Below are 144,179 nucleotides of genomic sequence, written 5' to 3'. Positions count from 1 at the left end.
GGTCAACCAAAGCAACAGACAATGCACAAGAGGATTGAAGAGTGTGCAGACAGGGTTGAGTGGGTGGAGTCGAGTCTCAGGGGTGATCTGTGACAACATCCCTCTCAAGTTACTTCTTTTATAAATGAACAGCACACTGTTCCTGAACTATGACTGGTTATTGTAGATTGCATTTATATTGACTTTTTGTGTTTATTTGCAGAATGATTTATTTTGATGTTTGTGTTTGTTTGGTGTTCTGTGTCTCATGTGAAGCTCTCCATTCTCTTTTATTTGCCCTCTTGGGGATAAATAAAGTGTTTTTTGAATTTAAATATTCATTGTTTTGTCTCTAGGTTTTCAAATCATTAAATTTCTTGCCAGGTCCCAGCTGTTTTGGAAACAGTTTTGTATCTGTTTGTAAATGTGTAACATTTACTGTAATCTTCAATATTTAGTGCAGCGTAATTTAATGACTGCCTACTGCATCAGATGTTTCAAAGCAGTCATCTCGACTTGTCACGGCAGAAGAATCACAGTTGTTCCTTTAAACATTAACAACTACAGCAATTAAAGTCATTTTTTTCATAGTGCTTCATCTACTGTGACAAGTCAACATGTCTGCTGTGAGAAAGGTCTGTGGCTCCTGCTAAATTTTAAAAAAGTCCACATCAGCGAAATGTCATGAAAGAACGATGCTATTAGACCTGCCCTTTTCATCCTGAAGGCTTGAATGTCAATGTGGGCTTCAGCCTAGCCTAAAACTTTAATACACATATATTTTTAAAATCATGAAGCAGAAAAAAATCAATCTTCAACTGTCCTGTAAGCTGACCGTCTGCCTCAGTAGATAGAAAAGCACACTGACATGAGTGCAAGTTTGTATTTGCAGATTGAAATGTGGTATGTGGTATGTTACACAGGGGTTAAGAATGAGTGCCAAGATACAATAAAAATCTGCATAAATATGTATGTTGCTCTTTGGTGCACTCCACTGCAGAGAAGAAAGCCATTATTTCAAACAATATTCCTCCATTAAGTGCTTTGAATTTCCCACTTGTTCACTTGACTGAAGGCCATAGCCTATGATTAACATATTTTTCCTACTCAATAAGCCATCCCCTGGCCTTTAGAACTCTTTATAGACCCACTTTACTGCATTTACCATATTTATCCAAGATTTTTCCAGGAACACTGAACTGCAGCGTTAACATGGTTATTGATGGTTTTTCCAAAGGTCATGGCAAATCTGAGGCTGCTGTTTATAAATAATAATATCATAAAGAAACAACTGGATTAGCACATGCATTCCTATGATAATTAATGTATTATTATCCAACATCTAGAGGTTTGCCAGGTTTTTAAATTTTACCATCCATTATGACATTTTTCATATAATAATGAAGTCTTCAGCATCAAGATACTGACCACCAAACCACTGTTAATACGGTTGGAGGAAAAGAAGACCAGAGAACCTACAGGTAGTGCTGAAAATGGTGCTGAGGTTTGGGTAATCTGACAATGCTGCATATAAGTGAAAACATGGATCCAATGCACTGACCTACACTTCCTTGCTGGCTGACCAGAACATTATGTCACAACGCAAAAACAGAAAATCTACAATAAAGTGTACAAAAAAGTAATGTGCAAAAGTCTTGAACCATTTCTTATATCTTTTATAATTTGTTTCCACGGAGCCCAATGCCAGGAGTCATTTTTAAAGTGCTCTTGAGCAATAGCTCTTCAGGCTTTTTGGAGTTTGTCAAAGGAAAACCTGGAAGGAGAGCAAGAAACACAAACTCAGTTTATTTCGTGTACACGGGCGAAGCTTACTGCGTGGCAAGACACAAGCAAGTCGCACAGAGCCTCAGTCCGTTCTTTATTTTATAGCAGAGAATAGATTACACAGCATCTCTAGGTGGAGCATACGTAATAGAAAAACATCTCTAGATATGGTTATCGCATGAGTGGCCGTTATCCATAAGACAAGAGGAACTAGTATCCTTTGTCATAACAGCTTCAGGTTGGAACTGTCTCTGCCTGAACGTGTGTGATGTTGTAACTTCCTTACGCATGCTTCTGTTCCTTAATCTGTAGGTTACAGACACATCATGTTCTCACAAGAAATTATACTTAAGCAAAATAAAGGTTATCAAAGTAAGTAAATGTAAAAATCTCTTAACATTCCCTCTTGTTTTTGCTGATTTAATTTCTTCATAAAACATGCTTAAAACATCAAAGTCTACTTTCTTGCTGTCTGCATTTTCAAGTAGCTCGTCATTGTGCATGTGATTTTAATCAAACATGGTTAAATTCACGTTATAATTTTAAACAGTGGTATTTTCATCATTTTCATCTTCACTCTCATCATTAGGTTCTAAATCAAGTGGAATACTGACGTATGCTGCAAGTGAGGTGTTAATCATTCGTTTGATTATGGCTTTTAGACATGGGATAGTACATGTGGCAAAGAAGCAGAACAAAATTAAAAACACTCCAACTCCAATGAGTAGTCTCTTCAGTACTTGTAGCCATGAGCCGTTGAAAAGCCAGGTGAACCAATCAGTGGTGTTTTTCACATAGTCCTGACTTTGGGCTTCCTTCAGTTGCCTTAAGGCATTCAGAGCATCAGTCATGTTTGAGGAATGCACATTGTCCGGGATGTAGGTACAGCAGGTGTTGTCGAAGAGGACACATAGTCCTCCTTTCTCGGCGAGAATCATATCCAATGCTACTCTGTGTTGCATTACTGCAATGCGCAGAGCGTCGATTTCTTGGTTTTGTCCGTCGTTGATTTTACATGATGCGTTCAGAAAGAGTCCAAAGCGATAATCCAATGTTTCAATCCTTAACATGTTTTTTCCGGTTCCAACCCACGGAAACAGTGAGTGGAGGACCTTCTGTCCAGTGGTCCATAGTTTGAATTCTCGGGCACATCACTGCCGTGCACGGGTCGTGTGGTTGGATACCTGGAGATGTTGATCTTCCTTTCCATCGTATGGTTGGGGTGGTGTTTACAGCGGTCATCCTGAAGGTGTGGTCTGATATGAAGATGGGGCACAAACTCCGGTCCAGCCTGGGGTAGTATGAAATAAGCACGTTGTCCACATAGCCAGGCCATTCCTTGGACCCAGTAAGTGCCATTTGAGGGGCCGGTCATGTTCACAGGGGCACCTTCTCCACTTCCAGCAGTCTGATTACAGTTAGTGGTGTTTCCAAGCGGTCTGTTACCGTTGTTTTGCTGGTAGCACATGGAGTGGTTCTTCCCTGGGGTTTGGTCCAAGAACACTGGGAAGTGAATGGATGTGTTCCGGTTTGTCACGTTGAAGTTGATCCAGAAAAGTTGGTCACACGTTCCATTGTCAAGTCCAGCGTCTTCAATGGTGATTATCTCGTGTTGGGGTGGTCCCTGAAAGATACTAAGGAAGTTAAGCGAGTAGATGGTAGATGAGCTTGTCTCGTTGATGGTGATTTTATTATGCTGATAGCCAACGCCCGAAAAGCTGGCGGCACATTTGGCTTGTGTTTTGTTCATGTAGTCTCCATAAAAGGTGGGATGCGTTGAGGTGCTTGGCATGTGGGAGCAGACGTAACACGCAGTGTTGTTAGGCGAGTGTCTTCATGACAGCCAAACACACCTAGATCCTCGGGTGAGTAGACTACTGGCGAGAAGTAGAGGGCGGGATATACCCAATCAGCCCTCTCTTCACCAGGTAGATCACCAGAAGGTAGGGGTGCTGGAGTCTATGAGTCTAGGCTGTCACTCACTTTCTTGCAGTGGCTTTGGTGAATCCAAGATGGTCTTTCTGCTATCTTACAGGCGGTTGGTGTGGTGATGAGCACTTGGTAGGGACCTTCCCAGCGGGGCGAGCTCCAATTCTTTCTATGGAGAACTCGAATCAGGACCCAATCACCTGGCTTCAACCTGCAAGATACTGGAGAAGATTCAGAAGGCAGTTTATTGTTCAAAACAATATCTTTGTTTTCTAGTAGTTTCGACATCCATTCTGCTAGTGTGGTCTCTCTGATTGATTTATCTAAAGGTTCACTTGTGATTGGCAGTGGAAATGGTCTGCCATGAATGATTTCAAAAAGTGTGAGTTTCTGAGAACCCTGTGTTAGTCTCATCCACATTTTTACCAGGCCTATACACTCAGGCCATGGTCTCCCTGTTTCTTCCATACATTTTCTAAGTCTCTGTTTTATTGTGCCGTTAGTTCTTTCCACTAATCCTGCACTTTGCGGGTGATAAGCACAGTGATTTTTGATGCTGAATCCTAGTGCTTCAGAGACTTTGCTGATTACCTCATTGACAAAGTGTGTCCCATTATCTGATCTTATCAGAGTGGGGATGCCATATGTTGGAATGAAATGGTTACATAAGCATTTTGCTACTGAAATGGCATCTGCTTTCTTTACTGGGTAGATTTCTGGCCATTTTGAGAATACGTCTATGATCACTAGAGCGTATTTTGAGCCTTGGCATTCATTTAGTTGTGGTGGACCACTGGAGGGCTCCACTCACACCCAGTCCTCAGGAAGTGTTGTTGTTATGTTTTGGAGGGAAAAGAGTTCAGTTCTGTGGTGATGAGAATAAACGACGAGTGATAATCGAGAGCTCTCGTGTCGTCTGTGTTTACCTCCACATTGGTGACCCCTGACTCGAACATGCTGCAGTCCGATGGTGGCACCGACTCCGCTCTGGATGCATCAGCAGCCGCCAGCCCTCTGCCTCCGGCTGCGGCTGCGTTTGCTGTGCCGCTCGAGCTGCCGGACTTTTGGCTTCACGATCCCCCGTTGTGGTTCGTGCACGTGGAGGCTCAGTTCGCCCTTCGTGGCATCTCGGCTGACGACACGAAATATCACCAGGTGGTGGCCTCTCTCGACCCGCTAGCCACCCGTCGTGCGTTGCCTCTCCTCCGGGACCCACCTGCCCGAGGGAAGTACGCCGCCTAAGGAGCTGCTTCTTCAGCGCTATGCCCTCTCCGACGCAGAGCGAGCCGAGAAGCTCCTCTCCCTCTCAGGCCTGGGTGGCGGTACGGCTCTCGAACTGATGGAGCGCATGCTGTCCTTTCTCGGTCCGGACGACGGGGGATTCCTGTTCGCCCACATCTTCCTCCTACAGCTGCCGGCAGCCGTGAGAGCCGGCCTCGCCAACTCTCCACTTCTGGGCACGAAGGATTATCGCTCCCTGGCGGAGGACGCGGATCGTACTCTCTTGGCTACCCGTGCTTTCCACGATCACGACCTAGTTCCAGCCTCGCCTCCTACTTCCCCGCTGACCTGCCCCGACGTGTCCACTCCTTCACTGGCGGCAAAGGTCGCGGCGCAGCCACACCGCGGACGGGACCTCTGTTTCTACCATCAGCGTTTTGGCCCCAGAGCGCGCCGCTGTTTGCTGCCTTGTGTTTTTCCTACCCTGGGACACGGGACCCGACAGCGCGCTGTAGCGGCCGCGACCGCTGGCGACAAGGAAAAGCTGCTCTTCATAGAAGACTCGCGCCGGGAGACGCTTCCTGGTCGACTCGGCTCACAGAAGAGCCTCCTTCCCCGTCCGCGCCGACAGTTTAGCAGCGGGCTGCGGACCGCAGCTCATTGCGGCTAATGGCTCTCCCATCGCAACGCTCGGGAAAGGTTCGTGACTGTTTGTTTTCATGGTCGGGATTTCCAGTGGACCTTTGTTGTTGCCGCTAGCTCTGTTCCTATTTTGGGCGCTGATTTTCTTTGTGCTCACGGACTGCTGGTCGATGTCGCTAACAGACGCTTAATCGACGCCCAGTCTTTTTCTTCAGTACCCTGTTTCAATCGCGCCATCGAGCCCCTGAATCAGGCTAATTTGGTGACTTCTGGGAATGTTTTTCAGCGTTTGCTCTCTGAGTTCCCTTCACTGACTGTTCCTAATTTCTCAAACACGGCAACGAAGCACGGGGTTGAACATTATATTCCGACGGTCGGTCCCCCGGTGTTCGCACGCGCGCGCCGCCTCGACCCCGCGAAACTCTCCGTCGCTCGGGAAGAGTTTGCCGCCATGGAGCGCCTCGGCATTGTGCAGCGTTCGAATAGTGCCTGGGCCTCTCCACTACACATGGTGCCCAAGTCCGACGGTCGGTGGCGGCCGTGTGGGGATTTTCGCCGTTTGAATAATGTCACGGAGAACGACCGTTACCCCATTCCCCACATACAGGATTTTTCCGCCCACCTCGCCGGCACCTCGATTTTTTCTAAAATTGACTTAGTGCGGGGGTATCACCAGGTTCCCGTGCGCGCCGAAGACGTCCCGAAGACTGCCGTTATTACCCCTTCGCCTGTTTGAATTTTTAGCGCATGCCGTTCGGCCTGAAAGGCGCCGCCCAGACTTTTCAGCGGTTGATGGACTCTGTCTTGCGCTGGCTGCCTTTCGTCTTCGTGTACCTTGACGATATATTGGTGGCCAGCTGTTCTGAGAGTCAGCACGCGTCACATTTGCGTCAGGTTTTCCAGCGCTTGGCGGCACACGGCCTGATCGTCAACCCCTCCAAGTGCCAGTTCGGCTTGCCGGTTCTGGATTTCTTGGGCCACCGCATTTCCACTGACGGTGTGGTTCCGTTGCCGGACAAGGTCCGGGCCGTTTCGGCTTTTCCGCGTCCCGCGTCCGTTAAAGCACTGCAGGAGTTCTTGGGGATGATCAATTTCTACAACCGCTTTCTCCCCAGAGCCGCACACCTGCTGCAGCCTCTCTATGCTGCCTTGAAGGGTAAAACTGCTAAGGACCCGATTGATTGGCTCCCTGAACGCATCCAGGCATTTTCTGATGCCAAGGCCGCGCTGGCAAACGCCGCCCTGCTTGCCCACCCGTTTCCATCGGCGGAGATCGCATTGACCACCGATGCGTCGGACGTGGCGGTGGGTGCAGTTTTGGAGCAGCGGGTCTCCGGTGTCTGGCAACCGCTTGCCTTTTTCAATCGCACGCTTAGGGACAGTGAGCGCAAATATAGCGTTTTTGACAGGGAGTTGCTGGCCCTGCACCTTGCGACCCGGCATTTTCGTTTTTTTCGAGGGTCGGAGTTTCACTGCGTCGCTGATCATAAACCCTTGACATTCGCGATGTCCAAGGTCTCTGACCCGTGGGCGGGCGCCAGCAGCGCCAGCTGGCAGCCATTTCCGAGTTCACAACTGACATTCAGCACGTGGCTGGTAAGTCCAACTGCGTGGCCGACTGTCTATCCCGCCGCTGGTTTCTCCCGCTTTATGTTGGCATAGACTTTGACGCTATGGCCGCTGATCAACGGGCGGACCCGACGCCCTTGCCCGCCGGTCTGAGCAAACGGGCCTTGTGCTGGAGGACAGACCCGTGTGGAACGGCGGGCCTAGCCTGCTTTGTGACGTTTCCACCGGCCGACCACGCCCTGTAGTTCCACTTTCGTGGCGTCGTCGCGTTTTCGACTCGTACACGCCTCTCTCATCCAGGCGTCCGGGCCTCGGTCAAGCTGGTCAGCTCTAGGTTTGTTTGGCCGGGCCTTCGTAAATCAGTGAAAGAATGGGCAGCGGCGTGCATCCCATGCCAACGGCGCTAAGATCCATAGGCACACACAGGCGCCTCGAATCCTTCCGCGTTCAGGGAGGCGCTTTTGATCATGTACATGTGGATCTGGTTGGTCCCCTGCCGCAGTCACAAGGTTTCACGCACCTTTTGACTGTGGTGGACCGCACAACCCGTTGGCCTGAGGCAGTGCCTCTGGCGTCCACTACAGCTGCAGCAGTGGCCAGGGCATTTTTGTCAACGTGGGTTTCGCGTTTCGTCCCCCGCCGACATCACCTCAGACAGGGGCCCCAGTTTGTTTCCAAGCTTTGGTCTGCCATGGCTGACGGCCTGGGTGTCAAGGTCCACCGAACCACTGCGTACCACCCGCAGGCCAACGGGATGTGCGAGCGTTTCCACCGGGTCGCTTAAGGCGCGTTCCGTGCTTCTCTCACGGATGGCAACTGGGTTGACCGCCTCCCATGGGTTTTACTGGGGTTGCGCTGCGCGGTTAAAGAAGACCTCGGGTTTCCCGGCTGAACTTGTCTCGGTCAGCCCCTCCGGGTCCCGAAATTCTTGCCCGAGAGCCCACCCCGTGCTTCGCTCCCTCTGTGCTGTCTCTCCGTCCCCCAAGAGACTCGTTTTCTCTTCCTGGCCCAGTGCACCATTGTCTGCCCGACACCTTTGTTCCGAGGTCGTTGGACTCTTCGCAGTTTGTTTTCGCCAGGCATGACGCTCATAGGCCTCCGCTGCGTCCCACTGTATGACGGCCCCTTTAGGGCCCCTTTAGGGTTATTCAACCGGGCCGAAGCATTTCCTTTTGGACTTTGGGGTCGTCAGGAGACTGTTTCTATTGACAGACTTAAGCCGGCACATGTGCTGCAGGATGATCAGTTGGTGCCGGCTCAGGCCCCCCGCCGTGGCCGCCCGCCTTCCACTGGACTGGACAACCCTGCTTCTTCCTCTGGGAGCACCCCCCACCTGGCAGGGCCCGAGCTATCTTCAGCTTCTCCTGGCCGCCCATGCCAGCCTGGTCCTCAGGCACGTTTCCCCTCAGCCAGCTCTCCACCTCCCGGTTCAGCCGTTCTGGACGCTTGATTAAGGCAAGGGTTCTGGACTAGGGATGACCCTACTGGGTGTTCGGGGGGCATGTGTGGTGGACCACTGGAGGCTCCACTCACACCCAGTCCTCAGGAAGTGTTGTTGTTATGTTTTGGAGGGAAAAGAGTTCAGTTCTGTGGTGATGAGAATAAACGACGAGTGATAATCGAGAGCTCTCGTGTCGTCTGTGTTTACCTCCACATAGTTCAATAAAATCCATGTGGATTGTGTGGAAAGGATGAGGTGGTGTGGGAAAATGACCTCTTTTTGGTCTGAGATTCCCTTGTGCATTGTGTTTTTGGCAAATCATGCATGTTCTGACAAATTCTTTTGCTGAAGTTTCGAAATTTAGAGTATAGAAGTGTTTGGAAATTATATCTACTATCCCTCCTGTTGACACGTGAGTAACTCCATGTGTCACTAAGGCTGCTGTATTGTGTAGAGATTTTGGAAGTATTGGTTTTCCTTCACAAATCATCAAGTCATCTTTTAGTTGTGCTCCGCATTTCAGCCATTTCTTTTGCTCAGCTGTGGGAGCTGCTTTTTGTTCATCCTTTAAAACGTCAAGTGATATTTGTGAGGGTGATGTTGACATTAGTGTGTCTACAGTTTGTTGTGCCGCTGATTTTGCAGCTTGATCTGCGAAGTTATTGCCTTTTGTTATGTTTGAGTTGTCTCTTTGGTGTGCTGCACATTTACATATTGCTAGCTGTCTTGGCAGAGTTATTACTCTGCACTTATTAAGTGTTTTTAGAAGATTTCCGTGTTGTACTGGATGTCCTGTGGAGGTAACCATGCCTCTATTTTGCCAGATTTTTGCAAAGTGGTGTACTGCTGAAAAAACATACTGACTGTCAGTGTGTATGTTTATGTCTTGACCTTCGTGTAATTCACATGCTCGTATTACAGCGGTCAATTCAGCACTTTGAGCTGAGTGGGAGGAAGTGAGGGGTTTTGCTTCTATTATTCTGTCTACTGAGGTTAAAGCATAACCTACGCGGTTTCGACCTAGACTATTTTTTGATGCTGAGCCATCAACAAAAATATCTGTGAAACCTGTTTGTGGTGTACTGTAAATGTCAGTGCGTGGTTTGGTTTCTTCATCTAGCTTTTTTATGCAGCAATGTGCATCACCATCTTCCAGAGTAGGAAGTAGTGTGCTAGGGTTTAGCTGTCCACATTTCTCAATTCTGATGTGGGACTGTGAGAGTAAAATGCCTACATAGGAAAGCTGTCGCGCATGTGTGAGGTATGACAGGTTTGCTTGCAGTAAGATGGAGGTCACAGCATGTGGGACTTTAATGATCAATGTGTGTCCTAAAACAATATCAGCGGACTTTTTAACTGCCTCTGCTGCGGCTGCACAAGCCTGCACGCACGTAGGCAGACCCGATGCAACGGAGTCTAATTTACACGAATAAAATGCAAGTGGGCATTGTTTTTCCCCGAAGGCCTGTGTTAGAACAGCCTTCATATAACCTGCACCTCCATCTACATGCAAGTAGAAGGGTTTGTCATAATCAGGCAATGCTAAAACTGTATGTGTTTGAAGTGCAAGCTTTAGATTGCTGAATGCTCCTTCTGCTTCTGGTGTCCACTCTGTTTTGTCTTTTAGTGCAAGATTTTTACCATAGATTAGGTTCTGCAGGGGCTGAACCAGCTTCTACAGAAATTGCACAGTCCTAGAAAACTCATCATTTGTTGTTTTGTGAGTGGTTTTGGAGCGTTTTGTACTGCCAGTTTTCTGCTGTCTAACAGTGTCTTTCCTTCCCCTGTGAGTGTGTGTCCTAGGTATGTAACCTTTGGACTCCACAGTTGTAGCTTGTGTTGTGAAACCTTGTGGCCTTGCTCAGCTAGGTGATGTAGCACAGCCATAGTGTTTACTTTGCAGTCAGCCTGTGTGTTCCCTGTGATCAGTATGTCATCTACATACAAAAGGAACTGCCCTGGAGCGGGGAGTGTGCACAGTGACATGGACTTTTTCAATGCCTCTGCATACAAGGTTGGGCTATTTTGAAAACCCTGGGGCAGTCTTGTGTATGTGTATTTCTGACCCTCAAAGGTAAAACCAAAAAGGGGTTGAGACTCAGGATGCAGTGGTACGGAGAAGAATGCGTTTGACAGGTCTATAACTGAGAACCACTGTTCCTTAGGTGTCACTTGATTTAGGATCGTGTGTGGATTCGTTACCACAGGTGGGATTTGCTCTGTTACTTCATTTATTGCCCTGAGATCATGCACTAAACGGTATTTTCCCATGTTTGCTTTCTTTACTGGAAAAATAGGTGTGTTACAGGTTATTTTGTCGGTTTTTACTAGGATACCTGCTTTTTCCATATCTGCAATTACTGGTTTTATTCCTGCCTTTGCTTCTGTTGTTAGGGGGTACTGTGGTTTTACGGGTCTGTATGTGGTGGTGGTTTTGACTACAACAGGATCTGCTTCTTTAATTAGTCCTACATCTGTTGGTCCTGTAGACCACAGTCTTTCAGGCAGATTTTGCAGCTCTGGATACTGCTCTAAAGAGAGTGTGTATCAGTCCTCACTGGCTTCATGCATGTGTGCATCTGCACAGTCAACCATATGGGTTACTGGTTTCGCTGGGAGTACCCACCCTAATGTGTATCTCATGCATCCTGTTCTTTTACCCTGGAGCCATCCTTCATGTGTTTCTTCAGTTTTTTGATATCTATCATTTTCAACTTGTTTTAGAATGCGGCCTAAATCTTTCCAGTTTGTATTTTCGTTACGTGCTACTGACACATGTGGTTTTGGCATCCTGTTTACTTCTTGTACTTTTTCTGGCTGTAATACAGAGCATACTGCGTTGCCGCTTTGAGTGACATAAAGGTGTTGCAGTGTGAGTTTCTGTGGGCCTAGTCTGTGGACTTGTTGATCATATAGAGGGTCAGGACCTGGGCTTCGTTTAAACCTTAGGGTGTTATGATATTCATCAGGAGCGAGTAGTTTCGAGTGTGCTGGCAGGTATCGGCTAGCTAAATGCTGCAGCGGCTCCAATTGGGGTAAATCTAGGGTCCAGTAATAGTGGGGCTCTCCCTGTCCCTCACAGCTGTAGTTTATCTGACTTTCTTTGGTTTCCTGTTCTTCATTTAGCATTAGTTCTGCATGCATACCCTGTGACCCTGGCACTATGCCAATTCTGAATTTTTCTAGTGCATCTCTCCCTAAAAGGTTGACTGGACATGATGGGTCAAATATGCATTGATTTTTACAACTTCTTCCACTTTCCCTGTGCACTAAGAGTAGTGGTGCTGTTGGGTTTTTAACACTTGTATGACCTGATGCAGACTTGACTAGTAGGGTGTCATTTGAAAATTTTAAATCTGCTGGTTTTTGATTTAGTACAGTTTTACATGCTCCAGTGTCACACAGCATCGTCATAGGTTGGCCATTTACATGAATCACTAGTGTGGGTTTCTCTTCAGAAGTTGAGAGCAGTTTCTGGACGTTGAAAACACCGTTGTTACTGCCCTGCTCTTGGCTTAGTCAATTTTTGTCCTTTTCTCTGTCTCCTCCTGACCTGCAATCCCTTGCAAAATGTCCCTCTTTCCCGCATTGCCAGCAAGTGTTATCTCTTTCTTTGTGCTGGCGTTTGGATCTGTCTCCACCCTTTCCTTTGTAGCCTCCCCTTCCCCTTCCTCTATTTCCTCTCCTGTGCCCCTGCCTGTTTCCTCCATTATAACCTCCCGAAAAGGCAATGAATCCTGTCTCTGGGTCAACAGTAAATGTTCCTGTACTCTTGTTTTTATTTTTTATTACGCGAACTGCATGCTCTGCATATTGCAGTGCATCAGGTAGTGAGCCTGTGCTCATGGTCACCCAATGTTTTTCTACATGAGACTTAACTGGTGGCAGGAGGCCATTTAGGAAAGCATTTTTGAGTTGCTGTTGGTATGGGGACTCTGGGGCTTCTTCATAAATCATACCTGAGTGTTGTCTGAAGACTGGATGCAAACGGTCCAAGAAGTCAGAGGCTGTCTCGGCTTCTTTTTGCTTTACCTCTGCTATTTTGCAATAATCTGCTCTAGGAGCTAGTCTTACTCTAATGCGCTCATATAAGTCATTTAGTGCCTGATTTAGTTCATTGCTTCCTGGCAAAAGAGCTACCCCTTCGTCTGTGGAGCCTGTGAAGTTCCCCCTCACAGTTCTTATTTTTAGGCCTAGGAGATCCTGTATGACTTGGAGCATTTCATGACCATTGAGATACCACTGTCTTCTAATCATTTCCACAGCGTCTCTCCATGGTATGAAACCCTCATTCAGTGGTGGGATGTCCTTTAAGACATTTTGCCTATCTTTTTGTGACCACGGGCGGAAAACGAGCTGTTGTTGATTATTATCCCTTTCTCCTCCCTCTCCTACTGGTTGGCCAAACCTTGGATTTGGTACTGCTATTAGTGGAAACACATTGGCACTAGGACCGGGCGGGTCTGGTCCTCCCCACATATCTCTGCCTGAGGGGTCTTTTCCTATATTTTCTTGCTCTTTTTGTGGGTTAGTAGATGGATTATTACTGCTAGTCATATGTTCTTTTAGCATGTTCTGTGCTTCCCCATAGTGGTTTGGGTAGGTAGTGGCTGCTGCAGGAGTGGGGGTTGGTACAGGTGGTGGTGGGCTTGTGGGTTTAATCTCGCTTGACTGCTGTTCTTTTTCCTGCTGCTTTTTCTTTTTATTCTTTCTCCTTCTTTCTGATTCTTCTTCCCATGCCTTTAGATATATTTGAGATTCCTCTGCACGTTTTCCCTTATTTTTATGGTCTTTTGTTTCTTCTATCTCTTTTAGGAGTGCTTCTTTTAATTGGGTTAACGCGGAGGGGCTACATTTCCCTTCCCAAGTGGGGCATTTTGTTTCTTTAGGATTCCTCCACCTACACGCACTAATTTGTCCGGCGCCTGGACATTTTTTCTCTAGCCACTGCTCGTCAGCAGTGAGTTTTGTTGGCTGATTACCCATTGTTACAACACAACTGCAGAGCTTTCTCTGGTATGAGACTCAGGAGTGGTTGCTGACACGGCCTTCAACTCCGAGCTACTCTGCGGAGCGGTGTCAGTTTTACGGGACGGAGCCCAACCTACTTCTCCTTTGTCACCAGTACTTCAGCGTCTTACAGCAAATAAAATACCAATAACAACTGGAAGCAACTCAGCAGCGTATTGTGCTGTAAAATTAGTTTACTTCCAACAGACAGAAAAATGACATACACAAAACACATATATTCACTCTTGTTTCTTTACGCGCGCGGGTCCTTGCGGCGGACCAGGCCTAGTTTAACTTTTCCAAGTTAAGTTTTAGACGTCTCAAATCCTTACAGCGGATTACTCTATTTATGCACTCGTGCAGTGGGTCAGCCTAATGCGCTATTAATCCTTGCGGCAGATAAGACCTATGCGCTTCTCTTTTGTGCACCCGTGCAGTGGGTCAGGCTTAATACGTCTAAATGGTTTTATTTATAGAACAAAACTTGTGTCTTACCTCCTTCACAGGGTGTGTTGCGAGTGCTCAGATCACCTCACTGCACCCCACCGTCGTGGACCGTTTCTAACACCTTGGCCTAGACCCGAATCTACGTCCTAGGACTTCTCTCCTCTGCCTAGAGAGGGCTGTCGACAGACTTCAAGGTCGGCTTCTCACGACGTCGGGATGCACTGAGGGTCTGTGGTTTGGAGTCACAGCTCAATCAGCTGTTGTTTCCAATCCGGCTCGGAGGACCAAGAAATATGTCAAAGGAAAACCTGGAAGGAGAGCAAGAAACACAAACTCAGTTTATTTCGTGTACACGGGCGAAGCTTACTGCGTGGCAAGACACAAGCAAGTCGCACAGAGCCTCAGTCCGTTCTTTATTTTATAGCAGAGAATAGATTACACAACATCTCTAGGTGGAGCATACGTAATAGAAAAACATCTCTAGATATGGTTATCGCATGAGTAGCCGTTATCCATAAGACAAGAGGAACTAGTATCCTTTGTCATATCAGCTTCAGGTTGGAACTGTCTCTGCCTGAGCGTGTGTGATGTTGTAACTTCCTTACGCATGCTTCTGTTCCTTAATCTGTAGGTTACAGACACATCATGTTCTCACAAGAAATTATACTTAAGCAAAATAAAGGTTATCAAAGTAAGTAAATGTAAAAATCTCTTAACAGAGTTGTTTGCTCTTTTATTTGTTTGTTAAGCCACTTAACACTGACCTATGAATCATTCAAGCATAAAAAAGACCGGGAATTCAAGCAATAAACTAATGTTTCTTCTACCATAAGTACTTTGTTGTTAGCAGCCTGTCATAAAAACATATAATGTGGTTCTTTTTTTTAAACTAAATCTATGAAAAATGCCAAATATGACACATTTTGACAGGCATAAAACAATATTTTTACTCCAAGTGCCATCAGCCAAGAACATTGGCATAGAAAGCTGACAAATTGCTTATAAAATTGGAGGAAACTGGATAAGTGGATAGCAGAAGAAGAAGTGGCAGGCCTAAGAAAACAAAACTACCTACAGCAAGTGAACAATATCTGAGAAACAGGAAGAAAAAAAAACAGTGAAGAGCTGACACAGGACCCGAGCAATGTACCTGGTGCAACCGTAAGTAAAGCAAAGCAATTAAGTAAAATTTATTTTTTAAGTGCTTCTCACAGACAAACAGTCACAAAATGCTGCACACACACACACACACACACACACAGAAAGAGTGAAATAAATAAGAACATTAAGTGCCACAACAGCCTATTAAAAAGACACAATAAGACATATAAAAACAAAAATACATTTAGTTTAAAAAATAAATAAATAATTCAATAAAAATTCTCATCAGAAACCCTGTTTAGACCAAAATGTTTTAACTGCTTTTTAAAAGAATCCACAGAGTCAACTGAACACAGTGGACTATCCCACAGTCTTGGTGACTCATGAAATTCAGTATATTTCAGTATGAGTCACAGCTCGTATGTATCACTTTTATAATGTGCTTCATAATGTGGTCACATACCTAATTTGTCATTTTTAGAAAAGTCTCAAGAGCATTTTCAGGATTTGGTTAGACTGGGACTCACAAATCATTCTGACAGTATTATCAATCAATATTGGCACAGCCACCGATAAATCAGTATTTCTAAACACTGGCCTTGCCATCGACTCCCAGACTCCCTCATAGGTCAGGCTTGAGATTTCGATGTGTATGCTGTATGAGCTAGGGACAAACAAAGCTCTGAATCTGTTTTGTGTCCTTAACTTATCGACCCTTCACCAAAGGAGTGCAACAGTTCCTTAAGTTCAAACTGAAAAGAGAGCCTGCTGTTTGGCATCATCAGTGTTGATTGCTTCGGGTCACTGGGAGAATTTTTTTAGTGCACACTCTGTGACTTCAACTGCCTGAAGTTACATCTTCAGTTGCTCCATTAATAAAACACTGTTATCATCGACCTTTTGTGACAAACAAATCAAATAGTAAAACAGACTGAGATAAATGACAAAATCTTAGGTAACCAGCAGGTAACAACCCACACGCAGAGATCACATCCCCTGCAAGCCTTTCATCTGCAGCTCCAGATGCTATAATGGGCTCCCTCAGGAACATATCCACCACTTTGCTTGTGGCAAAAAAACAGGCATGCTCTTTCTCTGGGTTTCTGCTACAACTCAGAAGTGGTACAAATCACGTCGTTAGGGATTTCATTATTTGTATATTAAAGCTCAGCATCACGAACCTTTTCCTCTTCACAACACCATCGCCAAAGGAGTGAATGTTCCCCTTGAGTGCCTGAGAGTACAAGAGAAAAGTCCTTTCATGAACGGGAACATCGTGTTTACAAGCCTCATGCCAGGACACACGTGGCTCTGATAGCTCTGACAGGCATCTGACAGCTGCTCTTTGGTAACATTAGTAGTAAAAAGTAAATCAGGAAGTCTTGTGCACGGTGAATAAATAAACAACATGATCGTTTATTTTGTTCTGTTCATTTCAATTCAATTCAGTTTTATTTATGTAATAGCAGTTCGAAGTTACTGTTTTGCCCCTTAGCTCCAGGTGTTGTGCCAAAATGTGTTTGCCGTCCGCGGGACCGAGCGCGCGCAGCTGCTTAAAGCTGTAGCGCCCAGATTACTTATGTAGACAGCTACTTCCGTGCCACTGATATAAGATGCGGTAAAACTTGGTACAACTTAGAAAAGTAGTAAAAAAAAGATGTCTTTTTTTTCCTGTTTTTTTTTTTTTTTTTCTGCCTGTCCCGTTTGGTTCTTTAGCCATCAGAATTACTGTCTGAAGGCCAAGAAAGATGCCCAACAGATTTACTTTGCCAAGTGGATCATCACGTCCTTGCTGTATTGGTCCATTTGGTTGACCTTTGTTATTATTATTTTATTATACTGTATTTTATTTTCAGTTGTTACAGGCAGGACAGACATGATTGGGGGATAGGAAAGGGAGAGAGAAAGAAAGAGAGGGAGGGAAAGAAACACAGGGGGAAGGGGGACAGTGAGAAAGGGCACTTTAAATGAAAAAAAATCTCCTGGATCACCTGTTGAGAGAAGAAAAAAGTGAAAACAAGCAAAAGAGAGAGCAACACAATACACACAGCACCACTGCAATAATCTGGCTAAGTGTAAATGACAGTAAATACTAAATATTGAATGTTATTGTGTAGCACACAAGAACGACGGCACACAGTGTGCTTTGAGGTAACAGCCAAGAAAGGTGTAGTTTGTGTCTGTGTGCACACCTTTGTGGATGAGCGCGCTTGTATTCAAAAGGTTTCTCCATGTAGCGATCTGCTAGAGGGAGTAAAAATTCTTAAGCCTATACTAAGTCTATCTAATTTATGAGGTATTGGACAAAGTACACTGGAAATAAAGTCATGACTGTCCAACAATATAAGGAAAAACATTAAAGAGAGATGGGAGACTGATAAGAGGAAGAAGGACTGTTTTCTTGGCAAGCATTGGAGAAAGCAGCAAACTCCCCTTGTATTGATCTTGTACATGAATCCAGCCAAGCAGAGAGCGATGATGAGTGAGTGATTCTGCATTTCAGTGTGACTGTCACCCAAAACACCTGAACTGGTGGACATGAAGGTAAATGTCTCTGAGGCCTATAGCATACTGAAAGCAAACGTCTGTGTCAACTAATCCTATTTGACCTTTGTTGTTTTAAGGGATTTTGCATTTACTGTCATGTAAATGTGTTTTTTAAAGATATCCATCCACATATCAGATGTGGGAGAGACAGAAATGTCCTGGCTAAATTTGATTTTAAGGAAATATACAGTCGGTGTTATTTGTTATGTAAGTTTTGCTGTCGGTGCCCATTTCTGTATGTCTGAGCCAAGAATAACATGTTTTTATGGAAAGTATCGAGATGTGCAACACTTTGCTGTCCCCATGAACTGTGGTAAACATAAAGGTGCTGGCTGGAACCAAAAATAGTTGTTGGGAGTGATTCTGTAGAAAGATTTTCTTTCAACAAAGAAACTTTTGGCTAAAGTTCAAGGTGGAAAGAACGAATTCACTAAAAAAAAATATTAAAAGAAAATTTTCAGCATCTTACAATATAAAGCGGCTTGAAGCAACTGTTGTTGTGATTTGGCGCTATATAAATGAAACTGAATCAAATTGTTTAAGTAACTCATGGACATGAGTTACTTTGCTGAATCTGCTTCACTAAATAAAGGATATTTGGTGCTTCTAATCCAGCTTTATCTGCTTTGCCTCTTTTTTTAAAGCTGTCTAATATCTAAGATTAAAATTTGTTTAATGATCTAAAAAATGTAAGCATGACAGCAAAACAACAAAATAAGAAATTAAGAAGGGGACGAATACTTTTTCATGGCTCGTTTAAAGTTGTAGTAAAGTGAGAATAAATTAGATTAGATTAGATTAGATTAGATTAGATTAGATTAGATTAGATTAGATTAGATTAGATGAAACTTTATTAATCCCTCGGGTGGGTTCCTCCGGGAAATTCAGTTTCCAGTAGCAAAGCACTGAAAGAAGTTGCATGTTACAGATACATTAAGGGGAATGAGAGTAAGGATATAAGCATAAATACACCATATATACACATATACACATATATAGATACAGAATATACAATATGGATAAATAGGATTGCTCATTTGAGTGAGTATATTGCACAGTGATTATTGCACAGTCGAATATAAGAAAAAAAAACAAATATAAGAAAAAAAACAAAAACAAAAACGAATATCGCAAATATTGCACAGTGTAAAAATCTGACAGGCAGGAGAAATAAGTGAGGTAAGACTCATCTTTGAGGAGACAGACGGGTGCACTTTACTCAAACTACTTTTTCTTTTTACAAGATGATGAATTTCTAGCAGCACAGGCAAGGACCTCTGGGAAACAAATAGAACATCACATCGAACCAGATCCAGAGAAATAAGCTGTTCTGTTCACTCAAAAACAGAACACAACACACCGCTGAGTGTGAATAATTGATGGGATACCTCCCTGTGACAAGGTCAGGAGAGGGGAAACAACTCCCTCCATCTCAGCCCACCAATGCAACCGTCTCCTCCATGTTAACACTGACAACTCATTTCCTTGCTCGGGAATGACTCTATAGGAGTAACTATTCTGTGACGTGATGTGCTCCTGCTGAACCAGGTTCTCTTTGGAGAGACAACACAAACATCAATATAATGATGGCTCCTTATGAAAACATATAAAGTCTCAATAACCAACAGATGGAGGGTAATTATAAAAAACGAGGCAATTTTCTGCTTGATCTATTGCGAGGTGTGTAGATGACAAGAAGTCATGCTATGCTGGTATAGATTTTAGCCTCAAGTGATGTAACCCCATGCACTGACCTTGCAAGGTAACGCCTCAGTACCATAAACAGTCAAGTGAAAAAGAAAGTACAAACCACGATGTTGTGGTTTATACAAACACCTTTAGTAGCAATAACTTTAAGTAGTTATTTTCAGCACAACTTTTCATCTCTCAAGTTAATGTGGAGAAATTTTGGCCCACGCTTCTTTATAGCTTTGCTTCAGTTCATTGAAATTTATGGATATTCGTTTATGCATCAGTCTCACTCTCAAGGTCCAGAGGGCCTTAAGAGGGCCAGCTCTGCTCTAGGATGCCCTCTGGACGCAGTGGAGGTGGTGAGTGACAGGAGAATGGTAGCTAAGCTGTCATCCCATTTGGACAACATCTCCCACCCCATGCAGGAGACTCTGACAGCACTGAGCAGCTCCTCCACTGCTGTCAGACTCCACAACAAAGACTTCACAACTGACCAAACACACACATCCACACATGTGCAATAGCAGTAACACTAAGTGCAATACTCTTTTTCTGACAACGTTGTATTTTACTCAGTTGTATATAGTATTTGTATTCTATTTTATTCTATTAATGTAATGTAACTTGCACTGTCCACTTCCTGCTGTAACAAAACAAATTTCCCATGTGTGGGACTAATAAAAGTTATCTTATCTTATCTACCAGAGCATTTGAGTCAGACTGAGGTTTGTAACATTTTGAGTCTTCTCTTTTTCAGCCATTCTCTTGCAGATTTGCTCGTGCTTGTTATCCTGCTGCATGACCCAGTTTGACTTCAGCAGATGCCTTCACAGTCAGCTGCAAGAAGCCCGGGTCCTGTGGTTGTAAAACAAGCCCAAATCATCACCCCTCCACCACCATGCTTACAGTTGGTATGAAGTGTTTACATCGGTCTGCTCTGTCAGGTTTTCACCAAACATGGCGCTGTGCATTGTAGCCAAATGTCTCCTCTTTGGTCCTGTCTGTTCAAAGAACATTGCAAAGCTGTTTATGACATGCACTGATATTTGGAAGCTATAATTTTGGCACTAGGTTGGTTTTCTAAAATTCAATTGACTGTTGGGCAGTAGAATAATTTCTTCCCCCACATCCTTCTAACCTTTAGCTGAAGAGGTCATCCTCCTACCTTTTGCAAACTGATAAGCTGACATTTACATTCGATTTACACAGAAAGTGGGCAGTTGTTGCCATGGGGAGAAAGAAACCACAGTGTGAACTTATAGCTTATGTATGATATATTTCTATTTCTGTAATTTGAGCAAGTGAATGCAGTGCTATTAATACCTTCCAGAAATGACTGTATTTACTGATAAAGGTCATCACATCTCGCTGTTCAATGATGGCTCAATTTTCACTCCGGTTTTATGTCTGGCCTTTCAGCTATGACATAAATGGAAGAGTCTTGTTCAAACGAACAAATGAAATTGCTTTCATGTTTTATCCCAGTGGTTATTTCAGTTAATGGAATGGCTACTTGAGATTGCCTCTAAAAGTGAAACATTTCCTACAAACCAAAATGTATACTTGTTGTATAAAAATGTATAAAATTTATTTTATACAACTTCACAGAGAAAATAAATATGTTCATAGACCATAAACAATTTAAGCTTGGTTTTTCAAATGGATCAAGCAGGCTAATATTAAGCATCAAGAATGACCTTCACCCGACCTCAACCTATTGAAAATTTCTGCACTGTGCTTAAATCCAGGTCTATGCCAGGAAATTAACCAATTTAGATAACTCTACCTAATCTGACAAGAGTGGTCAAATATCCAGACAGAAGCTTGGCCACCAAAAAGGTCTGGCTGAGGGGCAGTTTGCTAAGGGACATTATATTAGGGATATATTTATACATTTGACCCTGTGTGGATTAGAGAAAATGCCAAATAAATACAAACTTGTGCTCTAGTTCTTGTGTTTTTCTACACTGCATCCCTACATGTTCATGTTGAAGTTTTTGGCGTCTGTGTAACAGCTATGCTTACATGTTTGTTAGTTTGTGTCTGTGTATTTTTAAAAAAAAAAAGAAACAAAATGTATTTACTTTTTAATAAAATGATCAATAATATTGAAGTTGGTTGTTCCTATTTAGTTTTTACAATCTGCATGAGTGCGAAATAAAGAAAATCAGTTTCTTTAAAAAAAGAAGGCAATATACTTTAATTTGTCTGCTGCTGGCTTTTGAAATTGTCTGAGCATAAATTTATGAAGTCTCTGAACAACAACAGACAGAAGTTTCAGCCAAATGATGCATGCATCAGCACTATTCTGTTGGCTTCCTGCCAGAATAATTTCAATTTCTGCCTGTTTTTACTCAGACCGACCAGACTGTGCTGTACTGTACTGCTGGTTGATTGATTCGCATTGTTTTTTTTATTGACTTTTTATTTATTTTTCCTTAGATCTTGGCTCCAGTTCCATTGTTGGCATAATGCACAACAACAACAACAGCAGTTGCTGCAGCTTCTGGTTTTGCCACAACAGCAACGCCATTGACATTATTTAAAATCAATACAGGAGTAATTATATTCTTTGCCTGCCTAACATAGAGGTTGAGAAATAAATGGCGACAACAAACCCTTCAGACATGTAATTATTCCTTTTCAAAGACACTGTCAATATCGCTTCAGTTTTTTCTTTTAGTTGCATTAGACCTAAAAAGAAATGTAACTAAAGTCATTGTTTGTGCTGTTTAAAAATGTGGATATTTAAGCTTTCCCAGAATCTATCCAAACTCACTGCAAACAATCATTCTTGTTTTCAGTGCTGAAGACTGTGTGGAAATTATTCCAATGTCCTACCCGGCTTTACTTGCCTAGAATTTGTCTTGTGTGAGACTGTTTACAGTTTCTCAGTGTGAAAAATGCCAGAGCTGACTGCAGTTATTCTCCACTAGAGCTCTTGGCTGACATTGGAAACAGATGGAGCTTTAATCAACCACAAAGCAGTTTTTACCAACAAGCTCATTTACGCAGAGTAATTCAAATGGGCAGCACAGAAACACGGCACATGCATCATACAAACAAACTGGTTCAGTTCGGAGTTACAGTATGTCTTAATGTTAGACCAGACAGAGACCAAACAGACTGGATTCTGGTTGGCCATGTGGTCTAGAAAGTTTTTAAAGTGCATGCCAAGTGAGCCTCATCATCATTATGCACACATTAATAGGGCGATAGGCAGGTCAAAAGGCATCTGGACGTCTGGCTTAAAGCTACTACTGTGTTTTGTCTCAGCAGCAGCCTGAGCAGAACAGTGACTTGGTTGCTTTAAACCCTTCTCTAACAGCATTTTAATGACCATGCTAACGTGTAATTAAATTCTGCTTTTCAGTCAAATAAAGTCAAATTTGAAACCAGATGCTTTTTGACTAAACACATCAGACTTACTTTGGGCATGCTAGACTTAATTTGTTAATGTGAACTTTGAACAAAGGGTCTTTCTGTAAGGCTGGGGAGGTGGCAGGTTATATTTATGTTCTGTGCAGAGTTTGACGAGCTACAGTAAGAAGAATCTAACAACAGTTGGACTCTGAATGAGGGCAGAGCCAAGATTTCTACAAAAGATGTGATGTTTTTTGTAATGTTTCCGTGCATGTCATTCTTTCTGTCAGTAAACACAATAGCTGTAAGGTTTTGAACAAATTCTGATAAAATCTTCCATGAGTGTAAAACGGGATCATTTTAACAGTCCATTAAAATTTGGCTTACAACAAAGAAAACCAATTGAATATATACAAAATATAACAATATTCCCTTAAACCTAAATACTGCCCAGAGAGTGAGCTGCCTTGCCGAAGGTTTGTGCTCTTGGAGTGCTTCTTCTTCTATCGTAAGTTTGATGTTCCAGCGCCTCTAAAACTCATGACAGCACATCTTGTTTGTAACAATTCCAAAGTGTAAGACTAACAGTTTCCATTTATATGGAGGATTTGTGTTGGTTTGTTTCCTGGCTAACAGTAGCATGTTCCTGACATCACTTTTGACTGACAAGACACTGAAGATCACTACTCTCCATGCTGCTGTTCATTTAATGCTCCAAGTTTAAATGGCTCAAAGGCTACTGGTTACTGGAGGTGAAAAGAATCCATCAAAGATCAGAAAATATAGAATTTTTCTAAAGAAAAATAAACAGTTCTTGTGTCTTTCTGCTTCTATCATTTTTTGATACCTTTCCGTAACACAGCGCTGCCCACACTGGAACACACGTATGAGCAGTTTGTAGTCAATTTCTGGGAACTGGAGTTGATATTTCAAAACAGAGCAAGCTGACATCTGAACTCCAAGTATTTTACTCTCAGATTTGTGTACACGAAAGTACTGTTGGTCAGACATGATGAAGAGCAGAGACCCTCCAGTGAAGGCAAGTAAGTGGTGCAACAGATTGAAAGCACACAATGGAAGGGTCAGAGCAGTCGTTTTTACTGTGCTTACAGTGAAGACTTTGTCCACATTTTCAGTCCCGATTTGTTTAAAATGATGACAGCACATGCTATATTTAGCAGGAAATCTAATCCATTAGTCATATTTGTTAAATAAACACCAAGAGCCACACACAGAAATGACGTTTCCACAGTAGTCCAGGCTTGTTATTGAAGGTTAAGGTGGATGTGATAAGCATTGCCCCAAAAAAGGCTCTTCATTCTGTGTAATGGATAAATTATAGGTTCATCAGAAAGCGACGATTTGTTGGAAGACATAATCACACACACTAATCTTTGTATACAGATGAACACGATACATTTTTTTTCCATTTAATAATTACATAAAATTACTGACTGCACGTGTGGGTAATGATCAGTCTTCTGCAGAAGATCTGACACCTTAAGTTGGAAATTGCATTAATAGTTTGTTTTTTAGGATGCCAACTACCTCATCAGCTAAAACCCCACCATGCACCCCCACCCCACTGCTGATGCTGCACTCACAAGACTTGTGCTTGTACAGCAGGATGGTTGAGAGGAAGTGAGACGGGCACAGATTTGTATTTGGACTGATTTTAATGGATTTTTTCGATTACAGTAAATGATGAGCTGTGATGTGGGAGTACAGTGGATTGCACAAATGGCGTGTGTGTTGTCGCACAGACAAACCCCAAAAGAGTTGTGACATGTCTCAACCTTTTTTTTTTTTTTTTTTTTTTAAACAAAACACACAAAGCTCTTTATCAAGCTTAATTCTCAGAGATGTTCCTGTAACAACATTCAGCTGTTTCTACACAGACCTCAACTGGAGTCACTGCTGGGAACTTCTTCACTTGTGCATACCAAACCCTCCCACGTTTACTAGCAGATATCTGGAGCTGCCTCCTCTCTTAGTGACAGTTTATTTATATCAAAGTTTTGGCCAAACAAAAAGGGCATGCAGTATTTTTTGTTCACCTTCTTGTTTAAGTAAAACAATTGTTCTGCATGGCAAAAAAAGAAATCTCTGTCCAAAACTGTGAGAGCCACTATCACTTCTAACATTTGGTCAGTAGGTGGCAGATTGCAGATGATCTTGTGAAGTCTTTATCTTGCCACCTAAAGTGCCCTGAGGTGGATGATTTACGTTGTGAGTTGGAAGTGCATATACAAAAAAAATAAATCTGAAAATCTGCACATCGATACCAGGAATCAACCTGAAGACACAGTTTCACAGCAAGGTTATTCAGAAAAATGTCTGTATGACATTGTTCCAGCAGTAACTCGTGCTTCATCAATCTTAACTGAGCAGGACTTTGCCTGATTAAAGCCTTCAAAAAATCCTAATTAAAACAAAGCACAGAACAAACATGAAAACAAAGTAAAACCAGTCTAAAAATCAGCGCCCCCCCAAGGATGAGCTTCCCTGACAGGCGACATCACTGAGCTGAGGTCCCACATGTTGGAAACTCGGGTCTTCCATCCCAAATTTGACTCCTCCACCCTCTGAAGACATTTCACTTCTTTGGATGCTATTAAAGAGAACAGAAAACATTTTATTTATTACATAAATTACATCAATAAAATGTACAATCCACATCCAGGTTCTCTTTTTTTCTTCTTCCTAAGAATAAAAAGGTCACTCTCTGATGAGCTAAGACGGGATGCCAAAATGACTGCAATAAAGACAAGCCCGAATTAGATTAATATAGGCCAAAGACAAAACCTGTCACTAATCCAAACCCAGGCTCTTAGAGAAATATCATCATAAACTACATCACTAATTGACCAACCGATGTCCACAGTCAACTTTCTCCTGATAAAACTCGACTGGAAATTTACCCGTCTGCCCCCATCTGACCTGCCATCCTATCCAATTAAACGTTTCACAAATCAGAGGTGCCTTTTCCTGGGACCACAGACAGTCATTAGAGATATTTGTCTCCATTTAATATCCATTTTCTTCAGATGGGCAGCAGAAGGATGCAGCAGCATTATCTGAATGCTGAGGACAGGAGGTACAGAGTGCCATGTAGGGTACAACTAAACGAGGTCGTAACAAGATTTTAGGAAATTCAAATGCATTGCTGATGACAGCGTAGTTAGTGGATGGGAATTAGCGGTGAATCATCCCGAACCAGCGCGCTAGAGCTCAGAGTTTTAATGCAGCAGAATCAAGTCCAATTTGGGTGAACGTAAATCAGAACGAGTTGTTGGTGTTTTGTTTTGCATCCATTCATAAAATACACCAGAACTCACATCCCTAAACTATCCACGCCAACCAGAACAACGATGAATCAGAGAAAAGCACATTTAATAAGCTCTCAGCCACTGTGCCAGGCCAGAGACAGTGAGAGAGGTGTACTAAAACGTCAGACGTCGACAGCAGCCGCCAGAGGACGAGATGTGATAAAGATGCAGATGTCTGGACACAGCCTGCCAGGTCTGAGAGCAATAGACTACAGCGCTGCGGTGAGACAGCTTAAAACTGAGTAATGAACTTGAAAATGAATTCTGGGAACACGGCAATGTTTCTGCTGGACCAACGCACAAGTTAAAAATAACATTTCCACTGTATATACTGAGAAAAGGCAAATATCCATTTGAGGAGAGGGTATCCAAAAGAGGTTTTTGGTAGAAATAAAAAGGGAATATTTTATTCATTAAAGCACTAGCTTGACTACCCACATATTCTGAGACAGGAAAAATCCTGAGAAGTAAACCCTTAGTTACGCTTCTGAATGTCTGCCCTCAAATAATCTACATAAAACGGTACAAGTGCAGCCACAAAACAAAGGATGAAAACTTGACATTTTCAGTTGGTTTATATTTGCACTGGATATTTGTTTCGGGAAAAGAAACAAAGAAAAAGGACAGAAGACATATCTAAATAAACTTACATGTTGTTATGCTCTAGTTTATTCTGTCCAAGTCATAATTTAATAAACTCCCTGAAAATGTTTAAACTGGTTAGTGCCCAACAAGTAAAGTTAACCTTCTCAGGAAGTCAACTTAAGTCTCCCGCAAACTTGATGCCACCACAACAGAAAGAAAACAAAAGCTTAATGTCTGATCCTTACAGCAGCAGCCAGTGCCTGATCCAGGTCTTCAATGATGTCGGCTTCGTCTTCCAGGCCAACGGAGAGCCGGATCAGGGTGTCGCTGATGCCCAGCACATTCCTCTCATTTTCTGGCACTGATGCATGGGTCATGATCGCCCTGAATGGTATGATAGAGAAGGATTACATATGAGCTGTGTGCAGAAAAACATACTGAGATTCTAATGGAGAGCATAGACAGTGACTTTATAATGGACATAAAGTGTTGCAATTAGTTTGAGGGAGTCTGATAGGGCTCATCTATTGGTCTCTGCTGCCCCCTTGTGGTGGTCTGTGTTAGACTGCAGCATAGCTTACAGTAAACCATTTACAGATGAGTGTACTTTTAACACTAGCAAGAATAAAAACACTACAGTGACACTTACGGGTGTTCTGCTAAACTTTCATATCCACCGAGGCTTTCTGCAATCGCAAACATCTGAAATAAGACCACAAAGGACATGAAGATGAAGTGAAACACAGCACAGGACCTAATGTATACAGTCGAGCACAAAAGTTTCAAGGGAATTACAACAAATGAACAAGACAATTAGTAACCCACAACAGAAACAAGCCAAGGCAGCACTCTTCGCTGTTATTTGTGGTCTGGATCATTTTCAGACATTAACAGCAAGCTTACATAGGCCTTTCATACACACAGTGAAATCCACAATCTGTCCTTCTTGGATCATGCTGCTTCACAATGGTCCACTTGTAACCAAGACTACAATAAAACTGGTCAAATTAACATGAAACAAATGTTTTTCCAGTGTGAAAAAAAATGATGAATTTGCCAGCAAGTATAAACTAATGTTACATGTTAATTATGGCTATTATAATGTAGTGAAATATTATCAACTTGGAAAGTTTGTAATGTATCTTGTAGAAAAACAAATGTCACTGTGTCAGTGTGCGTGTCGGTCCGGTCAGTGAAGGAATCTGATCCTGATACAGACTCAATGCAGTCCATGAAAAACTAAGTACACCCCATGACTCAGTAGTTATAGAACCTTTAAAGCAACAACTTGAAGTAATCGGTTTTCAAATGGCTTCTTTACATTGAGGTCTGCAGGCATTCATTCATGCACCACAGTATTTCAGTCGGGTTGGGGTCTGGACTTTGGACCATTGCGACACCTTGTTTCTCTCTTTGGTCTGTTGTTGATTTGCTGCTGTGCTTAGGATCATTGTCCTGTTGCATGACCCAGTTTAGCCGTGTGACAGATAGCCTCACATTAGACTCCATAATACTTTGGTATATATACACGAGTTCATGGTCGACTTGGTGCGTGCAAGATGCTCAGTCCAAATCGTCACCCACGCACCACCATGCCCGACAGCTGTTGTGGTAAACATTTTAATCTTGTGCAAAATAATGGTTGTTTACTATAAAAGTGAAATTATAGTGTCTGAGGTCCAAACAGGAAGCCAGAAGAGACAGTAGCTCGACTAAACCATTTCTTTGTAATCCCTACAAACACAGTAAGGGTGTATTTATTTTTTCACAGCACTACATCGCACATAATTTTCCTAAAGCCCAGCAACCTGCTTATTAAATGCAAAATCAAACAGACCAGAATAAATAAAAACTTTGAGCCAAATTACTTTGAGGTTATTGAGGAAGGTAGTAGCATGCTCAAGTTTCCCTTTAATGTCGAAGGCAATCATCCCTGGACACCCAGTACACTGTCTCTTCATCACTTCGTACTGGGGGTGAGACGGCAGGCCTGTGTCAAAAGAGGGAGGACATATTTCAAAATTTCAAATATAATTTTAAAGAAAAAGTTGGTAAAGTACGGCTTAATTTAAATAAGAAAACTGGCTAAATTATATTTTATAGGCAAAAGCTGTAAATAATTGGCAAAAACGTCTTGATGCATTCTCAAACATCCAGGTAAGTAAATCTCCAAAAGTTGATGTCCAGGACGTGTACACATCCAGGACAGGGAGGAACGCTGGTTTGAGCGCGGAGTCAAGGAGGCCATTTATGTGAAAAGGGAAAGACCATCTCTGAATCAAGGAGGGGGCCTAAGGGTACATCTTTCGCTATCTTACAATGCTGTGATTGCAGCCATTCCCAAACTCTCTTTTTAATTGGGGAAACCTGCAGTCAGCTGAGACTGGAGAAGTCACCTGGATGAGTGATGAAATGTTTCTCCCACTGAAAACGCTGTCCAGGTGAAAACAATCAGCTTTTAGAAATTGGCAAAAACGGCACAACAAGATGAAAGTTAGTTATTTACCCATGAACACCAAAGTAAGTTGGAGGTAAAGTGCAGAATAATCAGTTTGCTTAGTTAAAAATTAGCACAGAGGAGGGACAAAATTTTTGTGGATGAGACACGTTCGGTTGGCTACTTTTAATACAAAATTATTTATATATTTACTTCGTAGAAATAGAGGGCAACGCATTACCAAGGCAGGGATTGCATTTTGCTAGAAAACCAAAAAAAAAAAAAAAAAAAAAAGTGTGCGACGGGTCTCCGCTCAGCAACGTGAACTCAAATGACCGACAGTGACAATGGTTTAAAGAACAATGGTTCTTTGGTTCAATGTTGTCGTGTCAGTGAAAACAACAATAAAGGAAAACTCCTACAAATGTAGGAGGTTTTTAAAAATATATAAATTAAAACATGGTCTAACTGATCTACTAACTGGCAAACAAAGCATAAAGAGATGAAACCAGGAAAGGTCAGACCTTTATAGTTTAACTGCATGACCACCAGAGTTGCGAGAAAACAAAAAAGATAGTGTTTCATTGGGGAAGGTCACCATTGGTCAATGTGAACTCAAATGACCTAAAAAGACAATGTGCAACAAACTGTGCAACTTGGTTTTTGCAGGCTCCTCCAAAAAGGCTTAAAGCTGAATCAGCAAGAGTTTCCTTGTAAAGACTAGGATTGGAGATAATGACAGGCATGTTTTGACAAGTCTGTGGTATGTGTGATTTTAAAATGTTTACAGCAAATCACCTGGGTAGAGGACGCGCTCCACCCTCGGATCAGCCTCCAGAAACTTGGCAACAGCCAGGGCGTTCTTAAAGTGCCGCTCCATCCTCAGGTGAAGGGTCTTCAATCCACGGTTACACAGGAAACAGTCAAAAGGAGACGGCACACTACCCAGTGCTGACGCAGAGGCGGGATCACATGAAGAAAAGGAAAATCCAAAGAGGTTACAAAGCCTCCCAAAATCCAGATCAACAAATACTTTCCTACTGAAGAGAATTTAAACTGGTCAGAACTTTAGCCTCCAAATACAGTGTGTGGCATGGAGGCATATAAAGAGGTTTATTGTATATTTCCATTAAAAAAAAATAAAAATAAAAAAAATAATCAATCACACTTCATGCACTCTTTGTATTTAATCACCATTTTGCAGGAACTTCAGTCGCTCGTACAGATCCTCCCTGTTCATGGAGACGAGACCCATCACCACATCGCTGTGGCCTGCCAAACAAATTACACAACAATAAAGAGAAGTCCAAAACACAGTTTATACTGGAGTTGACTTTGTTGCTCTTTTGTATCTGTGTGATGGTGATGGGGCAAAACTATAACTGGGTGAGCGTCAAATTCAAACACCTTGACAAAAGTTCTAATTTCACTGGTGATCACTGCATGTGTTGCTCTGTTTTAATCGTAGAGATGGGCAACGTGGACATTCTAGCATCTTAGCAATGCTTTACAATTATTATTCATTTAAGCTTAAGATCTTATTTTACCCATTTCAGTGTTACCTTGGTACACTTTGGAGACATTTTAGAACTAAAGTAATTAATCCATTCTAGCGTGCAACAGAGTCTAGATGACTAAGATCACAAAATGTTTGCATCGACTTCTAATGCAAATGTTAGGTTAGTAAAATCGGACCTACCGTTCATGTATTTGGTGGCTGAGTACATGCAGATATCAGCTCCCAAAGCCAAGGGGCGCTAAAGGTGCACAAGAGAAACAAGAGTAAATCATTTCCTGAATTATTCCAGCATGAACTGGAATTTGATTGCAGAACGTTATCGAACGGTTGTTACATAATCAACAGCACACAAAATGCACCGTGGGTCAAGTTTCACCTGGAAATACGCCGACATGAAGGTGTTGTCCACGACCACCACTATGTCTTTGTTGTGCTCGTGGACCAAGTCGGAGCAGGCCTTGATGTCCACCACCTTCATCATGGGGTTGGTGGGTGTTTCAATCCACACCAGCTACGTAAGCAAAGAGATGATTTTACTGTATAAGTCAAACCAAACATGGGGGTGGAGGGATGGGGGTAACTTCCAGAAGAAAAAGAAAAATCATCCAATCACTTGAACTGCTGATTCACAATGACCGTTTCAGTTAGCTTAAAGCAAAAAAGACACGCCCTATTATGCAACATACAAGTTAAACCAGACAGTAGTACAACAGCATGTGTTTATTTTGCGGATAAAATGGAAAAGTCTCCTAAAAGGTGCGCCCAAACACAACAAAACAAACAACACATGTTCTGAAATCTTCTGAAATGTAATTTTTGCTTTGACATACCTTAGTATTTGGCTTCAAGGCAGCCTTGAGCAATTGGGGTTTTGTGCAGTCAGCAAAAGACACATCCAGGCCGACTTCAGCTGCGATTCTTTGAAAGTAGCGGTTTGTGCCTTGTGATTACAAAAAATAAAATAAAATCTCTGTTAATATCACTAAACAACATCATGAATAAGTAATCTAGGAAACAGGGTAACGTCTCATAGCTCAACGAGTTTGTTTTACACATTTGGCCAAGTTGCAAAGTGGTTTCTCACCTCCGTACACGTCATCCATGCTGACGATTCCATCGCCTGCCTTGAGCATGTGAGTGATCGTCACTGTGGCCGCTAGTCCTGAAGCGAGAGCAAGGCCTGCAGGGAAAAGGTGTGAGAAGTTGTCAGAGCAGGAATTATTTTCATCATCGTGTCAGAGAAGACTAAAATTGGAAGGCTCTGTCATTTTTGAAGCATTAAACATTAAGTAAAATGATGACATGCTGTTTAAATTCACTGCTGCGAAATATGATTGGCTGACATACAGTACTTTGCTCCGTCCAGTGCAGCTACGGCTTTTTCAAGGCAGTTTCTGGTAGGGTTTCCACTCCGGCTGTACTCGAAGCCCTACATCAACACAAGATTTTTACATTTCCATCACCACGGTCAACATTTATAATACTTGCGTGCACCTGTTCAAACAGTAAGGGGATGCAGTTATTTAGTGGTCAGTGATGACTTGGTATGTGGCACTTTTGTTAAGTTTAGGTATTCAAAAAAAAACCCACAGATATAGATATTTGACTTATTATTATTAATGTTATTATAAAATACTTTGTGGTTGGATTATATATATGGTGCAGGTACATACAAGCTGTTGCTTCTGCCTACACCCTTTTTGTCTAAAACATAGTCGGGTTTTTCCTTCTTTTTCCTTGATTTTGAAAAACACTGCTTGCTTTGCTACGATCAGAAAGATGTAAATGAAATGAAAAAAATAAGTTTTTTAATATTTGGAGAGAAAAAAAATTACCACTTCTAATGGAGGTGATGTGGGGCTAATTAAGAAAACCAAAGTCTTTGTAATGATGATTATGATGATTTTAAAATCATAGAAGCTGTGTCTTTGTGCTTTGTAATTTCCAAAACACATAATTAAAAGGACATGTTGGGATAATTAATTCCCTGTGAAATCAAACAAATGCTTTAAACAAAGCGTTTAAGTGGTTTGTGTGAAGAAAGCCATGGTTTCCATATGACGCCCTGCTCCCACCTGCTGCACGTTTATGTTTAGATTCCATTGATCATTTACTGGTTCAAATCGGAGAATTGAGCTGATTAGGAAATAACCAGATGTTAGACCTGAGTGCAAAAACTCTAAAAACAAATGTTTAACTGGTAACGCATTACATATGAGGAGTCTTACAACTGTGAAACATTAAGCAATGAAAACTGACACTAGTGACCTCTGCCCTCGAGAATTTCTTTCCTGTGTAATGTCCTGCCTCTTTTTGTCAGTGTAGTGCTAGAAATCTGTCATCTGTTAGCCAATCAATGCCAGAAGCAATGAAAAGGAAAAAAACGACTTTAACAATCTGAAACAAAAGAGATAATGATGTTAGAGCGGAAACAAAACATTATTTATCTAACACAGGCGGATTCTAGTCTAGCCTCTCAGTAATGGATGGCCATGGGCTGGTTATCACACGCAGGAAAGAATTACAATACAAGTCAAGCTTCATATTTTGACTGAGGGTAGTTTCTTATTTAACAGAGTGCGCAGTCAGTCACATGAAGTGGGTTAAAAACACTTGAAATCACAGATTTTACGTTAACTTTACTTACCTAAAGAGGCATTCTTAAAATAATACAAGACACGCCTCCATACAGAGCTAAAACATAATAATAGTATAATAAGAATAAGAATAACCTAAAAATATACAAACATTTAGAAACCATCGGGCTTCATATCGTCCCTAACACTGCAACGAGTCTGATCCTAACCTGGCCTAAAGTAACTGGGTACTTACAGCGTGCTTTCCTGGAGAGTGCTGCTTGAACGTGGTAGAAAGGGAAATCGGCGGTACTACAGCCATAGATTTCCATTGCTCCGGCTCCTGACCGACGTGGATGGCATCTGTTGCAAAGGATTTATAAGCCGTGTGGAAACCGGCGAATAAATCGCTTTGTTCTTCTTTTTTGTCCGTGTTACTCATGGCAGTGCGCTCCAAAAATGACCACAGCGGGCTGAAGATGAGTAGGCATTACCCGTGCCCGGTAATGGTAAAAGACATTTAATGGAGCCGTGCGCTGCGCTTGTCTCTCGGAGCCAATCAGCGCTCGACACAAACCGCGGAGTGGCGCTGATTTGCTGGGGTTTAGTGGGCGTCCAGGCCACGTGGCCATGCACGTTGTTTACGCTGTTCGTCGTGATGCAATGTTTCCTGCTTTTTAAGTCAGGGTCCGCGCCTCTTTTTCCAACACGGTGGCTACTTTTTAACACGAATGTACTACTGCACGTTGTTTCCTTCTGGGTTTAGGATTCAGATATTTACCCAGAGACAGCAACAGAGTCACTTTACAATAACACAGACTTGGGGGGGATACTCGATTTTTCAGCAACCGCAATAAAAGTTCTTGTGTTGGTGGCACAATTCACAGAATCTGGTGCATTTTTTTATCCAATCATATTTTTATTAGCGCTATTTTCTTTTCCTCTTTAAAAACATTTTTGTATCTGAAGCTGTGTTTCCAGGGGTGAACCACAGGGGGAGGAAGTGCTCTGTAATGACTTCTGAACGAGAACAGTCCGCTTTGCTTTATTGTGTGCAGTTTGTTGAGCAAATTCACACAATCGCGTGGAGTTAGTGTGGTCTCAAAGTGGAAACAACATCAAATAAATATAGGAAAATTTCTGGCTATTTGCTTTTTTCTTTCATGGAAACAACAAATGTAATCTTTCTATCAGAACTACATTATCTTTTTTGGTGTAGTCACAACATTTTGGTGTCAGTGAGACAGTGGTAACACGATAGAGGTGTTTTTGATGCAGATTTAAGTATTTGTTGTTGTTTTTCATGAATTCTTTTATGTATGGCAATGATTTAGCACGTCGACAGTGGGTGTGCTCTGGTATGGAACGATCTGTGGAAAAACAGAAGACTCTGTGCAGTCTGTGATTTAGTAGCTTAAAGAAGCACCTTTTGCAGCAGTAACTTGAAGTAATCGTTTTCCGTGTGACTTTATCAGTCTCTCACATTGTTGTGGAGGAATTTTGTTCCACTCCTCTTTACAGCGTTGCTTCACTTCATTGAGTTCTGTGTGCACTTGTTTGTGCACAGTTTTCTTAAGTTCCTGATACAGTATTTAGTCAACTTTGGCCCCTTGAACCACCTTGATTCTTTTCTTTTCCAGCTATTCGGCTGTAGATTTACTGCTGTGCTTGGGATCAAGCTGGACTCGTATTTGACTCTAAAATACTTTGGTTTACAGAGAAGTTCATGGTCGATGCGATGAATGCAAGGTACCCATGAAGGTGATGTCCAGGTGAAAATAAGTCCAATTCATCACCCCTCTGCCATTGTTGGTATGAGGTGTTTGTCCTGATATGCTTGTGTGTGCATTATTAAATTATAACATCTCCACTTTGGCGTCGTGTGTCCAAAGGACATTGTTCAAAAAGTTTTGTGGTTTATTTAAATGCCTAAGCTGTGCTGCCATGACCTTTTTACAGAGAAGAGGCTTTCTCCTGGCAGCCTTTGCAAATTAGAAAACCAACAGGCTCAACTGCAACCCCAAAAAACATTTAATGGGAGCTGTGTGTTTCAGACAGTGTTAATGGAGCGTGTTGTTTTGTACACGTTTCAATGATTTAGGTCTGTGGTTGGAGTGCACTGCCAGTGTTGCATGCTGACAAACTATTAATTGTTACCACCTGTGCCTATTAGGTCCCGGTAGTGTTTTGTGGATGGCTGCGCATGTGCATTAGAACTGCTGAGGAAAGCCTTGTGCTAAAATGCATTTATTTTTTTCTTATTGTCTAGTAATATTAAAGATTTTATACCTGAAATTGTGAGTGCTGAAGTTCTTATTCATAAGTTAATACTTCCAAACGAGTTATACTTGTTCAGTCTTCTTCTAATTGTACTGTGATGAACTTAAACATTGAATTTGTTAACCGAAGTCTGCAGAATCTGAAGAGTAGGTCTTGGGCTTTTTGCAGTTTCTCTGAGCATTGCACGGTCTGAACTGGGAATCCACTCTTGGAAAGACTGTTGCATTGTTTTGGTAAATGGTAAATGGCCTGTATTTATATAGCGCTTTTCTAGTCCCTAAGGATCCCAAAGTGCTTTACATATCCAGTCATTCACCCATTCACACACACATTCACACACTGGTGATGGCAAGCTACGTTGTAGCCACAGCCACCCTGGGGAGCACTGACAGAGGCGAGGCTGCCGGACACTGGCGCCACTGGGCCCTCTGACCACCACCAGTAGGCAACGGGTGAAGTGTCTTGCCCAAGGACACAACGACCGAGACTGTCCGAGCCGGGCCTCGAACCTGCAACCTTGCGATTACAAGGCGAACTCCCAACTCTTAAGCCACGATCGCCCCGTTTTAACACAAACTGTGAAAACTTCTGCTTTTACACTTCCAGATAATCAGTAAATCAAGTCCATTTGATTAGTATCTGGCTGCTACTTACTCGCATAATTCCTGTGGAAGCAGAAAGGGTGTATTTAGTTTGAATGCACAGTCACATGAAAACTTCACGTGACTGTGACTACTGTAAACAAGATATCACCTTTGTTTTAGGAAACTGTGGACATTTCATGCTTTTGCATGTATCCAAACAAATCAAGCTGCTGCTGCTATGGCCCTTTTTTTGGCAAAGTACTCACTACAGTTTGAACAAAAATTCTGTAAATAAGGGCTTAGAGATCGTCGTGTTTTGTTTTGCTTTTTTCTAAGTAAATTTATGACTATTTATGAAACAGAATCTGTCATATTTCTTGTATTTTAAATACCTTTCTTTTTTCCTGAAGCACCCATCATTGTCATAAAGAATTGATGTTCATTGTTCATTCAGGCTTTTGGCCATACACTTCATTCTAAATAATAACATGAAATAGATGATAAAATAATTACTTACAGTGGTGATAAAGAAATGCATTCACTGAGGTATCTGGGTGCAATTTTAAGTACATGTTTATTTCTGTTCTTCTTAGTATAGATCTTCCACTATAGATTCATTTGAAAGTTGGTATTCCTGGTTATTTATTTGAGCTATTCAATGCAGATGATCCACAGAGAGTATGCTACACATAAGATTTCCATCTCCAGCACTAAACTGTTAAAGTTTTAAAGCTGAGGGCTGTGGCTGAAATTAACACTTCCATATAAAAACATTCAGCTGATGTACTATGTGGTCATTAAAATGTAGAACTTTTATTGTCATCAATGTACATTGATGTATTTTGTAGTATGATTCTGACCTTTAAAAAATTAAAGTACCTTAACATTTTACTGAATAAAATATATTTTATGTTGAATTTATTATTCAGTATATATTGCAGATCACGTTGGCAGATTACACACAGGTAAAAGACCTTAGTAAAATGCAGAAGACACAGTAATGCAGTATAAAAATTTAAAATCCAATAATGAGTGCAATAGGCTCCTTTTTATGAATAACAAGCATGCCTGTAACTCTTGTAACTCTACAAACAAACAGTGCAGTGTTAAATAAAAATAGCAGTTCCACAGCGTTAAATTATTACTTTACAAAGTTTTGTCCTTCATCCAAGTTTTTGTTTTCTGTAAAAACAAAAGAGAACAAGAGCAGACTAATATTTTAGAGTGATTTAGCATAAAGAGGTGGTAAGTACACTGTACTGTACACACAGCTTTTATGAAAATATAAAACAAGACAAGCCCCTATGAGCAGACAGTTTTTACTATATACATAAAAAATATATTTAATTATTGTTGGGATAAACGAGAAAACACTATGTTAGCTGCAAGGGGGGTTGCTGGGTGTTTCCCATGTGTCATGTAAGTTTTAAAAAATCATAGGAAGTGTAACTCCCTTGGTGATATATTTTTGAATGCAGTGCCTTCATGCACAGTACATAATAAAAATAAAATATGTTTAGAATTTAAATAAGTTGCGACCTCCAGTTCGGCAGAATTAACAGCCTGGAAAAAGCTAAATTAAATTAAAAATAATTTTAAAAAATGAAAGAGGAGCGAGGAAAGACTTTGCAGGAGAGAATTAATTGTAGTTTTTTGGTGATTTTTTTTTTCTTTTTTGAGGAATTTGGTTACTCGCGAACAGTCTGAACGCTTTCAGTTACAAGGCCAAAGCTGATGGGTAGTTGATGTGTGTGGGAGTTGGATTTCAGTGTTCGTGTAGCTACATTAGATGTAATTTTAGATTAAAATGTAAAATATATGGCTCTTACATTTGGACTCAACTCAAATACGTGAGTAAAATAATAGAAAACGTGTTTATTTTACACTACTGTAGGCTGTGTTTTGATAAAATAGGAGCGGCTTCAGTGAGTGGCCGGTAATAACCTTTCCCAAACTCTCGCGATAATACGAGCCGGAAGATATCAGCCGAAGCGTTCGTACAACTGGAGCCGCTTATGTTGTACTGCAGCCGTCGACAGTTTGGGGCGGTAGGAGGAGAGTAGACTGTTTGTTTTCATAAGAAACCGGCACGAGGGGGGTGCTACTTGTTCGTCCTCGAGCAAACTGTGGTTTTTGCGTGTCCGTGGGAGAAGTAAGTGTTTTCATGTTGTGCAGTTTCCAGTGTTTGCGCGAAGACTTCCAACTGGCGAATCGCATCAGTTCGCCCGGAGGGTCATCGTCAGCGTCGACCGTTTAGAAAATGACCGGAGAGAAGATCCGCTCCCTGCGCAAGGACCACAGGCCGAGCAAAGACGAGGACTTACTGGAGCCGGACGAAGAGGCTGCGACCGGGACGTTTACAGCCTCCAGGACGAACAACAAGAGCAGAGCGAGTAAAATCTTCAGCAACCACAAGTTAATCAAGTCTTCATCCACACAACAACAACAACAGCAACAGCAACAGCAGCAGCAGAACCAACAGTCCCAGATTAATGCTAACACCAACACACTGTCAACATCCGATGTTATCGATGACAACAACAAAAACCCCATTATCCGAACTGGGCAGGACTTTCCGGTGCACGAATGTGTATTTAAAGGAGATGTCCGACGACTGTCTTCGCTCATACGGACGCAGAATATCGCCCAGAAAGACGTCCATGGTGAGTTTAACAACTGCTCATCTCAGCTGCTTTAAAAAGCCCACAATGAACTGCCAATTTCAAGGTCCAGTGGAGCTTAGTTTTAGCTAATAGGCCATCATTCTCCGGCAGCATTAGATGTAGGCGAGGTTTCTTCTTGCCAAGGCCCGGATAACTGATATCCAAATTGAGGACAGTTTAATGTCATACCCTGTAATTTCTTCAAATTCACTTCTTTCAAGCCTGCATAAGGAAAGGTCCCAGCGGCCTTTCAGTCCACATTTCAAATTTATCACGTATTCCTTGTGACATGAGTCATCTTTAAACACTGGATAATAAGTTGGTTCAGGGCCCTATGGCTGACGCATCAAGGCGTGTTGTGCGAAACTTTGGGATTCCCAGACTTGACTGCAACTCATCTGCAGGTCAAAGTCTGTTCAGATAACGCCACATTTTCCAAATCAACGCATTCTTAACTGACAGATCTACAGCGTCGGTTTGTTCCGGTTCCCATGTAAAGAAAAAAGGATGGGCTGTGCTTACTGTCAGCTCTGGAATGTGTTCTGTCTTCAAAACACTGACATGCTGTAATGAAACAACGTAGCAGACGGGGAGGGCATTTACTCTGGTGATGTTGAAGAATCTGAACTTGTTAAGCCTTTTTGCCTTCTCGGATGATGGTTACCTGGGCTCAGTATCTTGAATTCATGGCTTTATTCCCATAATATTTTAGCTTCTAGTGGATATAAGTTGAAGCTGGACCATCAAATCACTGAAGTCAGGCAGGCTTTGTTTGATATGTATATTAACACTATTACATTTCATCCATTCACTTTGCTGTTTTGTTATGATTTTTTTTCAGAAAACTTTTAAGGAAGACATTTCTTTTAGTTGCTTAAAGAAATACCTTTAAACAATTGTTTTCCACTTGCTTGTGGGAGGGAGGGAATAGTCCCAGTGAATCCAGACAATAATTTCGTAACACTGCATTGTTGACGAGTTAAAATGCAACTTGTTTACAGATTAAACTTCATTCATTTCAGCTGAATTTGGATTGGTGCTTTAAAAAAATATCAATGGTTTATTTGAAACTGTCTACATGGAAAGGTGCCACAAGCAGTGGCTGTAAGTGAACTCAGACCTCACATCCTCATATACACAGTACACAAATCTTTGCTGTTCCTCACAGCATCCCTTGTGATTTTTAGCTGAACCCCAGCTTTGGCACGCTTCCCCATATTTACCCCACGTTGTTTTTGGATGCTTGCCTACCTCTGTCTTCCTCTGTAAGAGAAAGCCGGAAGGAGTTGGTCCTGCAGTTTGGCCGGATAGTGGGTAGAGGCTTTTGCACACCTGCCACAAATATCATTTCTCTCTTGAATGCTTACCATGTACCACATGCATTGTGTCTGTTAGCGGGCCATGTCCCTGCCTCTGAAATGTAGCTTGCTTTGTGGTGCAGTTGGGTAGTAATCAGTGGTATTGCCATCATGGTAGGAGAAGGCACAGTAAGCACAGACTTACCATATCATTTGGAGTTTAGCAAAGGCTGCCTCCCAGATTAAACATCTAATTCACTCCAGCTGTGACAGCCCTAAAGGCAAAATGCTCTTCGAAGTCTCTCGCTCGTTTTTGTTATTCTTAAGTGCAGTACACAAATTCTGTTTTCTTTTTTTCCCCTTCTTCAGGAAACACACCGCTGCATCTTGCTGTCATGATGGGACATAAAGGTGAGTCGTGTTGAAACATTCACCTCCACATGCTTTATTTTGGTTTCTCTCCTTGTCTCTGTCTCCGTGGCTTTTTAAACATGCCTCTCTGTAGGCCCGTACATCTTTTGTTTGTGTGTGTCTCACTTTATTTCCCTCCCTTTGTGTGTGCATTTGCCAGGCTAAGCACCACCAGACATTTGTCACAGATCACCACATAGATCCCAGAAGGCAAGATGCTCATGCATGAATAAAGAGGTTGTGTTAATGTATTTTCGCCTGGTCAAAATCACAATGGAACAAGAGACCTTTCCTTCTTTATCTTTTAAGAGCGATTTTTCTTTTCTCCCCAACTTTATAGATTCACAAAGGATTATTAGATCATATTTAATCAGTGAGTACTGGATAATGATGATAGTGCAAGAATTAGGCCCCTCTCAGTAGTTAAAGTCTCATTCTGATTGATGTAACACTGCCGGCTCGAAATACTTTAACTTTGAAGCTGACACAGGAGGTAATTAGTTGAGATAAGCGATGTAATTTTCAGTGCCCATAATATTTGCTTAGTCTGTTATTTTTAGTTTTCTGCCAGTGTCTCTCGCACCAAAGAGGTTACTTTGGTTTTGTGATCGGTTCGAATTGGGTTGTGAAAAAGAGGTGAACGTGTTTCAGAGGCTACAACAATGTGTATTTTCTCAGAATGGTGAACATATAACACATTGCACATTAGTGTAGGGTGTCTTAGAATAACTGTGAGTTAAGAGTATATAATGAATATGTCATGATGCATCAAGGCAATGTAGGAATCTTACATGAGTTTGTTTTTAGAATGAATTGCTCTGGCTGGACTGAAAGCATCCACATAAAACATTAAAGCGCTGTCCCTTCGAGACTCAATGCCTGCATTTTAATATGACAAGGAAACATCAGAACATGCTTCTGAAAAATTAATTTAGCCTTTTTTGCAGTCAGCTCCTGATCAACAATTCAGGCATAGGGTTACCCGTGCTGCACATTGTCATTTGTGGTGTTTGTCACTGAAGCATTCGTTTCGATTGATTTCACATTCGCACAGCTCAATTTCTGTCAGTGTGATGGCTCTGCCACTACCTACTGGTAATTCAGATAGCAGAGTACCGAAGTGTTGTCGTGGACGGGACGCCATGGAATTGATTTTGCTAATGAGGGTGCCTGTCTCTTGCCTGAGCTGCTGCCTGGTCCTCTAGGGATGCTCAGGCCAGACGGGCTGAAGGCTACAGCATGAGATCACAGCCTGGGTGTGGCTGGCCTGTTGGGATGCAGAGGACAAGGCTCTCTTTGTTTCTGGCTTTTCTGCATATATGTCCGCCATTGTGGTAATGACAGTTGTGCATATCAGCAGTCTACTGTCTGCTCGTTTGCATGACCGGAACAGTTGCACAGGTGGAATATCTCACGTGAAAGACGAAGAAAATCCAAAGCAGAGCATAATGCAGTTCTGAAAGCTGACGTCATTGTCAGAGGAGTAAGACAGTTTGTCTGGATTCTGCTTCCTGTCATGTGCCTTGAAAGAAAACTCTTGTTTCTTTTTTTGTTTCGTTCTTTTGTTGTTTCATTTGTCCAATGGGTGTAATTGGAAGATAAAATGGTGAGATTCTAAAAATGGCTTTGAAAGATACAAGACACTTCCACTGAGCGTTTGACATTAGTGGGCCACCCTGGCTGGAAAATATACTCTAAAGTGGCACACACATGCACATTTCATGGAGTATTTTAAGATAGCCTATTTTTGATTAAAATAGTGCATTTGAGTCAAACAGGAAATTTTCTTTTCCTGTTTGACTCAAATAAACTATTGAAACTGTTGCTGAGTATGTAAATAATGGTTTTAAAAAAAAAAAAAAAAAAAAAAAAAAGAAAAAAAAGCCAGATCAACATTTAAAATGTACTCAGACTTAATCAGAACTGGAGGGTGAAGGTAGGGAGCTTTAACAGCAATCAGATCCTCTCGCCAAAAGCCCCATCTGTAGCCAGTGCACAGAGAGTAGCGTTAGATAAGTGCTTTACATCACCATCCTGCTCCCTCACTCATGAGTTGAATGCGACTTGAGCAGGATGTCTGTGCAGCTGATGCACGAGCAATCAGCCCAGCAGCCCACAGGGAGTTTTCCTTCATCGATGCTCACACAAGTGCATATTAGATTGAACAAGACAGCAAACGGTGGCTAATAACAAGCAGCTTAAATGTCATTGTATCCAGTCAACTAACTTTCTTTATATTTAAAACACTAAATATACACACAGCAGTACATTATAGTTGTTTTGTATAGAAGCTATGCCGCCCAAATTGGGATAAGTGATCCCAAATTTGTCGTGATTTGATCGTGGCTGTATAAAATTCAATATCATTTTATTTATATAGCGCCAAATTACAACAGCAGTCACCTCAAGATGGTAAGATGCTTATATTCTAAGGTAGAGACTGTAATACAGAGAAAACCCTTACAGTCAAACAACGTCTTTTGAGCAAGTACTTGGCGACAGTGGAAGGAGAAATGGGAAGAACCCTCCAGCAGAACCAGTAGGTTGGGAGTGATGAGAGGAAGACAGGACAAAAACAGATTGTGGAGGAGATCCAGAGATTAACAATAACTAATGATGAAATGCAAAGTGGTGTGTGTAAGCTCATAGTGAGTGAAGAAGAAACAGCCATCATGGGAAGCCCACAGCCCCTTAGGCCTATTGCAGCATAACTCAGGGAGGATTCAGGGTCACCTGATCCAGTCCTAACTCTATGCTTTATCAAAAAGGAAAGTTTTAAGCCTAATCTTAAAAGTAGAGAGAGTTTCTGTGTCTTTAATCCAAACTGGGAGATGCTTCCATAGGGGAGGCTGTAGCTTAGGGGAGAGAGCAGGTCACCTGCTAATCGGAAGGTTGGTGGTTTGATCCTTGGCTGCTCCAGTCTGCATACCAAATATCCTTCGGCAAGATACTAGCTCCATATTGCACTCCGATGCATTAATCGGAGTATGAATATGTGTGAATGTTAGATAGAAAGCACTTACATAGAAAAAGCATAGGGAAAAAAGTGCTTGTATGAATGGGTGAATGAATTAAGTTGTATAAAGTGCTTTGAGTGCTCAGAGTTTACCATTTACCATTTGAGAGGGGCCTGAAAGCTAAATGCTCTGCTTTTAAATATCCTAGGAACCACCAACCAAGTAAACCAGCAGTCTTTGAGCAAAGTGCATGATTGGGTGGGTATGGTGCTGTGAAGATTTTAAGATAGGATAGGGCCTGATTATTCAAGACCTTGTATCTAGTTAGAAGGATTTTAAATTTGATTCTGGATTTAAGAGGGAGCCTATGAAGAGAAGCTGTATGGGTCAAATATCCTTTCTATTTCTATTTCTATTTCTATTTCTACTGCAGCATTTTGGATCAACTGCAGGTTTTTCAGAGAGTTTTTCAGGACACTGATAAAAATGAATTCAGAAGTGAACATTCTTGAATGATGGACAGAAAACAAAGGATAATTTGATTTATTTGAGTAATTTGGTTAAACAACTTCTGATAACTAAATACTAATCAAAACGTTATTGTATGAAAATTTAATTTGTTAGGAATCTTGTGGAAAAATATGATGCTCAGGTCACAGAATTATCAGGTAAGATACTTTTGGAGAGAGCCAAAGGAATAGGAGATTTATAAAAAGAGGTGTGTGTGTGTGTGTGTGTGTGTGTGTGTGTGTCCTTGACTCTGTAGTGACCAGTGAAAGATAAAACAGTATTTGTTTGTCTCCACATGAGCACCATGTCCATGGTAAAGTGTAAATTGACTAAAAAGGTCCTGCATGTTACTTTGTTACGATAAGAAAACAGAACTCTTGGCTGTTCCAAGAGTTTGGCATTGTTACTTATTCCTGAGAGAAATGCAAGTCTTTGATATCTCTGAAAGTGCCTCTGTGGATGTAACCGCCATGTTGCTGTGTGTATCTTTCTCAGAAAATGTTTGAAGGTTGATTATGAAACTGTCCTTGGAACCAAATGGTGCCCTGCCACAAACAGGTCTATGTACCTTCATCTTGACCTGCTTTTAAACAGATCCTCATTTGCTGCTGTTTGAAGCCATTTCAACTACAGCCATGGCTCAATATCATAGCTCAGTCTTTACTTAACTGTTGGTAACAACTTGAATCTGTCACCAATGCTATTATTTCACCAATAAGAGCAAACAGGAGACAAATGCTTGAACCTGGAATTAGAAATGTTTGCCTGGATGTTCAAGTTTAAACAAACACTTTAGTCAGTGGAATAGCCACATGTCTTTGTTGTTACTGTTGTATCCCATCACATTTGATACAAAAAGCCTTCATTATCTCAACATGATTTACCTACAATCATGCTGTGATGTCCCGTTTACCTCACAGGTAATGGAAATGTATTAGAGTTGATCCTCAAATAGCAACTGTTTGTAATTTTTATTCTAAAATTCGGGGTGATTAACTTAGTTCCTGCATTTAATTCACATCATAGACAGTTGATATAGAACTAAAGTGTTGTGTGCCTTTAAAACAAAAGGTTATCCATGATGCCACACTATACACTGCTTATTGCATCTGACGCACAAAACTCAGACCAGGAGCTTGAAGGTGTGCAGCTCAGGACACACGGCCTGGCTGTTCTCTTCGTGGTTATATAATGCATATCTGCTAAATGTTGTCGTTATCATTACACAATCGTTGGATTTAGCAGAGGGATATATAGGTCAAAGGCTTGAGGGAATGCAAAGCTTACATCAGAAAGCAGGCGCTTGTCCATTTGTTTGCCTGTGTTGCCTCCATATCAACTTCTGTTATCAGCGACTGAGTCCCGGAGCTGAGTGACAGTTTGAACTAATGCGTAAAGACTGGGGTTTGCTGTGATGTTGGCTGTTGTTGCATTATTCATTCACTTTTCAGCTGTCTTCCTGTTGCCAATGCAGCTATTTTATTTAATTCAAGCATGCGATATGAACGGTATTAGTCAATCTTTTTGAAGTGGTCAGCTTTCGGACAGCACTCGGCATCAAGCAGAAATTTACCAAGAAAATCCATTAAAGCTAGTAATGAGCCAAGTCTTTGAAACTCTGCATCACTGGTGTGACCATAATGACTTCCCAGCGCCGCGTCTGTGTTCATCTCGATTTTCTTTGCCAAGCTTCCATCTTGATGTCTGCTGTACTAGACACAACTGGTGTTGCCGTTAACTGCTTATAAGGAGAATGTAGCCTAACTGCTTAGGTTGCTGTCACATCGTGCCCTTTTTATTTCTGTAACTACACTCCTGGGAGAGGCGTGCTTCTCTTTGTTGTGTGGTTAATGTGTCTAATATGAAGAGTTTCAGATTGTATTCCCCTCCGCCATTTAGACTGTGTGATACCCTGGCCTCTTTCTCATTAATGAAACATGGGGAGTATGTATATGATGGATGTGATATTGTGATGTATTTGGTAGCTGTTATTATCTATGCAGAAAAACAAGTCAGGAGGATTTGAATGAGTTCACGTGATACAGCCATGACTAAAAAGACCGGTCGACCAACTATAACTTCCAGCTCCAACCAGCAAAGGCCCCACGTATGCACTCAGCAGTGGACCATTAGCACTTAGCTCCTGCTTAGCATTTGTAGGACTGTGACTTTTTCGGACCAGTGCTGGGACAGAGCTGTACAGATGCCAACATTATAATGAGTGATGTCACAACAAAACTGACAGCTGAGCCGGAACAACAGGCTTCAGTTTTGGCTGGCTGTAGTTTGTTGACACGCTGCCCAGAGAGCGGAGGGATTTTGTGCTGCACTTACTGCTGATCTCACCATAGAAAAGAGACGAAGCTCGTTGGCTGTTTTCCAGGTGTTAGAATTCAAGCACAGCTCGGAGGGTGACGACACCGTACCAAGGGATGTCTTTTCCTGTTGCTCAAAATTTAGTTTCTAAGAATCCTTCGTTAATTTAAAGCAATGCAGGATAAAAAAAAAAAAAAATTAAAAAAAGGAAGAAAAAAGAGGGAAAGATTCCAAGTCTTGCATAATTGTAGGTCCCATATGGCTTGTTGGTTAAAGTGTAAGCTCTCATCTCAGTTCTATACACAAACTAGCCCTCTGGACACCCTGGATACATCGTGAGAGATGTGTTCTATGTAACAGATGACACCTGTACTGCAGAGTAGCCAGTTTAAGGTAAACCCATCCGATAAAACATGCAGAACAGGAGAAGTAAAGCTGTTTAACTTTGCATCTCATTTTTGTTCAGTTCCTCTGTGGTTTGAAAATCGAACACATAATTAGAGAGCTGGATGCAGGGTTTTTCTCCTGTGTATTAACCAGTCACCATAAAAATATCAATGTAGTTTTTTTTTTTTAGTTTTTATGGTTTTGTTTTCAGCATATATTGTATTATGTGTTTGCTTCATAGTAATAGGATGTCAAATGAAGATGCATAAAAAAAAAAAAAACATACCCCAAAGCACCTTTTACTTCTGTGTATTTTTATCATTAGTTACTGGAACATTAATTTCCTAATATCTATGACTATGAAATTTGGGTGCTGTCACATTTTGAGATTATTTCTGGTCAGGAAATCATCCTTCAGCTCGTTGTCAATTCAAGATGCCAGCCTGAAAACTATTGGGTCTTTGCTGCGGTAGCGCTCACGAGTCATGTTTGTTAGGCACATACCGTATGGCTTTTTGGGTTTTCAGTTTGTCCTTCTGTTTGTCTTTTGGTGTTTAGTGATTAACTGTCCTCCTTGCAGAGTGTGCCCATCTGCTGCTGGCCCACAATGCACCAGTGAAGGTGAAGAACGCTCAGGGATGGAGCCCTCTCGCCGAGGCCATTAGCTACGGAGACCGACAGATGAGTAAGTATCTCTGACTCGCTGAGTAGCTGGCATTGCTCGATAAAACACTCACGCAGAGGTTTGAAACTGATGTTGGTCAGTGAACTCGTTTAACGAAGGATCAGGCTTGCACCAGTGGGAGAGGGCGAGAGAGAGAAGTTTTCATCAACAGATACAAATCAACAAACGGCACTGCACATTCTTCCACGCGGCCGCCTCGCAGTGAGGCCACCACACCGGCCTGGCTCTTTTGTCCCTCAGAGAGGGGGGCATTCCTCAGGGCCCTCTGGCTTTTGTATTCCAGTGAAAAGCAATTCATTAGATATTTCCCTCAATCCTGATAGGCTGATTATGCTCAAGCCCATATCATACGTGTTTTCCTCCCACGTTTCATAATGGCCCAAAAGTTTGTTTTGAAACGGTAAGAATGTTTTGTATTATTTCGCTGTCACGAGTACCCGTGGCACTGTACAAAACGTCACGTTAGATTTTTGTAATGACTGGGGGAGAATGGATTGAATGAGAGCTGTTACAGTTTTGCTAGTAGTGTTCTGCTAGTGAGAATTTCAGCTGCAATCTATTTAGAGCTTTTGATGCCAGAAACAGGAAGGCTTGAGGTTTGTTCAGTGTGGTGGGGTCTGTAGCTGTGGTGAATGTATTAAAACTATTTTACAACCCTTCACTACTGCTACAGAACTACCAGGTTAGGCCCTACTTTATTCTCAGCTATTGGAACATCTCAAGTAGAGCATTCGGATTTTACATATAAGTTAATAAGTTCCAGTTAAAAAATGACTTAGTACATGTTGATACATGAATGAAAGAGCTTGATCTTTCATTCATGTATCCACACAGCCACTTCGCACCAATGTTACGTCATAAACGGAGGCAGCTTTAAGTTCCTCCATCGACTGCTTCCTCTAATGAACTGACTCCAAGTATGTGTGTTGACTGAAGCCTCTAATGAACTCTAATGACATTTCATCTTACAGCTGACAGGTTTCTTGTGCAGGTGACCATGCAGGTACATGTTGCAGTAAGGTTTTCAAGAAGGGTGTAGCTCTCTATTCTCTACTCCTTTTTTCATTCATTTTCCCTGTACACGTGCAGCGAGGCTTTAGCCCAAATCTCTATAGAACGGCACTCAGGGAAACACAAAACTCGGCAGGATTTTAAACTCCTGGGTCAGGTCAGCGTGCTGATCACCTGAATCAACTGACAGGCGTGGAGAGCGGAGAGAGACTTCAGCTTCTTTCACACTGAATCAAAATAATGTAGCCACTGAGGACTGTTTAACTCTGCCTGCCTGAGGTCTTTTAATGCTAATCCAAAAGTGCAGGGCATTGGCCACTGCTGTGACAGCTACAAAAGGCTGACTCCACACACAATAAAAAAAATATATATTAAAAAATTCCCACTTGGAATGTGATATCTAAAACTTTACTTTGCTGTCATGATGATATAGTGGAGAAAGGTGCTGAAGGGAACTTCTATATTTTTTTTCTCTGTACAGTGCAATAAATGTTTTTCACAGGCTTAGCAAAGCTCTGTTCAGTGTGAGCTGACTCAGCGTTTGTCAGGACTTTGAGAAGGAAGTGGAGACCTGGGAACTTTTGTTTGTTTTGCAGTGAGGCAAACATCAAGGTCTGGATAGTGCTGAGAACAGGATAACATTTTGATCTTCTTTCTGAAATCTGGTTTTTAGTAGTTTTTCATAAGTTGTATGACATAAATTCTTTCTTTTCTAAGCAAACATTTGGTTGAATGTGATTAATTGTTATTTTTAGCTGATGAAGTGACAAATTACTGTTGACGTCTGTTGTGCGGTTGTTGCGACACAGTGCGTTTGTCACCCGGGTGTGTGGCTTTCTGTTTGAATGAGGAGACAAAATGTGGCTCAGAAATAGTTTTTGTCATGTGTTTGGTTCAGAAAGAGCTATTTCAGTCCTCGCTCGCCTTTCTGCCACACAGCTGTGTTGTCAGCTTCAGGGACTTGTTCAAAGAGAGTTTCAGTCATATTACTGTATGTTAGGCAGGGAGCTGCTTTTTCATGTGGGTGGCAGGCAGTAATGGTCTCACTAGCCTGAATAAACAACCAGACTTGGCAAGAAAAGTTTAAGTTGGAAAAGTTTGGCTTAAGAAGACCCTTTTCTCTTTCTGTGTCTTTTTAATAAGCTTGAGTTTAGGTTTTTCTCACATGGTTTCTTCCTGTATTCACAAATTACAGAGCTATTAGGAGTAATTTATAAATAACCATGATTAAGGCATTAGAATAGATTAGAATTAGAATAAGTCATGATTCATCAAGTCACGGATCACTTCATTATAGAGAGAGTGCCAACGATCAGCAGTATTCATACATACATGTACATAAAATTTCAAACTATAGAAATACATCACAGTGTCTTGTTTTTCTTTATACTAATTGCTTTTGGCTGAAATGATCCGTTACTATTATATCACCCTGAGGGCATAAGTTCAACATCAGAATAAAATCATCGATGACCGGGTTTCCCTTAAGACAGCACAGCTTATCTCATTAGATTTGTTCTCGACCAATTATTTATTTATTTATTTTTTTATTTATTTTTTTTAAGGCCACAGCAAAGCACAAGAATTCTTAAATTTCATTTTCTTATTTATTAATTAAAAGCTGTCATGGTTTGATTTTAGCTTGTAACTAGTGAATTCTTCTGCATTTATTTGCAAACAAAGGTTTGTTTCTAACCGTATTTATAGTAACAACCTCAATGACAAATTAATGTAGAACAAAATTATTGTGCATATAAAAATATGACCAATGATAAAGCACAACTGAGTTCTGTTTCAGCTTATAATTATTTGTTATGTCTAAAAATTACATTTTCCTGATATGATTCAGAGCTGTTTAAATGAAACTAAATTGAATCAAGCTCCCTACATGTGATATGTCATCTTCAGTTAACTCGGCCGTTTGAGTTAGCTCGCAAAATTCATCGACCTCAGCAAGTTTTTGCATCCATTTAATATTCTGGCCTGTGTCATTTTGAACTTTCCCCACATTCTTGGAGACCTGCCAGCAGCAGCCCTCCACGTGCTTGTTAAATAGATGCCCTTTGTGGTAATGTAAAAGCAAATTTTTGTCTTGACTCTGTCTCTTTTTATTAGCATGGAGGTGAAACTGCTGAGATCACTCGACTAATTAGTGCCAGCAAAGTGCCCCGATCAGTATCTCAGTGAATTAGTGCCAGCGTGGAGAGTCAGTTGGGTTTAGTGTTGAAACTGCCCGCATCGGTTTCTCAGTCTGTGTTGGCTGGGTGGTCTGTGGCCAGATGGTGAGATTTTACTCCCTTCCTTGTCCTGCTGCGAGGCAGTGAGGATCAGGAGGAGCCCCATCCAGAGCTTGTCTACCCTCATTAGGCAGCCAGGCCACAAAGACACCCTCATCCTGTAGTTGTGTCTGTGCCGGCTGGCGCATGTGCGTGCCTGTGCTCTCATTTGGCCTAGTTTTACCGTTGAGCCCTCTGCCCCTCTGTGCTGCTGCATGGGGAGCACCAGTTAGACAATATGAACAACATGTTTGTGTATGTTGACTCGCCACGTGGACATGGAGGAGAGCACAGGAGATGGTCAGGCTAATGACTATGCCATATGGGCACTGCTGCTTTTAGTCCTATTAAAATGTAGGACGGGCGGGTTCTCAGTGGCCAAACAAATTTTTTTTTCCTTTTTTTTTTATAACTGCTTCCATGACTTAATCACTGGAATAGTTGTGTTGTCATTTATTCCCTTCCTGGCTTCATCAAAAGCACCACAGTTATGTCAGTGAGCAACTGATGCTCCCACTCCCTAATAAGCATCACATAACATTTAAATAATTGTTGTAAATTTGCGTTTGCGTTTTCCTTTGCAAAAGTCTCCTGCAGCCAGTGCTGCAGAATGCTTGTTAATGTGACCCATCATGGCTAAAAGCCCCCTGTGAGCGTTCCTCTCCCCTAGTTCGTTAAGGAGGTTAAAGAAGTAGCTCATTAACAGGCATCTCTGTATCTGCCATTGCTGCTCCCTTTGAACTCCCTGGAACGGTTTGATCCCTGCAGGCTATGCACCAGGGTTGGTTGGATGATGCTGGGAGTGCCCCATTTGGCTCCAGGAAGCTGGTAAATCTCAGTAAAAATTGCTGTAGCCTGTAGCACTTTTTTCATTGTTGACATGATTCACTTAGAGAAACCGTTAAGCACACAGTATTTCCTGTACGTTAAAAACGGCTTGCCCTAAACTTTAACCTTACTAATAATGTAGGCCTGCCCTTTGCTGTGCAGCATACAAACAGATGTTATGACATTTTAGCCTGACTTTAGCTTTGGGGGATGAAAGAAGCACAGTATCTGTCTGTCCCTTCACCACCTGTATGTTAAAATAAAACTGATGATGTTCTCCAAGGCGCTCAGATTGTGGGAAATCTTGAAAGATGCCCATATGGAAGTGAAGCCCAGCACCCTTAATTTTAGAAATGTTCCAAGTAATCGTGATTAAGGACAGCCGGTCTTTCAGGGCGTGTGGAGAAAATGGTCAAAGTTGCCAAAACATGGTTGTGAAACTTTTTTTTTTAAACATGGTTGATTAACTCACAGTAGAATATTTATTAAGTTTAGCAGTGGGATCAGATCCAGTAAAACAGAAGGTTATAAAAAATATTCATGGAAAAAAATTATGTGCCATCCACTTTAATATGTTTTTGTGTTGAAAAAGCTGGTGTATGACTTTTTTCTCTTCTGTTTTTCTTCTCATCTTTCTGTGCGCACTCTCAGTCACAGCGCTGCTGAGGAAGCTGAAGCAACAGTCCAGAGAGAGCGTGGAGGACAAGAGGCCCAAACTGCTGAAAGCCCTCAAAGAGGTAACGTAGTCCTAAAGTCCTGCTAGAAGCCAGTTGTGCATCTCTGCACCCAGCTTTGAAATGCTTGAAGGCAGGTTCTTTTTGTTTGTTTGTTTTTTGGCCGCTACTTTGAAGCCTCTGCCCTAGACGAACTGAGTTAGAGCCGTAACTTTATTTTAAATGCTCAATGGGATATTAAAAAAAAATACATTTACTCAAATTAAGTTTTAAAAAGTCTTTTTACCTTCAAGTTATACTTCTACAGCTTCATTAATGGCTAATTCCAGAGTGCTGACACCATCGATGACTCTCACCAGAGCACTAATGTCATGCTAATTAATTCAGTAAACCAATAAAACCAGCCTCTTTTTATTGTAACAAGTAGATATGCCTGCCACCACACAGCTGAAATTGCAGCGAGTCTCTGCTTTGCATTTGTGTCAGTTAAACCACAGGTTTTTTCGAGTACCATTTCTCTCTTTTATAATGTCTCTGATAGTCCTTGCTGCTCCTGACCCTTTCATGGGGTATCTTGTTTTATGGTCATCAGATCTTTTTACCTCTCAGTGTGCTCTCATTCAATTCAGTCCTGTTTTTCTTTTCTCCTTTCACTGGGATCTATTCTGTAAGCACAGCCTTTGCAGACCTCATTCAAGTTTGTCATTCACAAATTACTGTCATTACAATGCAGAGTCAGGAAGGACGCATACACGCAAATTATCAAATGGTGAGAGTGGAAGATCTTGACGCTCTTGTGACCGCGTGGTATGACATCATATGTACAAACTGTAAACATGTAACTATTCACAGACATGTTGATCAGGGTGAAATGATCCCTTTAGCTTTGTTGGTCTCTTGTGCCTTTTTATATCACTTTTAAATACATGCTGTAAATGTTTAGACAGAGACAGACTGGCATACATGTTTATCAGAGTGAGAACCTTTTTCAACATTGTTGTGGTGTTATTGCTAAACATGAAGTTATGTAGCCAAACTGTAGGCGTTAATCATTTAGAGATTTTGGCCTCGAGGTCAGCTGTGCAGTAAAGCCGAGGAAATCAAGAACAGGACACGAGCAAATAAAACTCTGCGTTTTATCGTGTTTAAAGAGGTTATGCCACTTCACCTGACCTTCCTCCCTCACTGTAAAAGTGTTAAAGTCTCGAGTACTTGACAGGCCTCGAAGCCTGTATTTTCCCTGAAATGATGAGACCGGCGATTTCCCTGTGTCATCATCTCTCTGAGATTATAAAGCTCTGGGAAGCGATGATCCTCGGCCAGCCTGACATCATTACTGACGTGTGGATTGAGACCACCGGTTGTGGCGGTGATCCAAGCCTTACAGGATAATTAGACTGTACTGAGGTGGGATTTGCTATGTAAAGAAGCAGAGGCTCAGTTATACTCAGGTTCATGTAAAGTGAAACACTGGCTTGCTACTCCTAAAATCTCATGAAAAGTTTAAATAAAACCAAGTAAGGTGTCCAAGTCTGTGGTTTTATTTATTTTTCTGTTGCATAGAGCTCGCTATGTCACTATTGAAAGCCTCAGTGTTACAGTGGGTGAATTGTTCTGTCATTATCAAGACCATCGTCCTTGTGGTGTAACTCAGTAGGAGTATTTTTAATAATTTATTTATTTTCAATCTGGTGGCTGTGAGGCACAGAGAGGGTAGGGAAGTCGGAGAGTGTTGAGAGACAGACTCTGACATTGTGGGTTTTTGGCCTTTTCATCAGATCTGTGGAAAAATAATCAGCAGTAGAAACACGTAGCCTTACTCCTTATTGATTTTTCTTTATCTGTGTTCACAGCTTGGAGACTTTTACTTGGAGCTTCACTGGGACTTCCAAAGTTGGGGTGAGTCAAGTTTCTCTGTCTGCTGTCCTTTGACAGTTTCTCAGGATTTACCCACTGTGGAAATGAACCACGTGTCATCGTTCTGAAAAACTAACACTAAGGAGTCTGAGGGAAAAGAACAGTTTTAGTCAGTGTTCACGTGGTTACTGATGGATTACCGCGTATCATGAGGGACTTTAAGTGACGTCAAGCTGAAAATGACAGTGCCTGTTTGGATTGAGCCAATACGCCATTCTTTAAAATGCATGTCTCACCTTTAATGATCTAATAGCAAAGATTCATCAGGTAAAACATCATAAGACCGGACCTCACAGATGGAGCACAGTGTGTGGCGATAGAGCTCAAGCATCAGCATTCGCTTAGCTTGCAGACCAAACCCAGGACTGTAGGCCTGGGCTGATTTCTGTGTACTCAGTGTATCTTTGTGAATTATTGACAAGGTGAATAGCGTTATGTAATACACACATGATGGTAACAAAATGTAAAATAGTTGCATAAGGATATATCTTTGCCAGTGGAGATGGTGTAATAGTGAAAGTTAATGTGAAAATTATATTTTTAAGGTTTGTGTTCTCAGAGAACAACACAGACTTGTGTCACATGTACATCTTGCTTATGTGCTTAATATCTGTCTTTATTTTCTGTTTTTTGTTTTGTTTTGTTTTGTTTTTAATGCACAACTATTCTTCTGTACTTTGGAGCAGCAAGTTGAGTATCATGCCTTCAGTTACTTAATACGATAGGGACTGTGAGTTATTAAATATTTAGCTGTTGAACTACTTCTGGTATGTGGCACTCTAGTTTCCAGGTTTATATGCCACCAAAACTTTGAAATCTGTAGTTTTTTTTTCTCTCAAATGTGCTTTCTAAATTTAGACATTTTACACATCCTTACTGTATCTTTTCATGTTGCAGTGCCTTTGCTCTCCAGAATCCTGCCTTCAGATGCCTGCAAGATCTACAAACAAGGCATCAACATCAGGCAAGGCCTGTCAACAAATGTTCATTTAAATAACATTCTGACATTTCAAAACTAAGACTCACTTCTAAAGCTGCCTGTTAAAGTAAACCAGAAGATGCAAGCCCTGCCATATTAAACATTTCCCAGAGAAAGCCTGCTATTCGTGCACTTTGTTGTTTTTAAGGCTTACTGATTTATTTGTAACTGCTGCTGTACACAGCATCCTCTCGTCTTTCTTTTCTCTACTTCCAGTTTCTCTGTTTGTTAACTAGAGTGTGAAATCGGCGCCTGCAGTATGAGCAGTACGAGGAAGCCGAACAGCAGTCCCTCTGTGCGCACAACTCGTCCTTCTGTGTTTCACTTTAAATCACAGTCTCATAGATGAAGCTACTGTACAGTCTACTGTGCTGAGTAGCTCGCCTACAAAGAGCATCAGCAGAAATTCATCACACCCTGACACATGCTGACACAGTCTCAACAGTGAATCTACAGTAGGAGTATATGCCACTGTGCTCCAGCGCCTTTCAGGCAAAAATCTGACGCTATGCAGGCTTGAGGGCTGGCTTCCACATTTGCAGCATATGCACATAGATTTTCATACATATATGACAAATCATGCCACCCCTTTATCACGCACGTAAACCGATGCTCTACATTTGGGTTTATATCAACACAATCTATTTGAGGATTGAAAGTGCGTGCGTGCGTGTCTTCACTCTTCCTTATGAGGTAACCTTGATGTGGAGCTTGTCATTATTCTGTGAAACTGCTCCTGGCTGTCTAATTTGGTATTCAAAATGCCCTCTTATTATGCCGAAGTTGTAGGGAGAAAAAGGGAGAGCGAGAGACGGAGCGGGTGAAAGGAAAAAAAAAAACTGTCACAGCAAGTTCATTTACATACCAGCTCGGCGGTGTGTCAGGCCTATCGTACCTACCCGTAGCACCTACCGCTTTGTGCGTAGTCTTCACAAGCAGATCACTTATTCTCTTTGCCGTCACGCTTTATTTCAGGACTACCCACTCTGACAACACAAAGACAATTTTGAAAAGTGCTGTTGGACTCCCGTGGCAGTGATTACCATACACATTGTCTCCGACCTTTCAAAAGTGTAGCATCGAGCACAGTTTTGTCTTCGCTCACAGTTTTGACACTGTTGTGCTGCTGGCCTGAAAAGTTAACTCGAGCTCACAATAATCCTGATTTTTGTCTCCTCTATGTATGTTCACGATGTGTTTATGCAGATTGGATACAACCCTGATAGACTTCACTGACATGAAATGCCAGCGGGGTGACCTCAGTTTCATCTTTAACGGCAATGCTATTCCCTCCGAGTCTTTTGTTGTGCTGGATAATGAACAGAAAGTCTACCAGCGGATACACCACGAGGTGTGTGAAACCCTTGAATTTGTGATGTCTGTTAAGAACAAAGCAGCGTATTTAAAGTTTTGTCAGTGACTTGAAAAATGCAAGGTTTGTGATTCTACAGTGAAGACAACTAAATCTAAGGTAGTCTTTCACCTGCTAAGCATTAATGTGTTTAAGTAAACTATATAACAGTGTCCCTGCATATTTTGGTGTTTCTTATGTTTAGCTGGAATATTTGACCTGATGACAGCACTAGACAAAAGGTCAGGGCATCTAAATGTTAACAGAAGTAACCCTCTGGGGAAACTACAACAGTTCAACATTTTGTGCAATCTGCAGAGAGAGTTGGAGGAACCAACCGACCTCATTGTTTCCAGCACTAGGACGTGGCTGTTCAGTGTTCACTATGCATGATGCATAATAATGAGCTATATATATTTATTTATTTATTTATTTATTGTACATTTTAAGGAGTCAGAGATGGAAACGGAAGAAGAAGTGGATATTCTGATGAGCAGCGACGTGTACTCCGCCACACTGTCCACCAAGTCCATCACGTTCTCTAGGGCGCAGACTGGTTGGCTTTTCAGGGAAGACAAGACGGTAGGTGTCATTTGTCAGCTTTTAGAAACTCTGCTCTGGTTGAGAGGGTACCTGACTGTGGACCTTCAGGGATTTTTAAATGTTTAAGACATAACAACTATAGTCAGTTTTTGAACCCAATTCTTGTACTTTATAACTGAGTTGGCTGGGATGAATGGGAAAGTTGATGAAATTAAACTTATGGTTTGTTTCACAGATGTATCAGTGTGTAACGTGACATTGACATTGCAACATCTGATTTTTAGGTTGGTTTTGTTTTTTGTTTTTTTTGGCTGTTTTCTTCAAAAGAAAACATGAAAAGAACATCAGCAGCCTTTAAAAGAACTGGATCTGAAGCCTGATCGATATGAGATTTTAAGACCGATACCATATATTTGATGATGATCAGATATATGGACTGATACAAAACCGTTTTGTTTTTTTGCTTTCAGACACATGAACCCTAAACAGATTTTGCTAACATTTGTTAATTGTGTGTATTTATGAGTCCTTACTAAAATAATAAGACGATGCAGTTTAAAGATGGTCTTGTTTTGCTGACGGGGAAATTTGAGCAGTGTTTGGCGGAAAACTATTCAGTGTTAATTCATAACAAAGGTGTTTTTCTTCTTTAGCTTCATCATTTTTATTTATTGGCAATTCCAGTGCCAACATATCAGAAATGTGTGATATTGGCTTCTACTGATTTATTGGCAGGGTGGATATTGTGGCTGGTTACATTTAATCAGGTTCTTGATGATGTGCTAGAAATACATCAAATAGAGGAAAACGGTTATATCAGATATTAGCGATATGCTGTAAATATGTAGCAGAGCTTCTCAGTGTTTACATACCATCTTCATATTGAGGCCTTTCTCTGTTTTATTATAACTTTTATGTGATATAGTCCCCCCTCTCAGCTAGTCATGTTTCCTGTTGTAACCCCCACACCAGGAAGGAAAGGCGGTAAATAAATCAGGGAGGCAGTGATGACCCCAGGAAGGGAGCTCAGGTGACAGGATTGGGGTTAAAAACAACACAGACAGATCTGGCCGTGTGGAGTTAGTGACTGAAATAAGACAGTATTGCTTTTTGCCCTCTTAATCCTTTGTCCTTTTGACTTCTGTTTGAAAGGGAAATTGGTCAGTCTGTGGCAGGGGGGGACTTATCTGTTTATTAATCTCCAGGAGCGCGTGGGAAACTTTCTGGCCGATTTCTACTCTGTGAACGGCCTGGTGCTCGAGTCCAGGAAGAGGAGAGAGCATCTGAGCGAGGAGGACATCTTGAGGAACAAAGCCATCATGGAGAGTCTGAGCAAAGGAGGGAACCTCATAGAGCAGAACTTTGAGGTGAGTCATGCATCACTGACATGAATAATTTCAGCAGAATGATGTTTTTAAACAGAAGAAAGGCTATAAAGCTGAAGGACCTGTGCTCAAAGCTTCACGTCTTCTATGAACGTGTAAAAAGCAGTACATGTGGTTTACAACTTAGAATCCTTTCAGTTAAACTTTACCGAGTCCCGCAGTGCCCCATGACATCTCACAGACAGTAGTTCTGTACATTTAAGGATTTCTAATCACTTTAATCATTTTTATTATACTTTTTCACTTGATTTGTATTTTTAGGATTGGGATTTATGTGTCTTTGTTTGATAACTTCACAAACCAAAAAACAAAAACAAAAACCATCTTCCTGTGGCTATGCCTATTTTATGTGCAGCTGAAGTCCTGTTTTGAAGCTTTAACTTTAGCATTATAGCATCACCTTGTCGATTCTTTAGAGCTAAACTTCAGCATATTTAGACGTGAGGTTGGATTGATAAGTTATGAGCTATGACCAAAAAGCTGGTTAGCTATCTGCATCCATAAATTGTGACTGTATTATCAGACACAGAGTTATGGAGCGCTATGCAACATTTCAGTTCAATTTTATTTATATTGCAGCAGTACACAATAACAGTCATCTAATGAACTAGTATCCTGCTAGAATCCAGCAGACTTCTAGGACAGACTGTAAAGTTAACCACACATCAAGCCAAAATACACAAACACTACAATCATAGTCAGGAGGTCCAGCTCAGTGACTTGAATTTGGAGACATGAAGTCTAGCAGACAGCTACCAGCTGCAGCTGCCTGTAGCGGCATCCAGGCATCCGTCAAAGTGGCCGTGCTCCCAATAATTCAAACTTTAGGTTCTAATAAGATTTAAATAGGTGAGTTAAGTACATTTTAACAAAGACCTCTCGCTTATGAAAAGTGATGTGGAGACCAAAGGTTTTTGGTAGTAAACTAAAGTTAGGTGCTTAACATCTGAATCTGTGAAGGGTGACTCGGTTTTGGGCCAGGAAATGCAGTTTTTATCACTGTGTTTGTCACCATACTTTTAACCATTTTTATGTCTACAGTGAGATACAGTGCTGAAGGTTTGATAGGCACTGCAATGTACTTAATTTACATTTCTCCTCTAGTTCATTTTCCTACAGGTTCTTATTCAGCAGTGAAGTTAAAGTAGTTAAATTTGTGTTACAGTTTATTCCTTTAACTTGGGTCGATTTGTTCTAGCATGAATCCTTGTCTTTGGGAAAGTTTTGGTAGTTTTCTCTGGGAGCAACAGAACAGTGTATCGAGTGCACCTGTACACCTCCAGCAAAAGTTCACATTTAGGTGACCAGTCGGAACACTTTGTCGATAAACGTTGTCTTTACTTATACCTGCAGCGTAACCACCAGTCCAATCCTGAAACTGTCCTGTCCCGCTGGAACATTGGGGTAGGACACGAGTCTCTCAGACAAAATAAACCTCACAGTACTCCTCACCCCCGTATCCATACAAAGATAAATCCTACAGAAACGGACCCCGTCGAGCCACTTTGTATGGTTTATTGAAAAATTCCTGACTGGATCCCCACTGATGTTCCTCTGATGGTTTTATTTGTTTGCAGACAGAATGAACAAATGCCCCCTGAGCCACTCTGCATGGATTGAAATTCTACCACTGCCCCCCAGTGGTGAAAGCTACTAAGCTGTTCACCGCTCACCCACCATCCCCTCACTATAGTATGTTCGAGAGGAAGCCCTGAACACTGAGCATAAAGACAACCACTCTGTGAACATAAAGCCTCTCGACGCACAATGGACGCTCACTGCTTTTTGTTTTGTTTTTGACCGTCCTGTGTTCTGTGTTGGGCTTCGTTTCATCAAAGTGTCCTCTGTTGTCTGTCAAACCTTTGTGCTGATGTGAATTGGTGCCTGCTCTTGTTTAAAGTGGGGGAAAACAGTTTGAAGGAATATCATTTTTTGTTTTAGTTTTGATGTGAAAGTAGTCTCGCCTCCACAATGTGGAAAATGACACATGGGAAGTGGATGAGATAAGCAGCTGCTGTGACGCAACTGTGTTTACTACAGCAGGAGAGAACAAGTCAGTCTGTGGACACAGGCAGAGCGCGGGAGGCTTTGGAACAGAGCTGGACACTATTGATCACACGGATGAAAGCTAAAACCCCCCCGGGTACGTGGAATGATGGGGGAGCAGGTCTGGCATACCAGCAGATCAGGGTCTCCACAGCCTGTCTGTACTCTGTCCTCGTCACAACAATGTGCCAGGCCTGGTACACAGTGTGAGAGAGCACATAATAAAGCTGCACACCTTATGTCAGCCATCTCTTCACACAGAGGTGTCTCGTCATCCAGAACCTGTTTTCAGATTCTTCTGCCCTAGTTGTCGTACTCAACCACAGCTTACAAAGAGAGATCGGCTGGTTTAGTAGTGATTTTAAAAAAAAAAAAAAAAAAATCTGAACTCTGGCAGGAGCAGGGAGCTAATTTTTAGGAACAGCAGACTGTCAAAGCACCTCATAGTTCAGAGTCAGCCAGAACAGATCGTCCAATCTTAATATGAACCGACACCGAAGAAGAACATTAAATCAAGAAGGCCAAGCGCCAAACGTTTCCAATTTTTATTTTATTTTTTTAATCTTTCTTTTGAAGAAAGTTCTCTTTGATCCTTCGTTGCTCGTGGGAAGATTAACTCACTTCAGCTGATAAAATGATCTGGTGAATGAATCTGATACGGCAGCATTACAGGATGAAGGCTTAACATTTGAAGGCTGTTTACTGTACAGCTCGGTTTATCAGTTAAGATCACTGGTTCACACAGTTGTTATCAACAATTAACAAAAACATAGGATCTAATTTTAAGGCCGGCACAACAGCATCAGCAACAACTCTTCTCCTCCTCCTCCTCCTCCTCCTCCTTCTCTGTGACCGTTCGTGACGCTCACCTGCTGAATTAACTAAAGATTTAAAATGTCATGACGTGAAACTGAATTAGGACTTTCTAGATTAAGTTTGGTTGATTCCTGCTTTTAGTCATTACTGATTTAGATTTAATATTATGCTAAAATTTAGCTTTTTATATAGAGTTACTTTGCTGGTGTTGGATGGCTGTTAATTATGTCACAATAAAAGTATACTGCTTAGTGATGCGTTGGGGCCCTCTAGTGGCATGTGCCATGTATGTCACTGCTCTGTGGGGAAAAATTAAAGGTGTATGGGTAAACACTAATGTTGATATAAAAGTAATGACAAAAAACATCTGTATGTCATAACTTAGATCAGTTTTAACATTTTTCTGTTAGTTTCACTTGCTGTTTTTAAGTGAGACCTTTCAGTATTTTACACTTTAGCCTAACCATGACCTTTTTATTCTTATTTCTGACTTTTAGCCAGCAAGAAGGCAATCTCTAACTCCCCCGTCACCCAACACTATATCCTGGGAAGAATACATCACGGCTGAAAATGGAAAGTAGGTGTCTGAAGTGTTTGGGAATAAATAACGTAGGAATTTTACGTGTGCCAAATGCAATATTCACATAGGTTGACATGTTTTAGTAACTGGAAAAACACTGGTAGATTTCCATGTCTGCATTAATGAGCTGTGAGCTCTTCCCGACTGAACTGCCTTCATCGTGGAATAAAATTTTCTGTCTCAGAGCTCCTCATCTAGGAAGAGAGCTGGTGTGCAAGGAGAGCAAGAAAAACTTCAAAGCCACAATAGCCATGAGTCAAGACTTCCCTCTGAGCATCGAATCGTAAGTCTTCATTTAAGCTGCCCTCCAGATGGTGATTAAAAAGCAGGCAGCATCATTTTCTAATGGTATTTTCCCGGGCTTGTTTAGTGGTGATAAAGGGGGAAATTATTCATTCGTTGAGACCTAAATGCTTTAGTAAAATAGACTTTGTTTTTGTTTGTTGATTTGGGTTCTCGTGTTCCTCAGGTTACTGAATGTTCTGGAAGTGATTGCACCCTTCAAGCACTTTAATAAACTCAGGGAGTTTGTTCAGATGAAGCTCCCCCCTGGCTTTCCCGTCAAGCTTGGTAAGCAGAGTTTTATATGGTGTTGCAAACAGTAGTCTGCTGATTGATGTTCATAACTTTTTTCATGTGATGTGTTCTTCATTTCATTCATATCATTGTGCTCTCGGCTCCCCGCAGACATCCCTGTGTTTCCTACGATCACGGCCACGGTGACGTTTCAGGAGTTTCGCTACGATGAGTTTGATGAATCCATTTTTAGCATTCCCAATGATTATAAAGAAGACCCTAGCCGCTTCCCCGACCTTTAACCTCACACACTGGACACTGAACCGCAAACAAGCAACGAGGCAACATTATGCTACAGAGGGTACTTTTTGAATTTAAAAAACATGAGGAATAAAAACTGTGTTTTGCGACTACCCCTCGCCCACCCCGACTCTGAATACAGACGGCGACCAGACGGCCTAACACACCTAAATTTAAATCCGAGGTAGCGGGTTGTTCGACATCTCCTCGTGTCGCAGGTTTGAACTTTACCTTTTAGATTTGATTCGATGCAGCGTCCAAGGCAGGAAGTGCAGGTAACTGTGAGAATCTCATCAGTGAAGGGGCATTGGAGTTAATATGAAAAACACAGCAGGTGAATTTTCTGTATATTGAGTACGAGTACGAAAAACAGCAGCTCAGCTGATGCTTTGTATTTAAGTATGTAAGTAATGTTCATAAAGGGACTTTTAAACTGATGTGTAGTTAAAGCACTGAGTGACTGTGAGACGCTGGAGAGGAATTCCACTTGAAATTGATTTTGAGATCAATTTTTCACTTTTCCTTCTTACTAAAAAAAAAACACTTGTGAAAAAACATCAGCCTTTTTTTATTTTATGATCTTACATTTATTAAATTACATATAATAATTTATATCCTAATCTGTGTTACAGGCCTGTGTAAGAACTCTATCAAAGAACACACTAGACTATTCCTATTTAATGATTAAGGATGAAATGTAAATGTCCAAAAGGGTCGAATTCTTACTAAAAAAGTGTTACTTAAAAAAATATGTACATCTACATTGGATTATAACGGCCATGTTAAGTAAACAAGAAAGTGAAGGGTCTGTTATTTTAATTTGGAAGTAAGTTTGAAATGCCAAGAAGAAGCTCGACATTTGACAACAATATTCTTGGGATGTGAGGTTAATTTAATTAGTTTTTTCTTAATGTGGCCTTTATAATCCTTTGAGAAGTTTGTTTTGTATAAGGCTGAGTGCTTTTTGTAGATCAAAATCCTTAAAAAAAAAAAATCAGTTTTCTGTAGAATTCCACTTTAACTGTGCACATTTTTAAAGTGTGTGTGTGTGTGTGTGTGTGTGTGTGTGTGTGTGTGTGTGTGTGTGTGTGTGTGTGTGTGTGTGTGTGTGCGCGATGATTTTTACTGGCACAGAGTTGGTGAATGTTTGAGGCACTATTTGGATCCACTACACCTACTCGCCTTCCAGCTGACTTCTTAGACTCTCATGTTGTGAAACTGAATCTTTAAACCTGCATTTGAAATATTAACTTTTAATGGCGGCAGTGGTAGCGATGCTGCAGATTTTAATGGTACTGCAAAGTCTCAGAGCGACAGGGCAGTGCAAGTTATGCTAACCCAGCCTTTTGTTTTTTACTTCATCATATTGTTTTGTTTTGTTTTTTTTGTTTGTTTGTTTTTTTGAACTGTGTAACCAACCGCACAGTCCTGGTAAAAGAGGAACTCTGGGGATTGTACAGTGAGTAGGTGTCTGGGAATCAGTAAGTACAGCATTCGTGCCCTTTTTTTTTTTTTTTTCTTCTTACACTTAACAAAAATCAGGCTTTTCCCCTGCACACTATATAAATACATGTTCAGCTATTGATTTGTCTTTTACTTTCTTTTTTTATTCCTACGTGTTTATGGGTTTCAGACATCCTCTGCAAAAAGAAGAGTTGTGTAATTTTTTTTATTTTTTATGTAGCAGTTTGAGACTGTTGGTTTGTAAATGGTGGGAGTTGCTTTTTTGTACATACTTATGTTGCTTTAACAAGAAAAAAAAGAATCTCTTGTTTTGTAAGATTTTTTTTCTTCCTACTCCCTGGAGATGTGTGGAACCAGTAACCTGTCAGCTGTGTGAAAAAGCTCAAAATCAGTCTGTAAAAAGTCAAAAGGTGGATGCTAAAGGAAGGAAGGGTTTAACTCTTAAGGAGTCTTCCTAGGTGCTGCTATGGTTCATGAGCTCTTAATGTTGATACAGACAGCTTTCTGTGGGATGTTGCTTTTGTACTGGTGGCTCAGAGTTGTTCAGCATCCTAATTATTGAAACACCGTGCTTATATATGCATATTTAGTATGATAACCAAATACAGTTTGACTTTTCACATTCCATTCTATAGTACAGGCAAGCGCAGTTAGTGGAAGTGTGCCTCTTTACTGACATAATGCTTTACATTTATTTGATGCTCCTTCCCGACTTCAGCTGCTTGGATTTGACATGTTTTCTGTAGGAAATGATTTATCCATGTCTAAATGTCGGTTGTACAGCAAAAACTGTTGTATAAGTCTGCGACACTATTTTCATATAAAATGTACTGAAATAAAAAGCCACATATCTAATAATGTTTGCACTCTTGTGTTTTCTGGTCTGGTCATATTAAAACATGGATGGCACGGATACGACACCTCATCTGGGTATCCTTTTGTTCCGAGCTCGTTCTGGGGCATCCTACACTTCTTTTTAAACTTTTGTGAGTTTAGAAGTCTTTATTTTGCACTTTACTTGACAGTGGGACCAAGACATGGCTGTCAAATAGTCAGTATTTCAGTTTTTGTTCAACTAAAATGGAGCTGCGATAGGCAGCTTGGTTTTTAGCTTGACTGGGCAGAAAAGAGAATCTGCAGCGGCCTTTCAGAATATTTTTGTTCACATGGTTTCTGAAACAAAGCAGAAAAAAAGAGGGGAAAGAAAAAGTTGACATATAAAGTAAAACATGACGACCTGTCCTGTACCCTTAATGGTAAGTGTTGACACCTCAGTACATATATCAATAAAGATGTGGTTTGATGACCATTGGAACAGTTACCAGGTTTTTCGAAGGGGAGCTGCAAAGGCAGAGACCATCCTCACCAACTTCTGATGCACATTCAGTTGTTTTGTTCTGTAAGCATGCCTAAAATGGTCAGAAACCCCTCAAGTTCAGGGAAAAAGCTTCAAGCATTACTCTTTGTATGCTTTCAAGAGTTTAAGAATTAAATTACTTTTGATAAACAAGCTCTTGCACCTGAGGTGGGAGGGGCTTATAAAGAATAGGTGCAGGAGGTGGGCTTGATTTACAAATCTGAATTGTGGCACCTCCACCCTCTGTACAGTTCTAACTACTGCAAAGTGGTTGAGAGAAAACATTTTACTGGCTGGCTCCTGACTTCTCCACACCACTGCATGCATGCCTCTAATTTAGTACTTTTTTCCTTCATTAAATAAGGATGCGTCTCTGCAAACTTCCTATTCACACACAATGCAGTGAACTGTTTAATTCTCAGGCAAAGTCAATGTACATGGCAACAGTAAGTGTGTATAGTTACCCTCAGGTTTCAGTGGAAAACTCCATGAATGTAGCGATTAGGACTGAACCATAACGTGACAACACCTGAGTGAAGGTTAACAGTTGCCAGGCACCCAGAACATAACCACAGAATAAATCCCATTGTAGAAACTATTTTTCAAGAAAAGGACCCTTGTGGCGCAAGTTGACAGTTTACCCCAATTTATTTGTGTCCTTTGGAAATTCTATTGCAGACAACATATTTCATTGTCACAACACATTTCAATCTACAATGTACAATAAAGGGTTGTAAATAGGTCAGTAGAGATGAAACACAGCTGGGTGCGTTACACAGTTAAAGCAAATGGTTCGTTTGGAAAAAATAAAACGGTGAGTGGTAAACAACGAGCAGACTGAATGAGGACGAAGTCCTGACCAGTAAAATATTTACAGATGCTGCGTTTTTAGAGGAAAACGCTGCGTATTTTACTGTCAGAAAGACAAAAACTCCAACAATAACAAAATCTTTAAAAAGTACAGCAATGACAATTTAAAACCAAGTTTCATGTTCTTCATATTTCAGTAATTGTTTCTTATATCTTTACAAAAATTCTGCCGCCCCCTCCCCTCCGTACACCCCACCGCCTGCCCTCCTTTGCAGTGTTTCTACAGTTGAGACAAAATCTGTTTAACTTTGAGCGATCAGGCACAGACATATCGTGGCCTATATTAAAAATATAAAAAGGACAGTGAAAAGACGATGCTATCTGGTTTGGACGTTGTTAGTCGCTCATCTCCATGTCTTCCTGGTGGTGATCATCTCCATTCAGTTTGGACTTTTTGGGGATTTGGCCCTCAGATCTCTCCATCTCCTCCTGGCTTTTCGGGGACGAGACGGAGTCAGAGTCGGTCTTCCTCTCGTCGTCCTCCTCTCCTTTTTCGCTGTCATAACCTTGCTCCTCCTCATCGTAGTCCCGAGTCACCTGTGCCACATTTAATCACGTTAATGACGAGCAGAGTAATGCATCCAGCCACCTGTCTCTAAACAGTGCCCTGCTCTACATACCTTCACATCTCCTTTCTCGCTATCGGACTTGCGGTCCCGATCTCGTTCTTTGTCTTTGCTCTTTTTTTTCTTACTGTTGGAGCGCTCTCGTTCGTCTCTGCTGCGGTCCCTGTCCTCCCTCCTGTCTCTGTCCCTTTCCTTCTCACGGTCCTTGTCCTTCTTTTTTTCTTTCTTGTGGCTGTAAAGTTAACAAAAACATTTTTTAAACTGTGGCACTCAAAATGAACTTAACTTCATTGTACATCAGATGGAGAAAGCTCACCGTCTGGGGGACGGAGACCTGGAGACCCTTCTCTTAGGGGAGCGAGAAGCACTGCGACTTCGCCTGTGTCTCCTGAGACACACAAAGGAGTAAAATAAGTAACGTTCATAAAAAACATCCTCATCATTTATTCAGGACTTACTTGATTTTCTGCTGTCTATATAAGAGTTACAGCTTCTGGTCTTTCACACTGTAAACTGGCTGACCTGCATTTCATCATATTATCAAGACTCCTCACCGAGTAATGCTCCGAGACCTCCTGGCGCTGCTGTAGCTTTTGGGGGGAGTCTTGGATCTTTTCTTGGATTTCTCCTCCTTCCTCCTGTCTCTGTACGAGATGAAAGCAAACAAAAACATTACCAAACATTTTCATGCCTGAAAAGTCTCAGAACTTGGAGCTGCCCACTGCCAACATAAAAAAAAAAAAAAAAAAAAGCTCAAAAATATTTTGTTTCGAAATGATCAACCTCCGGTCTCCAAGCACACTTTGAATGAAACAGGATAACAGCAGTGCTGCTGACCTAGATCTACTGCGACGGCTTCTATCCCGGGAGTAGGACCTCCTCCTCCGTGGGCTCTTGGACCTCCTCCGGCTCCTTGAATGAGACCTACGCCGAGATCTGCTCTTCGAACGTCTGCTCAAAATAAGCAGCAGCACATTTACAAACAATTAATATATATTTTTAAAAAAAAAAAACTAATTATGAAACCAAAAGGCTTGTCCCGACATTGCCATAGACGCGTCTTTACCTGTGTCTGGAACGAGATCTGGTTCGTCTACGCCGTGAACGCGAACGGGAGCGGGAATGTTTGCGCTTGTCATCTTTCTTACCTGCAACAGTAAAGACACCGTTATACATGTAGTATACATTTACTGACTGCTCTCTAAACATCAATAAACAGGTAAACTGAGAAGTAATTTCCGATAACACGTAACCTATATGAAGCAAGTATTTCTGGTACAGTTTTATTTGAAGCGTGCTTTGAAACCGCACTCACTTCCTGGTTCAATAGCTGCAGAAATAAGAGACTGGGCCTCTCGGACTCTCTTCATGGCCTCTTCAATCTCCTTATTCGATGCGTCAGCCTTCAGCCCCGGACTCAAGTTCAATCCGGCCGCAAGGTTCAATCTGCAAGTGGCATCAATTATTTAGACACTGCTCAAATAAATATGTATGCTGACTGGACTGCACAACCTGTCTGTGTCTGCACTTTTCTTACTTGGGATCCATGGACTGCATGAGCTTCAGGAAATCTGCGGAAAGAGCCTGGAAAGAAAGGAAGACGAGGACATTACTATTATTTTAAGAACTAAGAACTTTTTGCTTGAACTTAAACGCTGCTATGAAGGTAACTGATCCTCACCTGGGGGTTCATGTTCGGTCCGGGCATTCCCATAGCAGCCATCTGCTCAATGCTAGGAGCTCCAAGACCTCCAAATGGTGTCGCTCCCATCTGAAATGTCGGGCATAGACACTAGAATATATTGTAGAGGTAAAAAGCATAGCACGCTTTATTTATGTAATGTTTTGGAGGGGGGATTTTTTAATAGGATACTTTTAGATGTATCGTTTTTATTATTTCCAGAGAATTGTGCTTTAGAAAGAAGAGGAGTGCTTGCAAATGGGCCTGAGGCTTTGTGATGGATCAGAGAAAAGTGTGTTCAGCAGGCTCCAAGCTCCTGCTAGTCAAAATCTGTGGTCCAGTAAGTAAATCTGATCAAATAGTAGCATTACTAACTCTAAACCACCACCAGCTTCTTTAGTTTGAATGAATTACTGTGCTTTTAGACATCAATGTTACCAAATATCCCCACCAAGAAGAACAAAAAAAAAAAAAGTCTGCTGTGTGTTCTTTTATTGCAATAAGGGAGATTCATGCCCATTTCAAAGTTAAATTTTGACTGATGGCTGCAGAGAATTTAGGAGCGGTTTTAGAAAATCATCAACATCTAAAATATTGCAAATCTCTTTTTCCCCTCTTCCCCTTTTTAAATAACAGTTAAATATTATTGTATGATACGTTATGTGAAAATGTAAAAACTCACAGATGCCAGAGGATTCGGTGTCGGGAGAAGGCCTCCACCAGGCATCATTCCTGCCACAGCATTGGCTGGAGCCAGCAGCGACATAGCTTTAGATTCATCGGGAATGACTCCTGGAGGAAAAACCAAGAACATCTCAGTACATCTTCCAAGACGACGTCGACAACACTCAGACAAGACTTGCAGACAAGCCACCTCAGTCTAACTACACTGTAGTAAAAAAATGAAAAACAAAAATCCACTTTTTTTTGTCTTGTCTGTAAATCTTGATCCCTGACTTTTGTTGTTGTTGTTGCTGTTTTGCTTTGTTGTGAATATGATTGTAGGATTAGCAGCTATAAGTTTCAAAGTCACAATACACACTGTGGTCAACACTGCCAAGATTTTATCACCTGTACTTGTTTTTTAAGTCATGAACCAAACGTAAGCAAGCACAGCCAGTTGTCCCGTGGGATGTGCTCTCAACTTTCATTAGATGTTTTATGAACAAGCGACTCGCGCCGGCTGCTTCGCTATAAAGCACACAAAAACATTGAGATACAGAAAACAAAGTTCATGATTTGGGTGTAGACACAAGGGTACATTTCAACATCACTTACCATTACCAATACAAAAAACAGAAAAGGCTTACTCATTTGACCTTTTCTAGCCTTTTTCTGGTGGGTTCTCTCTCTTTTTGTTTTTTTTGTACAACCCCACCACAAAAAAAAAACCAAACACTTAACAACCAGGTAAAGTACTGCTAATCAAATACAGTACTGACAGGTTTTAGCAGTATGTCACAAAAAAATATAATAAATAAACAATAATCTACACTGAACAATTACAGGCTATTGCAAAGGTAGTGATAAGAAAAATATTCCCAAAGCTGAAGAGAACCAAACGGTAAAAATGACAGAAAAAAAAAAATCTCATGAGATGATCATCCATGGCTGTGCAATCTGAAAACAGGCTATTTTTTAATCTGACATGTTTCTTTACATTATGAAGGGAGGAGAGAGGGAGGGAGGGAGAGAGGGAGAGAGAGAGAGAGAGGGGGGAGACATGCACCCACGCACACCCACCCACACAACAGAAAGGACACTTGAGAAACAGGATAAGGCTGCAGAAGACAAAACTGTTGGTGGCATTTTCAGCAGGGCCTGGTAAATAGGGCTGGCTGAACCAGGAAAAAGAACTGTAAAACACAACAACAAAAGAAACACCACTGTTAAACGTGAGATTCACTCAACTCGTTCAGAGTCATGTTTGGAGAGGGTCAATTTAAAAAATTAAGTTAATAAAAATGCATTTTTTACGGCAACATCAAGAGGCTTAATACCATAATTATCTCTTGTGTTAGTGAAAGTTTGGGAATGCAAATTTACAGTGTAATAATAATAATAATAATAATAATAATGATGATAATAATGATAATAATAATATAGTAATAACAATAATACAAGGCTTTGGGAAATAAAGCAAGTAAATGCCGAGGGCAGTTTCTGTGCTTATTATGACCAAAAGCCAAATTAGAATTAACTGCCACAACACCCGCTGGCCAAAACTCAGATGATGGCAAACACCTTCAAAAATCTAGTCTAGCATGCACAGCTGATTAGTTCTTCTATTTCGCATGCTTTGTGCTGGTGTAGGGATGTCCCGAACATTTTCTTTTTCTTTTATTGGTTTCCAGTCTGATCAGTGTTAACAAAAGGAAACCGACCCAAATCTTGATCCGCTATTCATTTTTTCCTTCTGTGTGATAAATTTCCAGCTAAAGAAATGTACATTAAAAAAAAAAAAGAAAGTCAGTTCAGTTTGGAGACTTGTGTGTTTGAAGGGGATAGATTCAACATCCACACAGGTGTTTTCTCTTATTAGGCTGATCAGACCAGTTTTCAGGAGCTTCACCCTAACTCTTATCCTGGTTTTCTTGCATCTACTGGCCTGGAGTTTGCGGATCCAACCATCACAGCCCCACCAAGCCGATCCTAAAAACATGGTCAAATCAACCAATAACCAAAACACCTGTGTGTACGTGCAGAGCATTTACTGCTACGTCACTGTGGATCTGATGGCTTTCACAAGCCTTTTCACAGTATCCCAGACAACATTAATGACACATTGCTGCCAAATTTGGACATCTGGACATGACCATTGGTGGACAGATCGCAGAAGGTTAAAATATAAACAGAGGATCAGAAATGGTTCAGATATGTTTGGATTGCCTTGACACTATTCTACTTGCTCGGGGTATCCCTTATTTGGTGAATGTCTACTACATGACACACATTGTATCTGAGAATATTAAAATCCTTTCAACATGTGAAGAAATTAGATTTCCCTGCACCCCGTACCCTCCAAAATCCCCTAATTTGATTAAGCAGTTGTGAGGCTATTTTTTTTTCTTTTTTTTTTTTTTTTCAAGAAAAGATGCCTTGAACAGAGAGGAAAAAAAAATAAAGTTAATATTTTACTGCAGAACAAGAGAGAGAAGGGGCTTGCGAGCCTGGTGCCATTATTTTTTCTAATCTCCTGATGGCATCAGAGGACCACTTTCAGCCAGCAAGGAAGGGGCTCTCTGCAAATGACTTGTCCACTATGAAAACCACAACACAAATAACAGAGAGAGAAGTTTACAGCTAGATTGTAAGACACAGACACAAATGTACATTTCCCTTTTACATACCTAGAAATGCCAAGCACTGAAAAGCTTAGCTGCTTTTTCATGGCAGTAGGAAAAAGACAAACCTCAATGTCTCTAGTGTTTGCAAGTCTAACAAATACACCTACGCATTATGACGTACGTTCAGAGATGACCACAGCCAAAGGAATAAAACAGACACCCACCTTCAGCGAAAGGGACCACAATCAAGGCTCTGTCCACGAAGACTGTGTTCGTCAGGTGTTGGGAAACTCCCACGGACTCAGCCTCAAGGAATTTTACAAAACAGACACGTGAAGTCACAGGCAAGGGAGAGTCACTGGAAGAAAATACAGATATGTTGTGCAAAGAATACAAACAAGGAGAGACAACATGCCTTCTTCATACTCTGTCTGCGTCCACAGGGACAAGAAAGCTAATTATATAAGCACAGAAGTGACTCTTGTTCTCTGCATAGTACAACACAGTATCATCCAGAGGTGACACACAACCTTTTTCTTCAGCCATTTCTGATCTTGTTGCACTCTTTAGCACCATAGTATGAGAATAAAACTAAATACTGGTATAAAACTGGTGGCGATTAAACTTTCAAACAGTTACAACTACATCTACCCGGAAAATCACCTTCTTGATTATTTCATACCTGTCCAGTAGCCACGTGTAATTCAACAGAGAAAACACAACACAGAGAGAATTAAGGTAAGAAAACACTGTGCAGTGTGTACTGTAGCTCATTATTGTCCTCTGTGGATCTAAACAAAGCATGCACCTAAGGAAATATTCCAATTTAGCTCAACCAGGCGTGCAACCAAATTTCCCACTGCTCCCCCTAACCTTAAGAGTCATAATTAGTTGCTCTTTTGCACTGTCGCTCGTTTAGGATGCTAATCAACAGCTCATTTTATACGAAAAGCTGCCACATAAGTCCCACTTGAAATCAAAATAATTAGGAGCAACTCTGGTGATTATTAAAATTAAGCCATTCATGCTTATTTCTCCCGTGTATATTTTTATTACTTTATTTTCTGACAGAGAGAATACAGATAACTCGATAAACAGGATGTATAGCTCCCTACTGTGTATGTGTTAGATAACCGACTTACACAAACGATTACCAAATTTTTTTTGATTGCTTAATAGACAAATGTGATAATCAGCAGATGCGTATGGATGAAGAATTGAAGCATTTTTAAATACATGCATATCTAATTTGAGAGAAGCAAGTGCTGCTACGTTCACTAAAGACGCGGGAGCATTAGCATTAGCACTACCGTGCAGCGAGGCCTGCTCGATGCTGTAGGCCTCAGCAAGAGCCCCGCGTGAGCCGCCATGGATTATGGAGGAGAGGACAATTTACCAGGTCATAATTCACAATACTCACTCGGGCGGGAACAGTTTGAGCTCCTCTATGGTTCCGAGGAATCCAAACAGAGTCCTCATTTGTTCGGACGTCGTACTCGGTGAAACGTTTGTCACCTGGATTACGTGCGTGTTGGAATTCATTTTTGTGAGTGCTATAGTCGAGCTAGCTATGTGCTAGCAGCGTCCCCGAATCTTAAACAGAAAAGACAAAAACTGTAAACGTTCACAACTACAAAAACATCAAGCGACCGCAAAAGCTAGCATCTTCCCCAAAGATAGATGGTAGCTGTTTTTTTGCTTTGTTTTTTCCTCCGGACAGCCCTACGACAGTGAGCACGGAACAACAATGCCACTGCCCAAACTGTCGTGAGGTTGCTTTGGGTAGTTCAGGTACTGTTTGTAGACTCGTACTTAAGAATTTTTCCTCCATGTACAGTCGTCACAAGTTAATATACACTCATCATGGGCATTAATTTCATAATCATTTTTGGGCTTGTAATGACCTATTTGAACTGTCCTTTTATAACAAAAAAAAAATAAGAATGGGGGTGCACAAGTTTTAATTTATTTTGGATTTTCTCAAATCCACACAGTCAAAAATATATGCCGTACGTTTGATCTTTTCAAGAGATTGGCTAAAATTATATTGATCGTAGTGGAATGCACTGTGTTACTAATAAAATTCCGGCACTTTGGTTTTGAAGGTGGAATCTAATGTAGTGCCCACAAATGTATTGATGCCTATCTCGAAATTAAACATTTTGAGGTAATTCTCAAAGTCTGTTATGCTTTAATGTGATATATAAATAAACTTGATTTGACTAATGTTCTGTAAAATAAATGAAATAGTGTTTCATAAACCTGAAACCAGAGAAATGCGCTGGAGAGTAAATAGCTGTATTTTTTCCTACACCACATAAAGGCAACACGAGTCGGAATACGGCTGAAACCAGGTGGGTGTGTTTAAGGTTGTGTCACATGATTCTGTTGCTAGGCTGTTAGCTGGTGGCTTCTCCATCTGATGTTAGTGCATTCTCTTACCTCCTTACCCTAAACGACGCTATTATACACAAATCGTTTTCAGACGACAGCGATTTGCGCATATACGGCGAAAATTTTAACAAGCAAACCCTGATTAATTCCCTTGATATGTGTACTGAATAATCATCGCTGTAGGGGCTACTCAACGACCCACATCTAGGCACGTTGCTGGCTAGCTTAGCATCCGTTTTAGGCGGGATGTCAACAGATTTCCGTAGTGTTTGTCTTAGTTTTATCTTTCAAAACGTGAGGAGGAAATTTAGTAAATGAGACAGAAGCTGCCACATAAACCGAGGGGATCTCAGGACAGCTTACTCCCTGGATAAGCTGATAAGGTTGAACCACAGAGATCAAGAGCATGAGACAGGCAAGTGGATGCACTTCTGTGTTTTGTTTTGTATCATTGGGGTTAGAGTTGGTGTTTATATTGAATATAATCACTGTTTGCCCAACAACAATATTTAATTTGATTTATTTTCTTTATGTAATGCACTGATCCAAAGAATAACATGTTAAAATCAAGACACTTTCATAGATGAGCACATCATTATTAGCCTCTATATGAAAGATTTTGCCTTTTTAAGTATTTCCTAAGTGCTGTTAAACAGGACAAGGAATTTTTAGCAGATTTTCCAAGCATCCTAGTTTTATTTGGGATGTCTACATGATCTTACTTTAACAAACAACTACCGGGGTCAAAATTAATAGCCCCTTTGATGATAATAGTCTTTTTTTGGTGGTAATAGTGTGTTGTAGTTTTCAACAATCCCAGCCTATTCTTCTCTTTGGTGAATCTCTAGATTTTGGTGGTCTTTTGGCATGGACTTTGGTCTTCAGTTCAACCCACAGGCTTTGTGCAGACCAGCCTGTAATGTTTACTTCGGTGCTCTAGTTTCTTCACATCTGACATGCTTGTAATATGCATAATCTTTCTTCGGTTATTCTTAGTACACTTCAGTCTGTCTTAAAGATATCTGTTCATCCGAAGTCAAGTTTTTCTTAATCTTTAACCTTGCAGTCCAATTTCTTTGCAGGGTTCTGCTGATTTTCTTCTTTGAGAATACAATTCCCAACTGGCTAAGTCATTCACTCATGCCTTGGCAGCTGTTCTGGGGTCTTTAGACACATCTCTCGCTTGTTTTCTTTCCAGAGTCTTTGAAACCTTTCACAGGCTGCCAGGCTTGTTCTGTACTCTGTGACTCTCTTTGAATTTTTTGATGCAACTTCTCACTTTTCTGTTTCTTCACACTTGAAAACACTGCAATAACTTTGTGTATCCATCTCCTGCTTTGTGGGCATAAACAATTCTTTTTCTAAATTCTAAACTGATTTTGTTTGTTTTTGGCGTGATGCTTTCTCAACGGACAGCTCAAACCTTTGCTAAACTTTTCATACTGTTGTGTCACATTGGAAGATAAGCCTCAGTTTGAGCATTGAGCATTACAAAGTTAAAGCACAACAGTGGTTTGTGGTATGGTGAGCTTTTCAGGGGGCTAATAATATTGAAATATAATAAATCAGCTGTTTTGTCAACTAAGGATGGCAATAACATTAAAAGGAAGGAATGCCGCCCAACACACAGCCAAAGCAAACGCCTCTAGCCCCTGGACTCTACTCCGGATCTTGTTGCGTATCCCAGGATCGGAATAGCAGTGCTCAAGCGCCTTGAGGCGACTGTTGTTGTGATTTGGCGCTATATAAATAAAAATTGAATTGAATTAAAAGGAAAAACATTCAAAGATGAATTTATAAGACCATGGAAGTAACATCTTTTAATGGCTTAGCCAGAATAGATCATCAATCGTAATGCTTCACTTAGATTTGGCTGATATTTAGTTTCATGGTACACACCAAAGCTTAAAACTAAAGCAGATGTTTGTTTTTGTTACTCTTGCAGGAGAATGTGGAAAATCTATGAAGTCAAAGAACATGAAATGGTGAAAATTTTCCCACTCGCGCTCCCGTTCTCATGACGCCAGCAGGGAGGTATGGGCTTCTTAAGGGTAGTAGCCAGAATCATGGGTAGGATCAGTACATTCAGGTCCTATCAGCTGGTGCTTCTCCTGGCTGCTGCACTCGCTGTTGTAGCTTTTTACTACTTTGGCTCAGAGAGGCAGAATTTCTCCAGCACCACAAAGAGGATCAAGCAGACCCAGGCCAGTCACAACACCAACAGAAACGATGCAGACCTCACCATGGACACCAGGCTCTCACACCCGGACGAGCCAAAGGAGCAAGGAGGGGAAGAGCGAGGTGTAGAAGGAGACGGCGACGCTTTGACGTCCAGGAAAGCGGACACTGAAGCTGGTTACCAACAGTACCACGTGCTAATGATGTTCACCAAAGTGGACAAGAGCCGGAGCTTGCAGGATAAATTCCGAGTGGCCATGCTGTCCATGGTGAAACACGGACACTTCTTGGAAGGAGAGGTGTTGGTTCTCCACTTTGTGAGTGACCAGGCCAGCCAAGAACTGGGCAAGAGGATGCTGCAGGAGCTTTTCCTTGATGCAACGTTTAAATACGAGGTATTTCTTGACACTGACTCCAGTAAATGCTGTTAACTTATTTATTAGTGTTCTTACCAAGTATATATTTATTTTGACATATTAGTTCGTTAATAACAAAACAAAGGAGTAAGTGATTTATGCAGTTAAACACTTGACAGACTAAGTGTGTTCAGCTTGATTTATATTTCTAAGATATCTGTATTTCTAATAGGGAGAGATAAGATGGGCAAAAAATATGTTTATGTAAATTCTTCTTGTGGGTAACAGATCCTATTTTTAGAGCCCAAAATGCTCATGATCCACACACAGTTTCTGGGAAGGTATTTATATTTTTGCACTGAATGAGTGAGAAGGATAATTTTTTTAAAAAAAAGGGAGCTTCTGATAGAAGTGTCTAACTTTTGTAACACCTTGACTAATCACTGAATAGAGCTGGCATGCTTTTTCCTTTGATACGTACTTCCCGTGAAGCTACTTGACCTTTTAGTCAAAAATCCTTCCGTTTAAGAAACACATTGGCTGTACTTGCTATTTACAGTTGAAACACAGGGGGGCAGTGTTTTCCTGCCAAGCTGATGCCTCACACATGGGAATATCCCTCCCTTATTGTGTTTTTCCTGCCAAAAAACAGGATTATTTCCCCCCTCTTGTGCTCTTTCTGTTACATGCATATCTTACCCACTTTCTCCTATTTAGTATTTCTAGAAGAGCACACCGTCGTAAACTGGCTTACAAACTACAATCTCCCTTTTCAGATCTTCCTCGACAGGCAGGGCCTCCTTTCTCAGGAATGTCTCATCTTATAAAACATCTGCTGTGGATGTTCCACTGCTCTTTTGCTGATCGCATTCCTGCTGGGATTGGTCAGGGATCTGCTCAGCTTGGCATCTTGGCAGTTTAGTGGCTGCAGGTTGGATCGGATCCCGTTCAGTTGATTCTTTTGCAATCAGACCGTACTCAGACTTTTCTAGTGGACAAGTTTTACTATGCAGAGCTAAGTCCTCAGAGGACTGCTGCATGAATATTAAAAAAATGTTGTGTCAAAAACACATTTTGGGTTATATTTGCTTAAAGCATTAGCAGGGACTTGGTCAGACAAGAGTTCCTCTGTGTTGGTGCGGAAATGCTAAACCTGACTTCTGGGTATTTTCTTTCCTTTCACATCTACTATTTCTGTCACAATTATGTCCTTCTTACTCTAGATATACAGTTCTGTGCAAAAGTCTTGAGCCACCACTCATATCTTTATATTTTGCTAGGAAAATGGGTGCACGGATTCATTGAAACATGTGGAAACACACATGGAAATGCAGCATAGAAGGGAAAAACAATTCTAATTAACTTGAAAGTCAGTATTTGTTTGATCTTCAAAACAGCCTGAACTCTCTTGGGTGAGTTTTCTTCCCATTTCTGTAAGTAGACTTCAGGAATAGCTCTCCAGGCTTCTTAAAGGACATTCAAAGTTCTTCTTTGTTCTGTTCTCTGTCAAGATGACCCCACACTGCTTCAATAATGTTAAGGTCCGGGCTCTGTGGAGGCCAATCGACAACTGATGTGTTTTTCACTCCATGTTTGCTTTTATTACATTGGCAGTGTGTTGGGGATCATTGTCATGCTGAAAAATGAAGTTGCCAATCTGACGCTTCACAGATGATTTTGAATGGTGGAGCAAAGTCTGACTGTAGTTTTCTGCATTCATGATTTCATCACTTTTTGACAACATCCCCAAAACCACTGCTTGAAATGCAGCTCCACTGTTGTACCTCTTTCCTGACCTCCTGGTTTTCAGTCCAGTTCTTGTGTAATTTGACGTATTTCAGCCTTTTCCTCCTGTTCCCTTCATCACAAACGGCTTCTTGACAGCCACCCTTCCACTGAGACTGTTTGTGATCAGGCTTTAGTAAACAGTAGATGGATCGACTAAGCACCAGATCCATCTCTCAGGTCCTGTTTCAGGTCTTTTCTGCTTTGTCTTTTTTCCCTTTTAGACATGACTTTCAGATACTGTTCATCTGCTGTGCACAGATTTTCAGGCCAGCCACCTCTTCCCCAAATCTGTAATTATCTCAAACATCTCTGGCTTGCCACGTATGCTTCATGCTCCTCTCTCCCCTGGTTTCCTCTCAGTATGATCTCAGATGCTAAATGACCCACAGCAGCTTTCTGTACTGCAGACCCCCTCACCTTTAGTCTGACGTAAACACATCTTGACAGTGCTTTTTGTTGTTGTTTTTTTTTTTTTAAATCTAAGTTACACGCTCCATAAATTCAAAGTCTTTTTTTTTTTCATGAGTCTCATAATATCATTCCACCGATTTAAAAAAAACCAAACATGTTTCTAGATCATGAATCCTAAAACAGCCTTCTGCCGTCACCGACGCGAGCACAGCCGCTGTCTCTCCTGCTTAGAGAAACGTATACCAGCAGTTTAGATGGGACAGAGACTCCTCGGGGTCTGACAAGGGCAGTGTTGACATCTTTGTCTGCTCATCTTGAGGCTCATTCCTGTTAATGATTTAACTTTAAGGAGCACGAGGATTAGATAAGTATGTATTTTAGGCTACATTGCTTCCCAGCAGCAGCACATTAAATGACCCACTTGACATTTGCAACAGAGAGACTGCAGAGTCACGCTGCCTAGAGGTTACGCACTTTACTCCCTAACCATATTTCATGGAACTCACTTGAGCAGTGTGTCATGCAGTGCTAACAGCTCGCAGGAATTAAGCAGTGTTGTGATATAATTCCTGGGTTAATATCTGCTTCCTAATGGCGGTGTTTTTGTGTCGGAGCCATCGTACAATCTGCGAGTATTCTGCAGCTGATAAGAGGGCATAAAAGGCAACAATAAGTCGCTCAGGATGATCTAGGAAACACAAGATCAACGCATAAAATAGATTTAATAAAACTCAAGAAGGCTTTTTGAGGTCACTGATTTCTATTTATCCTTTAAAGTTCAGGTTCAAGGACGAGGTTAATGTCTCATATTCCTGGAGATTCCTGAAGTTAATGTCATGCTGACAGAGACTTTTGCGTCCACATTATCAAATCCACTTTGTAAGCATCCATCCTCCATTTTTAGGTTACATATATTCATAATTTCTGTAGCTTTTCATTCAAAAACATGTTATTGCTCATTAAGTAAGCGCAAAGTCTGAATCTTTTCAAACTCTCTGCTCTCTGAAGGGAGCGCTGCTCAAGTCAGGCCACAGAAGTCAAAAAAGGAACTTTTGCTCAGTCCTGGCACGCCTTCAAAAGCAACACGGCGGCTGCCAAACATGTCCAGCCTTTCAAGTCCACTGCTAATATTACTCGATCAACTGATATTTTAAAACATCAGAGCTCGAATGATGTGCTCAAGTTTCTCTGCCTGGTTTTTGTCGGTTAAACAAAAGTGAAAACTCTCTGGCTTTCCATTTATGTGCCACAGGTAAGATTTTATGAGTACGAGTGTCAGAATAAACATGCACAACAGTGTGAAGTTTTTGGGGCTTTGAAAGTTGGAACTGGGTGTGTTGCAAAAATAACTACTGTTCATTAAACCAGGACACAGTATTTTAATGCTTTCACATAAGCCTGCACTGGGAATTGATAAGGTTTCCCTGTACCAATACAGATTACCTGGGACTTTTTATGACCTTTTTCTTTCCTTTTCTTCACAAATCCACCTGAACAATACATTTAATCCCTTAACTCTTTACCTCCTGAAAGCCTCTCGGCCCTCTAAGGCTACGTCCACACGAGCCCGGATAGATTTGAAAACGGCGTTTTCATCTGAAGACGCTTCCTCATCCACACTAGCGTTTTCAGTCGTTTTCACAGAGTTGTGCGTCCACATTGAAACGGCCAAAAACGCTTACGTTCCAGTCCTGCGCATGCGTGAAACACAAGAAGATCCGACCTGCCTCATATCTGTCTGCCGCTTATTTACTTTCCGGCTCTTTGAAACGTCGCGGCAGAATGTTGAGGAAAAGCACCGAGTTTTTTTAAATGGACTAACAATGAGGTGGAGTTGTTGCTGCGAGTAACACAAAAGTACAAAGTTGCAAAAGCGAGTGAGAATTAAAGAATTTGAAGAAAAGCTATCTGGAGCATCTACAGACTGATATGAATCTTTTTGCTGTATAATGCCCTCCGCTATCTTAGTTTAATTGGTCACATGACTGCATCATATGACTAACATGTGTCATTGTTTTAGAAAGTCTGCGTTTTTGCTGTCCACACTGTGACGTGAAAGCACCGTTTCCAAATGTATGCATTTTCAAAACGCTGCGTTTTCCATCAGTGAAAACGCCGTCTCAGTGTGGACGGGAGGCCAAAACGGAGAGAAAACGATGCGTTTTCAAACGAAAACGCATTAGTGTGGACGTAGCCTAAACTGAGTGGCTTCTCTCATATTTCAAGACTGCTGATAGAACAAAGTGACTGGGTTAGCATCAGAAGTTAGTGAGGGTGGTCTCTCTCTATGCAGCTACCCTTTTAAAAAACCCAGCAACTATACGAATGGACTAAGATTACATCTTTGATGTATGCTGTGGTGTCAGCGCTCGTCTTTAAGGGTACAGGGGAGGTCATCAGATATCATCTGTTTGTTGAAAACAGTTAAACCTTTAATTCCTTTAGTGGGAAAAACACCATACGGCTCCTTTAATCTGTGACCTCAGTGAATGCTGATAGATTTAAGGTCTCAGTCAATACTTTCATGTCGTATTCAATGTAAATGTAACTGTAAATCATGATGGGGGAATCTTTAGGGCAGGGCTACCTTAGGATGTATTATTTATTTGCTCAGTCCTGTCCTTGTTTTGCTCTGTTCAGCTTTAAAACGGCAAGTTATCGACAGATGAAATGTTCAGCCTGAAGCTTTAAGGTTTCAGTTTTATTTATATCGTCAATTCACAACAACAGTCGCCTCAAGGTTTTTTATATTATAGGGTAAAGATCCTACAATATTAGAAAGAATAGAAAACCCCAACAATCAGGGGAGACTCTGAGCAAGCAATTGGCAACAATAGGAAGTAAAGACTCCCTTTTAACAGGAAGAAACCTCTAACAGGACATCATGGGAGAGAGCCAAAATTGCTAATTGAATCATTTAATCCTTAATCATGATAAAATGCAAAAGTATGACCACAAAGAGAGAGAAAAGAGGTGAGTAAAGCCCTCAAGTCCCCTAGCTTCCTAAGTCTTGCAGTATAACTAAGGGATGGTTCAGGGTCACCTGATGCAGTCCTAACTATATCCGTTATCAAAGAGGATCATTTTAAGTCTAATCTTATAAGAGAGTGCATGTTTCCTAAATCCAAACTGGGAGCCCGTTTCAATTTTTTTAAAAAGAGAGAAAAAAGGACCTGATATCTGAAGGCTCTGCTTACTATTCTACTTTAAAAACCTCTATGCACGTCATCTAACCCTGCAGTAATCAATGCACAAGTCTCGCTAATCACAGTGGGTTAAGACTTTTTCTTGCCACAATGACACGTGTCTGGCCTTAACAGAAAGTAGCCCAGCCCAAATCGACTTACTTATTTTTCCTACTGCAAGAACACTTTAATGATAATCACTACTTAGTGTATTTTTTTAAATCCTCTTGCCCTAATCTGTAGAGATATCTACTGTACAAGATGTTGTGGGATTTGAAGCTCTCAGAGGCAGCATGAAGGGAAACTTGGACATAAGAAGGCAGCACTTAATGGAATTTGGGTCGTGGACTGGTGCAGCTGTTTTCAGCCATCGTATGAACTGAAATCACCAAAACGGAAAGATTTCAGCAGAACTTGTGAGCCTTGAGTTTACAGAGAATTTCCATAGTGGAGTCAGCGTTACTTCATTGGGTCATGCTAACAGGCAGGTTCTTCCATACTTTACTTCACATTAGCTCAAGTCCAGATCTTCTGTTTAGAAAATATCCCATGCACCCCTGATCCTTATCACAGTGCGTAGCTCAGCATTGCTCACTGCTTCAAGTATTTGTCATAATTTAGTCCAAATAGCTTAGTGTGCTGTAAATGGATTTCAGTATGACATAAACATTTGAGTAGACGGTTACCGACACGGTAAGCGGGGGAAGTTAACGGTGATGAGCTCACTAAACCTGTCCAATCCGGACAGTGGCCTCAAGCTGCACCAGTTGTTGAAAACAATATTATTTTCTCAGCTTTCTTTCATGACTCAATTTTGTTCATATATTCCTGCAGGTGGTGTTTCATGACGTCGTGGCTCTGACTCAGAAGCTCTTCCCTATTGTGGAAGCCATGCAGAAGCATTTCAGCGCTGGCTCCGGAGCCTATTACAGCGACGCCATCTTCTTTCTGTCTGTAGCTATGCATCACATCATGCCTGAAAGTAAGACGTGGAACATTTTATCCCATTTAGTCCCTTTAGTTCTTATCCTTTCTGACAGCAACCGTCCCCTCAGTTATGACTTTGTTCCTTTGCTTGAGGAGAGAAATGTACATAACAGATCATGTTTCACATATAGAGCTGCAAGCTGTTGCTGACGGGTGACGATATGTCAGAAAAGTCTGTGTTAGTTCTCTGGCGTACCGAGCTTTAAATAAACTCAGTCACTCACTTCTTTAATTTGCTGGTGCGCAGCTGGAAAAAAGCAGGTTGGGCAGGTATCGAACATGCACGTGGCATGCTGCAGAGGCCCTGGGGAGTGAGGAAGGAAGGATGTGCTCTGTCATTACTGTCCATACCGGTGCCTCCTGTGTGGGTGCTGACTGTGGGCAGAGATCTCTTCTGTTGTGCACTGTTGTGGATCACTTCAATGGGTGTGCAGCATGGGGCATGCAGTAGAGATCAACAATAGAGAACAGCTTACATTTTTCAAATGTTTTCAACGTTACTCCGTATTCCAGTTTAAATTTATCCTAACATGAAAAAGAGGGATGAAGCTGAAGCGTGTTCAGCGTGATGGTTGGTGATGGCAGTTGTTGCGGTGAAAGCTTAAAGAGATGAGCCTTTAAGTAATTTTAAGAGATGTCGTTCGCTCCAACTGTCTAATTTTTGGACTGCTCAAACTTTAAAGCGAATAATTCAAATAACACATAAAATCTCGCTGGAGATCGTGTCCTTAAAGCGCTTATTGATCAACCATGTGTTGCACGTCTGCTCTGTGTGCCCAAGTGGTCACACATTTCTATTTAAAGAATGCTTTTATCTAGAAAGGGCATAATGTGGTAGTTTTGGGAGAGGTGGGGGTGAGAGTATGTGATGCACAAAGCTACAGCAGGGTTATTTTCTAGGCACCAGTCTTTGATGTAACTGTTTCTCTGAAAAACAGCCCTCATCACTGGGCGAGATAAGCAGCAGACAAAGAAGCTTCTGATTAATGGCACAAGTGTGAAGGATGGACGTTATGTCAAATTTGTTGCTGTTTTCAAAAGAGAATTCATGGAGGAAATTGTCAGCACTATTACGCTTTCCTGTACACAGCCTGAATATGAAAATGTTTCATCAGCGCATATGAGAAATGCAATATGTTTTTGAGGTCCTTATGTTATTTTATTAATTTAGGTGCAGGTTACGCCACACTGATGCTACAGTAGAGTAGCATAACATAAAGATTTCATGAGGACATGAAAACCATGTTGCATGTTCCCTTTGTACGTGTAGCATGCAGGTCATTACATGTCTTAAAAACAGATCTATGTATTCTCTGTCCTTTGAGAGTAGGCGAGAAATACAATTGCACAATGGAAAGCTGTTAATTAATGACAAGGTTCCTAAACACTCGTTCTGTTTAGGGGAAAGGTGTTACGTGCTTTTGTGTCCCCTCGAGAGGTAAACGTGCTGCTACTTGAGTCTCTACTACGACCTCGTCTTTTGTTTTCCACACAGGGTTAAAGTGACACTGTTAATGTGCGAACCGCTTTGAAAAAGTGACAAAGATGATATCTGAATCCCAGGAAGAAGCAGCGGTTTTGTTGAAAACCGCGGTTTTGAGCCACCTCTCATTTGCTTATATTTTGCTTCCAAGGAGCCAGATGTAATTTGTCTTGAGAGATGGTTTTCCAGTTTTTCTTTGTTTTAGGCAGCAGCCTGTTGCAAGAACACATCTTTTCCTCCCCATTTCTTGATTTGAATCTATAACAATTGAAAACGATAACACAGTTTGACAGGCTTAAACTGGTATTTTTGCACCAACATGATAACTCCCAACAAGCTGAGCCAAATCTCAGTGTGTTGTACAATGTGTCCTTAAAAAATTTGAGGAAACTGGACAAGTGGAGAATAAAAGAAGTGGCAAGCCTGAAAAACGACCTACACCAGATGAACAGTATCTGAAAGTCATGTCATTAAGAAACGGGAAAAAGTCTAGCAAAGACCTGACACAGTCACACATATCGATGACAGTTTTAATAGGGTTAAGGTTTTGTCTGTATACCTACCTGCCAGTGAAATCACACATTTGAATGTGTGCAGGTTTTCTGATTTGTAATAATGCTGCTTAATTTCAGTGAAGTGTTTGGTGTCTTGAAGGCCTCTTAATTGAACACAGGTGGAGCCTAGCTGGTCGTACGGTCACACTGAACAACAGCAGAAACTCTGTTTACAGTTTGTGTTCTAGAAACTGACTTAGGTGTCCTCAGCACGAGTTAAGGTTTGAGTTCATCAATTTAGCGAACATGTTGACCTTATTAGCATCATACTGGCAGAGAGTAGAGGAATTTGTTTCAAGTCTACAGTTTTGCCGTTTGCAAGCCTAAAATACTGTCACTTAGACTTAATGACGTTTGTGAATGCAGTACAGTTGCTTTCTGTTGTCCTGTTTTGCCATTTTATTTTTACTGTTTGTGACTGTAGGACCTCGTTGTTTGGACTAAACCGTTTATACTGAATCAGGAAACGTACTTTTGGTGGCATTTCCTAGTGAATCTTGGTAAAAGCAGAAAACAGCATCTCATACAAATAGGCTGTAAGTGCTCACATCAAGGCTATTATTACAGCTTAATGAGGTTGACCCGCTTTCTTACTTTAAAAATAAATAAATATATATCGTGTTAGGTAACAGTGTCTCTGTTGTTTTGTTGCCGTGCCTGAGTTTGACCAGATCTGACCAGAGCCTCAGGCAGGCTCTAGGCCACGCTAATGACATTATTCCTGCAGTAAATAAGTAAATGCAGCACCCACGCACCTGGCCCAGACCTCAACTCACATATTTTCCATGTAACAATATTTTTTCTTTAACTGTTTGGGGAAATAAAGAGTTTTGTATTTTGATCACACAGGGACGGATTCTTTTCAAAAGATTATATACGTAGAGAAAATGTAATTGAAATAAACGAACAATATAGAAGTTTCCTACTCTTTCTATATGAGTGCGTTTAATTTTATATGTTTCATAAATGATACCTTCAGTCTGCTTGGAGATTAGTAAATACAAGTTTAAGAAATTAATTTATTTAATAATTAAGAGACGTTTTCAACAAAAATTGAAACAAATCTCGTGCTCATCTCTAAATCAAACTAAGGAAATGCACATAAAAGTTTCATTGAAGTTTGACTTATGTGTACACTGACTGCTTTCAGACTTGAAGTACCGTAGTTTTCGGGTCATAAGCTGCTACTTTTTCCCACACTGTGAACACTGCGGCTTATACTGATGTTCAGCTAATGCATATTTTTTCCATGCGGCCAAAAACATTTTGCCTGGTAACAGTAGACCAATCAAAATGATAAGTAGTATATATACAGTCTATATTTTTACCGGTTGTTAAGAGACGTTGTAATGTTGTTTGTGCACTGTTCCGTAAAAAAACCATAAGCAACGTAATTTGTGTGTTACTGATACGTACGTATACTTACAGGTAGCCGTGTTACAGGCGCTGTTCGAGGAAAAAAAGCATTTGCAGTATGTATTTTTGATTGTTACCATAACGTTTATGTTACCTTACGGATTAAATTAAACGTTAAAAATCCTCACGTGTAATATTTCTGTGTAAATATCTCATATTACAAGTGAAACGCATACGGCTTAAAATCCGGTGCAGCCTGTACAAGTACAAAATTGATTTTCTTTCTACAATTACAGCATGCGGCTGATTTACAGTAATTGCTTAATATTTACTGTATGCCAACATTACTAATGAGAAAACAAAAATCGAACCTAATGCAGCAACATAAAGATGCAGGTAAACAAAATATAGGGGACGGTGTGGCAGTTTATTTCCCAAGAGCTGCCATTGTGACCAACACAGACTTAATCCTAAACCATACATTTAGATTTAAATATAGGAAACGTATTTGCTATACAAATACATTTTTCAAGTCAAGTTTATTTGTGTAGCACATTTGAACACAACAGATGTTGACCTAAGTGAGGACAACAAACACTACAACAATCACGGAGGAAAAACAAGAAATTACAAATCAGCACAAGAACATAGTTTGCTTAATTAAAAGCAGGATGAAAGCATAATTATAAATAATTAAAGATAATAATATAAGATATTAATATAAAGTCGTATAGCAATGTAGGAGCTACAACAGGGTTCTTTGTGTTATCATTACTCAAAAATGTAAAAATAAATAAATGTTGATTTGTAAACATGCAGCTGCACTTTCACCTTCAGAGGACTTGGTGTTGAGTTATTGGTCCAACATCAAACCCACCACATTGCAATGTTGTAAGAACTGAAGGCTCTCTTCCTGTTACATTCCCGCTCGTTAAGCCATGTTAGTACAAACAAACAGCGCTGACCACGCAGAGATTACGCTTCCTAGCCCCTCTGTGTTGCCACAGCACATTCGGCCATTGTGATGTGCAGTTTCCTTGTTTGGAGAGCACAGAAAACAGGTTGCTGCCGCACTGCTGAGCTGTCGTCTTTTCACGTCACTTGTTTTAACAGACAGAAGCACTGAAATATGTTTATGTGTGACCTAGCTGAGTTTTTCTAATGACTTAGGCAACATTAAATAATAAAGGTCACTGTCTTTCACTGTACGACCGCATTAGTAGGACTGAGGAGCAATCACCAGACATTTAAAAACAGGAGAAAAAGTATGTTCTGAAGTGTCCTGGATCTCAGAAAGTCGGCACATCTTTTCAGTCCATCGGCTTTAGATGTTGTTAACTCGACAGCCTGTAGGTGACTTTACATCCGAAGTTGACACAAGTCTAAGTTTTCATCAGTTCATAATAATGTTGTGACCACAGTGCCTCATTCCTGAGCATTTCCCATCCTTTCATCGCTATGCCAACCAGAATAATATAGGAAGCTGAAACAATGAACTGATGAGGGCTTGAATATCCTGGTTACTGTTGTTACAGGTTCTTTCCCAGACCACAAGGTGCAGTGTTAAGCATTTACTCTGCATACTATGCCACTGTGTTCACATTTCGTCATATTCCTCTCCACATTTTCTTCTCGTGCGTGTTTCTTACTTCTAGGTCAGTGCTAACATTGCACAGAGAGAGGCCAAACGAGCCACCTCGGAGCAAAACCTCTGTCAGTGTCTGCTCCTATTTCCTCTAACTCGGTATTCCTGGAAGGGCCAGTTCTCTCACTAAATCTTGTTATCCAAGCTGAATGATGTTCTAGTGGTCACGGAAATGGATCCTTCAGTGAGATTTTACTCAGAAGTACATTTTCTTGGGATCATTTTTAAAATAGGCAATTTATTTCCATTATCTGTTAAACTTAGTATCAGCATTTGTCCTCTGTGCTTCCATTTCAGGTCTGACGCGCATAGTGCAGCTTGACTTGGACCTGAAGTACAGGACCAACATCAGGGACCTTTTTCAAGAGTTTCACCGGTTTCCTCCAGGAGCAGTTATAGGGATCACCAGAGAGATGCAGCCAGTATACAGGTAAGCAGTACAGACCTACACCTGAACCTGCCAGTCGTTGGAAGCTTCAGACTGACACCAGTCTACTGCATCTTGACATACACATGAATAAAAGTGAGACTCTGCTTTTTACTTCGGCGCTCTTGCTTTCAAGTGTTCGCTCAATACGTCAGTATAATTTCGGGCTCAGGCTAGATCAAAGGCTGCCATCTGTCATAGGAAAGACTCGACTGCTGGGCTTTGACTTTTGGCGAGAAAGCATCCTCACTTTGTTTTTAAATTGTGCCAAAGTAAAATTCAGGTGTCAGTCTGACAAAATGAAATTTCACCCTGTTTCAATTCAAAGGTTTTATATGTCTGGATGTAATAAAGAAATTCATCTGTTCCTAGCAGGTCTAAAAATGTGATAACTACAAGCTCAGATTTACAGTGGCACACAGCATATACTATATTGTGTCATTATGTATTTAACAAAGAGCATACAAGAAGGTAATAAACAGCTAAGTGCACTTGATTAATTGAGAAGTTTTGCCAGTTTTCTGGTCTGGAGCGTTCAGGTGTGTCTTTAACACAGTGCCAGTGAGGAAAGACGTCAGCAGTGATGTTAGAGAAGCAATTGTTGCTGCTCATCAATCTGGGAAGGGTCATAAGGCCATTTCCAAACAATTCATCCATTATGCTACAGTGAGAATGACTATTCACAAGTGCAAAGCATTTAACACTCCTTCCCAGGAGTGGACGTGCCAGTAAATTCACCCCGAGGTGAGACCACGCAATGCTCATGAAACTGCAAACTCTACAGGCCTCATTCAGCATGTTAGATGATGCTTTATGTTCATGACAGTACAAATCGAATTTTTAAAAAAAAGTGTGGCTTGTTTGGATGGGTTGCAAAAAGAAAACTTCTTCTTTTTAAAAACAACACGGCAGCAGGGCTTAGGTTTGCAAAGCTGCATCTAAATAAACCACAAGACATCTGGAATAATGTCGTTTGGATAGATGAGACTGCGAGAGGTCCCGGGTTCAAATCCCGGGCGGGCCCCCACTTGCCACAAACCGGGCCGCACGGCTGTGACAAAAACCCAGGGATGCATTGGAATGTTGTCCAAACTATTTTATTATTCTATTATTTATTTATTTCATGTTAAGTTGAACCCGGCTGAAATACTGTGTTGGGACCAAAAGAGAGCAGTGCATAAACGAATGCAGGTAAACCTCAATGAACTGAAATGGCACCATCAAGAGGAGTGGACCAAAACTCTTCTATAACAATGTGAGACACTGATAAAGTCATACAGAAAGCAACTGCTTCCAGTTTTTGCTGCTGATCATAGTTCTACAAGCTAGTGAATAATTAGCTTCTGCATTTTAGCTTTTTTGTTAGATAAGTCATAAATCTTATGAAAGTGATCATTTGAGAATGAGGCAACATGGGATTTTAAAAATTGATGCCATAGTCATGAAAAATCATGACTGTTCATCAGCAGTGGTGACCGCACATGCCAAGTGCTATTGTGAGTGACTAAGGCTTCACTACTTAACTCAAATTCAAGATTCAAGAGTCTTTATTTCTCACATGCATAGTTATACGAGTACAACATGCAGTGAAATGTGTCCTGACACGCTCCTCGACTATGCAAAAAGGGAGAGAACATTACATACATTTAATGAATATATACAGGGGGACATTATATGCAGCAAGTAAGTGAATTATGTACATTAAATGAATTAAATAAAATAGACAATCTGGAAAATTTAAACTGAAAATCTGAAAATGTACATTGTGCAAGTGGGTGTTAAAGTGTCTAGAAGAGTCAGGCTGGGATTTGTTAGGAGTAAGTCCCGTCTCAGTCACTTATGGATGCTGTGAGGTGGGGGGTGCATGTTCTGGTTTAGGACCCAGGTGGCTCAGGGATAGAAGCTCCTCTTGAGTCTCTCTGTTCTTGCCTGGATGGTGCGGAGCCTTCTGCCTGATTGGAGAAGTTGGAACAGATTGTTGCCGGGATGGGACGGGTCCTTCAACATCTGAGCTGCTCTATCCAGCATCTCCTGGTGTAGATGTCCTGAAGGGAGGGGAGAGCAGTCCTGCAGCAGCGTTCTGCCGTACGGATCACTCTCTGAAGAGCTTTTTGATCCTTAACACAGCTGTTCCCAAACCAGGATGAGATGTTCTGTGTGAGGATGCTCTCCACAGTGCCTGCATAGAAAGTCCTGAGGATCACTGGCGAGACCACGAACTTCCTCAGTTGTCGGAGGTGGTACAGGCGCTGCTTAGCCTTTTCGGACTGGACCTGAATGTGGGCAGATCATGTCAGATCTGAGGAGATGTGGACACACATGGATACATATCAATGTCTGTTTCATATGTGTTTTGGTCACCAGTACCCCTTTCGACCGATAGTGTGACATTAACATGATTTAATCCACTGGCCTGACAAAAAGTAAGGGAAAGGGAGAGAAATAGAAAGCAGAGAGAGAAGAGGAAGCAGGAAGTTCATCTTCATCTGGTAATTCTTCTGTCAAATGAAGTATAAAGTCCCTGAAGGTGACAAGCAACCCTTTAATTGATCTGGGTCATGCATACATGCATGTTTGACAGTGGTGTGAGTGTACATACCACATTTTTAATGAAATATTAATAACAGGTTAAAACGCTGTACAAATCTCAGTCGCTCTTCTTGACCCCAGATGGATTTCAGCCTTTTTGTGCCTCACATGCATACTCACAGTTGGCGTCTCTCACAGTTGCTAAGTGAGAAGGAACATCAGAAGTCTGGTGTCCAGACTGATTCACAGGAACCTAAACGCTGTCTGTCTTTCTCAGATACAAGCAGAAATGAAAAAGTTGCAATGCAGCCTTTAACAGGAAATTAAGCAGCCTTTCTGATTGCAGTTTCAGGATTTTCATGTGAAATGAAACGCTGGGATTGTGAAATATTGACACAAGGCGAAATTCCTGCAGAATCTGAAATTAATTTACCAGGTGAATTTGATTTATGAAACTGCATCCTTTTCAGGGTTTTGGAAAAAAGTCATGTCTGTTATGTGTTTGGCAGATATGGAAAAACTTGATTTACTGGAGACAAACACGGTTTAAGAGGAAATGCTTTGTTTATGTAGTAAAACGAGACTCTCATATCTGCAGAGACTCATATTTCACCTCTGCCGTGCCAGCATCATCCTAGTGCGCTTAACTTATTTACATCGTTTCCAAGTAGTGTTGCTAGTTTATTATTTTCATATTGTCATCTGGACATGGAAATGAAAGTTGAACCTCGAGCACTCGTTGCATAACTGGTATTTATTAAGAGTGTATTGGACTTTACCTCAGCTGAACCAATCAGACCGGCTACCCAGGTCTTAACTATACCTCGATTTAAAGGTTCATGTTAACAGATTTGGTTCTAGAAGCATGTTTTGCCATTCAGCAAGGGTTGGTACTAATCTGTCATTTGTCTTTTCTCCAACTATGGAGAAAATTCACCAACACTGAAATCTGAAAATTAAACACACTGATTGACAGTCCAATGAGATACACAAGAAACAGCAGCTGAACTGAAAATAAATAACATAGTTCATAAATAATTGTTGTCATTTCACAGCTAAGATTCAGAAAACGATTTTAAAAACAAATACAAGAAAAAAAAAACCTTTGGAGAAGGGGAAAGAAGCGATTTTCACTGGGAATAAAAAATCAGTCAAACCAGCAGGGGTCCTTTTGAAAGAACCAGTATATAGAAATGCAAATGGAAATTTTTGGAGAGTTTTTAAAGTGGAAAGGGCTCCACATGTGGTAACAGGCCTTTACTAAGTTAGTCAAAGTCTGGCAGACTGTCCCTAAATACTCTGTCCGATCTAAAATCTGGTTTGTTGTAAAGTATATGTGATGATGTCACTGTTACAGGGTGTGTTGTCAAGCTTGCTGATAGAGAAATGTCCTAGATTGTGTCTCCAAAAGTTGAATCTGTTCATCTGGACGTAGCGTTTTGTGGGAGAAACGTTTCGTCACTCATCCAAGTGACTTCTTCAGTCTCAGCTGACTGCAGGTTTCCCCAAACCTTATAAACAGTACATTTGCATAATGACTGAAACCAGCCCACTGAAGGAACAATGGGCTGTGAGGTCAGTTCCTTAATCATAATTATGCAAATTCCCATGACCATTGATCAACAATCACTGACCAAAACCCACTGATCAAAGAACACTGATCAATGGCCATGAGTCCCATTCACAGAGAGTTGGGGAATGGCTGCAATCACAGCATTGTAAGATGGCGAAAGATGTACCCTTAGGCCCCCTCCTCGATTCAGAGATGGTCTTTCCCTTTTCACGTAAATGGCCTCCTTGACTCCGCGCTCAAACCAGCGTTCTTCCCTGTCCAGGATGTGTACATCCTCATCATTGAAAGAGTGTCCACTGGCCTGTAGGTGTAAATAGACTGCAGAGTCCTGGCCTGATGAGGTAGCTCTTCTGTGTTGTGCCATCCGCTTCGCTAGAGGTTGTTTGGTTTCCCCGATGTATAAATCCTGGCAATCCTCCTGGCACTTAACAGCGTACACTATGTTACTCTGTTTGTGTCGGGGGACCCGATCCTTGGGGTGGACCAGTTTTTGGCGCAGCGTGTTTTGGGGTTTAAAAGCCACAGAGAAAAAATGCATCTCAGCTGCTCCGATACTCCTGACACATATGGGATCACTACAGGTTTTCGCCTGGGCAGCGGTTGTCCTTCTCTCCTGGATCGGCTGGAGCTTTCTTTAGGTGCCTTCCCAGCTTTGACAAAAGTCCAGCTGGGATAACCACATTTACTCAGGGCCTTCATGGCCATTGATCAGTGTTCTTTGATCAGTGGGTTTTGGTCAGTGATTGTTGATCAATGGTCATGGGAATTTGCATAATTATGATTAAGGAACTGACCTCACAGCCCATTGTTCCTTCAGTGGGCTGGTTTCAGTCATTATGCAAATATACTGTTTATAAGGTTTGGGGAAACCTGCAGTCAGCTGAGACTGAAGAAGTCACTTGGATGAGTGACGAAACGTTTCTCCCACAAAACGCTACGTCCAGATGAACAGATTCAACTTTTGGAGATTTACTTTCCTGGATGATTGAGAATGCATCAAGACGTCCTAGATTGTGGCTTTACACTTGCTCTGATTTATAAGTTAGATTTATAACTGGCTTAAAATGAGATTCTGCAAGTGGCATAACTATGAGGTCAGATTTAGAAGGCCAAGTTATGACAACTGTGGTGAAAATGTTATTTTGAGTCTCTCATGCCAGAATAATAATTGAGGATTTGGCAGGAACCACGATGAGTCACCTGTTAAGAAGTGCTCTCGTCCTACAATTCATATTTATCTCTTGTCTCTCTGTCAGAACTGCCAGGAGTAAACAAACTGTTCATCACTCAGTCTCAGAATCCAGCAACACGCCAGTTTGATTCATACAGTACAAAACTCTGAGTGCCCTCGTTAGGCAGTGGAAATGTATTATTATGGACATGAGGATCCAGCGCTCCGATGTGGCACTCTACATTGAATCTCTTTCCTCCCATCATCCTCGGTTCTGCAAACATGTTTTAAAAAAACTGCCTTAAATGCTCATTATATTTTATTAACATACAAAGGCGTTAAAACAAGCAGTGGAATGTGGTAACAGATGTCTGGTCAGTCTTTTCAGCATTCTTTTATTGGCTTTCTTATCGTTGCATTTCTGAACTTTATGAATGGAAGGTTCATAGGTGCATCTATTCAAAACCTTGGATGAGTTTGAATCTCAGTAACCTCGACCTCAAGGTCAGAGTAAGTTTTCTGAAACTGTTGTGAATGCGATAACTTGAGAACAAACCAACATAGGATACAGTAAGTGTGTCTGCTAGGAGGGTGATGGGTAGCTGCATTGCCATACTTATGAGGGGTTGCCAGTATTTAACGTACGCACTGCTGTCTGCACCCTCAGAAGTAAAACTGAACTTCACGCTAATAAATCTTAAAAAATGGTTACTTTTAGTGGAACATATGAAGGAGAGAAGACTTCAGTGTATACACAGATTGTCAGGGATAGGAAAACTTGACAAATGCATGGATACATTGGCTAAATACTAGCTGTTGCATAGCATAATGAGCAAGCAAGCCTATAATTACTTTGTTTCACAGAGGTACAAGCCTTGTGCTAATCACTACTGCTGCTGCACGACTGCATATTACTATCAAACTGACCAATCACAGTTGTTGAGGTCTGTGTTTCTGCAAAGGGTAATTATATTTCTGTGAAGGCTCACATCAAGCTTTGTACACTGATTTAGTCATTTAGTCATTGATTTAACTCAGTGCTTTGTGTGTGTGTGTGTGTGTGTGTGTGTGTGTGTGTGTGTGTGTGTGTGTGTGTGTGTGTGTGTGTGTGTGTGTCTGAGTGAATACACATGTAAACAAGGGCCCTGATTTTCAGGCTCTTTGTTCCTCAGCTGATTTTTTTCCAGTTTTCTCCAAGATAATAAAACAAACACACCAGGTCCGTTTAGACTACTTCACTGTTTTCCACCCCGGCGCAGCATCAAAACAGGACGTCACTGTGTGTGTTTGTGTGTCGATGTCTGTGTGTGTGAGATAGTGAGACTCAATGAGCCAAGGCCAGGTGGGAAGTTTCATGCAGGAGCAGCTGCTATACTGGTACAAACACGGGCAGGTGGTTTCCTGTGGGCTCTTGAAGACTGTGTGCTAATAAAACAATTAATCGGAAAGTGTTTAATTTTAGAAAGAAGCCAAATAAGGATAACAAGTCACAAGTTTGCTTTCTTTGCCCTATTTTTAAACCCTTTTCTTCATTGAGTTTTTACCAGATATTTCTCAGGCTTTTCTTTAGACGTAGCTTACACATCGTACACAGAGTGCTTGTGTATGATAAAGTACAGGAAATCTTGTCAACGTGAAGTTGTAGATTAAGATTTCAAGTGCATGTGATATTGAATGTGACAAGTGTGATATTAATATCGTCTTCTCTGCATGTGCATTAATCTTATGACTAACCCCTAATATTTCACGCCAACCAAAGTGGAATTCCTCTAGCGCAGCGTTCCTACATCCACATTTTTTGCTCCTAACCTATACGCTATTTGTAATGCTTTGTTTGCTCTCAGGATGTGATTGATGCTTGCTTGTCATGTGTGGTGGAGAAGTGCCATCACTGTAAAAGCAGTGTGTGTGTGTGCATGCTAATCAGTAAATCTGGTATCTCTGTTCTTCCCAGTGGTTTACCAACACTGGGAATCCCCGCTGATGTCCTCCTGTGGGCCTGGACAGGCTTATTTGGCAGCAGAATACCAAGAAATCATATATCAACTTAAGTTTTTCCACATTAAGCTCAGTGTCTGTCTCTGCACTGACATGTGACTCACTCACTGTACTGGCATATTTGGTCTTCCAGTTTGTAGGGGTTAAAAGCACGTTCCCCGAGCTGCAATTGATTTTTCTCCTCTTTCCTTTTTAAAGGAAATTTAAAAGTGTTGACAGCGGTTAGCTTTTGCGTCACTGAAATTCTGGAGGATATTGCTGTAGCCACTGGCTGAGATCAATAGAAAATACAGAGAATCATGTTGCTCATAGGGGGTCATATGATTGTTGGGTTTTTCTCTGTATTTATTATTGTGCTATCTACTGTACAATATAAAGCGCCTTGAGGCGACTTTTGTTGTGATTTGGCGCTATATAAATAAAATTGAATTGAATTGAAATTGAATGTTTTTATTGTTTTTCTTTCTCTTTTTTTGTTTTGAGGATTTTTTGTTCCAATTGCAGCGACAGGTCATGACCAGTGTAATGTCAGGATGCATGATCCAAATTAAATAAGTAGCACTGACTCTGCACCCCAAAAGAAAGAAGCCTTTTATTTAATTAAATTTAACCCAGACTGAGTGAACATTGGAGAAGCCTATCCGTTATCGGTTTGTTATCCCTGCATGCTGCCCTGTTAATTGGCCTCTAGCTAATGGACTTGATAATATTTAAATTTTTGAGACTTGCTATTAGCGAGGCAGACTGCATGTCCTCTCCACTCGAGTGTTTTCCTGTGCCGAGCAGAGAGAGGGCTCTCAGCTCACACTGCGTTTTGAGTGCTAATGGACCGAGCATTATGCAGGAGAATGCATCCTCCCACCAGCCACACTGAGAGCACATCCTGCCCCTGAAAAGTTCATTATTGGTAGAAATGCCCCATGTCTCTTCCCTTGCAGCTGTCTTTGTAATGTTTGAAAACCCCGGAGACATACTTACATAAGTGTCACAGCCACGGGTGCACACAATGAGCAGCGAGGAAATTGCTCTCTTTAAGCTTTGTGTTTTGAGGCTCCATTGTGTGATGCATCCCACATGTTTCCCCTTTTTGCTGTAAGATGATACTGAATGCTTAATATGAAATGATGACTAAGGTAGCACGGACACTGAGACACTTTGTCATTGATCTTAATAAAATTAGATTTTGCATCTGGCGGTCAGCATCATCGTTAAGAACAGCGTGTCTACCATAATGCCTTCATTCAGTCAACAGAATCACCAAACCTTGTTTAACATGACGGTGTTAAATGACTTTAATCATGCTTTTTAATGACTCTATTCTAAATTTAAGCTCTTTATCGTCTCTTCTATTAAAGCGTCTCTTTTGCATCCATCCTAGAATTTTAATGTGTTTTTGTGCATCCGAACTACAGACGAAAAGGGCCGGACTTTCCATTTGCGCACCCCAGACTCCCTTCTGTCGGTGAGCACATTTTTTGCAGTTATCAGAAACCAGGCTGTTTCATATTCTGAAGAAACTGAAGCATGCATTTGGAAAGGATGGCAGCACAGACTGCCCTTGTCACCAGCTACTGCGTTTCATTCTTTCACAAGTGAGAGAGACACTTGATTTGAAAGGTTGGCAGTGAAAATTCAAGGCAGGAGAGGACGGAGGTGTGAACTGACAGAGTATGAGCCCTAATCTGAGCTAGTGAGCTTATTTGCTCACTTTGAGTGAATGTGGTGCGAGTGAGCTGGTACAAAGCCAGAGAAAGTCTTTGTGTCACAGCATGGAGAGCCATTCTCTATTATTTGCTCAGTTTTCTAACCTTCTCCAAACCTAGAGTGAACCGTTTCATTAAAGTTTAAAGGGCTTTTCTTTAAACTTGGGACTATACCTCTCCAGTGCCCGGTTAGACTCCATTAACATTGCGTGGCATAGATTTTACAAGGTGCTTAAAAACATTCCTCAGAGATTTTTTTTTCTCCCACGTTAACATGATTGTATCGCACAGTTCCTGCAGATTGGTTGGCTACACATCCATGATGCGAATTTCCTGTTCCACCACATCCCAAAGGTACCCTGCTGGACTGAGATCTGGTGACTGTGGAGGTCATTTGAGTGCAGTGAACTCACTGTCACGTTCAAGAAACCAGTTTGAGATGTTTTGTGACTTGTGGCACGTTATTCTGCTGGAAGCAGCTATCAAAAGATGCGTACGCCGCCACCACCACTCTGAATCGTTAACACAACGCAGAATGGATCTATGCTTTCATGGTGTTTCTGACCCTGCTGTCTACCCTCAGTGTCATGTTCTTTGCTGACAGCTAAGAACAGGAACATTTTGACTAATATTAGGTTCACATAAACTCTGGAATGCATTTTTGTCCAAAAAAAGGACGGTGTCCTGTTGCCTTATTTGTTATGTCTATAACTAGTATGACAGAAGTCATACATTACCATCCATCATGATGCTGAAGAAAATGCCATTTATTGTACTTAATGTATTTTACTCAGTGCATACTTCTGTCAAAGCAGCAGAACAGAAAAGTAAATGTTCCCTGACTTGACCATGTTCACCCTGGATGCATCTCAGTGCACGTAGACCCAGTGAATGTCTTTAAAATGATAAATACTCCACAGGGGCCCCAAGTCCCCAGTCACTAACCACCACACTCTATAAAACTGTGAGGATAAGCTACAGCTGCTGAATATAGGTCAGTAATAATACGAAAGTGTGACTCAGAATCTCCTGCTCCCACAAGATTTGATCAAACTGCACACACACACAGAGAAAGACGAATGTATACTGTGTGTGATTTTTATTTATTCTTTTTCATTTTTTGCCGCCCACATGCATTTATTTATCCAAAAAGTCAGCAGAGCAGAGATTAAATGAGTGGTTAATTTTGTTTTCTGTTTCTGCGTTACTATTTCATCTACTGTAGCTTTCCTCCTCTGTGGCCCAAACTAAGAATAAGCTGTATCTGTGTGTACGTGTGCACAAGCAAGCAAGTAAGAGCACATTTCCATTCATCCTCGTCTTCAGTTGGCACGAAACATCTTTGCACCAGCTGTCAGTACACAGAAGGAGCATTTTGTACTTTCTTGAAGCGAACACTTCATCCCCACCCCCACTCCCTAAAAATAAAAATGGTACAAGCAGCACATAAAAATCCTGATCTCCCTAAATTTGATAGGGACGCCTAAACCACAGCAATAGTTTTCCTGACAAATGCATGAAGGAAAGAAACAAAAGGTCATGACTACTTGTGTTTCTTCTTCAAATGAAGTCATCGGTTTATTCATCAGTCTGAAAAAAGGCAACTTTCCCCTACCTCCAACCCTTCAGCTGGTATACAGAGGATGCTACATTCATATTCAACCTATTCTGTATATTTTTAAGTGTTTTGACTATTACCCACATTTTGCCCAAATGCACTTCGACATGCAGACCGATTCTTATTCTGGCGCCTCTTCTTTTTTCCTCAGGCACACTTTCTGGCAGTACCGGAAGGAGAAGCCTCGAACCCGAGTCGGGGAACCTCCTCCTGATGGCCTCCCGGGCTTCAACAGCGGTGTGATGTTGTTGGACCTAGGTGCTATGAGGTCCTCGGCTCTGTACAATAAGTTGTTGGAGCCCAGCAATGTTGCCAAACTAGCAGACCAGTATCGCTTTAGAGGCCACCTGGGGGATCAAGACTTTTTTACCATGATCGGCATGGAGCATCCTGAACTGTTTTACTCCTTGGCGTGTGGCTGGAACCGGCAGCTGTGCACCTGGTGGAGGGATCACGGATACGGAGACATATTTCAGTTGTATTATCGCTGCGATGGCCCGGTCTATATCTATCATGGGAACTGTAATACGCCTATACCAGACGACTGAGATTTACACTGGCTTGATACTACAACTGAAAGAGTTTTCATTTTATGGCAGTTCCCTTTTGTGACCGCAGTCAGAGACCCTGCCCCCTGCTGGCCAAGGGGACCCCCCCCAAAAAAAAAAAACAAAAACAGTATGTGGTGTTTGTGGAAGTCGTTTTAGCATAGGTGGTCATTATGGTTGAAAACAGCTCTGCATTACAGTCGTACAGAGTGGTGTATTAACCGGAGGTTGTTTTTTCAGGTACTACACACATGAGATTATGATGTAATGTATACAGGTCCATGTGGGACTTTAGCCCGTCACTTCAGAAGGATTTTACCGCTCTTTCATGTTCCGCAGACACATAAATTTGTTGGCTAGTTTGGATATGACTTAGGCCCCAGCCACACAGGCGTAGAGACTGGTGTGTGACCATGTGGCAACCAGCGGTCGTGAGGGAGCTGTGAAGGAGTTGTGAGTGGTTGCTTGAAAAATAATTGCGAAAGCACGAGTCACACAGACTGGGAACCTTTGGGAAAACTGTATTCCTCTCCTGGTTGGCAAAAACCTTGTAACTGCTTTGGCTGCTAGCATATTGGCCGCCTGTAGTTTGTGTGGAACTGATGGATTTGTCTACAAACAGCAGCTAGCTACTCTCCGAGCTGCAGTGACAACATGAAAGGTGCGCCACACTTCCAGATTTTACTGCAGCTCTGCTAGTAGTTAGCGAGTGTTTGCAGACGGGCATAATGTAAGTACGAGCAACTGTGGAAATCTGCAAGCAACCAAAGCAATCACTCTGAGGTTTTTGGTGTATTTCCTTCTATGAAACAGAGTTCACCCAGCAAAAGCCAGCAACTTCCAGGAATCAGCTGCCAACTCGTTGGGGAATATATGTTTCCCTAGCAACTGCATCCAATATGGCAGACAGCTCTTGAGCAGTGCAATAATGATGTCACATGAGAAGCATCTTTTATTTCTGTGGAGAGAAAAAATTGCAGTGTTAAAGTTTGAATTGAAGTTTATTTTTTATATATACAGTTTCAGTTTGTGTTTTTAACAAAATTAAAAACAAGAGCATCAAGTACACCAAGTAGTGTACAGTATTTAACGCAGTAACTAACTGATGTTGAAATATTAATGCAGTAAAGCAAATGCGTAGACCGACCTCGGCTCGCTTTCTCCAACACGTCGAGATTTCAGTGTCCCAAGTTCAGCCTACATCACACCGTACCAGGTGAGGGCTAATCTCTGTCAATTACTTGTATTTTTTCTTTCTTGCAACCAGAGGGATCGCTCTTCGTGGACTTTGTGGGTCAGCCACAGCTCTTTTCAAACACGTCTTTACAGGTAGAAAAGCAGAAGTGAGTGGGTGGGGAGAGACAGCAGAAAGCTGGCCACAGGGATTGGACAGATAACGATTAACAATGACGGCACTGAAGGCTGTTGTTTGTGCCCCATCTTTGCAGTGTAGCCGAGGCCAAACAGACCCACTTCATTCAGACACACGTTTCTGAAGGAGCGTTGCGGCCAAAAGCGTGACTGCAGACGCTGACCTACTTTTCAGTTTTCTTGCTGTGCTCAATGAAGTCATGCTCAGATTCAAAGAAATGTCAACACTCAATATTAATCAGAAACTTAATCGCTTTATGTAGCACTGAAGCACGCTGCTGAGGAGAAAAAGAACAGTGGAATAAGACTAAAAAGAATGTCTTCAGTTCTCAACACCTTATAGCTTTTTCTGTTTTACTACTAACAGAGTCAGTGGCTTTACTGGTTACATGCTGATTACATTAGTTTTACTGGGATTGCTGTTATCAGTGTACATCACTATCAGTTTCAGTGCATTAGTGTTTAAAATGACATAAAATGCTTGATGTTGATAATCTATCAGAAAGCATGTACAATTTTTTTTAAAGTACAGTCATGTACCAGAAAGGATAGATTATTAAAGGGAAGGATGAAACGTTCCAGAGAAGAATCAGTGGAAGAGCTCGGTCTTATGCACCCCTGCCAACAGCTGTACTGTAAGTGTCATACAATATATCCATGTGATGGTTTGTGTGTGATCTAGAAACTTGTGTATCAGTTTCTTGTTGGTACTCTGCTAACACATCCAAACCTATTTGTGTCATCATCTAAAAAATGTTATATGTGTGTCGTCTAGAGATTCACTCACTGCAATTTTTGATTCCAGGTTGTTTTTGTTTGTTTGTTGCCAATTCTGATTTTCTTTCTAAGAACTACACCTAAAAGTTTATACAAAAATTAAGTTTTCTTTAATGCAACGATTACAGTTTGGAGTTACACGACCTTCTGTTACTGAAACAATTGAAAATAAAATGCTTTATTTATATAAACAGAACTAATGTCAGTTTCTTAGATTATTTTGCATATAAATTTACCAAATAACAGAACAGTGATCCTTTTTTATTTTTCACTCAACTCCACAACTTTCCTGTAACTGCTTTGGTCCTTTGCTCATACCGAGGCTCACACCAAGCTTGTGGCTAGCTCTGAGCTCTGGATAGCTTTAGCTTTAGCCACGTTCCCTTTAAATGGTGATGTGAACGCTTTCATGGTTCTCCCCCTACCTGTTTGCTTTAGTGTCTTTACTCACAGTGGAGAGCCTCCACAGTAACAACATATTAACGTGTGTCTGCGAGTGTGCATGCGACTGTTTGTCTGCACTGCTGTCCATGTGCCTAATATGCATGAAACAGACGGGGTCACTGGTCAGTCGATCAGTATTGTGGAGTGCTTATTCCTGTGTTACATGCATCCATTGCCATGTCAGTTGTTTCTGTTGTGTCCTTCAAACACTCAGACTTTGTATAAAGGGTTTTTAGCTCATTTGGCTAAATGACCAATGCACTTATGCAATGGTGAGGCATCCGTCATCTGTCTGTCCCTGTTTGTGAGCCTCCTTGAGCTCTCATTGGCTTTTAATTTGTCATTAGTTTGTGCAGATGCAGTCAAGCAGTGACAACAAAACTTAGACAGACAAGCAACTACACCCTTGATAATCTGACTGAGATCTTGGAGAGTGTGAATAATCTGGTGTGTATGGCATTGATGTACTAACACTGTACTTACCAAAGCAACAGCTGTCTGTATGTTTCACTTTAATAACCCCTCAGCAGATGATGCTAATGTCTAAAGATCAAATTTGTCTTGACGGAACCAAATGAGAAAGCTTTACATGCCCTTTTCATTTAAAGTCTTCCCGTGACAGCAGCAGAGTTATCAAATCTTTAAAATGTTATTACATTGTGTGTGTTTCTCTTTCCTAAATAAAATGTCTTGCTGTTAATACCATTCTTTGTCCTTATTGTTTGTGTGTGTGTGGGAGGTAAAGCAGCCAACACTTCAAGAAAAGGATGCGTTTACTTACGTAAAGTATAAAAACGCATATGTGAACAGATCAACCTCGCTTATGTTATAACACCAGTCCATGTCTGTGCTCGTTTCTCTACTGCAAGCCAGGCGTGACCCATTTCTTTCACTCAAATTTGCCATTGCACCCAGTTAAAGCTCCATAGGCAGAATATTTGCAAGAATGTAATGATGTTATCTTTGTCATCAGTGACAGCCTTCATTCACTTGTCCTTGTAAACATCTGCAATCGTTTGAATGGTGTTTTCTTGTACAGCAGGGTGCAGCGTATTGTGGTCTGTTCCTGTTGTGTTAATCAGCGAGGAGATGACAGGCTCGTTTCTTTTCTGCTTTTCATAGAGTTTAATCATGACAGCAGAGATCGCAGCAATAAACAAAAACACACTGACGGGCAACTTTAAAACCTACATTTAATTGAAAAAAGTAGAAAAAATCAGCATAGCTTACACTGAAACTTGTTTTTGAAACAATATCTGCTCTCTTTCAGTTTGCTGTAGGCAACAGGTTCAGGTACTCCATTTTTGTTTTTTGCTTTTCGAGCAGCCAGATGTTTTCAGTTGTAGCTGCCCGTGCTACATGCACTAATACACCTCTGTTTTACCTTTTCTGGGCTGGTAACAAGCTAGATTTTCTAATTTTGATTAAAACCACAGGACCAGTTTTCCTTCACACCTCTATCCAGCTCGAGCACAAAAAAGGAAGCGGTATTTGTGGACCTTCAGCGTTTCTTATCTGTTGTTTTTATCTGCGCTGGATTTTTTTCCCTAAGCCTGCCGCTCACCTCTCGTCAGATGGGGAGCAGCAGCCGTCCCCCTTGAGCACTCATTTCACCTCTTCTTCAGTCAATGTTCCACCAGCACTTGATAGGCATAATTAAAAATTCAGGCAAACGCCCGTGTGTAATTAAAATTGAACACTTAAACTGCTGGCTTATGGTGACAGCTGCTGTGGTAGAAAGAGAAAAGTAATTGAAATTCAGCAGACTTTGCTGACAGTCTGTCCAATTTGAACATTCAGACCATATCGAATCAAAGATATATTGCCTTTGCTGCTTCTGAAACACATTCAGCTGACAGAAGCTCCACGTAACCCTTGTGGAAATATGTGTACGTGGAGTGTTTAACCTGTGTGTGATTGTTTGTGTGTATGAGAGTGTAGACAGCACAACACTCCAATTGGAAAAAAAATGTAGGCCAGTACCTTCCTGAGAGCTCCTCCACCTTCTCTCTCCCTCACCTATTTTCTCTCTAGTATCTCTCCCACCCATAGACCGGGCAGGCTGCCCACTAAAAAGCTGAATAAGTGGCCTTCATCCATCTGTACAGTTTGTTCTGCACTCACTGTCGCTCACTCACACTCCATACATGTCTTTAGAACTCAATATGCACAATAACATTTTTTATTTTTAGTTTTTATTCTTTTACCCGAGACTGAAGGGAACACACAGCAGCCAGCCTGGAAGAGCATTATATTGAAATAGATACAAAGTTGCACTATGTACATGCTGTGCATCTGTGCAATATTTAATTATTGGGGATTTTAGCACAACATTTAAAACCATCCTTGCTTCCAAACCAGTGAGCAAACTGACAGACCTGGGACTGCCTCACTCCATCTGTCTCTGGATAAAAACCTTCCTGTCTGATCACTCCCAGAGGGTGAGAGACGGCCACTACATCTCCTCAGCCCTCAGTCTCAGCTCTGACTCCCCACAGGGCTGTGTGATGATCCCCTACTCTTCACCCTCCCTACTTCCCATTCCATACTCGCCCACTCCAGTAGCAGCAGCATCAAACTTGTGGATGACACCACCGTATTGGGGCCTAGCTCTGGGGTGGATGATAACAACTTGATCCTTAACGCCCCCAACATCAGTGAGCTGATGATTAACAGGAGAAAGGACATTCGGTCCATTTTCATCAGCGGGGAATGTGTGGAAAGGGTGTCAGCCTTCCGGATCTTGGACGTGCACATCAAAGGGGACCAGACCTGGAGCACAGACAGAGAAGCAGCAGTAAAGCAGGCACAGCAGAGGCTTCACTTCCTGAGGATCTCCAGGAAGAACCAACACACCCAAAAACTGCCTGTGTCCTTCTACCATAGAGAGCATATTGACATACGGAAACAGTGTGTGGTTTAGCAGCTGCACAGTGGCAGAGTGGAAAATGCTGCAGATAGTCATCACCACTGCCCAGAAGACCATCAGATGCCTTCTCCCCTCTCTGCAGGAACTTTGCAGTCCCCGCTGCCTCAAAACAGCCCAGAGCATCCAACACCAGACACCTTCTGTTTGAACAGCTGCCCTCAGGCAAGGACAAAGAGATTAACAAAAAGACTTTATCCAAAAGAAATAACTTCATTAACACTGCTCGAGCTGTGTTAATGAACTTTTTAACACAATGAATTATTTTATTGTTTCAGCTGAAATGTCTTTTATGTGTGATATGATGTGACACTTACATGTATATTTTTATGGCCTTTTTAAAATAGATTTACTTTCAATGGGGTTGGATGAATCAGACGTTTGCACTGACAGGATTACATCTGATTTCACTGTACATGTGAAATGACAATAAAGATGTAATTATAACACTTAACCTGTCAAATGTTCTGCTATGTCTAAAAACCAAGTTAAAATTCACTGCAAGCCAACAAATCCAGGTTATAAGACAATGTAGTGATGTTAAAAAAATGTTTTTTTTAATAGCAATTTCAAGATCTATCTATCGCTTCATATTCGAAGCACAATTATGGTGAATAGCTGTGTTCTAATTCATTTCACGTGTGGTTCAATAGTAGTTTGATGCACTGGTCCTGTGTACGAGTTCCCACAACAGCACGTGTCTAACCTTGACACAGTCAGTCAATATGCATTAAAGTGTTTCATTCAGAGGACAGAGAAAAACAATTCAACAATTTCTAACAATAGTCAGTCCCAAGGTGAATATAATCAATGAAAAACATTAAGTGCAGCTGCTCTCTCATAAAAAAGCTGTCACGTGCACATGAATCCTATTTGCACATTATCCAATTTGTCACCAAACACAGGCTTACTATTTCACACTGTACTAAACCTGAAAGGCTTTAATACCAGTGACCTAATTTGTCAGCTTTAAAAGAAGTAACCTAGATCAGCACCAACATTAAATGTGTTCGTCTGGATATGTTTTATAAAGTTTAGGGTAGGTAGGTGTTCCATAATCTTGCTGACAAACACACCAACAGTCAAATACCACCAGCTGGAAAATAAAAATTATGGGTGGAGTATCAGGAAACAGATTAAAGCTTCAGACAAGAACAATAGTGATAAAGGACAATGATCTGTATGCAAATGTTCGGTTCTTCTTTCCTGTCCTCCTTTCCCTCTCTGTCCATTACAATTTCTCATCATGCTCCGATCTTGGCACCCAAGTTTTTGCATATGCATAGCAGTACACAAATTAACATGCACTCACACACGCCACCGCCATCTGTGGCCTTTGGAGATTGCCCTGTTTTCAGCCTCTCAGTGTCACAACAGCTGTAACTTCTAAACAAGAGGGAAGATTATGATGACAGCAGAGGATCATTCCATGAATCACAAGCGATGAAACATCAGTGCAAATGGCACGACCTGAAATTGGGCCACAGACTGTCAGCGCTGTTGACTGAGGCTGATTAGATTAGCCAAACAACAGGTTTGAACTGTGCAGTTTTAGAAAGTTTTATGCAGTAAGGTGATGAGCTATTGTTCTATGTGACACGCACTGATGGAATAGATTTCCCAGGGGGAAAAGAAGGAGATAACGCCACTCAGAGACAGAGAAAGATGTGAGACAGGAGAAGAAGGAGTTATTTCAAAACTTGTTAGACTGGAAATTTTAAGCATTCCTGTAATGCCCTTGTTCATTTTTTCCTCTTTTTTTCATCATCCTTTATTTACCCAGGTGAAAAGTCTCATTGAGATCAAACAGATACTGGATGCAAAGCCTACACGATGTGTTGCTGGTTTTTTATATTGTGAAACATCCTGCAAAACAACTTCAAGTACACTACATTTCTGGTATTCAAAGGTTGCATGAAAATACCAGGTAGTTTTAGTGCAGGCCACACTGGTTTTATAAGTTTACAGGTTTGCACTTTAACTGGTGCAGAGGGACTGTGTTGTTCATGATCCGGGTTGGGTTGGATTGTGGTGCTGCTTAGATTCACTCACTGAATTCTCACGTGCACGATAGCTTGTGTAACATTAGCTTACATCACGTTGAATGTAGTTGGATAAATCCACAGAGCAGCAGCAGCACACAAAATCTACTGGCGCTCACAATAGAAATTATTCTAACTTATTTCTAATTGATTCCTTTCCCCACATAGTGCCACTAGAACTGATCTTGGGGCTGAATCTCACTAGCTGAGGACATTCATTAGAATTAGAAATATTAGAATCAGAAATTTGAAATAAACTTTGTATTCAATTGTATTAACAATAATTTAATATTATCTTTAAATGGCAGGTTCTATTTGTACAGAAATACCTGGTAGAAGACACTATTTTTATACTATGAGTATGTTTCAGAGGCTGTACTAATTCAGCCTGACTTTCTGCTGGAGATCTGTTCCTGTTAAAAGTGAGTTCCTTCTTCCTGCTGTCACCATTGGGCCACTTGTAGGGGATTATCTGTTTGATGCAGTTTTCTCTCTGATGTTGTTCATTCTTTAACTCACAAAATAAAGTTCTTTGAGGTAACTGCTGAACTGAATACTGAGGAGAACAGCAAACACACACACACATATGTGTGTGTGTCTTTTTATATACACTGTATTGGCAAAGGTATTAACTGAATTCAGGTGTTCCAATCACTTCCAAGGCCGCAGGTCTATAAAATCAAGCACCTAGTCATGCAGACTGCTTCTACAATCTTTTGTGAAAGAGTGGGTTGCTCTCGGGAGCTCAGTGAATTCCATTGTGGTACTGTGACACGATATCAAGTGGATTGTGCCAAGTGTAAAGTTTGGTGAAGGGGGGATTATGGTGTGGAGTTGTGTTTCAGGTGCTGGGCTCAGCCCCTTAATTCCAGTGAAAGGAACTCTTAATGCTTCAGCATACCAAGACATTTTGGACGATTTCATGTTCCCAACTTTGTGGGAACAGTTTGGGGATGGCCTCTTCCTGTTCCAACATGACTGCACACCAATGCACAAAGCAAAGTCCATAAAGACATAGATGAGCAAGTCTGGTGTAGAAGAACTTGACTGGCCTGCACAGAGTTCTGATCTCAACCTGACAGACACCTTTGGGATGAATTAGAGCGGAGGTTGTAAACCAGTGTTTGAAGAATGGTCATAAATTCTCATAAACACTCCTAAACCTTGTGGAAAGCCTTCCCAGAAGAGGTGAAGCTTTTGGGCCAACATCATATTAAACCAAGTTCATATGCTTGTGAAGGCAGACATGCAAACTTTGGCAACATTTATTTAGATAATAATAAAGTTTCTTTACCTTTCTCAGATATTTATGTTGAGTTTCATGTGAATGATTGGGTGGGAACGGGATTGATTCATTGGAGAGGTGCGTCACAAACCACAGGGAATATGGCATCTCACAATGGGCAGACAGTGGGATACTTCAACTGGCTGTCTCAAGAGCTACACCTAGACATATTACAGCCATTAATACACGAGACATGGAATCACAATGCCTTCTGGAAGGATACAAACTGTGAACACTGGCTGGGAGGCTGACCCATATAATATATGACTCTGTCTAGCTGAAATTAGGTCTCTGTGTCGCCCTACTTCTCCACAGGGAGACGTGTCCACACTGACTTCTAATCTTGTATTTAACTGCAGAATCTGATTTATAGTCTGAGGTGACTCACGACTCTATCATGTTGAGGTCATAGAAACTGAACTTATCTTCAGTGCAGTGGATTCACTTAATGTCCAGTTTCTTGAACTAACTCAACAGACTGTTGGAATATTTTCTTATAAAGTCATCCTTTATAACCATTTCTGTACAAACAAAAAAGTTATTAGGTTAGTTGGCAGCACTGCATTAAAGCAGGTATGATTCTTTCATGGAAATGACTACATGGGTTCAGGAACACTCCAGAAATCACTGTGTATGAACACAGGTCATCGTGTCATCCACAAATGCAAGTTATAGTGCATGAATGAAAAGGAGGGGGCATGTGTGAACAAATACTCACGGACTGGTACCGGTCCATGACCCGGGGGTTGGGGACCGCTGGTCTATAGGAACCTTGGGATTTCATTATTTTCTTATGCCAGCAGAAAAGAATGACAGGCTGCAACACACACACTAACTTATTTGATGGTAATATTTATAATTTTACCCAGCAGACTTAATTACTCATTACTGAAGGTGACAGACGCTGTTCTGGTGTGTTTTAACCTGAGCTGCATAGCTGTTTGTACAGACAGTCAGAGCTGCTTGACTGAAAAGGCATCATAAGGTAAACTTGACCAACAAAGGATGGTACTGGGCAAGTTCCTTGAAAATGGTAAATATATTAATTTTGTAGTTACTCATTCACATTGGTCGCCTAACAAGATCTTTTGAAAGATCTCTGGTTTGGTCCCAGCAGGAGACACAAATCCCTTTGGAGTTGTGTCAGGAATGGCATCCAGCATAAAAAATCTCCCAAAATCAAACACGCAGAGCAACCTGCTGTGGCAACCCCTTGTGAATAAGGGAACAGCCAAAAGTAGTTTTCTTTCTTTAGGAATTACTCACAATTACTCACCTAATGAGTGAAAGATCTTTGGTTGGCTTCAAGAGGAGATCAAATCCCTTGGATGTTGTATCAGCAAGTGTGAAATCCGCCTAATCAAACATGAGGAGCGAGCGGCTGCGGTAACACCTTGTGAATAAGTAGCACACATCTTGCAATTAACACACAAAACATAAAACAAGATACTGTGATGGGCAGATCAGCAGTTTGCAATTAGTTCATGTGACTAAATGTCCAATTTTAAACCCTTATAAGTCTCATTATAAAATGTAATTTCATTACACTAATAAAATAATGTGTTACTGCCTGACACTGATAATGAAGAATACAGTGAAGTCCTGTCCACAAAGGTGCTACATTCAGTCTTCGGCATCAGTGGCTCATTCATTGTGGCTAACAGCAGACTGGTTACATTTAATTACATGCAGTACAGCATGGCCAGTGTCACTGATGCTAATAACACGCTCATGTCAGCGCCTTTACCACCCCACCCTTCAGCTTCTGTGCTGGGCTCTCATGTGCCTGCCTAACTAAGATGAATTGTTCCTGAGTGTGGTCATTTGTTTCTCAGGTTAACCGATTTCTCAGTCATGTTGAGATTCATCACAAGCTTTTTTTTTCTTTTAAATCACTTAAACTGGGCTTAACATTTGCTACTGTCCTCACCACCTTGAACTGCAGTGATTCCCATTTTACTAGCTGTTGCAAGGTATGGCTGCCTGATTCACTGTACTGTCAGAAAAAAACAAGAAAACACGAACTTTTAGAAAAAGCTTGTTTAAAATTAAAAATTATATTCTAATTGTATCGTTGGGAAAATAAATGGAATTCATGTTTTTATACCCAAATTTGAGTTGGCACACTGAACTTCTCTGGTGATAAAATAATATTCAACCACTAAAACAATTTTTTCTGTTTGAGAATCCAAGTAAAAATAGTAACTTGGCATCAAAAATAATAATAATGTGCTTTACTATTTTTTCAGCAAAACGGTAAATTTATAAATTCACAGAAATGTAATATGATATAATTATATTTTGATTCAGTTCAATTCAATTTTATTTATATGGTGCCATTCGTCACCTTACAATGTGCCACATTGCCTACAGTAATAGAGAGAAAACCCCAACAATTAAATGACCCCTCTGAGCAAACACTTGATGACAGCAGGAAAAAAACCCTCCCTCTCAACATGGAGGAAACCTACAGCAGAGCCAGGCTCTGTCAGGGTTCCTGGGTTATCGACCCAGTGTTTTGTGTTTTTTGGTTTTTTGATTTTGTTTTTTTCATTATGTTCTAGTTTTCTTTGTCTAAAGGGTTAAAGGTATATTCTAACTTTAGGTTCTCTGAGTGGTTTATGTTAGGTTATTTATTCCTTGCTGTTAATAATTATGTTTACCTCCCTCAGTGTCTATCTTTGTCTTGTGTTTTGTTAATCTTGTTTCTGTTTTGTTCCTCCAGTCCTTAGTGTTAAGCTGTGGGTTTCTTGTCTTATTTTGATAGTCCCTGTCCTGTGTGCAGTGTGTCTGGTTTTGCTTCTTTTGTCTGTTACCTCTGATTTGTCCCAGCTGTGTTTCCCTCCTGTCTTCCATTCCCTGATTGCTCCCTCTGTGTATTTAAGCCCTGTGTTGTCCTTTGTCTGTGTGATGATCTCCCTCATTTCTCACTGTGTATCTGTCTGCCTGCTTAGTTTGTTTGTATTTTCAGTTTTCTGTTTTGCCATCCAGCAATGAAACTGTGTTTGGATTCACCTTTTCATCCCTGTGAGTCTGCACTTTTGTGTCCAGTGTTGCCAACTTAGCGACTTTGTCGCTATATTTAGCGAGTTTTCAGACCCCCTAGCGACTTTTTTTCTTAAAAAAGTCGCTAAAAAAAGACGTGAAAGCACGTATCGCTTTTACTCTCAACAAGCAGCGGGTGCTGTAACACAGTCAGTTCTTCTTTTACTCTTTTACTCATATGCTGTTTTGTAGATCACAAGGTTTAAAACTACTTATAAACACACACACACAAAGTAACTCCACCAGAGTGCCTATTTCGGATCACTTTTGCCAGTCCAAGCCCGGTGAAGGAGCAGGGTTGGAATTGTGACATTAAAAAAACAATAATTGCTAAAAGAAATTTAATTTGTAGTTCTAAATAAACTCTAAATGCATTTAGGACGTTTTTTACTCACTTTATGTCTCTTCCACGATGTTATTTCTCTCTCCAACAACATAGGTTACAATTATATTAGCATGACCAATTATGCAAATTAGGTGATGACATCATTTGGCGACTTCTAGCGAATTTTAGGACAACCAATAGCGATTTTCCTTACTGAGGAGTTGGCAACACTGTTTGTGTCCACCCTTCCTGCCTGCACACAGTACGTGACAGGCTCAGGGAGGGGCAGTCATCTGCTGCGACTGGTTGTGGATGTGAGGAAGAAAACAGGACACAGGAAGCATTTTAGCATTAGCAATTTTGATTAAAGTGCTTGTAGATACTGGTGGATTTTAGTGCTGTCAGCGTTAATCTCGTTAAAATGACGTTAACGGCATAACCGCATTAACGCTGCAAATCTCCGTTAGCGTTAGCGCGTTGACGCTGTGCAGCCCCACGCACTAGGCGATCCCGCGTTAATGCCAATATAAGATTTGGTCTTATATGTTGATGTCATTTGTCAGGCTTGATATAAAAGACAAAAAACATGCCTCACACTGTAAGTAGGTCAGTGTGCTACAGAACATGCAACAGGCTAGCAGTGGAGAAGCTCCAGCAGTGATTAACAGCCAATCACTGCATGATTAGAACACTGGCAAACTTTGTAACAGGCCAGAGGTATTAGGTCATCATTAGAAGACCAACGTTAGCGCGTTGACACCGTGCAGCCCCACGCACAGGGCGATCCGTGTTAACTCGCTAACGGAGATTTGCCGCGTTAATGCGGTTATGCCGTTAACGTCATTTTAACGAGATTAACGCTGACAGCACTAGTGGATTTACTGTTAAAAAAATACACAAAACTTAGTTTATTAATTATCATTTCTCTTAATTTATGACTGCCATATCATAAGTATTGCACTGGGTGGTGATCTAATGAATTTGTTAAGCACTGTACTTTAGTATACTGTCATTTTGTAAGAAACAATGAACTGGAGAATATGAGAGATTTGTGAGGATTAAAAAACATTTTCTCAGAAGACCCATTTCTTCTGTTTGTTCTGTGGTCATGATTACTCTGACTAAACAAAAAATGAGTTTAGTTTTATTTTTACGATTCAAAACTTAATTACTTCATTGTAAAAAAAAAAAAAAAAAAGACAATGTATGACCTTTTGGCTCCAGCAAGGCATCAGATACGAATGACCCACATGTTAAAACACCTTAGAAAACTGACCAACAGGGGTGACGAAGCCTGAGACAAGACCACAGAGAGCAAACATTGCATCCAGCTCTCTTTGAAGGAACAAGATAATTCTCTTATGGTTATATCTCAAGTTAATCCGCCTTGTGTGTGTGTACTGAGAACTGCCACCTCCATAGTTTGAGCTCCTCAGGTAATTCCAAGCTTTATGTATTAGTTACATGACAGAAAATGTTGACCCCATTCAGCGACATACGTTGGTAACAGGCTTCTGGCGAGATCATAGGACGTAATTTCCGGGAGTATTTTGGGATAGCAGGGTAAAATTGGGCAGTCAGTCAGTGCTTAAAGACAGTCACAGAACAACCTTGGTGTGCACGTAATGACTGAATAATACTGTGACTGCATAGCATTCTTAGTCATATATATAATGGAATCACTGAATTCATGCACGTACGCTCTGGCACACTTAATTACACAAGCTAGCTGAAAGGTCATGACTATGAAGCTCTTATATGTTGATGTCATTTGTCAGGCTCGATTTAAAAGACAAAAAACATGCCTCACACTGTAAGTAGGTCAGTGTGCTACAGAACATGCAACAGGCTAGCAGTGGAGAAGCTCCAGCAGTGATTAACAGCCAATCACTGCATGATTAGAAAACTGGCAAACTTTGTAACAGGCCAGAGGTATTAGGTCATCATTAGAAGACCATCTGTGGGGAGTTCATCACAGATCTGCTGGGCTGTTTTAATTTTATTTAATCAATTCAAATCAAAGCTTAAAAATTCTTGAATGGGCTGAAGGTTGGCGCAATAAGCAGATGGATGCAGTGAGTCAGAAAATCAGCTGACCTCGCAGTGCAAGTGTTGTCATTCTTTAACCGCTCCGTGCTGCATGTAACAGAGAAATCACATGGACAAAAGGAATTGTGAAATAAATATCTTTATGCTAACAGATCTGTGAAGGCTCTCCGTCATCCAGGTCATGCAAACATAGCTATGCCCCAGCTTTTCTAAAATGCATTGCTGCCGTCTTAAAATGGTACATTTTCTCAGTTTAAGCCTTTTGTATGTTTTCTATTTTCTATTGTGAATCAGTTTCTACTGTGGGTTCGTGAGATTTGCACATCATTATATCCTCTTTTGTTTACATTTTACACAGTTTCCCTACTTTTACAGATTTAGGGTTGTACTTTAAGTAAAAGTCCGTCTTCAGGTCTATGCTCAAAATTCAACTCAATCCATCCAACAACTTTTTCCCCCCTTGGTACTGTTGCAATCATGACTACAGCGATTTTGCACTTTCATCCTTAAACTACACCATCTAGCACAGGGGTAGGCAACTCCAGGCTTCTAGTGACAGTGTCCTGCAGGTTTTAGATGTGTCCTTGATCCAACACAGCTGATTTAAATGGCTAAATGACCTCCTCAGTATGTCTTGAAGTTCTCCAGAGGCCTGGTAATGAACTAATCATTTGATTCAGGTGTGTTGACCCAGGGTGAGATCTAAAACCTGTAGGACACCGGCCCTCGAGGCCTGGGTTTGGACGCCACTGTATGGCATTGAAAAATGTAAAGGAGCTTTCAGAAGCCTTCTGAGTTGACTTTTGACTTTGGACAGATCAAATTCTGAAATATATGTGGTAGTAAATGAGATGATCATCATCTAAATATGTCTTGATATACTGAAATTGGCATTCTACATCCTTTAGTGTTTAAGTGATTTACGTCATAAGAAGCAAGCAGTGATTAGTCAGTGTGCAGCAGCTGTGTTAATCAGCCCTCCCTGACACAGCTTCCCAAACCTTTCTGCCCCACCTGTTTTTCTGCGACTGAGCAGAAACAATCACCAGATACCGCCGTCATCGCTGTCATCGCCTCGCTTTAATGAGATGTCTGGATCGTGTCCACGTTCAGCTAATCCTGGTTAAGAAGTGATATTACCAAACCAATAAATCAATTATTGACTGAGCAAGACGGTTGATAGAAACACTCAACTTTGCTATGACAAACAATTACGCTGTAACTTCCCTATAAGTGTGGTCTCTATTGTTTGGAACATCATTATAAGCCACCACAGGGCCATATGCTCAAAGGCTCTGCCCTGATTCCTTGGCCCAGATGGCCAGCGTCCACTGGCTCTGTCTCTGCCAAGGCAGTGTTGGTGACTCACTGGCATTTAGGGAGTCAAACAGTCAAACCTTCTGAGGTGATAAACATGCCGTTGTTGGACTGACATCACTGACATGGAAGCATCTTAATCACAGGTTTCATATATGTGGAATGGAAGATATGAAAATGGAGTTTTGTCATGGTGTGATTTCGACTAAGTCTGAGGGTTTTCTAAAGGATTAAGAGATGTTTCTTAGAGAAACCCTTTCATTACATTTTATTATATTACTGATTCTGACACACTATCCAAAAATAACTCCAATAAGCAATGGCTTGAATTTCACATATAAAAAAGGGGCATGTACAAAATACCTACATTAATCTTAGTTGGTGTTTTATATAAGCGAGCATTGAGAGTATGTTGTAGGTCACAGCTTCATCTACCATAGAAATAGTAAATGTTAACGTATGGGCTGCTGAATAATCTCACATGTTGACAAATCACCTATTTTATATTCACAACCACAAAACTCACATTCATTAACCATATGAAGTCATTCATTAATGGTAACAGCAGGACTCGGAAGCTTCGGGGTGAGGAATTTCTCAGAAATTTCTCACCAGGCATCCTTTGAAGCCCATAGTCAATTGTTATTCATCACATAGAAAGTCAGCAGCTCTGAGCTTCTAAGAGCCAGGAGGGCAGTTGCTGGAGGCCTGGGTTATGTGCAAACTTTAATCTAATGTCCACAAGTACAAATAAGGATCCTGTTTAGAATCATATATTAACGCTTAAGAACAATTGTTGTAACACTATTTGCAGCCAACAGGGAGAAGTCGAGGAATAAATCTGCGTCTATGAATCTATATTTATGCTGGCACAAAGAGCTCTTTGTTTACTGACATAGACAAAGATTTATCAAAGGGGTTTCATGTAGGCTCAGTGAGAGAGGCTCTATGGCAGCTGTAACAGGTGGAGTGGTAGGGATTTGTAACATGAGGGATGTCCAGGGGACACGCAGTGTTACAGGTATGAACAAATAACCCCAAAAGGAACTAGAAGCCTGATGTTAAGTGATGAAGTGCAGGCTGGTGCCAGTGAATAGACACACCCCTGAGATTTCTATTCAAATGCAGAGAAACCTGTTCAAACCGACACATTTGGCAAGACAGGAAGAGAGAAGAAAAGAGAGAAGGTGGAGAGTTGGAATTGAAGATGTGAAGAAAGTGACTAAATGTCAAATGAACATTTCTAAATGTCACAGTTAAAATGATAAAGATTAAAAATGTAAAACCTTTGTTTGGCTAAAAATGGTTTATGGACTTAAAAATTAAAACAGTAAGCTTGAAAAATCCTAAAATGCTCCATAGATTGGGAACTGGAGACCTTTGGATGTATTTTTCTTTTTTTGTCAGCTATTCTGTTTCTTCCTTGCTGCTTAATTTCTGTGACAGACTGATGAGTAAGTATTAGTTTCGTCTCCAGTGACCTTAATAATATGCCATTAGTGTAGTGGGCAGCAAAGGAAAACTCACTAGCAAATCAAGATGTTTCACTTCCAGCACAATAAAATATATTGGCAAGCTCCTCCTGGCATGCTTCTGCAACCTTCTACATCAAATCTGTGCCTTCTGCATGAATTCAACAGCCTGGAATCAGTTTCCACATTCATCTGCAAACAACAGCATTACACCTGCTGAGATGTTTCGATCAGTTATATCTGCTGGTTGTCCCGTATTACTCCTGCTTTGCTTCTTTGTTTTCTTTATGTAAGTTTTCATCTACATGCTACGTTTTGTCAGAGTGTGGTTACACAATAATGTAGGTCATGTTACTCACTTAAGATTTCTATTTTCTTACGGAAGTATTTTAACTTTAAACACCCTTACCATTTATGAGGAAATAAAAAGAAATTTAAAAAAAAGACAAGTGAGGGTATAACCAGGTGAGCAACTGACTGATTAAATCTCTCAGGCTGAAGATAAGAAGATGCCAAATGAAATGTGTGTTAGAGGGATACACTGACAGAACACACCAAGCTGTAAAAGCTACAGCGTATTCACTCCTGGCATGCAGGACGGTGTTCTGTTGACGGTGAGAAGTGTTACCTTCCACCAGTTTGACCCACATTCTGCTTCCAGACAACACACGGATGCTCTTTCTGCTCCAGTCTACCTCTGCTCTTTGTCGTTTTTATTTCTTCTCTCAGAAATGAGCCTGATGTTTAAAAAGAGGATGCAAATGCAAATCACTTCCCATGCTTTGTACAGTGCTTTAGAAAGCAGCGATGTGACGTGGAAAATACCGACACAGCTTCAGATGTGTCATCAGTGATGCGTTCAGAACATTTTGTTCCACATCAAAGTAAAAGCTCTGAAATTAGGAGGGGAGGAAGACATTTTTTTAATTCATTGTAATTAACAAAGCTAACTGTTTGAGCTTAAGTAAGCCCAAAGCAGCTTCATTACGACTTGCTTGGACACAGGTGACCTTGCTGCGTATGATGGAAACGGCGCACATGCTGCCTGCAGTTTAAGGCAGCGGCGTGCCCTTGTGTTTGTGTGTGTGTAAGAAACGTGTGCGTGCATTAGTCTCAAACCCCAACGTAGATGTAACCTGACATGCACGTGCTGCAGCACATGTTCCTTCACATTCCAGACACAGACTTGTTTTATACATAAAGTCATGTTCCAGCTGTGCTGTCCATCAACAGCTGTTACTTTCCTCCACAGATTTACCCCTAATGTGCGCTTCATGACGGCTCAGTAGCTCACTACTCTTAATTAATACCTGCGGTAAACTGTAGCAGAACACGTTCCCAGAAGTTACAATTTTGCTCTTCATCACAGGGCAGAAAGACAGAAACTTACTGTGATGAGCAGATTTTGTCATCCTAGCATCTTTTTCTGGTTTAAGACCCTGAAACACAATAATTTATTTAATTCAGTTTATTTGTCTGCTTGTTAGCAGACTAGCGTCCACAGCTTTCAAGATATCATTTTCAAATTTTGTGTGATGGTAGATACCAGTAACAGCTCCATCTGATTTCATTTTGGTGAAAATCAGAAGGTCACTCCAAATGTGAAAATCAGTAAAAACTTTATATTACCCACAATTTCTTATGGATCGTTTTCACAACAATACTCCAGGCCTTGGGGGACAGGAGTACCTAGGCTAGCTAAGCATTTGACCTTGACCTTCACTGTTAGCGCCCAAGAAACCTTATTAAGTAATAGCATATGAAAGAACACGAAGAAAGCTGTAAAACACTCTTTTTATTTTTAGTATGATGATCTGCGACATCACAAGGAAGTCATAACAATCTAGTGTCATAACATTTTGTTAAAAACAGGCTGACATCAGCATATTGTAATAAAAGTGTCAAAATTTTAGTGTAGCCTTCGGAGGGAGTTGTGCTCTCTGAGTTGTATGTTTAGCACAACTAACATGAATCCATGTATTTCTTATTCATTCCCTTGTTTTTTCTTTCCATCCTCACTTTTGGAGAGTGCAAATGGGAAACAGGTTTAGTGATTTACTGAAATGTGGGAAACACCATCTTTATTCTTCAACACAGCCTGAAGCTAATAAACACTGATGATTTTATTTATTCATTTTAGACTTTTGGCATGCTTAACCTGTGAATGAGCTGATAGTTTAATGTCCTATTGGTCGACACTGGAAATTTACAGTTAAAGTTATAGTAGTGCTAATTGCCTTCACCAGCCGATGGAGACAGCCCACATTTAGAGTTTTTTCACTGGTGATATGAGGTGTGCTGGTGAAAAGCTGTCCAACATCATGTGTCCTGCTGCAAATATGTTGATATCACGAGTAGTTAATATATTAGTAAGATGTTGTCTGTTGCTTTTGTAATAAAGACAATACCAGGTGTCAGTCACGCCTTTCTGAGTCTGTTTTTATAGCCTGTGTTCAGTTATAGGCTCATGCCGCTCTGCTTTTGTGCATCTGTCTTCTCAAGTCTTGGTTTTATGTGCGTGTATGTTGCTATTAGCGGATATCTTGTGATGAAAACAACATTCAGATTTTTTCGTTGTCTCTTTTTCACATGTGATGCTTCAAAACACTCAAACTATATTTCAGAGAGGTAGCAGTTCAACCACCCGTGCCACCCCCATGGCAGTGCCACTTCCTCCGTCTGCCCCAGAGCAGCTGCCAGTTCAGCCCTGGCACAGTGCCCCATCCAAACACTCATCTCTGCGGTGACTCTGGCTCGAGTGACACCAGCCATGAAAACTCTGATTTACTATGCAGACATACACAAACAAATTTCCTCTGAGGCAAAAGATTTGTGTACATACCGTTTTGTTTTTAGTAATGAGATTTCTTGCTCTTTGTTGGCTACATACTGAGATTTGAATACATTTGTGACGCAGTATTGGTTGAAATCTAGAAAGATGATATGTGAGAAATCTTAAACATCTTTGTCAGACACACCCCTCAAACCTGTAACACAGCTGCTTCAGAAACCCACAAATGTATGCAACACACACACACACACACACACACACACACACACACACACACACACACACACACACACACACACACACACACACATCAATGTCTCTTACACACTGAAGCTTCAGTTATTGGGGTGAAGGTATTTGGCTCTTCTTGGAACAGCCAATGGTTGCTGCTGTGCTTCCAGATAATAGTGTTACATAACCACGGCTATCGCCGCAGAAAACATTTGATTCATCAGTGCCAGTTTTATGGCAGCTGCTCTCATTTCAGTATATGCAAGCCTTGGCCTTGATTTGGACTATAGGCCTCAGTAGCACTACATGACAGAATATTATCTTCATCTATTTATGGATCTATCTGTCTGTCTACCTACCCATCTATGTCTGTAATAATTCACTCATATACTCATGTACCACAGATAGATTGATATATACGAAGGCACATAGATATCACTGTTACTGATCTGAGCTTGTTAGTTGTGCAGCACAGTGCATTCTGCTGTACACAGTGTTCTGTTCACACGGTGCGTAAAATAGGCCACAGACATCCTTCGGGCCACCTATCGGAGGCGCTGCTGTACCCTGATGGGAGCACTGTTGCTGTTCACGACACGGGACAATCTCTTTGTAGACGCACACTTTGACTGAAGCCGCTGCAGACATACTAAGGTGCACCATGTAATCAGCGTTTGGCTGTTAGTGCGCAGTTACAGAGCAGGTTACCTGGACCACACACCCAGACTGGTGGTTCAAAGGTACTTTTAGTTTATACTGTCCTGCCCGTCACTAATTTATTAACATTAACTGTTGTTTCAGGTCTGTTTACTTGCTGTATGTTAAAGTGATGTAGGGCTTTGGATTGAGCAGATAACACTGATGATTTGAAATTAGCCAGCAAGCATGTATTATTGTATTATTTCACTATGAACAGCATTTGCCCACTGTAAAATAACTGACAATACCAAAAATGGTCCCTACTTCATTTAAATGTATGCACTTTGCTTTTTTCATGCTAGCTTTTTATTTCTACTTCTACTGAATTCTAGTCTAGTAAAGAAGTGTGTCTCCTTTCTTTGCTTACTTTTATATAGAAACCAGAGGGAAACACATCAGCATCAGCCACGCTGTGACATCCTGTGAGCGTGACGCAATCAACAAAGTAAAAACGCCTCCATCATCACATGTGCTGAACACATGAAGGTGATGAGGAACAAAGGGGGAAAATAATCTTTTCATCCTTCCACTTCCACCTCCATAATGATGGTGGAACAAAGGTCTTTCCTTCTTTTTTTCTGTAAGCTAATGGTCACTTTGGAGCTGGTTTTTAATCTCCTGCCCTGTCTTCTCTTTATAGTTTCTTTTAGTAGCACTTTTCACTACAGCTCAGTAATGATGTGGTAATACTGGGGTAATAATGTAGAAACTAGAAGGTAATAATATAGAAATAGCAAGGTATTACTACTTAAATAAAATCCAAGTAATATTTTGTATGAACAATATTTTTAGCTGAGTAATATTACACTGAAATCTATGTTATCGGATAATAAGGGGCCTGGAAAATGTGGAAACAAATATATAACAATCAATAATAGTTTAATAATGTGTTAGTACCAACACCTGTTAGCAATAACACATTAAGATCTGTCAGTTAGACCAGTGGTCCTCAAACCCCTGGGCCACGGACCGGTTTGGTACTGGGCTGCGAGAGTTGAGGCTCAGATGTGAAATTTCTGGTTTTCAGGGTTTTTATCGTTATTTTTTATCATTAACTTGGTTTCCCTGGGTCTTTTCCCATGTGTTATGAATAAATCTTCTTTTTTTGGTACCTGTACTACATTTATTTTGTCGTATTTCTCTGCGACACCTTAAAGGCCGGTGCGTGAAAATATTGTCGGACATAAAACGGTCTGTGGTGCAAAAAAGGTTGGGAACCGCTGAATTAGACATTTAATATACTGACTTTAAAGTGATTGTGACCTCATAATAATTAGGTTAGAATACTATTATCATGCAATTAATCTTACCGTATGTTCCAGGCATTCTTTTTTGAGCAAAGGTCACAGTGTAAATATTTTGTTTAATGCTCTAGCCTATTAACTGGAACTAGCACAGGTTAAAAACATGGAGTAAAGAAGCAGTAAAATTAAAAGAATTTGAACCATTTACAGGTGAAGTTTATATCTTAACAACTTTCCATTATTGATTGTTTCCCTGCCGAGAACAGCTGACCCAATGCAGGCCTGCTAATTGCATGGTTACACAGTGTGATCTCTGGCCCATCCGGCGCCATACATAATTAAACAGAGCATTGATTTGCCATAATGCACAACAGCATTCTTTCAATTGACTTTATCTCTTTTTCCTTTACCTACTTCTGTCTTGTCTTTTGGTTTGCCCGTCTGCCGCTCTTTTTTAATAAGGCTTCCTTCAAATATTCAGCTAATCGTGTTTTCATTTGTCTCGTTGTTCTTTTTTGTTTTCCTGTTTTGTTTCTGAATCTTGTGCTCTACTATTTGAGGTTGCATCCCTTGTTTTCAACACACTGACATACATTTGTGAGTCTGTGACCTACATTTACGACTCCAGGCTTCCATCATTCACAGCAGCCTCCCTCTCTTCTTCAGCGCTCTTCATTTCCCACTGTGATCCTTTTGTCCCTAACACATGCTTTGCTGATATTCAGCCATCCAGTTATTTTCATCATTGGCTCCCACATTGTTATGCTAATGTTGAGTGGAATAATTTCCATATGGTTTTCTTAGGCTTAAATGCTGGATATATATTTATTGTTACATATAAGTCTGTTTATTGTATTTCAAGTAGTGATTAAGTGCAGCATCTTCAGCTACTGTCTTCATAAACATGTCCACCAAATTCAAGAAAGCCGGTGAAAATGAGCGAGCCAACCTGTCGACTACATTAAGGCACAACGCCCCTTAAACCACGAATAAAAAGAGCAAGCGTGCATCAGTGAGCGTTAGAGGTCCTGGTAGTGTTATTTTTTCCGTTTTGATAGAATCAGGATCGTCCTTTTGCTACGTAACTGCCCAGTTAAACAGCAGACGCAGGGGACGCAGCAGTAACGCAGGAGCTTTCATCACCGGTCGTGCTTCTAAACACCAGGATAATGAATTCCCAACAGAAGCTTTTTATCCATTTTTTTTAAACTGAAAACATTTTTCTGCCTGTTTTTTATGAGCAACTGTGATTTTAGCATTCTCAGTGGTGATGCTGCGATGCTTTCCTGGTATAAACTGTAATTTAATTTAATTTTGTGACTAAAAATACTGATGAAAGCACATTTATTTTCCTCTAATTACTCTGTTTTTATATCCTTTGCAAAAGCTACTTTTAAAAAAAGGACCTGCAGTACTGTGTAGCATTTTATAGCTTAAAAGAAAATTGCAACTTTTGCCTCTGAAAAATAAATATATGTTTTAACCACTGTCTCCTGCTAACCTAAAATATAAAATAAATAATAATTGAGTTTCCATAGAAAGCTCCAATCTCAGTTTCCCTTATTGTAACTTATTTTTTTAGTTTTAAAGGATTTGAAGTTTGTGGTTATGTATGCCTGATTAACAGTTATGTCATTGTGCCTTCATGGCAGCCTACCTGCACACTTTAATTACAGAGCGTGTAATCACAAGCACCCAGATTTAAATTTAGGCTGAGATGAAAGGCTCTGTTGTTGTTGAGTTGTGCTTTTACGGTGCTTTGCGATATCTGTATCAGAACCTACAGCTTTGTGGCAGAAATGCCGTTTCAGAAATAGCGTTCATCACCATAAACAGCGGTTTCACGCTGTCACGTCATGCCATGTGGGACGGCAGGAGAGCAGCCTAATGAAATGAACATATAGGTTGGATGCCTGTTTCAGTCTGTTTGGCAACTGGTGACAGATGTACAGTACTTTGCAAGTCTTCCCATATGGAAAAGATATCTATAAATCTTATAAAGTTTGTATCTGTCTTGTGTGAAACTTGTATGAAAAGCATACAAGAGTGAAAACAGATATAAGATCTCTTGAAAAATTATATAAATGAAACTTGTATGTTTTGGATACTTACTAAAACAATATATGAAAGTAATGAGAAAGTGGCCGCTTTCATGAGTAAATCATATAAGCCTTATATGATTCACTATATGAAGTAGGCCACATCTTATGCAAGTCTTTTCCATATGGGTTAATTCACTCCTTATTTCTTTGCATTTTGCTTCCCGAAGGACTTTTTTTTCTTCTTTTTAACATTTACCTCAAAGTATCTTCTTGTGCAGCCATCAATTACTCAGTTGTCAAATCTTTGAATGGTTAAATATATATCAATATTAATGACAGGAATATTGGCTTATGACGGAGCATGTCACTCTGACAACCCGTAAACGTGACGTGGTGTAATTGACAAAGGTAAAAATATCTCCTTTACCACACGTGTTGAACACATGCAGTGATGTGATGGGAAAAAGGGATTCTGCTGTATGCCTCTTTCCGTCCTGTTGTCTGTGACCACATGATCACGTGGAGAGTCTTTGTGTCTCATCGCATCTCCTCCCTGCTCTTTATGGTCTATAATTTTATCTCCTAGTTACCTCTTTTATTCCTTTCCTTATGATTAGCATTTATTTCCTCTTCTTAGTCTCTACACATCCGTTCTCTTGCCTTTTTTTGGTTTCCCTCTATCACTGTCTTTTTCTGTATGATGCTGACTGATGCCTCTCTGTGCAGCAGGTGATCAATCAGCCCTTTCCACCCTCCCCTCAAGGCACCGGGGTGCCACAGCAAGCGGCCATAACACGTGCTGGTGTCGTGCCTGCTCCCCTCCACAGCCCTGATGCATGCACTCACAGATGCACAAACCCTGTCTCTGTGGCTTAGCTGTCTGTGTGCCCTTGACAGTGTGTTTGTTGCTTGTTTGTGGGTGTTCACAAAGTATTTATCCTGTTCATGCAGCACTTTTTCATTTTAATTGTAACCAGTTCCTTTCAGAGCATGCCGTTTTGAAAAATTTGTGCAATATTTTCATTGCTTTTAACTTAGCAGACTGTATATGTTCTCATTATGATATGACACTGCTTGAAAAAACATACTTAGTCAAAATAGCACTGAGCTGCTGAGAGGAAAACAATGATTCAAATATGCTTTCATTCACATTTTACATTACAGAGTGTAGGTGCAGTTTGCATAGTTCTGTGATAATGTAACAGAAACAATCTCCTGTGAATGCAAATGTGAAGTACATGTGAACAATTTCTTTGAAGTTTCGGCTTGAAAATATAGTAGTGTTTATGACGCTTAGCAACCGTTTCTGTGCAGCCAGCTGGACGCAAGCACAATCTCACACGTGGCTGTTTGAGTACAGCATAATTAGTTTTATTTCACACAGGCTTCATCCTCTACACTCGTGCCCACACACTATTACAAAACAGCAGAGTGGAACTTTCCTGAAGCAGTTCAGTTCAGTTCATGTTGCCCTTTGTCTGTTAATGCTGTTGGGAGTTTTTGTCCTTATTTTCCCCACAGCACTCGCTCTGAAGTCCATCTTCGTAGTCATTTTCAGCTGTATATGTAGAGCTACATGTGAATTTGACCAGCTGAGGAGTTCAGGAGGGTCTGTGTTATGGCCTTACACTTGACATGATGCACTGCAGTGTTTGTGAGAATGCAAAATTATAAGAATGTAATTCCCTGGATGAAACCTGCTCTAGTGTGTTACAATATGCTTGTGCGACCCAAACTGTTCGGCATGACATTTCCATGCTTCAGTGAGCCGAAATGTGACCCAAATAGATGCTGTCAGAAGTCTTTTTAAGTCTATGTACAAAAATACTAAAGTATAAATACTACTTTTCTTTTAGCAATACACCATTTGGTATCAGCCAACAACAACATGCTATCATGGTCATTCTAAAGAGAATGTTATCAAAAATATTAGATACATTAATGAAACAAACATGGTTAACCCAAATTGTTGAAGGAGTTTCAGGAAGCATCAGGTCAAACAGAGCCCGTTCACCACATACTGTAAATAAAAGATGGACAAAGATACACACAATGGTTAGCAAGGTTGCATCACAACCTTGCTGTTTTGAAATGAGATGCAACGAGTCTGGAGTGGAGGTGACTGAGAAAGCGTGGGAAAAGTAATCCTTAAAGTCTGGCACAAATGACCTCGAATGGCATTCCAGCTCCTTCATTTAAGGAGTAATTAAATCTGAATGGTAGCTTAATACAAATTATTGTCAAGTGAGATTATTTTTCATTTCATGTGCCACAGGCTGGCAGCCCTCCCAGCTGATGCCACAAAGACGCAACTCACCACATGGTACCGCGTTCACACATTCTCTTTCTTTCTCATCCCTGTCATATTCATGCAGGCAGATGTCAGTAACACTGCTTTAGTGTTACTTCAGAGCTAGTCCTATGAAAGAAGAGCATAAACACAGTATTTTTTGCCATCCCCCTTAATAGACAGCTTCATAGACATCAGCAAATTATGTCTGATTATGATTTTCCCGTTGAATTTGACTCCAAGTTCAAATAGTTCTGTAAATGTTGCTGTTGATTAAAAAAGAAGGATTGGAGATGTCTTTATAGATAAGGATGAGTATGGGCCAGTCTTTAGTATAGGTCAGACTTCTTAAATGCATCGCTCTGAAAGCTCCAGATTAGCTGAAGGAAAGCTACACACAACCTGAAAAACAAAATCTCCAAAAAACAGTGAAAATCCATCCAGACACAGACTGGTCAGTGGATTCAAACCCACAACTTTCTTGCTCTGAGGAAAAAGAACTGACCCGAGCACCACTGAGCTGCCCCATTTCTGTAAGCAGGTCAAGTTATTTTTGTGTTTAGACTTTCTCAAGCAGAACAAAAAATCTCTGCAATATTTCACTGCACTGTTTCTAACTGATGTGCAACAATTCTTTTGTCACTTGAGAAAAAGTGTAATGAACTTCAGTACTTGGAAACACGTGAAGACCTTTTGCTACAATTTTCCTTCTTTGCTCAGTTTGGAAGTGAATGGGAGAATGGAAGGTGTCAAGAAATTGTATCACGACTTTGCTGTCATGGTTAGTTTTGCTGGTGTGGCGTTGAATTTTGCACCACTTTATCACTTTCACTTGTCTACCGGGGTGATCTGTTCTCATAGCAGTGAGACGATATTCAGTGTTTCTCCTGTCTGAGTGAGAGGCTAAAAATACACTTGTGCAAACAAGCTGAGTATTTCTAAACCAGATGACATAATCTTCTGATGTAAACTTGGGCCCTGCGACATAATCGGTCTAAGGAAATGTATGTCAGTTTGTATGTCAGTTTCTCCTTGATGAACATGTTTAACACAGCATCTTTCACTTGTGAATTTAATGTGGGTTTTTTTTGAAAGTCTCCAAATGCTCCCCAAACGGTTCAGATCGCCCTTTATGGCACAATGTAAACAGAACTCTAAGGCTTCCCTATGTTGGGGTTATCGTGTGTCACTTCATTTCATCCAGTAAAAAATTTCAAACATGCACATAATGCAAAAGTGTTTTAAAATGCTCGTATGCCATGCAAGGTACTTTTTAGCTGGTGAACCTCTGCTATATCTGCAGAAGACGCAAAATTGTTTATATCAATAAAGCGAAATCTGAGGAGATAAAGAGGCAGACCTGAAGCATGCATTCCTTTGCATCTTGTATCAAAACTGTGCACCCCATCAGTTATTGTGACGCATCGTTTTAATGCCCATTTTATATTAAACAGTTATAATCTATTAAGAATCTAGTCTTAATTTATGAGCTTGAATAAGAGGATGAACGTGAATTCCTTATTTCTGCCGTTTTGATAAAATTTTGCTCACTCTGGTAGATTTTCTTTCCTTCTTTGCTATTATGTATCAGTGAAACCTGAGAACCACATAAACAATGTACCAAACTATGATTCATGAGTTTTCTGTAACACATGGATGAATAGGATTGGCATGACAAAAAGCAAAACAAAAAACAGTTCATGTCTCTCAGTTACTGTCTTTCTTGTACAGTACAACAAGAGGACAAAACAAAATAGTCACAGCGAGACTAAAAGAGAATAGGTTGATCTCAGGCCGCCCTCAGTTTAAGTGGAGAGTCCTGGAATCCAGGATTACTGCAGGAGCTTTGCCAAAGATTTAATTTCAGCTCTTTAATGGGCGAGATAAAAGACAGAAGGGGGGGGGTGTACGCAAAGGAGAGAGACACAAGGAAGGAAAGCAAAAGAAAGGGGCACCATATCTTTGCACATCTCCACAGACTGTTGAGCTGACACGGATCTCGGCAGCGAGACAGGAGGGAACACTTTGTACTTATTTTTCAGGTCAATCAGCACTGAGCACCATATGAATTAGCAACCCCCCCCCTCTCTCATTTCAAAAAGGCTGAATGGAAAGCTTCACCTGCAACGCCAACAGTGCTCCACATTCCTGCAGTAGTATTTCCTGCATTTTATGTGGACTCAACAGTTGCATAACTATTTTTCATAACTGCTCCGGCATGTTGTGCACACTTCAGTTCAACTGGGCTCCCGGGGGTTATAATGGGAAGTACAAAGTCATAAAACATGAACTCCAAAATGAATATTAATAAATGCTACTGATTTGCAAGCCCTTAATCTTCCATTTTCTTTATATTTTGCACTTTATGCTAAAAGTGGTAATTACGTCTGTTTCATTTTTTAATCTGTTGAATGGGTCAGCTGTCCTTATATGCAAACCTTACTCATAAAGATGTTATGAATCAGCAATTTCTGTCAATGGTGAATGACAGGTGGTTCGTTCAATCACTTGAACGTATATAAACCGCATTTTTCGGACCATAAGGAGCACCGCATTAAGCGAAACAAAACAGTCAGATAAGTCAAACTTTACTCAACTCATTCTTCTTGCTTCCTCCACTTCCGTACCATTGATTCATCAGTGTTGAATTCTCTCGCAGCTGCTCTATTCCCATGTTGTTGCAGTATATTAATGACTAACCTGGTATTGTGGATGGATTATCTCAGTTGTTCTCTTGACTGAAGTTTGGTCCGTTTACAGCATCCTGCCATGCGATTGCATTTGTCCCTAACCATCGGGAACCCTCACGTTAACTTTTATCGAGTGGGAAAAAAGTTAACGTTCATCCTCCAGCTTCACTGTGTTTATATTATGCTAACATAGCTGTGTCGCTAACAATCACGTAGCACATCATTATATAGCAGCTAGCCCAACTTCAGTAACCCTACAAACGTCACTGCTGTTTAGTTTTCTGTCTTCATTTATGTTGGAAGTGATAGCAGAGCTGTACGTTTGAATGTTTCAGAAATCTCTCAGTCAGAACATGCTATATCATGTTTAGGTGGAAATTAGCGAGCTAACTTCCTGCTAACTTCTAACTCCGTTAAATTTAATAAATTCTGTTTTCATGGCTCCCTGGATGTTAAACGGTAAACAGCTAAAGAATTTAGACCGTTTTTAACTCTCAGTGATGGCGGAGTATCCGTTTGACTTTATGACCTGAAGCGGAGTTTGGACCCAGATTACTCCGCGAGGTTCCTGACTACAGTAGCGGTAATGCTCCGACAATCCATCAAGCGGTGCAGCTTCGTAGCTAACCAAAGTCATACTAAAACATTTTTTGACTGATTTTGCTCGATGTACCACTTAAGATCGGTTCGAGGTCAGTAAGCACAACCAGAATTCATACATAAGGCGCACTGTCCATTTTTTGAGAAAATTAAAGGATTTTAGGTGCGCCTTATAGTGTGAAAAATACGTTGTTGTTTTTTTCCTTATATTTTCAGTTTCTGATTAAGTGTCTGAGTAAGAAACTGCTAAAGTGGAACCATAAAAACAGCAAAAGAAGGAGTTTGGGGATGGCATAGTTATCTATGTTGTATTTTGTGTAGTTATTTATGGTTGTGTATTTGATTCTACCGGAAGTCTACGTCCTAACTTACAACATAGCTGGAAATGACTCATAACTCCACACCGCAATCTTCCACAACACCCACGTCAGTGTAAGGTGAGTCAGCTCAACGTGTAGTTACATGTCTTGGGAGGTGCAGGTTACGGCGAGTGTTACAAGGTGTTTTCTGGTTATGTCATCTTTAATAGCTAGAATCTGACTAACAACAACTAGTGTATCACACCAGTTTTGTGCTGACTAAATGTCAAAGGTATTAAGATGAAAAGCCAAATGACTTAAAAAAGTTATGTTTATTTTTATAGAGCATGTTTCTTTGTTTCTTGGAAAGAGTATTAAAGTAAATGACGGTCTTCTAATAACTGGCATGGGTCTCTTCAGTGTGTTAAGGTTTGTGTGTACTTGTTTATGCACAGCACTCTCAAAGTCTTGCCACAGCATTTGAATAAGGTTGAGGTTTGGTATTTGACTGGACCATTGAATGTGGTGCTGTGCTTAGGATCATTTCCTGTTGTATGATCCAGTTTCAGCCAAGCTTTAACTGTCATGTCAGATGGCATTATTTCTGACTCCAGAATACTTTGGTATACAGAGAAGTTCATGGTCAGCTCACCAAAAGATGCCAAGGTCGTGTGGCTGCAAAACAAACCCAAATCATCACCCCTTCACCACCATCCTAAACATGTGGTAGGTGGTGTTTGTGCTGATATACTGTGTTGGGTTCTTGAAAAACATGAGACTGTGCATTATGGGCAAAAATCTCCACTTTGATGGCATTTTCCCCAAAGTCTTGTGGTTTGCTCAGATGCAGTTTGCAAACCTAAACCATGCTGCCATGTTTTTGTTTTTTTATAGTCAAGCAGCTTTCTCCTGGCAATTCATCCAAACAAACCATACGTGTTTGGATGGAACAAAAGCTTGTTCCATGAGCTTTAATATTTAACAATATGAACAGAGGCTTGCAGAATCTGAGATGTTGCTCTTGGGATTTTTGCTGTTTCTTTGAGCATTGCACAATCTGGTCTTGGGGTGAATTTGCGGGGATGTCCATCTTTTGTGTTCGCACACAGCTGAAGGCTTCAGACCTGCAAAATGCAAAAACTTTTGCTTTAATAAAGGTGGTCACACCATAACACTGAGGATCAGTTAATCAAGTGCTTTTGATTAGCAGCACCTGGCTGCTAGATTCCTATGCAAATGTTTTTCACCTGACTATGACATTAAAATTCAGTCAAATAAAAAATGTCACATTTGTTATTAAGAAAAAACAATAAAGGTTTTTAAAAAAGCACATCAGTGAGTTTCCTTTTTCTTTTAACTCCAGTATATATACAAGTAGAAGCGTCTGTTGTCCTGTTGTAGCATTAAAGAAATATGCATGGGATTGTAGTTCTAATCCTATATTTTTGTGAGCTCCATATTATAAAACATGAATACTGAACCTCATGTAAGAGTTCCAGTCAGTATGCTGTGCCAAAGTTCTGTCCTGCTTGGGTGTGATCTCATTATGGCCTCATTGGCAGGCTGTTAATATACACAGTTTGCATGGGTGAATGTCAGGTCACAGCACTGAGTAAGAAAGGTTTCCTCATGCCTCTCTTTGTGGATGTTAATTGGTGCTCCAGTCAGCCGGGGGCAGCTCTCCGCCTGCTGTCCAATTGGGGAAAGTGGAATTTTGGCCAGACAAGACACGGTTGTCCCTCTTTTCCTCTGTCAGTCTTTCTCATAATTAACTTGCACTCAGTCATTACTTCAAATAGACAATTTGGCATTAAAGTGATGAAGACGGAGAAGGACAGACTGTGTCGGAGAGCAAGACAGAGAAGAATGGTGAGGGCTGCATTTTAAAATGTGATAATAAGTTGGCAGTAATGTTACAGTTCTGAATGTCTCTTCAGCTTCAATCATTTTTTCTGTTAAGCACTGATTTATTTCAATCTGAATAAGAAATGACTTGAATCTGTTTGGAGAAAAAGTAAAGATATTACTTTTTTTTATTTTGAACACTTTGAAAACTATTGTTCGTTTCAGTGCCAACACTTTGCACTGATTTGATGTGGATTTCAGACAATATTTAGGTTATTGTTATGCTACTGCTTCTTTTTCCATAGTTTTAAAACTTAAAATACAGTGTTGTCCAATTATCCTTGCAAAAATATACATGTAAATATACCTAAGAGAACTTGTATTCTTACTCTGATAAGTGCTAAACAAAGACAAACAGAATTATCTTTACAAAATGTGACTGCCGGTGAAATCTCCAAAAAAGAGATACACTATATTGCCAATATTATCCACTTGTCTGCCTTCGCACGCATATGAACTTGAGTGACATCCCATTCCTAAGCTATAGGGTTTTGTACGATGTTAGCCTACCCTTTACTTCAGCTCTTCTGGGAAGGCTTTCCACAAGGTTTAGGTGTGTTTAAAGGAATTTCTGACCACTTTCCAGAAGCACATTTGTGAGTTTTAGCAGTCTCTGCTCTACTTCATCCCAAAGTTGTTCTATCATGTTCAGTTCAGGACTCTGTCGAAGCCAGTCAAGTTCTTCGACACCAGACCTCTTCATCTGTGTCTTTATGGACCTGTGCAATGATGCGGTCAAACAGGAACGGGCTGTCCCCAAACTGTTCCCACATCGTTCGGAGCATGGAATTGTCCAAAATGTCTTGGTATGCTGAAGCAATAGGAGTTTCTTTCACTGGAACTCAGGGGCCGAGCCCATTTCCTGAAAAGCCTGAAAAACTCGTCCATCAGATTACCAGATGGAGAACTTGATTCGTCACTCTAGGGTCCAGTGGGGGCGTGTTTTACACAACTACATCTGACACGCATTGTGCTTGGTGATGTAAGGCTTGGATGTGATGCCATGTGAAGTTTGGAGGTCTGTAGTGACTGACACTACAGAAAAGTTGGTAACCTCTGCGCACTATGTGCCTCAGCATCCAGTGACCCTGCTCACTGATTTTACATGGCCTTCCACTTCATGGCTGACATTCCCACTTGCTTCCACTTATAGAACCACTAACAGCTGACAGTGGAATATTTAGAAGTGAGGAAATCTCATGACTGGGCTTTTTGCACAGGTGGCATCCTATCACAGTACCACACTGGAATTCACTGAGCTCCTGAGACCGACCAACAAGTTCACAAATGTTTGTATAAACAGTCTCGTCGTGTAGCTGCTTGACTTTATACACCTGAGGCGATGGAAGTAATTGGAGCACCGGAAGGTAAAGATTATAGGTATTTTTGGCAACATAGTTAATCTGCATATATAAGAACAGCAAAATTATATGCTTTGACTTGTTTTTGCTTGCAGTAGTAACTACGGGCCAATTATGCTTTAGCAAGCTTTAGTTACATGCATATGAACACTTTTGGTTGAGAGCAGAGGACATATTGAATTTGGTTAAATGCAATCTCAGAATTTTAAAAACAGCGGTCCCCAACCGTCAAACCCTTGTTAGGTGAGTAATTGTGAGTAATTCCTAAAGAAAGAAAACTACTTTTGGCTGTTCCCTTATTCACAAGGGGTTGCCACAGCAGGTTGCTCTGCGTGTTTGATTTTGGGAGATTTTTTATGCTGGATGCCATTCCTGACACAACTCCAAAGGGATTTGTGTCTCCTGCTGGGACCAAACCAGAGATCTTTCAAAAGATCTTGTTAGGCGACCAATGTGAATGAGTAACTACAAAATTAATATATTGATCATTTTCAAGGAACTTGCCCAGTACCATCCTTTGTTGGTCAAGTTTACCTTATGATGCCTTTTCAGTCAAGCAGCTCTGACTGTCTGTACAAACAGCTATGCAGCTCAGGTTAAAACACACCAGAACAGCGTCTGTCACCTTCAGTAATGAGTAATTAAGTCTGCTGGGTAAAATTATAAATATTACCATCAAATAAGTTAGTGTGTGTGTTGCAGCCTGTCATTCTTTTCTGCTGGCATAGAGTAATAAGACAATAATGACATCCCAAGCTCCCTATAGACCAGCGGTCCCCAACCCCTGGGTCAAGGACCAGTACCAGTCCATGAGTCGTTTGGTACCGGGCCACGAGAGTTGAGGCTCGGGTGTGAAATGCATGGTTTTTTTATTCATAACATTTATTCATGTTATGAATAAATCTTCTTTTTTGGTACTGGTATTGGTTTTATTTTGTTGTATTTACCCGTGACACCTTAAAGGCCGGTCCGTGAAAATATTGTCCGTGGCACAAAAAAAGGTTGGGGGACCGCTGCTTTAAAATACAAGATATTTAAAATACCTTTTCAAATGCATCTGAATTCATACATAAATGATAATGGAAAAGAAACCACTACTTGGATAACCGTGTGGCATTGAATACTCAAAAAATTATTAGTTGCCTTGGAACCTAAGTCAACAGACTGCATCATGAGGTCCCAAACTGATAATAAATGTGTTATCTTCAGAGGACGTGATGTACGGTTGACTTCCTCAGTACAACTAGACTTCGCAGACATCTGCCCAAAGTCAGTCCAATACAAACCTGCAGGATTTTAATGCTTTCCTATTTGAAATTACTCTTAGAGATGAGGACAGAATTATTAGCCCTCAAAGTATTTCCAAAGTGCTGTTCAAAGAATGAATTTTTTAACACAGCCTTTCCAAACATCCTGGTTTCATTTTGGATGCTTACATTATTTCACTTGCATGCACATGGAAACAATATAATTTCACAAAAAACAAAAACTACCAGGATTAAAACTATTAATCTCTCAATGGTACAGTAATAGTTTTTTTCTGTATTCTTTCTGTACAGCCTGTAGTTTGTTTGTTGTAGTTTAAAAACGTCTCACAAAAAGTCTCACACACGTGTCCTGAACAACCCCAGCCTAAGCTACTTTGAGAGTTTCTCAGGCTTCTCCAGATTTGGTGGTCTTTTGGCATGAACATTGGTCTTCAGTTCACCCCACAGATTTTCAGTGGGATTAAAGTTAGGCCTTACTTTCTTACTTTGGTCTTCCAGAGGTCATTCTGAACCAGTAGTAGCACAGGTTTGGGGTCATTGTTGTGTTGGAAGAGAAAGCGATGACCCCAAACCAGCTTTGCTGCTCACTGCTTGAGTTTTTCTTTCAAAGTTTTCACATATCCTTCTTCACAGTCCTTCCACCTTGATACAATTGCCCAGTTCCTAATAAACTGAAGCTTCCCCACAGCATTAATACTCCCACCACCATGTTTTAGTCCCAGGTGTTCTTTGGGTTGTTCTCTCATCTGACCAAAAGACATGTTTCCAGTAAACATAATCTTCTCCAACTGTCCTTAGTATACTTCAGACTGACTTTAAGGTGTCTCTTCTGCAGAAGTGGACTTTTTTTTGATCAGCAACCTTGTGGTCCATTCCTGTGCAGGATTCTAGTGATTGTTTTCTTTGAGACTTCATTTACCGACTTGCGCAGGTCATTCACCACTGTGACAGTACTTGTTCTATCTGTATGGCACTCTTTGAATTTCTTGATGACACTTCTCACTCCAGTTCTTAATGCAGTGAAAGCTTTCCATCTCCTGCTTTGTGAGCATCAACAATAATTTTTCTCAAATTTAGACAGACTTCTTTTGTTTTTGGCACAATGCTTTCTGAAGTGACAGCTCAAACGTTTGCTGAAGTTTTAATATGTTTAAAAATGTTGTGTTGAAAACCCCTTGTGCTCAGTGTTTCCTTTTATGCTCAGGAATTGCAACGTTTTGAGTGATCAATGCACGAACCTTGACTGAGAGCAGAGCCAGGAGCACAATACTAATCATGTCTGCTCTTTTTGTTCTTTGCCAGAACTAGAAACACAAAACATAATGTTCAGAGCTTTTGAAGCACACGTTGTTGTGATACTTAGTCATAGTACAGTTCAATCAGTTCAGGCCTCACGTGTAATTTCCCTTTGTTATACACCTCAAACATACATGAAGAAAAAGAAGACACGGAGATAGTCCCATCATGGTCGTAGATTTGGTGTTGAGTTTTGAGTTAGTCACTGTATTTGATTTTTTAAAGTTCTATTATTTTAGTGTTTTCATTTTTAATTCTTAGTTTTTGGCTCCTGCTTCTTCTATTGTTCTACTGATTTTGAGCATTAGTCTTTGTTGGATTATTTGAGTTATGGTTCCTGTTTGGTTTATGTGGAGTTTAGATTGTCTCACTGTTCTATATTTAGAACTAAATTCCTGGTTTTTATTTAGCCTCAGTTCCTATTTTGAGTTTCACTGTATTTTAATTGCTACTGTGGGTTTTGTAGTTACCTGAATTAAAAAGGAAGTAAATGGTTGTATCATCTGTTGGGTGTCTTTCCAAAGTTTGCATAAAAGTAATTTCTACTTCCTCTTGCTTTTTCCTTTCTGACTTCCTCGTGCAGAGACTTAAGTAGGTGCACTGGCACTGACGAACACATCTAGTTGCAGGGATGACCCCTTTGCCCACATTTGTCTTCAGTTTGCTTTTTGATTAATCAAATCGATGTTGCATTTACCCACGGCTGACTGACAGCTTACCAATAGGCTGAGGGTGTAGACAAATTGTGGATGGCACCAAAAGATTGATTCAGGGATAAAGGGATGAAGAGAGACTAGGGGGTGGGTAATAAAGCCTCACAATCATATCTATTTATTTTAAGTAAATGTCAGATAATTACATTCATGTATATTAATGACAATACTAAAAAAATACTGAACAAGATTTTATCAATGCTTGGAGCTCACAAGTAGCAGCATTTATACGTTTATTAAACGAAGAACATTTTTCATCCTTCCCCTCCAGTGGCCTGCTGTCATTCATGACACACTACCTAATAAAAAGTGTGAATTTTATTACTATAAGGTGCTAGCAGCAGCAGCATCATTATACAGCAAGAGTAATGATACAGCATAAGCACAAAAGTAGCCCAAGTAGTGTTTCTCTGTATAAAATACCAGCGTAACAAGTTTAAATATCTCAAGTAACTTCCTGTTTCATAATAAAACTGAAAACTTTTTCCTATCCTGGGTGGTCTATCTTGAGTTGAGCTTTTGAACAACTTGCTTAAAACGCTTATTTTCCAAAATCTATCTGCATCAGTAATTTTCATCCACTGCTCCTGACATACGTGTGGAGTGCAGCTACCGAGTGCGATGCTTATGGAGTCATTTGTTTACTTCTGGGTCGCACATCACCAGCTGCTAACGTGTCCTCCTTCAAAGCCAGATTGTAATTTTGCCTCAAGCAGTGAAACAAGTTTGTTTCAGCTGGAACGATTTTCTTGCACACTTTTCAAAGCACTGTGCTTTGTTGGAAGTTGAAATAGTTTCCTTTTCAATAAAGCTTCAGTGGAGGTTCTCGCTGACATACCTAGGGATGTCTCATTGTTGCACGCACTAAGGGAAAGTAAATGCATGGTGTCGCCATGTCATTGATATCATGGTATGCCACTCCGTCAGGCAAGAATTTACACCTGTATTATTGTGGATGTTAGGCTATAGCACAGCTCTAAGAGAGACCAAAGTTATTGTGGGTGAATCAAGGATAGAAATGTCAAGATGGGAACAGTTTGGTTTCTAGGTGTGACGGTGAGGTCAACACAAAATGTATTTTATGATCCACAAAGGTTTGCAGGTGTTGTAAAGCCCCAACACAAGCCTTAAACTTCAGGAACAGTAGGTGTTTTCTCGCTTCCTGTCTTTGCCCTTTAACATCCTCACACACAGAAATCAGACCTGGCAAGGATCCGCTGATAAACCACCATAAATGAGCTTTTATAGGAAATAACACGGGCCTATGTGACGAGTCTGGCATTCATAATCAAAACCTGTGTGAAAGTGACTGTGAATCCAGGCTGAATGTTGCCACAAATAAAAATCACTTGGCAGGATACACTTTTCAATCACCGCTAAAAAACTACAAGTACTCGGACCTTGAAAAGGGTGCTCTGAAAACTTCATGTGGGCTTTTTATAAAAACTGACATGGGTTGTGCTGGAGTGGCAGACTGCAGTTTTATTTATATTTATTCTTTAAATGTAAATTTTACACTGTAAATGCTACTTTTTAAAAAAGAAAAATGAGTCAGCAGAGTTTACTGCAGTTATATATGAAACACAAATGTAACATAAATGTAACCAAGATGGTGTTCGTGCCTTGTTAACATGTGCAATGCAATTACAGTGAATATGTAAAATGTTTCCTATTGCTATATATTTTTTTACTACTCTTCTCATCTTCTGCTGATGTTTATATTTTAATTCATCTATAAAATTAGGATGCATCATTTCACTTTGCAGCATATAAAGACCATGAAGACCTAGCTCCAGCTACAAGAACAGCAGGAAGTCCTACAACAGATGGCACCCCCCCCTCCCACCTGAGTTTTGATCGGCATTATGGAATCCTAAGGTGGTGTGAGATTACAGTAAGTGATAGCCTTAATCCAAAAAAAGTGTGGTCTTTTTTACAGAGCTAAAACAGCTTAAAAGCAGAGGAGATCAAATCAGGAAATCAGTGTGCAAGATAAAATAGGAAGTGGCAGACAACAGTCTGTGCAGAAACATTTATGTTCCACAGTATCTTTTGGCTCTCAGTGGAAGCTGCCTCCTCTTTATCACCAAGTCTATTCATAAGCAGAGCGACAGAAAATCATATCCCTCTCTGTCACTAACAAAAGTAAAGTTCAAGTAAAGTCTGTGAAGAGGATTTGTCTTCCCACTACATTTGTCCATGGTGCCAAACCATGGACAGTGTCAGGTAAAGTAAGCACAAGCACAAAACTTCAATTACACCTATTATATTAGGCCATCCCAACAAACAAGCTAATATGTTGGCCTTGTGGCCTTCATCAAAGCACTGCTACTCATCACCTTTGGGTATTTGACACAAAAGTAAACAACTCTTTCTAAAGAGGCGATCAGGGAAAGTAAGCACTGGAATGCAAGATATTTTCTTTAATTTCAAATGAAAAGGATTTTTGTATTCACATTTGTAACAAGCTTCTTCTGTGGCAGATATTTTGACTTGTCCCAGTAGTGATGATTAATTATGGGAGGTTCTGCTTTTGTGTCTGATTTACTGGCTTCCTATGACACAGCCAGTGTTGGTCAAGTTACTTGAAAAAAGTAATCAGTAACTAATTACTGATTACTTCCCCCCAAAAGTAATCCTGTTACTTTACTGATTACTTATTTTCAAAAGTAATTAATTACTTAGTTACTTAGTTACTTTTTAAAAACACGATTTACAACCTGAATAGGTGATAAAGCGATAGATCTTTCAGCCCAATTCTACTTTTTCTGCATAATCCATCATACAAAATGTAATCAAATGGAAAAGTCTCTTTTTAAAACTTGTTTGATTAGTTTTAATCTTTTAACTTTATGCATCAAGTAAAAATTAAATTATATGCAACATTCTCTGACTGGAAGAAATTTGTTTAACATTTAAACCTATTTTCTGCACATTCCAGCACATAAAATAAAATATTTTTTTGTGTTTACACTCAGTCTTTCAAATAGATGCAAGTAAAACACAGCAGAAAATAAATAAAATCAAAGACTAGCGGTCCTGTTGCACTATTTTCACCTGTAAAGCAGGACTGGGGTAGGCAGAGGTTTACCCTGGTGCAGGTGTGCCGCAGCGGTCAGTTGAAGACTCCGCGAGTTTCTCTGTGAATTTCCCATTACAGTCGTAGCGCACTCGGTGCTTGCTTGGAAGTTTAGGGGGGTTTTCGCTGTAAAAAGAAGTTTTCTTCCCACGCACAACGGACACTAATGTTTTTGTCAGTTTTTATGGAATCAAACTTAAAGTAAGGTCAGTACTTCCACGCTTTAAACGCTGCATGCTGAACACAGCACAAAGGAATACTAGCATTCATTCATAATTATTATTATTACTATTTATGATTGGGCATGGTGAACATGTAGGAATTTCCAGTATTTGAAATGTGGCCAGTGTAGTGATGTGGTCAGAGCTGTTTGTACATTTTTTTTTAACATAAAAGTAAGATGAAAAAGAAAGATATTTCAATAAGTTTGGTTGTAATGTGTGTTTCCTTCCATTTTAATGTATAGAAATAATACCACTCCTGCTTTTTTTCTTGTTGATGTAAGTTGGTTTTAAAAATACCTGATGCAACCCAGGGTATGCCCCAGGAATCTGTATTGGCACCACCTCTCTTCTCCATATATACATAATTTTTGTGACAATTTATCAACTGCCGTATCCCTTTTTAATGCAGGCAAATCCAACATCAGTCTGATGGTAAAGCTTTAACATTTAATATTCCCAAGAAACCCAAAAACTGCTCAAAGTGCTGAAATAATTACAACAAAGTTACAACATAAACTCATGAACTCAAAATACAACGCATGAAACTCTAGCAAGGATGAAACCAGGAACTTAATAACTAGGAGATTTAGGAATTACAAATGAAAGAGAGAAAACACAGCATGTGGGTGGATCACCACAAGAAGAAAACTAAGGAATAAACCAGGAATAAACTGAAACCGGGAACCGACTACATATGAAACCAGAACCAGGAATATAATGAAAATAAACCAATGACTGTAGAAAAAGATATAAACTCAAAATACCGGGTCAACGACCCAGGAACCAATGACTGTGAGTGCTCTTACAGTTGCACTGTAATTAAGTTGAATGTGGCCTGAATGTTGTGTTCAGTAGTCTGTAATTGTGCGAGTATTTATTCCTTTAATTATTATTAAAGCAAGAATATAATAAAACTTTACTGACTGGTGTTAGAACCTCACCTAGTTATGTATAATTCAAAGTCACTATTTATTTAGCATTTTTCTTGTCCAGGAATAAATGCGAAGAAGAACAGTGATGTTGGTATTCTGTTTGTTTTAACAGTTGTTAAGACCGAGCATCGATTATATGGAAATTAAGATTTATATGGAAATTAAGATTCAAGTGTCGCTAATTTGTTCTAAAACTTAACAGGACAGGAAATTGTTAATGAAACCTGATCTATACTGTAATAAACCAACATATGGGTGGCGAAAAAGGTCTGAGACAGCAGTTATGGGTATTTGAAGACGGTGTAATAACACCACTGCTGGAGTTTTCATGCTTTCTGTTTAGAGAACGACAAATGGTTGAAAAGCTAAATAAAAAGAGAAAACTCATTATGGCAGAAGCACGTGCTGTATGCATGTCTGTGGCAGAAATCTTGGAAATGAGTTTGTTTGTTCACGCGCAGCAGAGAAGCCAGTTATTACCTTCCTTTCATCTCCTCCTATTTTTTCAAGGCAGTAGACAAAATAAAGGATAAGTTGGCATTCAGCCTTCTGAACAAGAAAGCATCCTTAGGGTTAGAAGTTACAGGAAATTGAGGTGTGAAAATGGGCCTTGATGATGACGGGCCGCACGTGAGCCATTACATGGATCTGTGACTCAAACTCGAGTGACATACGAGGACACCCACAATAAATACGCTTTTATTTGTTTTCCTGATGCTCCTGCACCGTGCGTGCCACATCTTCCAGTTGCTTCGCGATGGTAATAGCTTCTCTTTGCTCCATTGACGAAAACAGAATGCAGTTAATGAGATGCAGGAATTAAAAGTCAGTTAGGAAAGGCATTTAGCAGCTAAAATAGAGCAGATTCAGTTTATCTGCAGTGACATCAGTCGCTGGGAACCCTCATTCATCCTGCATCACTAATGCCATCGCTTTTTCTTCATAACTTGCACAGCTGTGTTTTTGCTAGAGATGGCACGATACCACTTTTTTATGTCCGATACCGATACCGATATCATAAATTTGGATATCTGCCGATACCGATATGAATCCGATATTGTGTGTTTTTTAATCAATAAAACTGTTTTTTTTATATCTTGCTGCATTTTGTATAAGTTCATACTCAAGTTTAAATAAACAACAATAAAGCTATTCTGTTATACCTGTATGTAAAAAATACACTGCACCCAAAATATTTTATAGTTCAGCAACACTGATCAATCTAATAAACTTAAACCTACTCCATCCTCCCTATTCTGGTATTTTAAAGAGTACTTAGCAGAAATATTAAGCAACCTAACTAATAGGGTTGCAAACTCCCAGCAAAAAAAATAGGGAACCACCCCCCACCCTCCACCTCATGATGCTTAATCGATGTAATCAACTTTAATTTGATGCAAGGTGAAAAAAAATGCACAGAAATAAATTATTTTTCAAGAATAATTAAATAGATTCAACATCTTTCTTCAACAGAATTGCAGACTGCACAGATGGTACCTTCCCAAAGGAAAAAGTACTATAGCTTACTAGGGTATATTAGACTTAACAGTTACTATATACAGTAATGGACTTCTATACATTTTACATCAGATTAAAACTTTGGGTGTAAGATTCAGATAATTATTTATTAAAAGCTAGACATTTTAAATGAGAATAAGAAAGAAAAGTATGTCTTTGTGCCCCTTTTCCCTGTGTTCATGCCCTATCGGCCCCCTGGCTAAACTTAGCTAGATCCGCCCCTGCACAGTTACCAGCCGTCAGCTACGTAGAAAAGGATCCTGGTGTAGAAAGTAATATTAAATACATTCTAACAACAGCTTATCAAGGTTAAAGGTGCTGCTGTTGTTCCGCCGCTGGTTTCCTCTTTCTGGTGCAAAGTGGGCCAAAAACAAAGAAGAGAGACAGACTCGCGACAGAAAAGCCGATCAGCTGATCATTAAGCAGTTTCACGATTGAAGTAGCCGCAGGAAGGTGAGGGAGAGAGAGGCGCAGTCGCTCCATATATCGGTTGTTAAGCTTAACATGGGAACGCTTTACAAACATTCAGAGATGAACTTACACACTTGCTTTACTTCTCTCTGGGATAACTTCCTCGGAGATGAAATGCTGGTTTGGTAGCGAGGCTACAAATACACACAGCCGCTCTATCACGTGAGCACACTGCTCCAACGTGCTACGGTTATGAGCCGAGTTACGCGTGTAGCAAGTTTTGTGAGGTGTTTTTTTTTTATATTTAATGTATCGGATTACATTTTTAATTTCTCACCGATATCCGATCCAGTAATTTACGTCAGTATCGGACCGATACCGATACGTAATATCGGATCGGTCCATCTCTAGTTTTTGCAGTCATTTATTGTAAATTACATATATTAGAGAAGTGTTCTTTAAAAGCACCTTTAACTATGTTTCTGTCCACACAAACCTGCACACAAAATGCTCAGCATCAACCCCGGGACTCTTCCTTGTCCTCTTTCCTGGTTGTGCTTTGACAGGTAACAAATGGAACAATTATGTGCTTGACGGGTTTGATGTCACAAGTTTTGAACATCTGCAGCTCACGTGGCACATGCTCAGAGCCATTGTTGGTGAAAATGTTGTTTGATCATTTGATTTGCTTTTGTGAGTGCCATCGCTTTGGACACAGTTGAAAAGGGGAAGGCATCTTTTTTCAAGGATGCATCCTTCCCTTGAAAAAGGAAAAGCAAATTCAGTTAGTCTCAACAATTTTTGTTCTTTGGTTGCATTTAAATAAAGACAAACTGCTCCTCATTCCGTGTTCGGAAAACAAAATGTGAGATCACTTTTTAAATTCTTTTTTGTATTTGTATGCAATGTTTGTACCATGTGCCAATTATTCTTTATTATCTCAGGTAAGTCTTTCTTCACAGATCCCTTTACATCAAACAGTCAATGACTCAGACAGCACAGCGACGTAGTGCTATGTAACGGAGGCGTGTGTTTGCCCATTGGGAAGAGAGCATTTCTCTGTCACTTAGTGCTTTGCCTGTGTTCCAACACTCTCCACGACTCACACAGAAATAGCATTAATGTATCTTTCTCATCAGCAAGACGTCAAGGCAAAGTCACTTAATGTTACTGACGCTTTTTCTCTGTCCTCGTGATCCAACTACGAAGGCATTAGGTGTGGATCGTCTTCCCGCTGAAAAGATAGCTGCTTTAGCGACTCCCTGCTGCGCTCTATCCTGTTTATAGGCCACATGCTGATCTTCGCATCTCACCCAAACCCTGGTCAAATGTATGATTTAAAAGCATTAGGCTTTTTCTCTATTTATATCTGTGGTAAGACTCTTTAAACATTAATAGCTAAAAATACCCTAGTTGGGATTCAAACTCCAATATGTTGTTCCACATTCAGCAGTGTTGCCTCTACATCATCCAGCTCCACAAACCAAGTGCACCAAATGATCTCCAAGCTACTCAGTGCCTCCCAGATGGGTTGCACAGACAGAGAAAAAGCAGCAGTTAAGCAGAGGTAAGCAATGTTGCCTTGACGTCTTGCCAATGAGCAAACTACATCACCACTACCGAATATGCAGAGAGAGGTACAATGTAGGCAAAGCAGCGCTACGCACCTCTTCTAAATAATAAGCCATGTCTCTGCTACTAAAGGGCTACCATCACCCAGACAGTCCATATAAGTCAGCAATATGTCGCTGTGCTGTTCCTGATGGCACCATGATTTACTGACTACGTTTCTCTGTAATGCTGACATCGTGGCAATGGTTTTATGTCATGCCACTAGAGCATAACCTCCTGTCCTTTTGCAAGGCAACATTTTTGGAAGATACATGCCCACACTTACTATTCACACTGGAGCGCCTCTC

The 144,179-nt window shown here is 40.8% G+C and overlaps 4 protein-coding genes across 9 annotated transcripts; 2 read left to right on the top strand and 2 right to left on the bottom strand.

Annotated features, from left to right (window-relative positions):
• Window positions 1-23,802: 23,802 nt before the first annotated feature.
• cth (cystathionase (cystathionine gamma-lyase)) lies at window positions 23,803-33,699 on the bottom strand. Its single transcript, XM_031758139.2, has 12 exons — window positions 33,429-33,699; window positions 31,944-32,025; window positions 31,681-31,776; window positions 31,427-31,536; window positions 30,973-31,107; window positions 30,777-30,834; window positions 30,272-30,349; window positions 29,876-30,028; window positions 28,509-28,630; window positions 27,290-27,342; window positions 26,886-27,024; window positions 23,803-25,337 (listed from the first exon to the last, which is right to left on the bottom strand). The coding sequence occupies exons 1-12, from the start codon at window positions 33,612-33,614 to the stop codon at window positions 25,323-25,325; spliced, it is 1,227 nt and encodes a 408-aa protein (XP_031613999.1). The 5' UTR covers window positions 33,615-33,699; the 3' UTR covers window positions 23,803-25,322.
• Window positions 33,700-38,013: 4,314 nt separating this feature from the next.
• Window positions 38,014-64,807, top strand: LOC116334670 (ankyrin repeat domain-containing protein 13C). Its single transcript, XM_031758156.2, has 13 exons — window positions 38,014-38,699; window positions 40,367-40,408; window positions 47,159-47,263; window positions 52,030-52,115; window positions 53,906-53,951; window positions 54,867-54,933; window positions 56,155-56,299; window positions 56,750-56,881; window positions 58,048-58,209; window positions 61,587-61,666; window positions 61,854-61,952; window positions 62,139-62,239; window positions 62,357-64,807. The coding sequence occupies exons 1-13, from the start codon at window positions 38,297-38,299 to the stop codon at window positions 62,485-62,487; spliced, it is 1,599 nt and encodes a 532-aa protein (XP_031614016.1). The 5' UTR covers window positions 38,014-38,296; the 3' UTR covers window positions 62,488-64,807.
• Window positions 64,808-65,935: 1,128 nt separating this feature from the next.
• On the bottom strand, window positions 65,936-73,496 carry LOC116334669 (serine/arginine-rich splicing factor 11). 6 transcript variants are annotated; one of them, XM_031758150.2, is made up of 12 exons: window positions 73,131-73,496; window positions 71,935-72,068; window positions 69,106-69,215; window positions 68,424-68,534; window positions 68,280-68,326; window positions 68,058-68,188; window positions 67,809-67,890; window positions 67,580-67,693; window positions 67,297-67,386; window positions 67,059-67,130; window positions 66,797-66,974; window positions 65,936-66,713 (listed from the first exon to the last, which is right to left on the bottom strand). In XM_031758150.2, the coding sequence occupies exons 1-12, from the start codon at window positions 73,250-73,252 to the stop codon at window positions 66,513-66,515; spliced, it is 1,392 nt and encodes a 463-aa protein (XP_031614010.1). In that variant the 5' UTR covers window positions 73,253-73,496; the 3' UTR covers window positions 65,936-66,512. The 6 variants fall into 6 exon arrangements, with proteins under 6 accessions (XP_031614010.1, XP_031614011.1, XP_039454651.1 ...); XM_031758151.2 differs by having other exon boundaries at window positions 68,424-68,513; window positions 73,131-73,495; XM_039598717.1 differs by adding an exon at window positions 69,495-69,614 and having other exon boundaries at window positions 71,935-73,493.
• Window positions 73,497-74,063: 567 nt separating this feature from the next.
• xxylt1 (xyloside xylosyltransferase 1) lies at window positions 74,064-102,906 on the top strand. Its single transcript, XM_031758157.2, has 5 exons — window positions 74,064-74,519; window positions 76,050-76,677; window positions 82,857-83,004; window positions 88,345-88,477; window positions 99,218-102,906. Exons 2-5 carry the CDS (start codon window positions 76,141-76,143, stop codon window positions 99,612-99,614), a joined length of 1,215 nt encoding a protein of 404 aa, XP_031614017.1. The 5' UTR covers window positions 74,064-74,519; window positions 76,050-76,140; the 3' UTR covers window positions 99,615-102,906.
• The last annotated feature ends 41,273 nt before the right edge of the window (window positions 102,907-144,179 follow it).

Source organism: Oreochromis aureus, linkage group 15 (assembly GCF_013358895.1).
Source record: "Oreochromis aureus strain Israel breed Guangdong linkage group 15, ZZ_aureus, whole genome shotgun sequence".
Taxonomy (NCBI): domain Eukaryota; kingdom Metazoa; phylum Chordata; class Actinopteri; order Cichliformes; family Cichlidae; genus Oreochromis; species Oreochromis aureus.
Note: the sequence above shows the minus strand (reverse complement) of the source record. Positions and strands in the feature narration are given on the sequence as shown.

What these genes read in the sequence shown, in the direction of transcription:
- LOC116334669 (XM_031758150.2), bottom strand. Translation starts at nt 73,252, where the DNA reads ATGAATTCCAACACGCACGTAATCCAGGTGACAAACGTTTCACCGAGT. An exon ending in CTCAAACTGTTCCCGCCCGA is followed by an intron (nt 72,069 to 73,130) that starts GTGAGTATTGTG and finishes ATTTTCTTCCAG; the next exon opens with TGACTCTCCCTTGCCTGTGA. An exon ending in AGGTCTCGGAGCATTACTCG is followed by an intron (nt 67,131 to 67,296) that starts GTGAGGAGTCTT and finishes TGTGTGTCTCAG; the next exon opens with GAGACACAGGCGAAGTCGCA.
- xxylt1 (XM_031758157.2), top strand. Translation starts at nt 76,141, where the DNA reads ATGGGCTTCTTAAGGGTAGTAGCCAGAATCATGGGTAGGATCAGTACA. An exon ending in ATGCAACGTTTAAATACGAG is followed by an intron (nt 76,678 to 82,856) that starts GTATTTCTTGAC and finishes ATATTCCTGCAG; the next exon opens with GTGGTGTTTCATGACGTCGT. An exon ending in GAGATGCAGCCAGTATACAG is followed by an intron (nt 88,478 to 99,217) that starts GTAAGCAGTACA and finishes TTTTTTCCTCAG; the next exon opens with GCACACTTTCTGGCAGTACC.
- cth (XM_031758139.2), bottom strand. Translation starts at nt 33,614, where the DNA reads ATGAGTAACACGGACAAAAAAGAAGAACAAAGCGATTTATTCGCCGGT. An exon ending in CCTTGAAGCCAAATACTAAG is followed by an intron (nt 31,108 to 31,426) that starts GTATGTCAAAGC and finishes TTGCTTACGTAG; the next exon opens with CTGGTGTGGATTGAAACACC. An exon ending in TCATGTCGGCGTATTTCCAG is followed by an intron (nt 30,835 to 30,972) that starts GTGAAACTTGAC and finishes GTGCACCTTTAG; the next exon opens with CGCCCCTTGGCTTTGGGAGC.
- LOC116334670 (XM_031758156.2), top strand. Translation starts at nt 38,297, where the DNA reads ATGACCGGAGAGAAGATCCGCTCCCTGCGCAAGGACCACAGGCCGAGC. An exon ending in TCATAGAGCAGAACTTTGAG is followed by an intron (nt 58,210 to 61,586) that starts GTGAGTCATGCA and finishes TCTGACTTTTAG; the next exon opens with CCAGCAAGAAGGCAATCTCT. An exon ending in TGGCTTTCCCGTCAAGCTTG is followed by an intron (nt 62,240 to 62,356) that starts GTAAGCAGAGTT and finishes GGCTCCCCGCAG; the next exon opens with ACATCCCTGTGTTTCCTACG.